Genomic DNA, 144179 nt, shown 5'->3' on the forward strand with positions numbered 1-144179 from the left:
GAATGCAGGGAGAGAACGAACAGGATAAATCAGACAAATTCAGGGTGTGGGACACCCTACCCAACAACTACCTCGGCAGGGGTGAGGAGGAGGGGCTGCTCTAAATGACCGGCAGCTCGAGAGAGACAGAACGTCGAAAAGTAACGCGTGGACCTCGTCCGGGTTCTGACTTGGAGGAGTTCACCGAAACACCCGGCGTCTGACACTCCGGCGCGAGTCTGGTCCTGCGCCGGTACTACACGGTGTCAGACGACTACTTCGTCAGGAGCTGTTCGCGCACACTCGGGAAAACGCCTCCGCCGTTCGAGGCGCATCGGAAAAGCGGGGACGTGCAAGGCCGCGGTCACTGGGACTCCGAGGTGGGGGGATGAAATACAGGCGGCGACGCCGTCACCACTGTCCAATCTACGTGCATGGGTTGGGGCGGAGAGTCATTCTGTATTTTCTTTGCTCTTTGTAAAGAGGCGGGTTTTCCACCTGGTACGGACACCGAGGCTAACGAAGAGCGGAGGATAGAAAGGCTTTGAGAGAGCTGCCTTACGTCCACGGACCACGAACCCCCAACGACGGCCTCCCGGGAACCCGCTTCGAGCGCGCACGGCGGCCCCCGAGGCCCCGCAAAGGAAGCCCCGGCGGTACGCACGCCGCGGAGGCCGCCGCAGGCCAGCGCCACCCCGCGCCCGACCCCCGGACCTCACCTCTTCCGCGCCAGCTGCCGCCGGACCTCCCTGTCCTCGGCCGTCTCCCTCTTCCCCTCCTCCTCCTCCTCCTCCTCGTCCTCGGTCCCAGCGCGGCACGGCGCCCTCACCACCTCGCCGAAGAACGTGGCCGCCATGGCAGCCGCGCCAGCGTCCGGGCCCGTCCGCGGCGCCCCAGAACGGCGCATGCGCCCCGCCCTCAGCCGCGGCCCGCCACGCCCCGTGCTCCGCCTCCGCACCCGAGCCACGCCCTCACACCACGCCCCCGCGCACGCGCGCGTTCCCCGCGGCCGCGCCAGTCTCTAGCTTCTTATTCTAGAGCCGGAGCGCGCGGCAACCGAGAGGTAGGAAGACTCCGGGCTAGAGAGGCCAGCGCGGGGCGGGGGCGCGTCCTGTCCCGGCAGGTGGCGCACGGGAGACAGGACCCCGGCTCGGCCGGCGGCGCGCGGGAGAAGCCCGCCCCGCTCCCCCGCCTTCCTTCCCGCGGCGCCCGTTCCCCTTCTCCGCCGGGGCGGCGCTGCGGGCCGAGGGGGGAAGAAATACGGCGCTCCGTGGGGGGGGTCAAACGCGGGTTTTACTCCGCGCTGAGAGTTCACAGGTCGGGGCTGGCGGTCCAGCCCGTCTCCGTCTACGCGAACGCGAGCATAGTTCGCTTCTCCCCGGAGCGCGGCCGCGTCCCGTCCCGGCGGCACTTGGCCGTCGGTGGCCTCCCGTGACGGAGCGGGGCGAGCGGGTTCGCGGAGCCGGAGGCCGAGGCCGAGGGGCGGCCGCGCCGGGTCAGAGGTGGGGCGGTGCCCGGCGCTGCCGTGAGACCCGGTCCGCTGCCCTGCGTCACTGCGCCGGAGACCGGGACCGGCGCGCAGTGTGAAGGCCGCCGGCGACGCCCGCAGCTGCTGCTGGGTCAGGCACGGCCTCCTGTTTCCCAGGCTCAGCCGCCACGAGTACCTTGTCTTGACACGTGGAGAACCAGTATCAACAGCGGCATGTGCGTCAAATCCGTCTTGGCGAACGGAACCAAAACCGAAGTCTGAGTTTTGAAGCAAAATTGGGAACATTTAGAGCTAACAGTGTGACCAGATTGCTGTCCAGTGCGAGCGAGGGGCCCTTGCGCGTGCTCAGCAAGGTGACCAAGGTGGTGTGGTTAAGGGGCACGGATTCCCGGGCTGCTCTCTGGAATGGCTGGATTGCAGAAGAAAGAGGAAGGTTCGCTATCCCTGTGCCTAAGTCCTTTTTGTCGAATAAAGTAACTTGTCATTTTTACCAGGAAAATTTACTGCGATTTGATTTCACAATTACATTAGGAAGAAATCATTTCTAGAAAGCTGACTGAAACTCTGAGTAGGGTAATCATACATTTGGCAGTGATTTAAATTCTGTGTACATTTCACAGTTTTACGATAATGTTAAGTTTTTAAACAAATGCTTATTCCATGCACTTACAGTAAATTTAGGCCGAGCACTTCAAGAAAAGGCAAATAGATGTTCAATTTAAATACTAAACCAGCAGAGATCGCGTTATGAAAGAAGGCTGGTGGCACCTCAAGACCTGACGGAAAATAACCCCATCACAGAACATTGTCAATTCAAAACAAATTCTTTGATTACACGGAAGTTGACAAATTGTGTGAGAGTCTTAACTGAGACTTAAATATTTTCATTTTATGGTATTTGTTGAGGATATAGCAGCCCCAGTGAGAAATTTCTGTAGAATTAAGGGTCAATATGGGAATGGAAATAGATTTATACATTTTAGCAATCAAAAATCAAACCCCGTGCGCCTAAAAATATTAGCAGTTTATTAGGAATTCTTCCTTTTCTCACCTGTACTAGTAACAAGATACTGGTATCAGTATTTCAGATGAAAGTATACTATAAACAGAACAAAGGACACAGACTTTGTACGTTAGAAATATTCTGGCTTATGCCAAGGGGAAAAAAAAAAAAGACGACAAAAAGCCTTTTTTTTTTTTAAGCAGACATGCAACCACAAACAAATTTCTTAAGTAATCTAGACATTTGGGTCTAGCTGTGTAACCAAAATATATGCATTACATTAGTTTGTTAATGAAAAAGGAATAGAAACTCTCAGGTTTCTGTATTTTACTTTTTCAGATTTACACATGCAAATCATATATTAATATTCACAGATATTTTTTAATGGGAAAACAACTTGTTTCTAACAATTCATTTTTCCAATAACATGTTACTATGTTAAAAAGATTCAACAGTGCATTCATTTAATCTGGTGATCTTCCTTTCAACAAATACCTGTTAAATTAAACCTCACTGCAAAGAATTCTTTATAGTATCAAGATTTCTAATCCTAGCAAAGGCCACAGTGAAAGAGCCCACACATGCTGCCGTTTAAGTTTGTTGTGATGAGATTATAATTAATTTGCTCAAAGCATTCATAAAGTACTAATTTTGCTGTAGAGAAACATAAGAAGATATCACTGTCTCACCCAAAAATATGACTGTTTTAATCTTCATCTATACCTTTTATTTTCTAACTGGTTAAAACTAAGACCTTGCCTCATAATGAGGCACATTTTGGCAACTCTGTAAATGCTGTTATGTGCAAATAAAAATGAGGAAAAGTTGTTGCAATAGTCACATTCATAGCCTTCATAGAAAAATATATATTCCCTGAATTAGTCTTATCAAGTGGTCACCATTCCATTTGAATTCCAGTATTATAAACAAAGTAAGACATTTAATGGGTTTTTGCTAATTGCCTGTTTGCCACTCTGCTTCAGAACTCGATTATCAGCATCCCCATCATTGAATCCCCAGGTCCTTCTAGTTTAATTGTTTTTGACTTTTAAGGTGGTGAATTCCAGGGACTGGATCTTATGAAAGGATTTGCTTTGCTCAAAAGCCAGGTAAGCTTTGTGGCACTTCTCTTGAAATGTGCCTACTTCCCCCCCCCCCCTTACTGCAGTAATGACACACCATAGCTGCGCCCGTCTGAACCCTTAAAATTAGCATCAGTTTGCAATTTTGACATTTTTTTTCAGCCCTTGAAGTTTTTGCTACAGACCCTGTACACTTCCCATTATTTTCTTCCTCTAAGGAATCATGGGGTTTCTTCAAGGCCCTTCCTTTCTGAAGAGGAACAATCTTAGGACAGATTACTTGCCTCTGCTTTCTACCTCTCCACTCCAGCTCCACTGTCTAATTTCCCCCTCATCATCTCTGTAGGTGGGTGTCTGTACCAGGGCTCACTGTGACCCGCTCCATTATGGCTTTTAGAAAATTCCTCAAAAAAGGTGCCAACAAGGGATTAACTTTAGAGCTTGGAGCAGAACACAACTGCCGGTTTACTTGTGGTCCCCGATCCCCCTTCTACGTTTCCATAGTCACTATTGTGCTTTTGCTTTCCAGGATCTGAACTGCCTGAAAAAAAAAGTGCTTTGCTATTAATATCTTCTAGCTCTTTTTCACTGTCAGAATTTATGGTTGTATCATCCTCTTTATAAACACTCAGTCATTTTTTCTTAGCCACAGAAGCAGTTCGATGCGGCAGCTTTCTGCTGTTTTTCCTAAAACACACATTTTCTGGTCTTGAAATCGCATCATGAGATTGCTCATTATTTTTATCTTATTTGCAGCCACAGCGGCGTATCTGCTGAGAACTTTGTCAGGCACCATGCTTGCTTTCGGAGTTTCACTAGGCACTTACACTGCAGCCCTCTCATTATGCATATATGTTCTCATTTTTGTATTGGGTTCTCTGTCCCTAGGAACAGATTCTGAAAAACGAGTGAAAGTTCGTGTAAATGCAAAAACCTTGTAACACAAGTTTTTACTACTACTTACAATTCCCCAGTTACACATTTCCTAAACAATAAATTTAAAAATTACTCACATTGCTAAATAAGTAAAAAACGTACATGATTTCTCATCAGTGATACTACATGTTCTTAACATCGGTAGAACCTCCCATTTCCTTATCAACAAAAGAAGCCTTGAGTAGTAGGCCACCTGGCACGCTTTCTAATCTGCAAAGACAACTGCCACTTCGAACAGGAGCAGACTTGTGAGACTGTATCTTCAGCATCATAAAGCACTAAATTCTTGGTATCGTTTCGGATATTCTACGTTGAACTATTTAGGATATTCAACAGCAGTTCTGAAATGATTTCCCTAGAACCTCCAAGAGAAGGCAGTACCATCATGACTCGATGTGGCATCAGCTCTGCCTCAAGAAGGTCCTTGAAGTTTGAATTCCAACACCTTTAGTCAAAACAAACATGAACCAGTAGATAAAAAGGAATTGCCTGTTCGTTTTATCTAACTAAAATATGGTCTTAACCCTAGGTCCACTTTTTTAAAAATATTTGAGCATTTTTACATAACTGGAATTATTAAATCCTGGTTCCATTATTATTTAAATAATAATTTTCTGAGCTAGGTATATGCCGGCCATCCAGAGGATCAGGATAAAGATTCTAAAACACTAATTCTATACATATTAACTCTAATTATTCTAAGAACTAAGAGGTGTAGGGCGACTGTGAAAACCACATTCTAGAAACCAGAGTCACGGGGTAAGGAAAGCTTCCTTTGAGGACTGTTACTGTAGCTGAGAGCTAGGAACTGTGGAGGAATCAAACAGGCAGAAAGCACTGGCCTGAGATCCATCCCAGCTGTGCTGAGGATCCCATGATGTTGCACCCACTGCTCCATGATCACCAACCGGTGGGCTCAAATCAGTGTTAATTCTGCCAATGTCTCAAAGCCAGATTTTCACATTTCAAATATAGGATTAATTAATGCACTCCTAGGCTTTTGGAAAGTTCACATTATGCCGCTTCGTTTTTTACAACCTACCTGATTTTGCTAGCCAAAAGAAATCAAAGAGGATCTCACTTTTATTTATTTATTTTTTTTTTTTTAAAAGGGGCACCTGTGTGGCTCAGTCAGTTAAGCATCTTATCTGCTTTTGGCTCAGGTTATGATCCGAGCCCCATACCAGACTCCCCCTGCTCAGCACAGAGCCTGCTTCTTCTCCCTCTGCCTGCGGATCCCTCTGCTTGTGGTCTCTAATAAATAAAGTCTTAAAAAAAAAAAAAAAAAGTTGGGGGCCAAAAGCGCAAACAGGGTTTAGTGTTGGTTTTGCTGAGAACCTCTAGAGAGGCAGCAAACACCCTGAGCCGAAGAGGGGCCCACCGAGCTCCTCCCCCTGCTGCCAGAGCTCTTGTACTGTCTGAGCACCTGGGCTTGAGCCACACTGATTTTGTGCATCCGTTAGTAAGACATGTCCTAAGATACCAGAGAAGCCTGAGAGGTGATTTTTCAGAGTCTGCAAATGCCTTCAATTTTTTCCATCTATATTAATGGTAGCTGCATCTTTATTTTATCCCATATTTGGGCTTATGAAAGGTGATCACAGGAATGCCTTACTTTCAGAGAGCCGGCAAAATCTGTACCTTGATAAAAATGCACCTGAACTTCAGCTGCTGAGGGTTTGGTTTTATCTGTTGGCACTCTAGCCTTGCAGCCGTTAAATCAAGCTATCTAAAACTGTTTTAAAGGTACACAAGCCTTGCTGGGGGGTGAGTTTGGGGACCCCACCTCATTTGCAGACATTCAACAGTTGGTAAGAACAGGCTAGAGACCACCGAAACGATGGAGTCCACATCTGGGCTCTCCCACTCTATCCTTTTCACCACTAAGGATGAGAAAATAAGGACTCATTTTGCCAGCTCTCAAGTAATGCTATTCATTCTACCACAGTGAAACTGCCAACGATCAACAACCTTCCTGGTTTTTCCTTTATGAACAGAGAGGTTTGCCCTTCTGTCACCGAGCACAAATGAGTACAGGTGAAAATGGGCTACTGTTGGTTGATAATGTTCATTAAGAGTGAGAACTGAGGAAGTCTTCTGCTCTCAAAAGCTCTTCCAATTTTACCCTCAGTCTGTGAAACTAACTTTAAAGATGTGCTTACGCTTTCTCAAAGACCCAGCATAGGTTAGAATTCCTGTACTAAAAGCAACCCCCCCAAAAAATGCATCAAACCTTTTGCCAACTATGGGACTTCTATACTTTTCCAGTGAAATTCTATTTCTAAAGGTAACTCGTTTTATTCATTCTACGTCTCCAGGCATTGCAAAAATGGCCTTTTCACAGCTGAGTTCATCCTCAGACTGCTGGGCAGCACAGCCTCCCCTGCCTGGCTGGGCTGTGTGCGGTCACTCACACAAGCAGCAGAGACCATGAGAAAGCTCGCGTTTTCACTACGAAGGGCCTTTTCTGAGGAATGTTTAAAATTACCAACTAATGTCTCTGCAAAGCAACCCTAGATCCAAAGTCAATCTTCAGCACATAAAATCAATGTTAGCCAATACTAGTATGTGAATTAGTATGCTACAACAGACAAACGCTCTTAGAAACAGGTAACAAAATGAAGGTTAAATCTGACCTACACAGGATGAGGGCAACCAGCATCGCTCAACTATTTCCATTTGCATGTTGAAACCACATCAAAAGTAGATAGCCAGTTCACTCCCAACAATATAGCCACCTGATAGTATAGAGAAAACCCTAGCACACTAACCACTTCTGTGGGACAAAAGGACTTAAGTGGCAGCAACTAATTCCTTTTTGATGTACTGATGCAATTTAGGAGCCCAGTAAATATGAGCTCATTTTAACAAATGGTTACTTGTAATCCAAAATAAGGGAAAACAGTTAAGATTCTACAAAAGAAACTCTAAGTAGGTTTTTTAAAGTGCTTTAAGAAAAGCTGCACTTCAAATATGTAACTATGGGGGGTAACGGAGTCAATTCTACTTGTGTACAGCCACTCCAACCTGATGAAGCTGGAACTCGAGTCTTAGACCTAAAATGGGAAGGTCACAGAATAAAGATAAAAGCACTCTGAGAAAGACAGAAGAGTGACAGTGTGGGAAACTAAAAAAAAAAAAAAAGCATACATGTAAGTCAGTGTTCATTTTATTACTAAGAACTTGGTAAATTATAAAGTGCTTTATTTGCCTTGAGAAAACTACAAACAGTTTTTAGAAATATATACAGGATCATTCAGGGCTAGAGAGGAGTCCAGTTTATATGTTAGGGTACAAGCTTATAACTTTTGGAGGACACTGCTCTAACAATACATTTGTGATTGTGTCACTTAATACTAACCAGTACAATCCCCAAGTCCTCCTGTCCCAGATGGTATTGGTCAGGTGATTTGGAGGAGTTACTGAGCGCTTGAGGGATTGCTGCTTTCCTATAAATGATTCCCCATTTGGATTTGGCAAAAACCTCATCCACAGAGTAAAAATTTACATCTGTAATAGGACCCATCACAGTTCACCTGTATAACCACTTGAAATTGTATCACTGTGTGTTCTAAGATGGTCTGTGGTGAATAGAAATTTGGATGTAGACATTATACTTTTGATTCAAAGCAATTATCTCTAGTTTCTCTCTTTTAAGGACTAGTCCTATTCCAATTACGATACTTAATACAAAACTGTTTTCCTAGATCCAAAATAAACTTCACATTGCTGTAGAAGCATGAACATTTTTAATCTCATCAGCATTTTAATTGTGGAATATTAAAAACAAATTTGAAAATGGAAAAAAGATGAAAGCATGTCTGAATTAGAATGAACATGTACTAGCCTATTTCACATATTTTTGAAGTACTGGACATTACTGGTTGTCGTGGCTGGTGGTAAATCCAGAGCGGAAACCTTGTTTGCATATCAACGTAACCTCTCGAGCAAGGCTTTCATCAGAACTAGTTTGAGATGCCTTCTTTCTTGTCTGCCCTTTGGGGCGTCTGGGTGGCTCAGTGGTTTAAGCCTCCGCCTTTGGCTCACGTCGTAATCTTGGGGTCCTGGGATTGAGCCCCACATTGGGCTCTCTGCTCAGCGGGGAGCCTGCTTCCCCTTCCCCCTGCCTGCCTCTCTGCCTACTTGTGATCTGTCAAATAAATTTTAAAAATCTTAAAAAAAAAAAAATTCCTTGTCTGCCCTTCACTGAAAAGCAATGAAATGATCAAAATCTCAAGGCACAAATAGCATTTATCATGGATATTCATTCCTTCCAAAGCACAGGTTCCAAAAAAGACCCCATACACTGGAAAGCCTCTTTATGTGTTTTCTGTAACTCCCTGAGCTGAGCACTTTCCTGTTTTCTGGGGGAGCTGTTAACACTGCAAAGTCAGCTTCTACAGTACGGCCACATCAGGTCAGGAGATTGTCAGAAATGATTCCAGAATCAAGAGCTGTTCTTCACTAGCTTGGTCACTTTTACAGTTGAACAGATGAATAAATGCGTCTATCAAGTCTTCAACACACTCCGTGATAGGAACCACAGAATTCTGTTTGGCTCTGACGGGTAACGTAGCTCATCACTCTGGCTTTCTCGCATCCCCAGAAAACTAGTTGTTAACCAGCAACTGTCCAAGACTTGTGATAGCTACTGCCATTTTTTTCCCCCTAAAAATCTGATAAAAGCTCTGTGAACTATCAATTGAGAGATCCTGTACCTGTCTAATGAAGTTTTTAACTTTTAAATTTTGTTGACGTACAGTGCAATACTGGTTTCTGGGTTTAATAAACTTCTTGAAAAAGATCTCAGAGCATTTTTTTAAAAAGATTTTATTTATTTGACAGAGAGAAAGAGCACGAGTAGGCAGAGAGGCAGGCAGAGAGGGGGTAGGGAAGCAGGCTCCCTGCAAGCAGAGAGCCCAGTGCGGGGCTCGATCCCAGGACCCTGAGATCATGACCTGAGCCGAAGGCAGAGGTTTAACCTGCTGGGCCACCCAGGTGCCCCAAGAGATCTGAGAGCATTTTAAACTGTTGGGCAGGATAAGGTATCAGGCATTAACCCTGGTTTTCAATCTACTTTATTACTTCCCTAATGAAAAGCAGCAGGGCACAAACAATCCAAGGACAACCCCTTTGGGGCCCATCTTTCAACCCCCTCCCCTGACCCCCAGCTCCTATGACAGGGTGGCCCTGCATTCTGCCCGAGAAAGCAATCACAAGAGGACAGAGGTTTGAGAGAAAAAATAGAGCTGTTCAAGAGTAAAGATGAGTTGCAAGGTAAATCGACTGCCTACTGCAGACCTTATAGAATTAATCAGCTAGAAGGCTCGAAGTTGTTTAAGATGGTAAGATAACAACATTAAATTTATTATACTCTTTTAGTTAGTAATTGACTTTTAAAAAGGTAAAGAAAACTGGTTCCTAGATGATAACTGAGTCGTGAGCTGTGACAATGAGTTAATTTTAAAAAGTCTGAGACCTTGTGTGGGAGTGAAAAAACAGGGATTTTTTTCATCCGGCTCCAGTGAAAATGGTCAGAATTTCACAGGTGAACTGAATGTGTGCCTACCGTCCGAGGACTAAGTATGGATTGACACTTCGAAAATTACCTTCAGTATATTAAAAATGAGATTGTTTCATGATGTAACTACTGATCAAAAAAGGTAGTAACTTTTAAATACTACTCCTGGAGGCCAGGCCGGCTGCTGCAGTCCAGGCAAACTGTAACTGGTTGTCCTGTTTCATTTAGGTCAATCAGAATCCCATTAAAGGTTTTCATAAATGATAAAACTTACCTTAAAAACTAAAGCATGACCAGAAAATATGCTCAAACACTGATAATTAAATTCAATGAAACAGTCAGTTGGTCGGACAAATAGATACATATTCTACAGTTACTTACATGCTGCCAGAGACAGACCTGCAGATTTGTAAGACCCCAATGTTGTAACTGGCTCCCATCCAAACTCCCTACATCAGATCCATACAAGCAAAGCTTAAGGAGACACCAGGTAAAGTCTTGATATTTTCCCACCAAATTCACAGTGTATTAAGGAACTAGCTTGGCAGGTTATTAGTGACTAGTAAAAACCTTCCAACTTTTGAGAATCCCCACGGACTGTTTGGCAACATCTATAATTTAAGAAAACAGCTACAAAAACCTCAATTAGAAAGTGAGAAAGGACAACACAGCCCTTACCATTAAGGTCTTTACACTTTAATCTCCATTCATTCACAACTTTTGAGCTACCAAGTGGTATTAGCACTTACTAATCTAGTTTGGACTAGATTTTCCCACAATGTTCCATTTTCTCCCTAGTGTTGACAATTTTACTTGGTTTGGTCTTTGCTCCCAAATACTAGAATTAGAGACAGTCTTTAAACAGTGACGTTGCAAATTTCTTAAGGTTTCTCCTTTATTCCATCCTGTTATCCACAGCAGGAGTTGAGAGATGGACTTACATAATAACGGAGAGTTCTCCCGCAGGGAGGGGGACTACATCACACCAGAAAATAACTCAACTACAATTTCCATACAACGTAAGACACTGAAGTGTTTGTGGACTACTCCAAGATGCCGAATCAAGGAAATATGCTGACTTAACACGGATGAAAAGGATGGAGCTGGTATTTCAGCTACAAAGGGCAAGGCAAACAGACCTGTTCTAGCCATTTAGAAGTTACTCAAAAAAACCCAACGCAATTGAGTAGAAAGGAAAAACCAAAAATACTGTAAGCACTGTGAACAACATTCTTGCATTGTAGTGATACACAAACCTCATTTTTCTCAGGTGGCACAATCAAATTCAATGTGCACTGATGAGAGATTGAAGTCCTTTCAATATAGTTTTTAAAATGATACAATTAAATTAACAAATTGTGTTCTGATTATTCTAAAGAAAAGAAGGCTAGAAGGACAGGGAATGTAGTATGAACCCAAGGCAGTCCTCAGAACTCTTATCTAAGACGTCAGCAACAAACGGAGTGTGAAGATTTAGTGACAAGTCTTATTCTTATTTTTGGACGATAATACCTTCAAGATGGCATTTTTATTAGCTTCATACCTTCTCATTTGCAATTCTAGGTTTTGAAGTGCCTTTTCCCCAAACATAAGTTCTTTCTCCCCATTTTTGTGTACTATTTAAAAGAAACTTTTGTGTTGTAACTTAGAAGCTGTGAGTAAATGCTTTATCATTCTTTCCAAATAATTACTAAATTGAGAACGAATGTCATCAGAGATTATTCCCCTAAAATAAAAAAGGGAGAATGACCGCCCTAAGAATTATCTGAAAATGGGATACACTTTCCCTTTTATTCAAAACTTACTACACATTGTTGGTATACCTTTTAAAGTAAGTCTGATTTAAAAAAAAAAAAAAAATGTTTTTAAACCTCACCTATTTCTTAAATGTTTGACATCTTTTTTCTTAATAGTCTTTCAAATGAATCAAAACTCAAATCTAAATACCTCAGCCCTTTTTTTCAACCATATATGAATAAACTCATAGGACCCTGAACATATACAACCACAGCAGTTTTTGTTGTTGCTCATATACACCATTAAGTGACTTCAAGTGCAATGAAAAACTATAGCACTTACTTCCGGATCAGTTCACATTCAGTCTGCAAGCTTTTGTCTTTTTTCATAAGTATATACAAACTGATCCCAAACACATTAAAGTACATCCGTGCATTAAATCCCTGCGCATTTCGCATAAAGAGAAGTAGAAAAAAAGTCAAACATGTTCTAGTGCTCAATGTAAACATTTTGAACTATTAATTATTTATTAATTTTCCTTAAAGTACTTAGGAGTGTGTGTCACATATTCAAAGTTAACCTTAGGAATAGCACCATGACCAAAAAAACCCATAAAAGTGATTCTCACTACAATCCCTTAGTTTTACTTCAGAACTTGAGAAGCTACCACTGTCAACCATATCTTCAAAGTCATGAGGCCAAATTCTTGGTTTGTTTTTTTTCCAGGTGAAACCCAAATACTGCTTTCTATACACAAAGGTCTAACAGTTTAAGACAAAAAGAAAAATTAGTAATTGGTTGACCAGCCAATCTATGACCAATTAATTCAGTCCAAAAGATAAGAATAGTTCTACTGATGAAGGCTAATGATCAAAGTCTCATTCTACCAAAAGAATTTATGTATTTATGAACATATTCTATATTTGTATTTATGGATTTTTTTGGTACCTTTTTGCAGATGATGGTAAACATGGAGTTATAACCCTGAGAATAGATATAAAACTGAGAAGCTTTAGAAGAGTTTAAATAAATTAATGGATAGGACATCTACCACCATTGCTTAAAACTAGGGAAGTAAAGAACATTCCATTAATGTTTTCAGGTCAAGAGTCAAGGCCAATTCTCCTGAATCACTCTCTCTACCATATACTCAACATGAACTCTAATAAGAAGAGCTTCATAGTTTTGAAGTAATCACAGCTCTCTCAACAACAAAGGATGGGTAGGTCTATCCCACCTACCGCAACTGGGTAATGTCCAAAAATATCCTTCCCCTTACATCAAAGTACCTTCTACCATGTCGAATGAACAGATAACTGAAAAGTAACAACACTTAAGAACATTCTCTAACACTGAACCAGAGTCTGATGCTTTTCCATACCTGCCACCCTTTAGGATACACAGGAGAAAAACGTTAATTTTGTCTGGAACCAAACACAGGGCCAATAAATAACAAAGGTGGGAGTACTGTAACATACTCCTTCGCTACAAAATATGTAAACCATTTGAATCAAGTCCATCTTCAGGCACAAACAAGCTAGGAATGGCCACCGACACTGTATGGAGTAGCACAACCTATCAAGCAAAAATATTTGGCTCGAAAATAAGTGTACTTATTTATGTATTTGATGATGTGATAGAAGTTTCACTTTAAATGGATTTCAAAATTATTTTCCCACAACACATGACAGTTTCTTAGATTTAAACTAGAGGTCACTAGTAAAGATACACTTAGTTGCCCCCGCAAAGAACACCTGGGATTGCACATGGCAGCAGTAAGCTAAAACAAAGAGACAGAGAATGACGTTTAACTGTTTTCCTACATAAATGAGATTTGTGATTGCACTCTTAACAAAACAACTCTACAATCTCAGTGGAAAGGAGGGGAAACTACATATAATTTAAATACTCTCTTGGCCCTGTACACTCTATTAAAGAACACACTTTTCCTAAATCTAAGGCACACAAACTCCTCTATTTCACAGAGTAAGACTATGGAAGACCAAGATTTTGGTTAAATCCCTTACACAGAAACCAGGAGATCTTGAAAAGACAAATTATATAGCATTCTGTTAGTGCACAATTGAAAAGAAAATGCTAGGACTATGGTCTGGGCCTTAGAGGTTTAAAATATACAATCAAAACATTTTAAAAAATAATTTACCAGCACTTTATAAATTCAAGTTTATAAAATAAAAGTGATGACGTTTTCCTTAAAAATAAAGAAAAAGAGAAAAAAGACCCAACAGCATTTGGAAAGAAACCATTTCAATGAAAATGACCAAATCTAGTATAATGCATTCTGCTCAAGTAGCCAGGGGAAGGGGGGGGGGGGGGGAGGAGTGGTAGGTACCTCGCCTACTAATCATGGTTACACCTCCCATGATTATAATGTCAGTATGCACATAATATGTATGAAGAATCTGTAAACATTGGCCACGTGAAACTGTTCGACTACAACAGGAAAGGGGTTAGAAACTACCACCTCTTGACGGGTTCAGGAAGTAACTGCGTGACACTTGCTACCATGAAAGTAATGCTTATCGGTTTCGATAACCAGGATGTCTAGTGTTGAACAGAGTTCAAATTCTTGCTATCTGTAGTTAAATACTGTCAAAGTAGATCTGCCCCCAAAATGAAGCATATTTTGGCACCTGTGCTGAGCGCTGCTACAAAGGCAAGCAAGTGCAAATAAAGATAACAGTCATGATTTAGTCACATTCATAACTTTTCATAGAAAAATATAAATATATTCCCTGAATTGTAGGACAAAAAATAATTTCAACAACCAACTTTCACCATAAATTCCAGTCCATTTCCTCTTTCAATGAACTGGCTTTCTGTCAAGGTCATAAGGTGCAATCATCCAAATCCAACACATTTTCTAAGCTTCTGTCATCATCCCCATCATGGTATCTCACGGTCCTTCTGCCCTGATTTCTCGTTTTGATTTTCGAACGTCGAAGACCTCTTTTCGATTGTGCATAGTCCAAGTCCTCCCAGTCGTTATCGTCCACACTCAGCCTAGGCCGTTTGCTCTGTCTCTGCCGCCTCGCGCCTCGAGCTGCGGCCGCGGCACAAGCTTTACCTTTTCTCGCCGCTTTTGCTTTTCCTCTCGTTTTCCTCTTTTTGGCTTTCGCGTCACCGGCACAGTCCACGTCGGATTCAGTCACAGACGCCAACTCGGAGTCGGACCCGGGGCCGCCTCCGGGCGCCGCCGCCGCCGCCGCCGCCGGCGGGCCGCGGTCGGGCTCGGGCCGCAGCCTCTTCCTCTGCGCGTCGGCCTCGGCCGCTGCCTGCGCCGCCCGCAGCGCCTTGGTCGAGCTGCACGGCGCCTTCCCGTAGGTCCGGAGCCGCCGGCCGTTCCACCGGCGCAGCCCGTAGTTCAGGTCGTCCTCAAAGGCGTTCTCGGCGCTCGCCTTCTGCGCCAGAGCGGCCCCCGCGCGGCCCGGCGCACCCGCCTCTCCCCCGGGCACGTGGCTTGGCCACGGCTCCGCCGAAGCCCCGGCCGAGCAACTCCCGGCGTGCGAGGGCGCAGCGTCGGCCCCGGGGCTCCCGCGCCTGCTCCTGGGCTCGGCGCTCGGCAGCCCGTCGGAGCCCGAGTCGCCGCGGGGAGACGGACGGTCGCCGGCGCGCGGCTCGCTGGGCCCTGGCCGGCCGCCGTCTCCCTCGGAGCCGCTCGCCGTCTTCCCAGCGGGCGCGCGGGCGGCAGCGAGGGGCTTTCTCCGGCCGTTTCTGCTCCTGGGGCGCGCGCCGTCTACGCGGACGTCCTCCGCGTCACTCCCGAGCTTGGTCTTACCGGCAGCGGCGGGCGCCCGTCTTCGCCGAGTCCTGAGGAGACCCGTTTTGGCTTTTGAGGCCTTCTTAGCCTTCGAACGGCTGTCCGAGTCACTGGAACAGACCCTTTTCCTGGAAGCCTTCCTGCTTTGCCCATGGTCCTGCGACGCGGGATCTACGAATTAAAAACGAAGAGCATCCTGTGAATCCGCAGGGGCGCGTGCGCAGGGATCCCTGCCCGTCACTCCAGGCCAGCGGAGCTGGCATTCCCCGGCCGCAGCACCGGTCACCGGCCCAGCGCGCTGCCAGCGCCGCCGCCCCGGGCCCTGCGACACACAGACACAACACACCGCACACAGACGTTTTATTTACACGAATACACACTAACTTCTCCGCACTCGTGCCCTAGCGAACGCAAACTCATCACTGACCCTCGGCCTCCCTGAAACTTTTCCACTTCACAACACTGAAGTCACGCCAACACCCTTAATCTTCGCTTTGGCCGCCACCTGCCAAGAATACACCCTTAAATCAACAGGCGGTCCCCCCCATGCTCCAGAGTTCTTCTGAGGCAAGTGGACAAGAATGACAGCCAGGCTCACAGAAAACATGCAGACCCAACGAGCCGCTACACGTCAAGCTCGGAGAGCAATTTCCTGACCCACAGGCCAGCTGGGGGGGCACTCTGCTGGGGGCTGCTGCTGTCAGTCTTACGCATCCCTTCCAAGCAAACAGTCCTACCCTTTTCTTTCCTCCTCTTAAACTGACACCACAGCTTATAAATGTGCTTGCCTCTGCTTTCCTGAAACCCACAGCCAATACAAGAAGTGAAATCTCACCAGAAACAGCTGTTAAGGTCAAGACTGCCTGTTATGTGAATAAAACTAAACATGTTTGGCAACCAGTTATGCGTGCACACAGAACATCAGGGATGCACAGAACAGACGGAGAACGCATGCGATGGACAGAAAATCACCGGTGAAGAGAAGTTTCATGGGGGGAACAAAAAAACAAAGCTCTAAGGAGAGAAGAACAGTGAGAACACGCCAGTAAGCCAAGATTACATATTATGAATTACCTTTCATAAAATTGTTTGGTTTTCCTTTTGTATTGTCATCATCTGAATCCAAATCAGTCTCAGATACATGATCTGAGAAACACTGGGACCCGGCAGTGGGTTCACACTTCGAACCCCCTCTAACCAGGTTCATTTCCATTCTGTGGTAGCTGCCACCTTCTCGATCTTGCTCTTCAGATTCCGAGTCCTCTGAATCACTGAAGATCTTTGCTTTTTTAAGGAAAGTAAGATTCTTGCGACCTGTGTTGTATTTCCTACCAGCATACTTTCTTGGTTCAGAATCTGCTTCCTCCTCTTCCTCTGAGATGCTCTCTGCCTTAAGTTTCTGCCCAGAGGTGGATGGACCAGCAGTTCTATTATGTACATTATCGGAATCATGACTTTTAGAGTCTTCATCAGAAGACTCTATTTTCAGGAATTTAGTTTTAGAAGTTGCTGGAGCATGCGACTTATACCCATTAGCATGCCAATTCTTGCGGGCTACTCGCAAATCACTTTCTGACTCTGAATCCCCATTTTCAGACTCATTCACAGTATTCTGGGCAGCATGAGAACTGAACAGTGGTAATGGCTGATTTCGGTCTTTTAGTTCCTCTTCTTCAATTTCAGACTTTAAGCTCTGATCATCTTCGGAATTATGTAGTAATTTTTTTCTAGCCACAGCAGAAGCATTACGGTGAGGCAACTTACGGCCAGAACAGACACTTTCAGAGCTAGAGTTCTCCTCTACATCACTCATGAGCTTTATCTTATTGGCAGCCACGGCAGCACACTTTCGTAGCACTTTTCGGTTATTTCCAGCCTTGGCTTTTAGACTTTCACGGGTCTCCACTGAATTGTTATCAGAGTCACTTAAATAGACTCTCTTTCGAGTGGCTTTCCTGCCACATCCGTTCTCTAAAGAAACTGGACCTAGAAATAAAGTAGCAATAAGATTAGGAAAGTCTTCCTTATTTCAACATTTTTTTAAAAAATTTATTATTTTAGAACAGATGTTCCCTACCTTTTAATGCCAAAACAGATTTCCCGTCTAGATCTAAAAAGCCCTAAGGATGGGGGTGCCTGGGTGTATCAAGTTAACTGTCTGACTCTTGATTTCAGCCCAGGTCATGATCTCAGGGTTGAGAGACCCAGCCCTGCCTTGTGCTGGGTGTGGAGCCTGCTTAAGATTCTCTCCCTCTCACCCTCGATCATGCATCCTCCACTCCCAAAAAAACCCCAAACCACAACAAAATAAAAAACAGAAACAAAAAAACAGCCCTAAGGATGAAACAGAAGAGAGCCCAGAATAAACCCACACCTACACAGTCAATTAATTTACAAGAGAAGAGGCAAGAATATACAACGAAGGACAGTCTCTTGAACAAACAGTGCTGGGGAAACCCAGCAGCCGACCAGCAAAAACATGAAATGAGATTACTATCTTACACATACACAAAAAATTAACATAAAAATGGATTAAAGACTTGAATGTAAGATCTGAAACCATAAACTCTCCTAAAAGAAAACACAGGGTTGGTCTAAGCTCCTTAACACTGATCTTGCCAATGATGGTTTTTTTTTTGATCTGACACCAAAAGTAAAGGCAATAAACCCAAGAATTAACAAGTGGGACTACATCAAACTAAAAGCTTCTGCACAGCAAAAGAAATCATCAACAAAATAAAAAGGCAACCTACTGATACATGCAAATCATGTATATGATAAGGAGTTAACTGTTCAAAATATTTAAAGACCTCATACAGTTCATCAGCAAAAAACAATCTGATTAAAAAATGCAGAGACATTTTTTAAAATGCAATCTGATTAAAAAATGAGTAGACATTTTTCAAAATATGGCTCACAAATAATGGGCAAAAGAATGCGAAAAGATATTCAACACCACCAATAAGGGAAATGCAAATCAAAACCACAGTGAGATGTCATCTCACACCTGTCAGAACAGATAAAATTACACAGGAACAACAGATGTTGGCGAGAATGCAGAGAAAGGGGAACCCTCATGCACTGCTCCTGGGAATGCTAGCTGAGGCAGGCACTGTGGAAAAAAGTACAGAGGGTCCTCAGAAGGTTAAAACTGTAACTGCCCTATGATCCCACAACTGCACTACTAGGTACTTATCTAAAGAAAATGAACCACTAACTTAAAAAGGTATCCACACCCCAATTTCACTACAGCATTATTTACAAAAGCCAAGATAAGGAAACAACCAAGGCACCCATTGGCGGATGAATGGAAGAGATAATGTGGTGTATCTCTACAACAGAGTTTTATTCGGTCGTTAAAAAATGGAATATTTGTGACAACAAGGATAGACCTTGAAGGTATTCATACTAAGCAAAGTAAGTCGACAGAGATAGACAAATACTGTATAATTGCACTTGTATGTGGAACCTAACACACAAAATAACCAAAACAAACTAAGAACCAAGCTCACTGATCAGAGAGCAGATCTGGTGGGGGAGGAGTGGTGAAGGAGATCAAAGACACGAACTTCCAGTTATAAGACACAGGGATGCAATGTACAGCATGATGACCACAGCTAGTGCTCCTGCATATCTGACAGCTTCTAAGAGTGAATCTTAAAAGTCCTCTTCACCAGAAATAAAGAAAAACTTTAACTATGTATAATAACTGACTGTAACTGTATTATTGTGATCATTCTGCAGTACATACAAATACCAAATCATTATGTTGTACCCCGGAAATATAATGTTGTATGTGTCAATTCTATCACAATTTTTAGAAAAATCTAAAATGGTGGGACACCTGGGTGGCTCAGCAAGTTTAAGCATGTGCCTTCAGTTCAGGTCATGATCTCAGGGTCTTGGGATCGAGTCCCTCATCAGGCTTATTGCTCGACAAGGAGCCTGCTTCTCCCCTTGCTTATGCTCGCTCTCTTCCTTTCTCTCTCTGGCAAATAAATAAAATCTTAAAAAAAAAAATCTAAAAAAGACCTTTAACCATATGTGTAGATACATTAAAACAATAAACCATTCTATGCTTAACTTAGGGATTCCCTTGATAAACACTCCTCCAAAGTACCAACCACTGAGTGTCTTACCACTTTTCCTCTGAGCAGCTCTGGTTCTTGTCACCCTGAGACTACTGCTTCTGGCCAGCCCACTACGTAAGGAAGCTTCACGCGGTCTTGACCTCTCTTTGCTTTCCTCTGAACTATTAGAAGCTGAAGATGAAGAGGTACCTAAGGAATCTTCCATTTCACTTTCTAAGAAAAAATAAAGCATCACCAGTTCGTCACACATATTCTCTCTGTTTCATAACAACAAGCTAAAAGCAGATTCTCAAAATACTTAGAGGAGATTATGTTTTTAAAAACTGTTTCAAAGAACAGGTCATAAAATTCTGGCATTAAAAAGTATGTCATCAGCATTCCAAATTCAGTTTTTTCTCTGCAAGGACCATATTGAATCCTGGATTGGATTCAGTAAATACAGTTTACGTATTCCTTAAACTTCCATTTAGAAATGTAATTAGCCCCCATCCACTTCTGTCCTGAGACCGGTATTTCCTTCAGGATAGACAACTGCTGTGTAGTCCCATGTCAGTGGACACACTGTGTGGACAGTGGACAGTGTGTCCACCGACAGGCCTTGTGCTAGTAGTAAACCCTGTAAGAGCACAGTGGAACCACACGTGCTTTCAGCTCAAGAGCCATTTCGACCTGTTCCACTGCAAAGGGGGAGGGAAGGACAGAAACAAACAAGATAAATGACTTGAAGAGTACATGTCACTTGTCCCCATCGACCTCACTGAGTGAGTGCGCGCTCCAGTGCGAACACGGCCCAGAGAAGCTTCCCGCTTTCGTCTACTCCATCCTTACAAACGTATCACAGAGCGAAAGTTTCATCAAAGTGAGTGGGAGCATGTTGCTAAAAGATAAAATTTTGCTCCACAAATACAACCCCAACTCTGTGTTAAAGTGGCTGCGTTAGGACACGAGTCACCAAGTTGTGTTTCTGTCTCTGAAACTGCTCTGCCATTTGCCATTCTGCCTGTCCCTATTCTATTCCGGTCCACTTCCCAGCACACTGACTAGGTTTCTAGATTCTTCCCTTTCCCTGCATATTACTGCCAAACTGACTGATCTTCCTGAAACAGAATTCATCATGTGATTCCCTTACTCATCCAGGGACCCAAATAAATAATCCAAATTCTTCTGCAAGGCTTGCCACTCTACACTGCATTCTACCTCTTTGGTCCTATTATTTTAAGTCATAGTAATTAGTCATCAAAATCACTCAGAGCAACAGGGAAGTATACACCCACCACAGCCTCATTCCCACAGTGCTAAAAAAGGTTTAGGATTAGCTTTGGTTACACTACCAAAGAGCCAAGAACCATAAGCAGCTTGGAATTTACTAGGCTAACATGATGATGATAATGATGTGTTTTTTTAAAAAAAGAAGAAAAAAAAGCATCTTATTTTGTATATTAAGTGTGATATTTATATCCCATTATTTAAAATAGAGAAGATTCAAGTTTGCATAGAATGCAACTGCACCATTTGCAAAGACTAGCACTTATCAAACATATAGTAACTGCTGCAATTTTGTTACTTTTGACTCTTTTGAATACAATTTCCTCAACTGTTAGGACAGTCTTATTTATTCCTTCCTCTGAAGGCACAGTAACTGGCAGTGCTACACACAGGAGTGATGGACAGTTAATTAACAATGCTCCCGTCTCACCAGATAACGTGGAGCCATCATGCAGAGTGACAGGCCTACTTCTCCTTCTTTCTGACGATCCTGTTGAATCCGAGGAGTCACCAGACGTCACCCCTGAAGAGACACTAACACTTGTCCTGTGGCTCGCAGAGTAAGCAGCCCTACTGGAGGTAGACTGGGTAGGAGAACCTACCAATTCAGGAATTACTTTTGTCTGAGATTTTAACCGCTTCTGCTTGATATTTCTGGTCAAAGACGGGAACAAAGAAAACAAAATTTAATTAAACCAAGACTTACTTAATCTGAGAATAATTTTATGATTGAAACACTGAAATATTCATTGTTAACATCTTATTCCGACATGGATTACTACGAATATTCTTATTCTAAATTGTACATAATTTTATTCCAAACTGGAGTAATGAACAAATGATCCAAGTAGCAGAGTTATGAACAGAGAATCAGACTAAATGTCAAAGTTCTTTGGAATAAAAGCCAATGTTCATGTAATACAGGCATTCATTCATAATACAAAACTGAGTATCAGTAAAACACAATTTTCTCTCTTGTCTATCTGTTCCTAAACTACAGCATAAGATTAAGAAGAGAAAGCAACAAAACCTAAACAGTAAGAACAGAGGCAAAAAAAAAAAAAAAAGATCAGAACAAGATAGTTTTTTCTAACACCAATCCACTCACTTCTAAGTACCAACGAGTTCACTATGCTGCGTACCTGAGCCATGGATTATGAAGAAAAAGTAGAAGTTTAGGACAATACAGTCTTTGGTTTTTAAATTACAGATCCGGGTTTAATATTCATCTTGAATAATCCTATTTTTGTTTAAAACAAGACAGAGCAGCTTTTAAGAATATCTAATCTGAGCTTAAAAATAACCACAAGGTTCTTTTTTTTTTTTTTTTTTTTTTAAGATTTTATTTATTTGACAGACAGAGATGACAAGCAGGCAGAGAGAGAGAGAAGCAGGCTCCTTGCTGAGCAGAGTGTCTGATGCGGGGCTGGATCCTAGGACCCCGAGATCATGACCTGAGCTGAAGGCAGAGACTTAACCCACTGAGCCACCCAGGTGCCTCAACCACAAGGTTCTTTAAAGCAGCAGCTGTTTTGGGCCACCTGGGTGGCTCAATGCATTAAAGTCTCTGCCTTCAGCGCAGGTCATGATCCTGGGGTCCTGGGATCCAGCCCCACATCAGGCTCTCTGCTCAGCAGGGAGCCTGCTTCCTCCTCTCTCTGCCTGTCTCTCTGCCTACTTGTGATCTCTGTCTGCCAAATAAATAAATCTTAAAAAAAAAAAAAAGCAGCAGCTGTTTTGTCATCATCAGGAAATTTCAAGCTTCTTATGTCAAAATATTAAACTTCCATTACTATCAACTGAGGGACAGACCAATAAATATAAAAAGAAATAGTTACATGCTCATACTCATCATACACTTCATTTTAAAACAGAAAACAAAGTGATAAATACCTACGGATTAAGACTGCTTCCTTTTCATCCTGACTTTTCATTGGCTCAAAAAGAAAGGATTTTTTTTTAAATTAAACTCCTACAATAACCGAAAAACCCAAACTGAGGTTCATTTTATAAAATAAATGGCCCATACTCTCCAAAAATGTCAATTAAGAAGACAAAGGATGAAATTAAAATTCCTGATTAAGACTAAAGAGGGGCACCTGGCTGGCCCAGTCAGTGGACCCTAGGACTTTTGATCTCAGGGATGTGAATCTGAACCCTTCATTGCATGTAGAAATTTACTTAAAAAAACAAAAACAAAAACAAACCTGAAAATAGGATCACGTGAGGATTAAATGAGTTAGTATTCTTTTAAACAACAGACTAAGAAACATATGTATCCATATATATGCAATGCAAGATCCTCCTTTGGGTCTAGATTGGAAAAAAAAAAATTTGCCCTAAGGACGTTATTGGGTCAATGGTAGAGATGCAATAAGGTATGGTTAGAACCTTATTTATGTATTTATTTTTTAGCAAATCCACACTAAGTATTTAGGAGTAAAGGAATAGGATGTCAGAAACATTTTTTTGAACAATTTAGAAAAAAAAAAAAAACCTCACAACAAGATAAAGCAATGATAAAGCAAATGTGACATACTATGAAAAACTGGGGAGTCCAAGCAAGGGGTATAAAGGAGTTCTTTCGATTATTCTTCAGCTTTTCTGTAATTCCAAAATTATTTCAAAATTAAGAGTTGGGGGACGGGTGGGGGGGGGGGCAGGGAGGACTCACACCGTCCACTTCGTAATGCACATCCCGGAATGACAGGCTGCAACGCAGCTCAACAGGCCAAACCCACTCACTGAAGGAGCACGCGTTTCCCTGTTTCAAGGCAGCCGTCAGCCTAAACGAGGGGGCAGGGATGCAAGGGAGACTCTGGCAAACCCTCTCACCCAAAAAGCAAAGATAAAACTGGCAAATCATCCGAAAAAGTCATTTCACAACTCTGGAAGGTAATCACAGGCACTTAACAAATTAAAAAGCATTTATTCAAGAAAACCTTCTGAATCTAAGAAAAAAACTGACTGGAGTTTTGTGTGTGAACACAAATTTTTGACCACTGAGCTATGCTAAGTCAGAGGGAGACATCCAGGAAGACACCCCACCCCCAGCCAATTTCTTTTTTAATTTTTAAAAAGCAGATTTCAGGGGTGCCTGGGTGGCTCAGTGAGTTAAGCATCTGCCTTGGGGTCAGCTCATGATCCTAGGTTCCTGGGATGGAGTCCTGCATCCGGCTCCTTGCTCAGCAGGGGGCCTGCTTCTCCCTTTGCCTGCCATTTCCCCTGCTTGTGCTCACTCGCTCTCATTCTCTCTGGCAAATAAATAAATAAAAATTTTAAAAATAATAATAAGCGGATTTCAGTGGCTTAACACCAGAAAAGACAGACTACAGAACTGGTTTAGGCAACTCACTAAATAAAACCAGCAACAAGCACCATCAGTGAGGGAGAAGGATCAGAATCCAGAGTTTCTATAATACATGAACAAACAGCAACAAGAAAACCCAAAGAGATGGTATTTCCAGAATGGCAACATTATTTTATTAAGTATGTACTGTGTCCAACAAAACAGTACAAGGCCTATCAAGAGTCAAGGAAGTTCGCCCACACAGAGGTAAAAAAGCAGGCAACAGAAACAGTCTCTGAAAGGACCCAGAGGTTGAACTAAAGGTATTTAAATGAAATAATGTTTACAGAATAAAAGCAAGATGACAAGAATATCGATGAAGACATAGAAATTACAAAAAAACAAACATTCTGGAGTTGAAAAGCACAATAAACTAAAACAGATATTCAGAAGACAGGCTCAGCTGTGTCTGTGAGCTGGTACAGGAATCGGAGACCTTGGTAGGTGCGTGCTATCCCATCTGAAGAACAGGAAGAGAAGGGAAAATGGAGAGAACCTCAGAGGCCTGTGGGACACCATCCACCATATCCGCATATGTACAGTAGGAGTCCCCAGATGAGAGGGGAAAGGCAGGAGATATTTGAGTAATGGCCAGAAACCACCCAGATTTGATGAAAAACATTCCTCTAGAAAGCTGGAAAAATGCCTACAAACAACGATAGTCGGGTGCAAAACGAAGACAGAATTTTGAAAGCAGCAAGAGAAAAACCCTTCCGTGTGTACCAGGGAGGGACCGTCAGTAGCGGGATTAGAGCGGACCTCTCATGGGAAACAGACAGAGGTCAGCAGGCAGTGGAAGGCGATACTCCAAATGCGGGGGTGGCGGGGAACAAGCACCGACAACTAGGAATTCTACATCCAGCAAAACTAGTGTCAAACAAAAACCGGTCAGAATGAACTGCTAGCACACCCACCTTAGAAAGACACACTAAAGGACATCGGGCTGCAAAGAAAGGACACCAGAGGGTACTCACTCCACACAAAAAATAAAAACTACTGGGAAAGGTAATCACATAGGTAAATATAATTAACAGTATCAATGATTTCTTTTCTTTTCTTAAGCAATTTTAAAGAAAACTAGCTAAGCCATAGCATGTAAGGATGTAAACTGACAATAACAACACAAAAAAGGGAGGGAGGGAGCTAAACTAGAACACACTTCTTAAGAGAACGGTATGAATCTGAAGGAGGCAGTTCCGAACGGAGATGCAGAGTGCCAGCCCTGAACTCGCAGGAAGACCCCAGCCGTGCATCAGTGCGGATTCCAAAGATGCCCGGATACACACTAAACACGGAATTACTCCGTTTTCACACTGCAACACTCTCAAAGATTCTGAAAATATTAATGTAAGCTAAACAGTCAAAGAAGACAGAACATAGTATCGAATTCCTGATAGAAAATAATTTATAAAAATAAAAAATAAAAAAAATAAAAATAGATAAAATAAATTTTAAAATAACAATAAAATAAATATAATAAAATATAAATTTTGTATTTCTTTACAACTATTCCTCAGAAAAAAATAGGGTGCATAAAGTTTCAATGATATTTCTTTTCCCTTACTCAATCAAATGCTCAAGGATCACACAAAGTAATCACTTAACTCTGCATTAAAAGAAAAGGGTTCTTATGTAATAAATAAAACTTCAATCCTAAGATTTTTAAAATCTGCAGTGTTCATTAAATGCTTTAAAATTAACCTACTTACGAATTCTATAGTAGCTGTATTTATGCAGTGCTTTCAAGTCATAAAAAAACAAATCTTTCTGAATATACTATACTCCTAACCATTTTAGCATAATAAAATTAAAGAAGCATCACCACCTCAAATTTGTCTAATTGCACACAAAGCCTCCAATAACCAATTCACCTGATACTTTTGTTAGCCTGATTGACACCGTTACAATTTTGCCGTCTCTTGAACCTCTGGCTTCTTCGAAGTTTTTCATTGAACTTTTGACCAATTTTAAAATCAGAGGAGATTTTCTTCATTTTTTCTTCAAATAAGGCAGACAATCTCAAGGTCATACTGTAAATCTGCAAGGATATGAAAGCAAAACTAGAACTACAACATACCTTTCAAAATACTTTCACAAAAAAAATGTGTAACACATTGGCTACGTGCAGTCTCTTCTATCACTATTCTAGAAAACGTATGTTCCTTTACCCAATCCCCCCCTTCCTTCAGAGACACAACAACAAACAGGCACCATCAAACATACACCTCTCAGACAAAAAGAAAGTCATTTTAAATCAAGCAATTCTCTGTAATCTAGGACTGATGTCTACATGTCTGTGGTTCTCATTTGGCTCTTCCCGTTTTCCCATTTACATGTACAAATCCAAAAAAAAAAAGGCCCCCTCTCCCAAAGTTAGATGTGAAGCTGGTGGGTTCTAGGATTGCTATTTAGACAGCAAAAGAGCACTGTCTCCTTGGGATGAGAAAACAAAGGCACTTTCACCCTCATCTCCAACTTGCAAAGTGACTGCCTTTGATGCCACCTAAATTACAGACGGAAGGCTATCATGCCCCGGGAGAAGAAAACACACCCTAAAACTTTAACGTGAAAGACTGTGTTCTAACAATTTTTACATTTAAATAGTATCAAATCTTTCACAGAATTCTGCAGTGTGATGTTAAGTGCTACTATAAATAACTGGTATAACTATGTGTTTACAGGAAGTATTCTCAACTCATTCACAATCATTCTTGGAAAATAAGCGAAAAAGTCTAATGTTCAAAAGCTGTGTATCAGTAACTCGGATGCACTTGGCAGAAAAGGTGGAGAGGCTACCATTATAGAATATTTAAAAAAAAAAAAAGTGTGTGGGATACATCAATTTCCTATACACTTTTAAACAAACATGAACATATATGACTTTAAATGTATATTTAAAATATATTTGTATTTAAATATATATATTTAAAATATATTTGAAAATATATGCACACACATGCATATACACAATGTATGTGAAATTCAAAATCCCACTTCATGTTTGACTATTATTTCCAGTATTTTGTGTAACTTGAATTTATTCTTTTCCTTCGCATCTGAATTCTAGTGCAAGTCACCAGTTTCAACAGGTGATGTTTTTTTAATCGTATTTAAGTTCAAAACCTGATTGTCTTAAAAACCATTACTTTCCTATTACCTGTCTTCTCATTAGATTTTACACAAACCTGTAATACATTTGCATTGAACACAAACATTTATCAAAAATAGATATTAATAGCTCTCCAAAATTTTTCATACATGAAAAAAACCACAGAGGTGCCTGGGTGGCTCAGTGGATTGAGCCTCTGCCTTCGGCTCGGGTCATGGTCTCAGGGTCCTGGGATCGGGCCCCGCATCAGGCTCTCTACTCAAAGAGCCTGCTCCCCCCGCCCCGCCTGCTTGTGATCTCTCTCTCTCTGACAAATGAGTAAATTTTAAAAATTTAAAAAATAAAAAAAAACACAGTTACAATCATACACAATGGTGAAAGACGGAAAATCATTCCCCAAAATGAGCAATGAGAAAATACTGCGGGCTTTTACCACTGCACTTTAAATTCTAGCCAGGCTAATTAGGTAAAAAGAGAAATAAAGATCATCTGGATGGTAAAGCTAGAACTGAAACTATCGCTCTTTGCAGATGACATGCTCCATATTCATGGCAACATTCCTCCTAATAGCCAAAAAACAGAAACTATTCAACTGTCCAACAGGAAATGAACAGACAAACAAAATGTGATATAGCCATATGATAGAGTTTTTAGTATTTATTCAGGCATAAAAAGGAATAAAGTTCTCATACGGGATACAACACAGATGAACCTCTCAGATGTCCTGCTGAATGAAAGAAACCCGACACAAAAGACAAATGCTGTGTGACTCCACATACATGAAACATCTAGAATAGGCAGATGCATAGTGACAAAGGACAGGAGACATTACTACCAAGGGCTGAGAGAGGGAGAGAGCACAGAGTTTGCGGAGTACTGCTTGGCAATTAGGGCTTCTGTTTGCATTGACCAAAGAGTTTTGGAAATAGTAGTGATGGTTAAGCAACACTGAATATAATGCCAATACCCTTAAAAGTGGTTAAGACACCCTGGGGATAAAAATACATGTTTATAAAAAATAAAAAATTTTTTTAAAAAAAGGTGGTTAAGACAATAAAGTTAGTTTATATGTATAACCACAACTTTGAAACTCTGATAATACACAAAAATCCAATAAATTGTACACTTTAAATGGGTGAGATGTATGATGTATCTTCAAATATATATTTTTAATTAAAGGGGGAAAGAAGCATGAATGAGATTTGTTCTCTCTCTGGAAAGAAAGTGTCTCACTAATGATGAATACGGACAGTAACACAAGCTTGGGAAAAAGTCAGACTTGACATTAAAGTGATGTTTAAAAATTGATGTTAAATCAATGTTAAATTTGCACACTGAATGCAAGGAAAGAGTTCTCAAATTAAGAATTAAACAGGAGAGTCTGATAAATAATGAAGAGAAAGTGAATTTAAGGCAAAACAGTTAATTAGCAGTGATAATCGCTGATCAGAGATAAGGTGCTACAACATTAATAAGCAAGTGCTTTAGTTTAAGATCTTCTCAAATCATTGTCTTTTTTTAATTACCCAATATACACTGGCTACAAGGGTTTGTGCTATTTGTGAAAATTCGCTGAGTATATGTACCCTCCCTTTTGTACATTTATTATGCTTCAACAAATTTTGAAAAGTTATCCAATGTGTATCCAATGTATCCAACGTGTAACATTTTTATAATACTTCAGGGATGTCCTCTCTATTAGTACTCTAATAAATAAATAAAGAGTAAGAGAGCTCATGTGCCTCCTCTCTGCATCCAAAATACCGGTGTGAGAGCTCATGTGCCTCCTCTCTGCATCCAAAATACCGGTGTGGCGTCAGGAGTCCCACCCCTACTTCCAACCGTTCTTCACTCACTTGCAATATGCTCCCAGCCTCTCTCAGTAAATTTCTAATCCACTTTTCAAGATTCCTACATGTATGAAACACCGGATTTTCTCGTTCTATATATCAATTTCACTGGCAGCCTCACTCCCCCCAATTCCTATTTGTTTATATGACTTCAGGTAAAGTAAACACGAATTGCTGAAGGTACCAACACAGACATTCAGGCTGCAGCAGGGCACTATTCTTACCAGCGGTTGTCTCTCTTCCCACGTATCTGCAACATTCCAACACTGACTGACCAGCAAGTGGAAAATAACCATCAACATAGATTATGCATTTTTTTCTCTGACGACCACTTTTAAAATTACCTTTGATCTTTTGTTTGGTGTATACGCTTTTGCATTGCTAAATATCAACCGGATGTCTTTGCAAAATTCCAAAGGGCTGTCATAATTTCCTGCTTCTAAAGTTTCCCTTACTGTTCCAAAATCCATTGGAGTATCTATAATATCTCGGTAGTCCTAGGTTTTAAAAACAATAATTAGTTCAAAGATTTGATAGCTACTTTTAGAAATCCAAGTGCAACAAATCTCTAAAATATTCAAAAGGTCAGAAGGACACCTTAAGAATCATCCTTAACTTTAAAGAGACCAGATAGACAAAATAAAAAATATACCAAAATGATATACTTGGTAGGATGTGGAATGATTTTTTTTTTTCCTTCTTTACACTCTCATGTAATTGTCAACCTTCCTACAGTAAATTTGTCTATTTTTTAAAAAGGTCATTTCCCACTCCCGTATTGGAGAAATGAATACAGATGCTTTTATCCAAGTTAGTTTTCCCGGGGCTGGCCCCATGTAGGATCTTCCCATTATGATGTAGCAGTGATTAGCTAGGTCTCAGCCCAAGTTACAAGGGTGTCTATAGAGTCAAGAATAACTATGTAATACAACTCTTCCATTCAATGGTAAGAGACAAAGTTAACACGAAGCTAAGACATCTTACTCATTAAAGTTTACTTTAAATACCTTCACCCCAATCTCTATACAAAACAAGAAAAGGCCCAAACATTCAACATTGACAACTTACTGGATATTCAACCAAATCAACAGGTTGTCTAAATGGTTCAGAATCTTCACACTGAAAAATTAAGTTCACTAGTTCCTTACACTGTTTCTTCCAGTTACTTTCAACATAGTTGGTCGCTTTGATGCTCCTTTTTTTCCAATCATGGACCTAAAAACACATAGTATTAGAAATTTTTTCAGTTTTAGAAATGTAACAGTGTAGTTTGACATAGTATGGTGATAAAAATGCAAGTGAACTGTCTCTGTACTGTAACAATGTGGTTACTCTTTTTTCTTTTCTATTCTTTTTTTGAAGATTTTATTTATTTGTCTGACAGAGAGATCACAGGTAGGCAGAAAAGCAGGCAGAGAGAGAGAGGAGGGAATGCAGGCTCCCTGCCGAGCACAGAGCCTGATGCAGGGCTCGATCCCAGGACCCTATGATCATGACCTGAGCTGCCACCCAGGTGCCCCATATTGTGGCTACTCTTATTTTCTACCTACTTGGAAGAAACCCACTTTTCTGTAAAAACCAAGAGCATCCATCACTCTGAAAATATTGTTCATCCCACCACCTATCTTCCAAGTATAGAGAATATTTTCACAGAATATGAAGCATCACCTGGGATAAACTGGTAGGCTAAATAATGGCCCCAAAGATGCCCATACCCTAATCCAAGAACTCACGACTGTCACTTTACATGGCAGACTTGACTAACGGCATGGATCTTGACATGGGAAGACTGCCCTGGATTATCAGGATGGACCCAATGTAATCACAAAGGTCCTTTTAAGAGTGAGGCAAAAAAGGGGTGCCTGGGTGGTTCAGTCAGTTAAGCATCTGACTCTTAGTTTCGGCTCAGGTCAGGATCTCAGGGTCGTGAGACTGAGCCCTGCGCTGGACTCTGCACACAGAACGGAGTCCATTTGGGATTCTCCCTCTCTGGCCCCTCCCACTCGGGCTCTAAAATAAATAAATAATTCCCCCCCCCCTTTAAAAAGGGGAGGGGGGGCAGAAGAGTCAGAAGCCAGAGACTTCAAGCTGCTGGCATAAAGATAAAAGAGGTGACAAGAAGCTCTAGAAGGTGGAAAAATGCAAGGAAAGGAATCCTAACCCTAGAGCTTCCAGAAAGGAACACAGGAATGACATGCTGGTTTTAGCTCACTGAGACCCATGTCCAACTGCTGATCTACATAAGTACAAGACCATTTTTCTTCCCTTTTTTTTTTTTTTTTTAAATTTTATTTATTTAACGGAGAGCGAGAGCACAAACGGGAGGAATGGCAGGCAGAGGGAGAGAGAGAGAAACAGGCTCCCCACTGAGCAGGGAGCCCAATGTGGGGCTCAATGCCAGGGTACCAGGATCATGAACTGAGCCAAAGGCAGATGCTTAACTGAACCACTCAGGCACCTCAACACTATTTTGTTTTTAATTGTTTAAGCCACTAGATTTGTAATCTGCTACAGCAGTCATAGCAAGCAAATACTACAGAGATACTGAACACTTAGAGGAGTCTGTTTAAAAATGAAATTATATGAAAATGACAATAATTCAAGTTTAACTTTCTCAATGTTATTTGGGCCAAGCATATTAGGTAAATTACTATAATAAAAAACTGAGATTTAAGCAGCAAGCATCTGGGTAACACTTAAAATGTTAAGCATTTTTCTGAGAGAGAGAGCACGTACATGCTCACAGAGTCAGGGTAGGATGGGGCAATAGAGAAAGGATCTTAAAAGCAGGCACCACGGCTCAGCACAGAGCCCCACTCAGGGCTCAATCTCATGACCCTGAGATCATGACCTGGTCCTAAATCAAGAGTCAGATGCTTAACCAACCATGCCACCCAAACACCCCCTTAGATTGATTTTAAAACACAGAATAAGTAAACAAAGGTCAATCAGGAAGATTAACTTACTCTCCTTCCAGAAGATGTTTTAGGAAGATCACTATCATCCTAGGAATAAAAATCAGAGCAGCTTAAGTGTTAATATTCTCACTTGAAATATAATAATCTAAAAGCATATCAAAGACATTATGTTTGCCTTGTTTACAAAAATCTAAAAAGGCAGACCTTATCAGATGACCTTTGTGGCACCCAGACTCCAACCGACCATTCTTAATAATCCCTTACATCCCTTAAGAACATGCAATAATTCCAAGAGCTATAAAAAGTTGCTTTGTGCATGACCTAAATAGAACTTGCATAAGCAACTTTAAATTGGTTTTACCTCGATCCATAAGACCCTCGAAACCATCTCCTACATTTCCTGAATTTCCTACTCTACACATTTTCTTATTCTCTAAATCAGTATCTGTATCCCCATTTTTATTCCAAGATAAATCAGCATGAAAATCAGTGAATCACAATAAGGACTTATGTAGAATTTTACATTCCACTGACATGGGTGGTGTTTTAAAAGAATATCCTTCCTACAATTTCTGCAACTTCCTGTTTGATTCTGTATAGACTAAAATATTCAATACCACTGACATGTGCCTTAAACTTCAATACCATCTTGAGTGAAGAACCTGTGGGTACTGTGCACATAAGAAAGTTCATGAATTTTTACTTAGAATTAAATCCAACTCTCAGATATTGGTTTCAGCAAAAGTAGAGAACATACTCCACAGCTATGTTATTCATATAGATATACTTTGCTTATTTGGTATCAATTACTGGTTAAAACTAACAATTACCTCACTGAACCATCTAGATAGTTAAGAAATATACTTTTACCAAAATAGTTTTAATAGTTCACTAGACTATAATGAGAATTGATATTTTCTACTTCACTCAATATTTTTAAGTTACCATTTGAAATTAACAAAAATCATTATAAAATTGACAAACTTCATACCAAATCCTCAGCATTTTGCTCATCATTTTCAGAAGTGTTAGAAAGTTCTGAGATATTTGTACAGTCTTGATTCCTAAAAAACAATTTTTCACGTTTTTAAGAGTATGTAGATACAGTTATCGCTATTGTCAAAAATTCAAACTGTAGGTTAAGATATAAATAGTTCCCCAAGTATGCATGCCTAATTTCAAGCAGAGGAATATCAGGGTTTTTTAATCTATCCTCTGCGGGAAAAACATACCATCTTAGAATATTAAAAGCAAGCTTCCCCCCCACCAGCTAGGTATGTATAAAAATTAAGCTGGTAATCCAGAAATAATACATACATGAGCTCAACTGGATGAACATCCAGATGAGTTTTCCTACACATCATCACTAGTAATACTCATACAAGTAACAAGAACATGGTTGATTGAGATAAAAGGGGGGAAAGTAGAAATCAAAGCAAATTATATTTTCACACACAGAAGAAAGAATGCGAAAGTAGGAACGTCCAGGCACAAGGAAGATGAAAATGGTGTATGATTTTCCGAAGCAGAAATGAAAATTCTGGAGAAGTGTTGGTAAGTCCAAGTTGTCTGGGCAAGAGGTAGAGTAACCCAGCCAAGTGAGCTAGAGGAGAACCAGTAATTTCCCAGGCTGTAGCCTAATGGCGCAAATGATGGCACAGTTTATCAACCGTGTTCTCCAATACATAATTCTTTCCGACAATTCATACGGCTATGGCAGAAAAAGGCATTAAGATCATAGAGCAAAACTCATTAATTTTGAAGGAAACAGGCTGAGTAATTTGTCCAAAGTGACAAAGAATGTTCACTCGAACAGATTAAAACTCAGATCTCACTTTCCAAGTCAGTTTCCTTCCTACTCTTCCAAACTTATCTCTCAGTGCAAGCATGTGCAAAGCCACACACAAACACGCTCATGTGATACAGTCCCAGAGATCAAAACCAATCTAATCATGACAACACATCTCTCAAACCCAAACTCAATACTCTCCACAAAATAAGAGGTGAGAAAAAATGATAAGGTCAGTAAAGAAGGGAAAGGCCAGGCAACAGAGGGAAAGGACACAGTGACATCAGACACATGAAAGCCACGGGGGTCTGAACTGGGTCCTGAGACAGAGCAAGGCTACTGGTGGAAGAACTAAGGAATTTTACAGGCAATCTGGACTACAGTCATTACACCAAGGACCATTTCTTATTGTTTCATGAGGACATCACAGGTACAAAAAATGTTACCCTAAGGGGACATCGGGTGAAGGGTATCTATAGGGCAACTCTCTGGAAAATTAGTTCAAAGTTTTAAAAAGCAGAAAATTTGTTCAATTTCTCATGCCTTTACTGAAATTACATTCACAATATATATGTAAAGAAGTGTCACTGAATGTAGCACATTAAAAGGGTATAATTCAGAGAGGAGAAATTATGAACTGGCTGGTTTCAAGAGGTACAACATGAAATGACATTTTCCCACAACATCTCTGATAGGAGGTAACTTACTTTATAAATTTTAAAAGTTGGTCAGTTATCTTCTTAGCTGATCTTGCAATTACACTCTCAGGTTCATTAAATGTCCTGGCATTGTGTTCTATGTATCTGACTTCCCAAACTAATGCAGATAGCCTCCTTCAAAACAAAAAGTAAGCAATTTAGGACATAGAAAATGAAAAGACAGAAACCAAGAAAAAAAAATTAAGCCAGCATATATTTATATATTAAATGTAAATGCAAAAGTTATAACAAATAATAACCTCCTAACACTATCAACCTGATCACAGTCACAAGCAATTATACCGGAAGCTAAACCGCAGAGAATACATGTAAACACCAAAAATCTTAACAGTTCACTTAATCACATCCAGAAAAAAAACCAGAGCAACCCTCCCTTTCACCTTGTCTAGATATACAACTGAAGCTACTAAGACTCAAAGAAAACGTGTTAAATACCATTAATCCTATGAGAGTAACCACGCAAAGCAGTTTCTGAACAAAAGCACATTCACTAAAACACCAAGGAGAGGGGCACCTGGGTGGCTCAGTGGGTTAAAGCCTCTGCCTTCGGCTCGGGTTGTGATCCCGGGCTCCTGGAATTGAGCCCCGCATCAGGCTCTCTGCCTGGCAGGGAGCCTGCTTACTCCTCTCTCTCTGCCTACTTGTGATAACTGTCAAATAAATAAATAAAATCTTTAAAAAAAAATACCAAGGAGAGATTAGTAAGGGCCACAGCAGAGGAGCTGGCCATATTTGGTGTTGGAGCTCACGTCCGGCTGTGGATACAGTGGGGTGGTGTCAGGGCAGGCTTTGTGGGCAGGGGATAGGCCATGAAGGATAGGACAGGGACACCAGTAGGGCTGGGGAGAAGGGCACAGATAAGTGCACAGAAGTGGAGAAAGCACAAGGTGACCCTGAAGACCAGGAAGAGGAATGTGGGAGACCAAGGGTTGAGGGACTTAGGGTGGGACCGGCAGGTAGAAGCCCTATCACTGAAGGCCTAAGGCATGGGAATAAGGAGATTAAACTTCACCTCCAATGACAGTGCTCAGCACTGCACTTTGCTCACAATAGACCCTCATTAATGCCATGAAGCAAAATGTAGGAAGGCATTTGGCTTCACAAATGATGTTAAGAAGCCAGTTTTTTGTATTGGTAATTTCTTGAAGTAGATGAATTATTAAAAAAATACCATAAATTACTTAAAAAAAATATATCACCAAGACCACGAAATTTTATTATCAGTGCTTTAGAAGCCAAATATAAAAAGCTGGTGACTCTGGGGAATTAATCTTTCAAAGGCCAATCTTTAACCAAGTTAAGTTTTATCTTTAAATTGAGCTGCTGATAAGAAATAACACGGAGGACATGGGGAGATGGAGAGGAGAAGGGAGTTGAGGGAAATTGGGAGGGGGAGGTGAACCATGAGAGACCGTGGACTCTGAAAAACAATCTGAGGGTTTTGGAGGGGTGGGGGGTGGGAGGTTGGGTGAGCCTGGTGGTGGGTATTCAGGAGGGCACGGATTGCATGGAGCACCGGGTGTGGTACATAAACAATGAATTCTGGTACACTGAAATAAATTAAATTTTAAAAAAATGAAATCTTAAATAAATAAATTGAGCTGCTAAACAGGAATGTTAACATGCAAATAAAAACAAATAAGGATGTCTAACTACTTAACATAATTCATAAGAAAAACAGACTACAGAAGATTGAGGAGTGAAACATGGTATTTGTCATCTAAACATCAAACATGTCTTACACATAAGACCACAAATTACCATAATGAAAGAAGAGAATGAAACAGAAAGTAATGCTGATCAGCTCCCACTGCACCACCATTCACTCTGGTCAGGATGACCAAAGACCCTTTCAGATTATTTTTAAAGGAGGTTTCTACCGACCTGTAAAATCGATTAACGAGTCTCATCCGAATGGTGTAAAGATCGGTTGGATAAGCTACTACAGTACAGTACTTGGGGTATGTACACAGATCGACTGGCCCTGCAAAAGCTGCCGCTATGTCTGTGGAGGCAGACAGAAGAAACCTTCATCAAAAAATTCGTTATTTTTAAGAGGTTACTTCTCTACAAATGATTAAAAATAGAGCTACGTTTAACACCACAGGCCCAACCAAAAGGTAGCAAACAGAAATTGTAGGGAAGAACACAACCACGGCTTGTTACTGTTTTTAAATACTTCTATAGAAAGGAAAACTTGAACATGAAACTTCACACTAAAACACTTACCAAGATTCAAAAGTTGATCGATGCCACTAATAATTCGTTCACACTCTTCATCTCTTGATTTCTGACCCCATTCACCATCTTGTGGTTTGTAGAGCAATTTCTCTAGCTCATCTGAAGTGACAGAAATACTAGCTCCTAATTCTTCAGGTGGATCAACTATGAATCCCATTAGAAAGAACAAAAAGAAAAATAATCAACCAAATATATATTACATTTAAGTTGTCAAAACTAATAAACAAGACACAACAAAGGAAAACATAGCTGCTTTATAGTGGAGAAACCTGGCAGACACCACCTTAATCACAAGATGAAGGTTAACATCTTCAGTAGTAAAACAAATGGATACCATGTGCCTCCAGGACTCACTGAGGACCACATACCACTTCTCTAACACTAGTGCCAAAAATGCAAACCCTGGATGATGAGTAAATGTGAATCAAGCCTACACTGAGGGAAATTCTGCAAAATAACTAGCCAGGATTATATGAGAAATGATCATGAGGCTACTAAGGTGCACTCAGCGTCAAGCTGGAAGCCTATGCTAAGAATTAATGAGCCGGGGTGCCTGGGTGGCTCACTCGTTAAGTGTCTGCCTTCAGTTCAAGTCATGATCCCAGGGTCCTGGGATCAAGTCCTGCTGGGCTCCCTGCTCCACGGGAAGCCTGCTTCTCCCTCTCCCACTCCCCCTGCTTGTGTTCCCTCTTTTACTCTCTGTCAAATAAATAAATAAAGTCTTAAAAAAAAAAAAAAAAAAAGAATGAGCCAGACATGCATTAATTCTCTTGAGTTTTAGTAAACCTCACAGTTACCATAATAATTTAAAAACGTTTCTCAAACTGAAAACATAGGTAAAATATTTTCATCATTTAAAAATTATATACCATTATCAGGAATTGGTTCCATGTCCCATGGGCTAAGTTTTTCAATTTCAGTGTTGTCCCACCTGTTAAAAAAACAAAGTCATTAGCCTGTCATAAAAATGACTTGTGGCTAATAACTAGGTAGCCACTACAAAAGTAAAGAGAAAGAAAATATGAAAACCTCGTTGTAGCAATACAAATTTAAATATTAATAGTTAAAATTTTTTTAGGAAGATATATAATGAGAAGAGAAAGTATAAAAAAGTACGCCGGGTTCAAAGACAAAGCCAGAAATCCTGTGTGGCTTGTACCACAATGTAGGTCTAAGGAAAAAAAATACTCAAAGACACCATGGAGCCTTGAACGCACACTTCAGAATGGGACTTTATTCCACAGTCAATGGAAAAGCAGCACCGACTTCCATAAACAAGGGAAATGATGTAATATGTGCTCCTAAACAAGAATCCTGCAGTATTACACTGAGAAAACACCAGGCGGCTATAGAAATGGTCCCAAGGGTAGAAAGCAGAGCCCGCCTCCAGGGGGTACTGGTGAACAGGAAGCAGCAAGGGCATCCTAGAGATACCGCACAGGGGAGACAGACTCAATGAAAGACTAAATCATGTCTTTAGTTAAAGACTAAATCGTCTTTAACCTGAACCTAATAGTTCTTCATAAAACCACCCACCAGTGGAGGATTAATTTTCCACTGCATACAGACCTAACGATGTAGCACTGGAAATGACTATCAGGGTACTGTGGCTGATACGGCTCTTGACTTAGCACTGTCCCGAACCACCAAGCATCATCAATGATGGAGCGGAACCTGTCACCTGTAAGAGAAGACCAAGTCTGAGACACCAATTTGCCAAGATTAACATTTTTAATTTATAAAATACAATGATACAGATAAAAATTATTTCTTGATCTTAAAATTAGCCACCTTTCCCCACTTTTCAGCAATCTTCAGTGATAAAGTCAATGTAAAAAAGATACAATGTTACAGGGGGCAGTTTACTGAAAGCATATAACCAAACCGTATAACAGATTAAATATTATGACTAGATGCTGTTGTTTGGTGCATCCAAACACCCACCCCCAAATAAGATGCATTACGTTTTACTACAAAAAACCAAGTTTAATAAAACTCAAAAACCATTTGTAACGATACGTACTATCAATAAATACTTGTTTAATAAGTATATTAAATATATACAGCTCTGAAATATATATTTCTTAAAGAATAAAACAGATTATAAAAGTTATGATGTGAATTTAATCCATGATTGTTCCAAAGTTGTTCCTATATAATGCCACATAAAACTGTCTTAATTGTTATGATTTCACAATAAGAATCAGTTCTAGATGCACCCTTGGAAATGCTTACATATCGATTATTTAAAATGTTAGGAGCCTGGGTGGCTCAGTCAGTTGAGCATCTGACTCTTCGTTTTGATTCAGATCATGATCTCAGAGTCGTGAAACTGAGCCTCACCTCAGGCATGGAGTTTGCTTAGGATTCTCCCTCCTTCTCCCTCTGCCCCTCCCAACTCCCTCTCTTAAAAAAAAAAAAAAAGAAGAAGAAGAAGAAGAAGAAATAATTAAACATCCAAACACTCCTTTATCTTGGCAGGATAAATAAAAGCAGGCAAGTAGGTATTAGGAGGACTCTACTACAAACCCAAATAACTGCAGAAAGTGCTCCAACCAACTTCAGTCATTTTGGGAATGATTTCTAAGAATGCGTCTAGAGGAACATGCTGTATGTGAGCTACTTCACATATGTTACAAAAGAAACACAGACCACTGTAATAACCCCACCTTTCTTTCCCATGTTCTTCACCATTCTCAAAACAAAATCACTGACCAAAAAAAAGTCACATATCTATCCTTGCTAGATTGGCAGTTCTTTCTTCAAGGAAATTTTTAAGGAAATGGTAGCAATCAAAATTAAAGTTACATCTCACCCCAAAGAAAGAGAATATTCATGTAAGAAAATACCCACAAATAATATTAACTAAACAAAGTATGCTTAAAACTAAATTCTATAAAACTGAAAAAAACAGCAATATCGCAATTATCAGATCTACTCGTTTTGAGGGATTTTGTTTTGTTTTGTTTTTTTAATTTGTCAAACAGAGAGAAAGTACAAGCAAGGGAAGCAACAGGCAGAGGGAAAAGTAGGCTCCCGGCTGAGCAAAGAGCCCAACGTAGCACTCGATGCCAGGACTCTTGGGATCATGACCTGAGCCGAGGGCAGACGCTTAACTGACTGAGTCACCCAGGCATCCCAGTTTTGAGGTTCTTAATATATTTTCAAATTCACGTAAACATGACTTTTTATGTATATTTCATATTTTTCCACATTATAAGAAGCCCTTAATTCCTTCACCCCTCTACCCATTTCCCTGCCATTTCATTATATAAATATTCTAAAACATAACTTCAACTTTAGAAAAAAATCTTGGTTAGTTCTAATTTTTTTTTTTGAGTATTTATTTATTTTTTTGATAGAAAGAGACACAGTGAAAAAGGGAGTACATGCAGGAGGAGTGGGAGAGGGAGAAGCAGGCTTCCTGCGGGGCAGGAAGCCCGATGTAGGGCTCAATCCCAGGACCCTGGGATGATGACCTGAGCCGAAGGTAGACACCCAACAACTGAGCCTCCCAGGCGCCCCAAGTTCTCCTAACTTTTTAAATGAAAGGCATATATTAAAAATCTGATGGAACACCCTGGTTTTCATCTAATTATGTAATGAATTAACTTTATAATTTTTTTTATTTATCTAAAACTAGAAGATCCTTTCAGTTTGAACAAAAGGTTTTTTTCAGTGTAAGATAACACTTTTAATGAAAAGGAGCCTTAAGAAATCACTTTTCTGTGGGCACCTAGCTGACTCAGTCAGAAGAACATGCAACTCTTTAACCTCAGGGTCATGAGTTAGAGCCCCATGTTTGCTACAGAGATTACTTAAATAAATTTTTAAAAGTCACTTTTCTGAAGGTAAAACCTGGCTTTTCCTTAAGCACAAACACAAAAAAGGGACCTGTTTTTGCCTATACAAGAGTAGGATAAACTTGAGTCAAGAGTATGGTAGAACTTGAGTAAAGTTTTCAGAATCAAAATCAAGCAGCTTCTTTTAATAGCACTCCCCAAACTTCAAGAAAACAGGAAGATTTCATGGGGGAACAAAACTGAATTAATTAGAAGATCTGGTACATTCACTTCTCAACCACAAAAATAAAACAAACCCACTAAATTGTGAGAGGTGAGTAGGAATCCATCTCTAGAGCTGAGCTACAGAAAACTTCGTTTAAAATAATTTTTGGATGCACATGTTGGTGGAACGAAAGGACAGCTTCCAACAAAGACATCGTAGAGGTTGGATAAACATAATAGATGGGAAACTTCCAAATCTGGCTATAGAACTTGTTAACTCCCATACATTCCAGACGACTCAAGTTTGCTTTTGTTGTTTCTGTGTGTGGCTAGATGTGTTTTTCTTCAAGAAAAATTTCCTTTCCTTTAGTTCCAAAATAATGCTGACTACTTAAATGGATGTTACCATTAAAAATAGTCCAATAAGGTAATTTTATTTTTTTGTCCAGCCAAATGTCTCAGGGTTATAAACTGTAAATGTTCTATGAATTTATTTTTTAAAGGAACGGTTTCCTCAAGTCAACCTTTTTAAGACTGCGTGGATATGACATTAAAATATTCTGATATACCAGAATATTATGTTTGAAATCTGCATTATTTTTCAACTTTGATTGTTATATGTCATAAAATAATTTTGTGAATTATTAAAAAGACAGAAAAAAAATGCAATGTGGCGAAGTCTGAAAGTAAAGAAAAGGTCAACCCTAGCAAACAGTCAATGAGTAAGAAATAATCCCTTCAAAAAGTCAGGTACTATCCGAATACAAGAAATGGTGCTTGGCTAAAAACGATATTAAGGAGATGTAAATACCAAGCCCTAAGCAAAATATACTCCAGTTGCTTGTATCTTTCCACAACTTACGTGTTCGCATCCTCCATAAAAAGCAGCACCAGAACCACAAAAATAGACCAATAAAATAAAAAACATCATTTTTTAAAGGCATATAAAATTCAGTAAGGATGGACTTACAAGACTGCCAATTCCTCTGTCTTGCTTCATCATAAAATTGACGCAATACAAGAAAGTCAATAACATCTGGCATATCATGGTATCTAAACAGGAATATAAAAAATTGTTAAACTCCCTTAGTAGGTGGTTATAGTTTAGAGCAACAATGTCTAAAAGAAACAGGATGGGAGCTGCACTTGGGAGTTTTTATTTTTCAACTAGCCTTATTAAAAATAAGTAAAAAGAAGCTAATAAAATTCATTTTAAGAGTGTATTTTATTTAACCCTAGATACCTTAAATCCTGCTTCACATTGTTTTAAGTATAAAATAATGAGATATTTTATATAATCTTTTTCTTTGTATCAAGTCTTCAAAATCTAGCGTGTATACCTAACATCACACCCAACTGAAATCTGCCACACTCTAAGTGCTCAAGAGCCACTGTGACTAAGAGCTACCGTAACAGACAACACCGGCTTAACAGATTATTTACTCTAACATTTTCTCAAAAATAAAGACAGAAGAAATGTGCCCCCAGTCCAGAATTCTCCACACATTTAATTGGCACAGAGAAAGGTATACAACACGCCAACACGTAACTGTTGTTCTAACACATGATCTTTACTTCTAGCAGGCTCCCATCCACCAGAACCTCAACTCACAGGCTGTCCGCGGTGCTCTACTATTTACCCTACAGCTAGGGAAAGAACCTGCTCATCAGCAAGAGGAAAAATCTAAACTTAAATAGTTCCATAAAAAAATAGTAACACATACCTAATAGAGAAAGATTTGTCCATTAGTCTTCCAGTTGCAGGATCTATAAATGCAAGTTTGAGGCAACAGAGTGTAGGGGGCCCAACCTCATATCGTATTCCAACTATTTTGACCAATTCTTGATCCTTTTAACAGATTTTTTTTTAAAAAAGTGTTTAAAAATGGTTAAAAGAGCAATTCCTCAAGACCATAATTCTCCACATACTGCCACATTAAGTAAACTCACAATTTAGCTTCCAATTTAACATTAATTATAATCATTTTTGCTATCATTTCATGACACATCAATTATTAACTGCAATCATTTTGCTTCACATCTTTTTTTAGGACAGACACTTAACACTGTTTCTCACATAAGGAATATAGTCAACTTTAGAAAATATACCACAAGCAGAAGAAGGAACATGTAAGTCACTGACCAGCTCAATATCTAAAGATAACTGCTGTGAATTATCTGAATTTCTTTGCAGCTTTGTTCTCTTCTTAGAGATACACAATCCTGTTCTGTGTGTTTCTGTGTAAAGACACTTCATCTAATACATTGATTCATTAGCACTGAACACACAGCCCAAAGTAGTATAACTCACATCTCAACGAAGTTTATCTAACACACATTTTTCCCCATAAAGCACATGATCACTTTCTTGTGCTAACACAGGAGAGCACTTTAAGCACTACACTTGCGGGTTCTTTTATACAGCAAGTCACCAACAAAAAGCAAAAAAAAGCATAAAAACAGTCTTTACTACTGCATTAAACAGACTCTGAAAAGGACCCTTATTTATGAGATGAGGCTCAAATAAGAAGGCATCACATCGCTCACTCTCAGTTGTAAACATGCTGGTCATGCAAATCAAATTTTCTGCCACTCTGTGAATGTTTGCAAGTGACCAGAAAGCATCATGAGCATTGATTTTGGGTTACAAATAACGTACACCAAAAGGCAAATTCAAATATGCAATCTGTGAATAATGAGGATCAGCTGTACTCAGAGACTCAGTAATAAGTGAGAAAGGTGTACATAAATCAGAACATAACCCAAGCCGAGTTCAAGAAGGACAGCCACTAAGTTGAAGAGTATTTAAGAACAGCTGTCTTTGCTAACACAGCTATTCTCATCATCTAATAGTTACTGAAAGTATCAGAAACATAAAAGCATAAAGAATAAAAAAAAAAATCAACTGTAATGCTATTCCACATATAATCACTATTGACTTTGATGTTTTTTGTTAAGACATGCATCTGTAAATTTTTATCATTACCACGAATATTTCACATCCTACTTTTCCTTAGTAATAAATTATAAAAAGTCAATAGTCATTCAAAAACAAGTATTTTAAAAGCCTCAATTACACAGTGGGCTCTACATAGTAGTTAATTCTGTGAATGTACCATGATTCGATTCCTTCAACACTATAAGATATTTGGAAATTTTTTGTTTTTATAAACAGTGAAATGAAATTGCCTTGCTCAAAAATTCACATGCATTTCCAGTTGTTTCCTAAATTACTGGAAGTAAAATCATAGAATTAAAACATCTAAATAGATATATATTTTTCAAAGATTTTATTTATTTATTTGATAGAGAGAGAGTGAGATAAGGAATATAAGCAAGGGGAGTAGGAGAGGGAGAAGCAGGTTTCCCATGGAGCAGGGAGCCCAATGCTGGACTCCATCCCAGGATCCTCAGATCATGACTTGAGCCAAAGGCAGATGCTTAATGGATGAGCCACTCAGACGCCCCAAAACATCTAAATATCTTTCATTTTGATTCCAACCATTAAAATAGCCTCCAGAAAGCCTAGGCTTTTTCATGGACCCTGTCCCCAATGTGAATAACTGGTAACAAACCAAAACCTTTGTTACCTGCTAAAATGTGGTAGTTTCTTTGTCAAAATGTTATTTTTTCAAAAAAATTATAAAACTGGTTAAGTACAGGGGTATTCTGTATTGTTTTCAGCAATCTAGTTTATTATGCATGGGGTCCAACCTTTTTTCCAATTTGTATTTCCTCTCTTGAAAAGTTGTACTTCTTTTGAACATGTATCCTAATACATGCATCTTAAGATCAATAATACATACCGCCAAGCTGCCTTCCTGAAAGACTCTGACACACTTAGTTTTGAATGCCAGTCAGCAATACACGAAGACCACCCACTGACAAACATGTCTTCCTGCTGGATCGTAAGTCTTAAAAGGTGATAGCAGAAAGCAGGAAACCAGTGGAAAGATAGTAAAGAAATATGCCTCTACTGGTTTATTTTTAATGGATTTGTAAATATTTTACTACCCATGTGCTAACTGTTTAATGACGTAATGACACCGTCCTCTTACCCTGAGATCCATTTTTCTCCACGGCTCCTTGTTGGGCTTCAGCTCATAGATGTTACTCCTTCTGACAGCCTCAATATAAGCTTCATGACCCTGTCGAAAATATATTACCTGCAAAAAGCATACATTTAAAAATTAAAACCTAACAGTAAAATATTTTGTCTTATGGTGTCCATATTCACGTTTTTAAAATTTATTACTCTCACCTCATCACCCATTTGAGGAACAAAAGGAGACTTTCGAAGTGTGGTGTCAGTTATCCAAACTGGAGGATGAAATTCATATAAATGTTCCATATTTGCAAGCTCTACCGCAGTCATCCTCCGCAAGCTCTGCCAAGGGGAACAGAACAAAGTTTAGTGCAACAGAAAGGGCATGCGTACACTGTTTAACTGAAAAACAGGGGGCGCCTGGGGGGGGGGGGGGCTCAGTCAGTTACGCAGCTGCCTTCGGCTCAGGTCATGATTCCTGGAATCGAGCGCCGCGTCGGGCTCCCTGCTCACTGGTGACCTGCTCCCCCTGCCTGTGTGCTACCACTCTTTCTCTGTGATAAATAAAATCTTAAAAATAAATAAATAAATAAACAGACAACAAAAGAAACTTCACCACTGAGAATGCCTATTTATGGGCACGTCACCTAATGATTAGTTTTTAAACGGCATACATATTTGGTTCCTTAACATATACAGGAACGTATCACTTGTGAAAGCATTGCAGATTTACCTAGCATTTTTCAAGCATCTCCTGAATTTCTAAGGTTCTTTGTAACACTTTATATCCTACAGAAGAGACCTAATTTCCAACCCAAATCCTCTTCAACAGAGCCTGCCCTACCGACACACCATTCTGAATTCTACCAGGGACTAATCAGCACAGTCTCCTCTTGACTGAGGTTTTTAAACTGGTAATTTTAAAACACGGCCACAAACTCTTTGATTCTCCTCCTCGCCTCTTCGAGAGATGCAGCCACATCTCCACTTGAGGGTGGGCTGGAACTGCTTCTAACAAACAGAATGAAACAGAAGTGACGAGAGGCTTTGAAGACTAGGCTGTCATAGGGATTCCGGGTCACCTCTTGCTTACACTTCAGGATCACTTGCTCGGGGAAAACCAGCCACCATGTCCCACAGATACCCACACAGCACTGCAGAGGGGCCCTGTGGTAGGAACTGAGTCCAGTGAGTAAGCTTCAGAGAAGATCAAACCTTCAGACAGCTGCCAACTCCAGCCACTGTGTGCAACCTTGTGAGCCACAAATCACCTAGCCAATCAGCCCTCTGAGTCCCAATCCATCAGAACATGAATACAAGTTCACTGTTTTTTGGGGTTCTTTTTTTTTTTTGACATTTACAATGAATAAGGAAATGTTTATTATACACAAAGTCTTTCTTAGTACTGATAGCATGAATTCTTACCTGAATGTTAACACAGAACTTCCCTATTATTTTAACTAAAACAAATACCTGTAATATAGGGGACATGAAAGATCTGTTTTATTTTTGCTTTAGTTTGTTTGTTTTTTTTTTTTATTTATTTATTTTTAATTATTATTATTATTTTTTATAAACATGTATTTTTATCCCCAGGGGTATAGGTCTGTCAATCGCCAGGTTTACACACTTCACAGCACTCACCAAAGCACATACCCTCCCCATTTTTGGGTTTTTTAAAGATGTTATTTATTTATTTAACAGACAGAGATCACAAGCAGGCAGAGAGGCAGGCAGAGAGGGAGGAAGGGAAGCAGGCTCCCCACCAAGCAGAGAGCCCGATGCGGGGCTCGATCCGAGGACCCCGGGACCACGACCCAAGCTGAAGGCAGAGGCTTTAACCCACTGAGCCACCCAGGAGCCCCACAAGTTCGCTGTTTTAAGGAGCTAAGTTTCAGGGTGATCTGTTACACAGCAACAGAAAACGAGTACAAAGATGGGGCATCTTTAAATAATGGCCACCACTGGCACTACACGAACCCTGTGCATATGGTAAGGAACAGGAACAGCATAGTTAAGAGCGTGAAGATGCCAAACGAAGGAGAACATGCCAGATGTGTCTGGGACACATGGCAGTAACAGATGAGAGAAGATGAAATTGCCCCAAAATGTCCTGAAGCGTATTTCTGGTGTTGATTAACAGGAGAAAATAAAGAGTTATTGTGGGATTTTGAGCAAACAGAGCTCCTCCTTTAGGTGTCAAACTGGGGAAGGAGTCAGTGCCAAGGCCAATCTGGGGCAGATTCAACAGAGAAGGCTTCACAACAGAGCAGCTTTTCCAAATATAAATTCCATTTTACATTTGAGTTGTGCTAACATTGTCAAAAGAATATAAAAGTTCCAATTTCCTAAAGATTTTTTTTTTTAATTTTTATTTATTTGACAGAGGGAGAGACAGCACGAGAGGGAGGAGCTGCAGGCAGAGGGAGAGGGAGAAGCAGGCTCCCCGTCAAGCAGGGAGCCTGATGTGGGGCTTGATCCCAGGACCCTGGAATCACGACCTGAGCTGAAGGCATACACTCAACCGAGTCAACACGCCAGGTGCCCCCAAGACTTTTAATTTTTTTTTTTTAAGATTTTACTTATTTATTTGACAGACAGAGATAAGATATGGGGCTCCCTGCTGAGCAGAGAGCCCAATGCAGGGCTTGATCGCAGGGCTTGATCCCAGGACCCTGAGATCATGATTTGAGCTGAAGGCAGAGACTTAACCCACTTGAGCCACCCAGGTGCCCCTTAATTTCCAAATATGGACAGAAACACCTCTATAAAAAGTGTAAAAAGATGTTTTTAAAGATATACTTCTCTCACCTCTTTTTTAGGCTTATTTTCTTTCTTTCTCTTTCGTCTCCGCTTTGGAGGAGATAAATTTTCAGCAGACATTTCATCCTCTGAACTACTGCAAAAGCGGGTAATGCGCCGACGCGATGACGTCCGCAGAGGTGGCTGCAGATTGATGCCTGCATCAGCAGTCCAATCAGAATATCGAGATGACGAGTCACTGGAAAAGGAAAAATGTGTAAGTTGCAGGGAACCAGAATCTAAGCCCTGACAGCAAACCAGTCACATAACACTAAGAGAAGAGATGAAGTGGGAAGGAAGGAAGGATCATGGGAAAATTTAACTCGAACACTCTGCCTTCACCATCAGCGACTACTGAAATAACCAGGGATCATGCGAAAGAGAGAAACCTGCACTGATGCTGGAAATTAGGAAAGGATGTAAGCCTGAGGAATTATTTTAAAGTATAATACAGAGGAGACACTGTGGAACACAACATTTAGAGCCAACCATCGATCCCCTTTCAGAAGATGGAGTGTAGTTATGAAAACAGGAGAGATCACACAGAACTGTAAGAGCAGGCCCTCCTCCCACCCCAAGTGAGAGGGGGCTCAGGAATAGACTAGAAACTTTAACTGGAATGAAAAACCATCTGTGAACAGACCAAAAAGCCCAAGGAAAACATAACCACAACAAACAGAAAGCTGTAAGTGGTCAGAGCTTCTTGCCAAGAGGGGGACCATTACTTGATATGACAGAAGATTTGTGAGAGGAACTCGTAGCCCACCCCAGAGCAGAAGCAGAGTCCGACAGGAAACTAGATCCAGAAAATGAGCCCCTGCCCAGTGCTAGCTTCAGAAAATACAGAAAAGGATGACAAAGGACTCTATTGGGCCATCACTGGCCAACCACATACCTCTCAGGCTCAATAAAACATACTCACACTAACACACACATTTCTAAGAGCTGTTTATTATAAAAAGAGTTATTTACAAAAAATTCAAGAGCACCTGCTTTGTATAATAAAATTTAAGAAAAGCTAAATTAAAAGATAATAATTATAGAGACAGAAAGCATAAGAGTGGTTGCCAGAGGACGGGGATGGGAGGTGGAGAATCACTGTTTAGTAGGTATGCAGTTACAGTTTTGCATCGAGCTCCAGAGAGTGTGTGCAAGACAGTATGAATGTACTTAACACTACTGAAACATACACTTAACGATAGTTAAGACAGTAAATTTTATTATGTCTGTTTCATAATTAAAAATGAATTTTAAAAAATAAAATAGACAAGTGTTCTAAAAATTACTCCAGCTCCTAATCATAATGGAATAAGAGAAGTCAAGAAAGAAAACGGAGTACAGTAAGGTGGTCTACACCAGGTGGTCTAAAACAGGACCAATGAAAATAGAAAGAAGATACTTTCAGTCCTATTTGGCAGAGGCACCTTCCTACATGTGGTGATGGATATGTTCATGAAAAGAAAAAGAGGTCCAGATTTCTGGCTTGAGCATCTGTCAAAGGTGAAGCTGACATTTATTTACCAAGAGAAGGAACAGATGTTAACATCTCGATCCAATGAAATTTCGATACCAAAACTAAACACAAGGTCAACACACGCATAACTAATACTAAACAGAATGATGGTGTTACCACACACACTTTGGATACTACTCGTTAGAAATGCAGCTCAAGACTGGACTGATTTGGAGTACACACACCCGACGTCTGGCCGGCTCAAATGTTTACAATCAAAAATGCCTAAAATATTTTCTACAGATAAAGTTGTTAATCCGGTTTTCTTCTCCTTTTCAATGTACTAAAAAGTCAGTTGTCCCACAGATGTGAGCTCTTACGTCTCGAATGCCATCCGTGCCCCACTGCATCCATGCCTACGACTGAACTGCCGAAAAGATGGGAATAAGGAAAAGCAGATACCTTGAACTCTCGCTGTCGCTCTCACTTCTTCGATCACTCCTCCATTCTTCCTCTTCAGAAGAACAAGAGCCTTCACTCTGATCACAGGAAGTCTCCTATTGGCCGAGGTGGGGGGGGGGGGGGGGGGGGGAGAGATGTAGATAAAATAAAACTCCTGATTTTGGAGATTAAACAATACAAGTCAAGAAAAACTGTACTTTGTCCTGATCATCTTGGGCCATCGGGCAAGAAAAGAGTTAGATGGACTTAAAAAAACAAGAAATAAATGTTCTTACTATATTCTTTTTCTTATCAAGCATAAGGCATTAGAGTCTAAGACTTAACACTACTACTGTTGATACCGCCAGCCCTTCTGAGTGAAGCTCGTAAAAAGTCAATGTAGATGTCCTCAGCATTTTGTGGGACTTAGGCCACCGTGACAGGTATGCAACCGGCTCTCATCGTTCTACTCTCACCCCCATGACGGACGTTGTGCATCTTTCCATATGACCTATAGATATTCTTTGATGAGGGGTTAGGCATTTTGCTAATTCTTAAACTGGATTGTTTTCTTATGAATGTGTTTTAAGAATTCATGGTATGTTTTAAATACAAGTCCTTTATCAGATAGCAGTTCTACAAATATCTGCCCCCAGTCAATAGGACTGGGAGTCCTATTTTCATTGCATTTTCATTCTCTTAATGGTATCTTTCCCAGAGCAGATTTTAATTTCAATGAACTCTAGCCTGTCATGTTTTTCTCTATCAGATTGTGCTTCTGGTATTTTATCTAAAACGTCACTGCCATTGCCAACGTTCCCTATATTTTACTGTATGTTATCTTCTAGAAATTTCCATTTTGCATTACATTAAGTTTATGATCCATTTTGAGTTAATTTTTATGAGAAGTCTCAGTCTAGATTATTTTTTTTAGCATGTGGATATCCAGTCATTCCAACACCATTTGTTGAAACACTATGTTTTATCCACTGAGTGGTATTTGCTCCTTTGTCAAACGCTACTTGATGATCTGTGTATTAGTCTATTTCTCGGTTTCCCTATTCTGTTCCACTATTGTCTATGCTTTCACTGATCTCACATTGTTTTAAAAATTACAGATTTATACTAACTCTTAATGTCAGGTAGTGTCAGTCCTCCAACTACTTTCTTCAGTATCCTAGGTCTTTTACCTCTGCAAGTAAACTTTAGAATCACTCTGCCAACACCCACAAAATTAACTTGGGATTTTGATCGGGATGGTGTTGAATCTACCAATCAATCTGTGAACAAAAGACATCTAACAACAACAAACAGCAACAGGGTCTCTCCTTCATTGACTATGGAAATACAAAACACAACATGGGACTCGAGAAAGTCTGGAAGTCTCTTACAAAGCTGTCCAACAGGGCCTTATCATTCGATGCAATAAACATGCTCCTTGGTATTTACCCAAATGCATTAAAAATACTGTCCATACAAAACCGGAATGTGTAAGTTTGTAACAGCTTTATTCCTAACTGTCAAAACTTAGAAGCAGCCAGCATGTCCTTCAGTAGGTAAATATATAAACTGTGGTAAATTCAGACAACCGAATATTACTCAGTTCTAAAAAGAAATGAAACATCAAGCCACAAAAAGTTGTAGAGGAAACTTAAACCTCTTTTACTAGAAAGTAGCCAATCTGCAAAGGCTCCATACTATATAACCTAACTATACGGCATTCTGGAAAAGTCTATGGAAACAGTAAAAAGATTAATGGTTGCCAGTGGCTCAGGAGGAGGGAGAGAAGAGTTAAGTATAGCCCAGTGGGGTTTTAGGGCAGTGAAACTGTTCTGTCTGATGCTATTATGGGAGATACTGATATGGCAGACAATGCATTTGTCAAAACCCACAGAACTATACAACACACGGTTATCCCTAATGTAAACCAGGGAATTCACCTCACCAGTTAAAGCAAATCCACCGCACTAATTCAAGACATTACTAATAGAAAAGACTGTGTGAAGGGAAGAGAATATAGGAATTCACTGTACTCATTGTGTAATTTTTCTGTAAACCTAAAACTGCTCCAAAAGAGTCCTTTAAAAAAAAAAAATTTTTTTTTTATTTATTTGACAGCAATCACAAGTAGGCAGAGAGGCAGGCAGAAAGGCAGAGGGGGAAACAGGCTCCCTGTTGAGCAGAGAGCCTGATGTGGAGCTCAATCCCAAGACCTGAGCCAAAGGCAGAGGCTTTAACCCACTGAGCCACCCAGGTGTCCCCCCCACTTTTTTTAAAGGGAAGAGAGCGGAACAAACAACTTTTTGATCATCACAGCACCAATGGTTGTGATCCACTTTAAGTTCTGGCCATGAATCCCAGGCAGGTACTTTTAAACTGAGACAGGACCTTTTCCTGTAACAGCATTTACTTTAGGAGCTTTGATAACAGACCATGAAAATGTCAGTAAGATCCAAAACTCAAAAGGCAAAATATTAAGTTAATATCTACTTTTGGGGGCATCCAGGTGGCTCAGTTGGTTAAGCCTCTGCCTTTGGCTCAGGTCATGATCTCAGGGTCTGGGGATCAAGCTTTGCTCAGTAGGAGTCTGCTTCTCCCTCTGTGTTCTCCCCCTCTCTCAAATAAATAAAATCTTACCAAAAAAAAAAAAAAAAAACCTACTTTTGTTTACTTCATTTGAATAGGCAAAATGTAAAGTCAAAATATTCTACAAACTGTTTCTCAAAATGTCAGCCCTGTTTCTCAACACTATTCCAGGAGTACATTCCAGGCCTAGTACAACAGAACTACTAAATGGAATGTGCTTCACATGCTCAAATCAACTTTTTCTTAAAATCACAGTAATAATAACTCTTGAAAGCTATTACCTCGAAACCACACACCCTATGAAATGTCTTATATGTGTTATCCCAACTCTCCAAACACCTGTTAACATAGGCAGAATTAAGAACAAAGAAAATTAAATTAAGAACTAAGAAAATAAGAATTAAGAAAACTAACAACACTAAGTTTCAGAGATTCTGATTTAACTTGCCTATCAAGGTGGCATAATCTACTTGAAACTTTGAGGGACTTTTCTTTAAAAAAAAAAAAAAAAAAAAAAATCCTAAGATTACACAAGCTTCAACCCCACACAACTTATATTCACCCTGCCTCTGAGTGTTTTGCTGTCTCCCAGACCCTATACATTACTAGCTCTTCATCTATAGGAACACCCAGGGATAAGAAAAGTAAAAGTAAATAACAAGCCTGGGGTCACAGGATGATAAGTACAGGAACTAGAATTAAAAATCTGGCTAACTTTCCTACCATGGGTGCTTTCCAAACCAAAATGGAATGGACCAACATGCATATACATAATGCCACAATCTCTATCCTACTGCCATACACATTACATACACACTCTCATCTCCACCCAGCCACAAGAGCCCCCACCCCCATTCCCCCTACAACAACATAAGTGAATGAATTCATATCGATGCAAGTAAAACCAAGGACACCAAACCACAAAATCATGATTTTAAAAGGTCAAGTGGTTTTAACATTCCACATTATCTATGCTTTCATTAGTTTAAAAAGTTCCTCATTACTTAAAAACACACCAAATTAATAAAGACAAAAATTCTAAGACTGATACCAGTGATGATTTAAAAAGCAAAAAAAAAAAAAAAAAAAAAAAAAAATCTATAATCAATCCTGGTATTTCAAAAAGAATATAAGAAAATAAGCATTAGTTGATATCCCCTTAGCAAAAGACAGTATGTATGTATACTGTAGACACATAAAATAAAGCATCTTTCTTAACGTGACAGTGGTAGACTTGTGTCCACCAACAGGAATGCAGACCCATGTCTCTATAAGCACTCCGCGCTGCGCTGGAAGAACTGAGGAATGCCGTTAGACCAGAGAAATCCATAAGAGGCACAAAACTTAGGAGTGAAACTAGGTATCCGTGCAAAGGAGAAGAGATACCTGAAAACCTCAGAAAATTCAATGATAAAATTAACCCAAAAATTCAGGAACACATCAGAATGTGTAAAAAAATTAAATCTGCTGAAATCAGAAACCTTCATCTACGCCAAATAATAACTACTTAGAGGCCATAATGGCAGAAAACACCCAGCACCTTACAAATTACAGATAACTATATATCCCTAGTTATAAAGAACTTTTTTTTAAGATTTTATTTTTATTTCTTTATCTGACAGAGAGAGGGACAGCGAAGAGAGAGAGCATAAGCAGGGGGAACAGCAGAGGGAGAGGAAGAAGCAGATTCTCCACGGAGCAGGCAGCCTGAGGCAGGGCTCGATCCCAGGACCCCAGGATCATGACCGGAGTCAAAGGCAAGAGCTTAACGACTGAGCCACCCAGGTGCCCCAGTTATAAAGAACTTTTAAAAATTAAGGCAGGGAAATGTGCTTGGGTGGCTCAGTTGGTTAACCGTCTGACTCTTGACTCTTGATTTCGGCTCAGGTCACGGTCTTAGGGTTTTGAGACCAAGCCCTGCATTAGGCTCCATACTGGGCAAGGAGCCTGCTTAAGATTCGTTATCTCCCTCTGTCTCGCCCCCCGCCCCCCAAAAAAATAAAAATTAAGGTTCAGGGCAGGGTGAGGAGAGGCCAAAAACATGATAGAGAAATGACCAAAAGACATAAATACACGGAGCATGAAGATTTAAAAAAAACCACCCTAAATATATGAAGAAATGTTCAACAACTTCACGCATATTATGAGAAAGTCAAAATAAAACTTTCTGTGAAATAAACCAAAGACAAAAGAACAAATATTGCACAATTACACTTACAGAAGTCCCTAGAATAGGCAAATTTATAGAGAGAAAGTAGAAGGCAGGCTACCAGGGATGGAGAAGGGAAATAAGTCTCAGTGGTTAATGAATACAGAATGTCTAGGATGATGAGAGAGTGCTAGAAACATACAGTGGTAATGGCCGCACACATCATAAATGTAGTTAATGCCAATGAACTGTATGCAGAAAAATAGTTAAAATGATGAATTTTATATTTTACCAAACTGAAAGAACAGCCAAAACATAAAAATAAAACTATACTAGGACACCATCTCTCACCCACTAAATTGGTAAAAATTATCAAGTATAACATACTCTGTGGGCTAATGGATAGGGAAACAGGCACTCCTAGATGCCACTGGTAGAAATGCCAAGTTGGAACCCTCCTTCAGCAGGAGTTTTTTTCTATCACTCTCTCATACACCTCACAGACATCTATCTTTGGACCTGGCAATCCCATTCCCAGAAATGTACTTCCAAATTGCATCTCCGACAGGACAAAACTACATACAAAGACAAAAAGATTATTCACTGTAACACTATTTATGACAAAAACACCGGAAATGTCCTAAATGCCCATACGTGAGAAAGTGGTAAACTGTTACAAGCCCACAATCACGTGTGATGCAACTCTTAAAAAACAGGGAGAAGATATTTAAGAACCGATATGGAATGGGTTCAAGAATATTTTAAGTGAAAAAACTCAAGAGCAAAAGGGCATCTAAAGTATGCTCTATCTTGTGTACAAAAGGAGAAACAATAAAATGCACAGGTATGAAAAACACAGTAAGCATAAACCAGAAACTAGTGAGGATAGGTGGGCATGTTTATCGTAACTGTCCAAAACTATTAAGAAAGGGTTAAAACATGTTCAATTCACTATAAGAAACTAATGTAAAAACAGTCTCATCGCATAAAACAACGTCAGATCAATTAAAAGGCTGGTGATAAGAGCAGCTAGCATGACTGGATATTAGACACTATTTTAAACACTTCACAATCAAGTAAGTTCTCACATCTTTGAGGAATGCATGCTAACACTGACTGCTTTTACAGATCTGGCCAGAGCACATAAAAGGTTAAACAACTTGTCTGAGTGGAAGAATTTAGATTTAATATCTCCAACACTAACTAAACTACTACTGTAATGCTTTGTAACAGAATTAAATGAATAGTCTGTCCATCCATATGGAACACTTCAAACCTCAAAACGTTTACTGTTTAGAAAATATTAACATCCAATTATTAAATTTTAAAGACTCTACAAAAATATTGGCTTCCCCCCAAAAAATAAAAAAAAAGACCACTAATTCTACAGCATTCCTCAAAGTCAAGCAAAAGGGCTAAAGAAAAGCTTAGCTATGACAGCAAAAGCACCAGCAACTACGTTAGAAAAAATATCAACTGGATATTCTCAAACTTCATAAAACTTTTGTGCTTCAGAGGAAACCAACCATCCAATAAGTGAGACGTCAGCACTCTGAATGGAATATGTATATACCCTCTTATCTGCAAGGACTCCCATCCAGAATAAAAACCTTTTATGGCAATAACAAAAAAAGACAACCAAACTGAAAAACAGGCAACATATTTGCACAGACAAGAAATAAGCACATGTTCCACATCACTAATCATTAGGGAAATGCAAATCAAAACCAGTGAGCTAGCCCTTCACTCCCGCCGCTAGGATGGCTAAAACCAACAGTACAGACAATGCCAAGTGCTGATAAGGATGTGGTGAGACTGGAACCCTCACACATTACTGATGGAAATATAAAACAGTACAGCTGCTTTGGAAAACATTTTAGCAATTCCTCAAAAGATAAAAACATAGAGTTACCACATGACCCAGCAAACAGACTCCTAGATACCAAATGAAATGAAAGCCTATATTCAATCAAAAACCTGTCTGTTAGTAAGCTGCATTATTCATAACAGCCAAAAACAAGGATGGATACATGCCACGCAGGGATCAACCTTGGAAACCTTATGCTAAGTGAAAAAAGCCAGTTACAAAATCATATTGTATGATTCCATTCATATAAAATGCCCAGAATAGGCCAATCAATCCATATAGACAGAAAGTGGTTGCCCAGAGCTGAGTGAGGTGGGCTGGGAAGTAACTGCAAATGAGTGTAAGATTTCGTTTTAGAGGCAATGAAAATATTTTGAAGTTAAATAGTAGTGACGATAGCACAATTCTGTTAATACACTAGAGATACTAGATTATACAACACTGGTATGGTAAGTATCTCAGCAAAACTGTTAAAAATTCTTAGACTCTTGGCAGATACAACGGAAAGAATTAAGACAAATTACTGAACATTATTTTATATAATTTAAAGTTACAAAACTCACATGTCTCATAGAGCTTGAAGATTCATTTCCAGAAGATAAGTCAAGCCGGCCAAGATTTCTTCTACCGTAATTTGGGTATTTGCGCCTGCACGTCCTCTGCCTAGACTGTGACAGCAAAACCACCGAGTCAGACTGAAACATAAACATGCAAATGGAAATCAACACCCAAATGAGTACAAGCATCAGTAAGATGGGCATTCTTTCAAATTCCAAGAGGAATTTAAGGCAAAAATAAAAAATAATAACACTTCAAATACACACACACACACACAGTTAAATTAAAACTTGGCATTTTTACTTAGAAGACATAGTTTGCCATTAAGAATGTAACAACAACAATAACCCAAAACAGATACCTCTTAAAATACGTATCTTAGAAGTGAAAATATATATTCGTATATTATCATGCTGTCACCAACATTAAAGAACACAAGTATAGAGAAATATCTGAAATAATCCTCAAATATTAACCCTGCTTATTTCCAGATTTTAAATTTTTAGAGGACTTTTTTTCAGTACTTTTCAGCTCTGCTTGAATTTTTGAAATGTCATATTTTGTCAAAACAAAATAATTAAATAATCTTTAAAAATCATCCAAATAAAATAGACTGATTTAAAGGGTGGAGGGAGCCTGCTATTCCTCAAACACCCAAGTTGTATGAGAAATCACTCAAAACACATTTTCCTTGACTGATAAATTAGTTTTCACATTAGTGCCTTCTGTGTGATAATGACTGGTGTCTTATCATTTCAATACATCACTGGCTAACTTTTTTTTTTTTTAAAGATTTTATTTATTTATCTGATAGAGAGAGAGACAGCAAGAGAGGGAACACAAGAGGGAGAAGCAGGCTTCCCATTGAGCAGGGAGCCCAATGTGGGGCCTGATCCCAGGACCCCGGGATCATGACCTGACCTGAAAGCAGACGCTTAATGACTGAGCCATCCAGGGGCCCCCAAAATATATAGGGAATCTACCTAAAACCCTACAAAGAAGTGTAGGAAAAAGAAAACCCTAGAATTTCACTCAGGAAGAGAAAGCTGAAGGGTCGAAAGATAGGCAAAACACTGACAGACTAAACTAATTAAATTAGGCTCACAGAAAATTGCAATTCAGAGCCTTCTATGTGTGGGAGAACTCTCCAGGCTTTGGCTATTCGATCAAAGGGTACTGCCAAGCCCTATCAGTAAACCATATTAGAAGAGTAATCCAAAGTAACTACAGCCCCATCCTTGCTTGGATTAAGGCAATACAGGCTTGACAGTGGCCCTAGCAGTTTACCAAAAGCAAACATAAATCTTCTCTAGGGGAAAAAATATCCTAGACTTCAAATAATCTCTAACATTTAACATTCAATCAAACCACAGATAACAAAGAAAATGCAATGGTGAAAAATGAGAAAAAAAAAATCAACAAGCAATGGAAACAGGGGAACAAGATATTAAAATAATGAAATTATCAGACATGGATTTTTAAAGTAAGTATGGCTGATTTTTAAGAAATTAAAATAATGAGAACTTTAGCAGAAAACTGGAAGCTCTAAAAAGGGACTGTATAAAAATTCTGAACTGAGAAAAACAATAACTAAAACTAAGAACTTACACAATGGGTTTAACACCAGATTACACATAGCTAAACAGAACTAACAAAAGTAAAACAGAGGTCAGGAAAAAAGTTCAGAAAAGCAGCAGCCTAACTGAAGAGAATCAAGGAGTAAAAGTTTAGTACACATGTAACTCAATGTCACGAGGAGGGAAACATATGCTATGCAAGCACTAGCCAAAGGAAAGCTAGCAGAGCTGTATTAAGAATCTGGAGAATAAAGCATTACTAGAAATAAGGGGTGAAAATTCACAATGAGAAAAGGTTCAATTCAGTAAGGAAAAAGGAAATTCTAAAGGTGTATGCACCAAATAATAGAGCGGCAAACCACATAAAGAAAAACAAGTAGAAAGAGAGAAATGTACAAACATAATGAATTTTCACACATACCTCACTACAGGTAGAAGCACACTCACTCTGAAATGCCACAGGGCATAAACTACCAAATGGAAGATACACATATCCTATAATCCAAAAATTTCACTCCAAGGCATATACTTAAAAGAAATACACAGATACCAAGAGATATATACAAAATGTTGAAAGAAGAATTATGACTGATATTCAAACATGAAAACAACCCAAATGTCCTTCAAGAACAGACTAAATAATACCAGCATAGTCATCAAAGGAATACTATACAGCAATGAAAACAGAAGGACTTCACCTACTCACCACTATACAAGTAAATCTCATCTAGCCAAATGACTAACCCAGATCAAAAAGACTGCATACTGTAGGATTCCACTTAGTGTTTCTTGACATTTTTGCAACACTGTACCCCGTACAGGAAACTATGAACATTTTCCTAATTTGCTCCCCACTAAATGTAATGTCACAGATCTGTATGGTCAGTGTTTACACACTGTATCTAAGCACGCTTAGTAAGTAAGATGGTTAACTTATAAAGCTTAGACCTTTTACTCAATATAGGATTAAGAATCATTATTTTTGAATTAGAGATTAAACTGAAAATTTTAAAGCACTTCACATTTAACTATTTCTTAAATTTTAATATATTTTAATTGCACAGACTATATCAATATAACCAAATTAGAAAATTATAAATACACAAGGAACAGCAATGTAATCAAATTTTTAAAAATCTTCCGAAACTTACTCTTCCAGCAAAAGTATAACTGAAAAAATTTATTAGTTTCTTTAAAATGATTTTAGTGAATTTAACTTTCAAATTTTTTCATGAGAAAACATCCTAACTCAGGCCAAAGATACTCATTCAGTCAACGCTTTTTCTTTTCAGTCTGACGCTCTCCCAACTGACCTATTCCGGCCGCCCAACACTTTTTCTTTTCAATATTCGACATAGTTAAATCACTTTTAAGTTAAAGACAAAAACTATTTTTACTTCATTCTCAAAGCCAAGTCATACAAAATTATCAAGGATCAAGCTGAAACAAGGCAGGTCATGGCAGCCAGACCTGCACAGGCCATCGGTCATGACGTACCCTCAAGGCTGAGTGGTGAACTGAGAGCAAGTCCCGAAAACACAACCACTTTCCAACAAAGTTCTGTAGCACTGATCTTGCAAACACTGTGCATCTACCATGAATCAATGTTATTGCTGCTCATGTGATGTTCATGAAAATCAAAAGAGAAACTAAGAATGAGATTAACGAATGAGATTTTCTCCAGCAGGATGAGCACTTTGAAGGGTCACAAACCATTGTTAACATCTAAGGTTTCTTTTTTTAGTTTATCATCTGGATAAACTTCAGAAAGAGATAAAGCTAACCAGCAGTTTTAGAAGTCAAGCAGCTGGCTAGCTGTAGAAGTCAGTGAGTGGGAATGGACTTGAAATGTTTGCAATAAGCCTGTAACATTCTAGCTCACAACCAGAATGATTATCAAAGAGTAGTTCCTAGAATCCTTCAGGAATGTTAGGCAACTTCCTTCCCTCATTTCTCCTTTCCTAACAGCTGTACAACCTTATGTCTACTATTTTTAAATCGTCCTAACAGTTGTGCTCTTTCCTAACAGCTGTACAACCTCATGTCTACTATTTTAAAATCCTGAACAGAAGACCTTGAGCAAGAAATATCCTACATCAGGGAAAAGTTACTAATATTCTCACTGATCCCCCCCAAAAAAGGTATAAATTCAGTTTTATTTCTAGTTATTGGATTTAAGAATTTAAGTTACCTTTTGTGTGAGCTGGAGAGTCTTCCTTTTTCTTCCTATTATATAAAGATTTCTTTCTTCTTCACCTTTCTCTATTCTGAAATCTTCCAATTTCCTACAAATACAAGTATCCAGTATATTGGTTAGTGAACTGATAAAGTAAACGATATAAAGAGGAAAAAAATAATCATTATGATTTTGGTCATCATAAGGTTATATACTCTTGAAATTAATACAGAAAATTTCTAAAGTTATAAAATAAAATCAAGCTATACTTTGTTAGAAATTTAATATAAATTAGAAATTTAATATAAATATAATCTGAGAGGTAGCTAGGAGGTCCTAAGATTTTATTTATTTACTTGACGGAGAGGGCGAGCACAAGCGTGAGCACAAGGGAGCCTGGTGTGGGCCTCGATCCCAGGACCCTGGTATTATGACCTGAGCAGAAGGCAGATGCTTAAGGGACTGAGCCACCCAGGTACCCCCTATGTTTCATGTTTAAGACAGAAATAATTATTTATATTTTCATTGACCTAATACAGCCAACTCATACCGGATCTTTCATTATTAGCTACTCAAAATCTTAGTATGAATTTTCCAAGATTGCAATTCCTTACTCTAAAGAAATAAAAGAAGAATCCTCCTCTAAATTTATTCAAACTGCATGTTTTATAATTTGTAGAAAATCAGAATAGCACTGTTACTAGTACTTCTAATCATGTCTCTCTCTCAACTCATACCATACAGAAGATTATTCTGTGACCGATTTCAAAGCAAGGGACCTTCCACCATGAGAAAGGTACCAAAGTTCATTTTCCTTTTCTATGGTTAGAGAATTCAAGTGACTAAAAGTCCTTTTTCTCTAATTTGAACATTGTTGAAAGCATATGGCTTTGTGTTCACTTTAAAACCCCACTTGGGCCAGTTTCACAACTGGCATATTGGCCATGCTCCAAAATGTAAGCAAATGCTCTGAAACAGAATATGCACAAATGCCCTAAGGTAAAAACTGATTTCTACAGAAACTGCATTTTCCTCAGGGTACATCTGCAGCCCACGCTCAGTATACAGCAGAGCAACACTCTATCTATAGAGCAACTCTAAATCAGACTCAGTCCTTCAAAAGCTGTCTGTTTCACCAATTTCATGTGTATTTAAGAACTATATACGGTTTTTCACTCACAGCCAAATGGAATTCTACTCCATTGCTTCCCTTTGTTTTGAAAATGAAATACTACATACACTTCATTCTCAATCAATAATAAAGCAAAGGAACATTCTAGGCCTTCCTGAGTATCATCTTCAACTCTGTACAATTCCACGGTTAAAGTAGATGGTCCATTAAGAAAAAAGATAAAGATGACAAGATGGACAGAATTAGCATGAAAAAAATGAGAAGAGTTTCTACTATTACTGAATTAAGACAAATTACGTGCCTGAGTTCCAGCTCCCACCAGAACCGTGTCTAGTGCAAAGCAATACTATGCGCTCATCGTTCTGCACACCGGGGCCATTAATTGTCTTATGCTTTCACCTATTACCTAAATTTTTCACAACGGACACATACTACTTTTATAGTTGGAAAACAAAACTTTAATTTTTTTTGATCCGCATTAAATGCCACCCAAAGTGAAGTTATGTAAAATTCTCATTGCTCCCGCTAGAAGGACTATTCTCGAGAGCACTGGCCACTACTCCATCAATCAGCATCTCCTTTACAAAATCGCACGTGTGTTTTAGAACACAGTACTACAGTAAGCTGCACTCTTCCTTGGGAAAATTTCATTATAGCAGACAGCTAACTGATGCAAAAACTCCATTCTCCTTTTCTTCCTTCAAAACAGAATCTGTTTTGGGTGCCTGGGTGGCTCAGTGGGTTAAAGCCTCTGCCTTCGGCTCAGGTCATGATCTCAGGGTCCTGGGATCGAGTCCCGCATCGGGCTCTCTGCTCAGCAGGGAGCCTGCTTCCTCCTCTCTCCCTCTGCCTGCCTCTCTGCCTACTTGTGATCTCTGTCAAATAAATAAATAAAAATCTTTAAAAAAAAAAATTGCCATTTAAGAAAAAAAAAAGAATGTTTTTATTGTGACTCTTTGTTGTTCTAAATACAAACTATCACCTAGCCTCCTCCGTAGCTAAGTATGTCCAAATGACAACATTCTTATCAATGAGTTATGAACAGAAAAATGAGATGTGCGACCATTAAGGCTGCTTAAATGAAGTTCCTCAATAAGGAAAGTCCTTTTTGTCTCTTTCTTCTTTATTCTGGCCTATATCTCCACCACCATCACAAGTGCAGGTATGTGATGGCTACTATAGAAGTCCAGCTATCTTGGACTTTGAGGTGACTTTAAGCCTGGAAGCCATACTGTAAGATGGAGATCAGAAACAGCCTGAGTCCCTGATTAACCAGGGAACCATGGTTCCATCTCAAAACTATTTCCAGTCTTCAATGTTAAGAGAATAAATATATGCCTGTTTAAGGATTATTCTTCAGGTCTTTCAATCCTGGTACCTGTCTGCTTCCCTTATTTATGACAACAAAAAGTATCCCAAAATGACATTTTTGGTTCTGATGACTATGCAACTCAGACACAATTTTAAGGCTTAATTAGAGCATAGTACATACATGATAGTGATTTTCTGTATTTCTCATCCCAATTCTAGATTTTGCTTTTCATTATTTTACTGTATATTTGTAGACATTCTTATTTACCATACAATATGTAAGTACTACATTCCTCCACCAATCACTGAAACTCTTCTGCCTAAACACATGAAGCACATACCTTTACAAAATTATCTTCTAAGTATTAGTTATTAGGAGACATAAGAGAATACTGAACATTTCAGATTATCGGTGAAAAGGAACATTTGCTACCTCTGTTTCATTAACTCAAAAACTCAGCAAGTCACCTCAGTAGCAAAAAAAGACCCTAATGCCCAGACTATAATTATAAAATTATTTCCCACTATAAAAAAAACCAGGCTACTTCAAGAATGACTCCACATCCAGGATGAGAAATTTACATGATGAACCTATAACACCTTGCCAGGCCTGAGAGCAAGGGTGCTACAGAAGGGTGTTATCATCATTCAAAAAGGACTCAGGAGGCACCTTGAAGAGACTCCTCCTGGCCAGAGACAGAGAAACTTAATAAAAGGTTATCAGAAATGAGCTAAATCATAGCAGTGTGATTTTTACAGTGAAGAACACAAGCACAAATTGGTCATTCCTGGGGGTAGAAGGGAGTAAATCTTCAGTTTGAAGGTAAATAAAGCAAAATAAGCATATATCTTGTCTTTTTTATACAAACTTTCCCACTAGATAATCAAACAGTACATTTGGGTAAATTTCTTTTTTAGATATACCCACTGTAACAAATAAAGATTTAACAGAGTTGAGCCATCACTGTTTTATGGCCCCAGTGAGTTAATGAACCTAGCCACTGAGCACCAATGCCTGCCATCATCACAGAAAGAGTATACACATATGTGTCTTTTGACAAAATTACTGAAGAAACAGTCTTGCAAAAAACTGAAAACATGACATCAAACAAATGGAAATTTAAATGCTGACTGGACATTTGGTTCTACCAAGGTATTGTTTTATAAAGGTACCATAATGGCCCTGCAGTATCTGAAGACAATTCCTTATCTTTTAGAATTACAGAGACGTAGTTATAAACAAAAATATACGCCTGGCATTTACTTCAAAATAACACTGAACGGATAAAAGTGGGTATTTGTAAAGATGGAACAGGAATAGTTAAGAAAAAATATACCACGGTAAAAACTTAGAAAACAATTTCAACATTTTCCTACCACAATTAAAATAGATTCCAATCCATTACTAAAATATATTTATATGATTATTTATACCACTAATGCAGTACAAAAACCTGTAAATAACCATATAGATATATTTTTGTAGAGAGAAACAATATTAATAGATATCCTAAAACAAACCTAAATATGCCTAGTGGTACCTCTGGTACAACCACTCTTCGCTTCCAAGCCTGCAGGTCACGTTCTGTAGCAATCTGACTGCGAGGAGCGTTCTGATGCATCTGACGAACACCTTCAACTTGTCCGCTACGACGCAGACCAATATTTGGAGGGGACTGGATGTCTAAGCTCAGTCTTCTAAAACCTGCAGGAAAATTGTCAAAACTGATTCCAAAACAAATTTTAATCTAATATGTATTTTACACAAAACAGGCATATAGATACAGTCCTCCTAATAGCATACAAACCAAAAACACAAATCCAAAAACTTTGGAAAAAGAATCAAAATGTTAACTGAGATCAAAATACAGAATACAGAACAAACATTAACTTCAACTTCCATTTTTACCAGACTTCTTAAAATCTTTTATGGTATTTTCTACTATAATGCCGTATTTGCCATCCTAAAGGCTCTGCCTTCTTCAAAACTGTACACTAAAAACATCTTTTTGGAAAATTTAGCATTGCAGCATAGTCTCCTCAAACTGTAGCGGCTTTATAACAAGAGCTCAAACACTAACATTACTTGTGACCTTAAGAGATAATCTGAGCCACTCAGGCAGGTAAGGTAAGCTGCCAGAGTGGCTATGAAAACTTCACAAAATGCAGAGTGGGGAAAGCTGGCAGCACTTGAACTGGAGCTGAGAGAGTGGAGGACAGGACAATGCAGACAGCAGCGAGCCCTAAGCCTGTGCAGAGCTGATCAGGTGGGCAGAGGAGACAGGGCAACCCCTCGTGAGTGGAGGTTAGCAAGATGAAGAATGGAGACCAACGTGGTGGCAGGTGTCACAGATCAAGTGCCTGTTCTCTTAAAATCCCAGAAGAAGGGGCTTCTGCTATTAACGCTACAGAGAAACTGGGGCTATATCCTTGTCTGCAGGAGGCTATAAAATTCTACTCCAACTCTGCCAGCTTTTCTGGGCCAGGGCAGAGTTGTGACTGAACACAAACCCCGAGTCCTTCTAGGTACAGCATTCTGTTTACCAATCAAATGTGAACCAACTTGCACTGCACCACACTTCATCTACTGAAGAGAACGTTCTATAACTCTATTTTTTTTTTTTTTTAAGCAGGCTCCATATCCAGTATGGAGCCCAACGTGGGGCTTGAACTCACAACCCTGAGACCAAGACCCAAGCTGGTATCAAGAGTTGGGACGCTTAACCGACTGAGCACCCTCAAGACCCCTAAAAGGTCCCTATTAATCCAAATATCTGTATTAAAATATACCGATATTTAAGAAACACATTTTGAATTAAGAACCAAGAATAAATTCTAAATTTAACTGCTCAAGTTATAGTATCAATCTCCAACAATGTGAAGAAACAGGTTATTTGTATCACTTGTAAATACCAAGTCTGAGAAATAGCTCAAATCGTCATAAACAGATTAGTCATAAAGAACAGTTATTCCACACACTAGAGTACTATGAAGCCATAAAAAAGGATGAGGAAGTGCTGTGAATGAATATGGACTGATTGCTAGAATATATTGTCAAGGTGGAAAAAAAGGGCACAGAAGAACACAGCAGCAACTTGCAGTATTCCTGCCCAAAATACTTAACCCATCTGTTGGGAGAATTTGCTTTTTCTTTTCTGTAGACACGTGGAAACACGGGTCAAGGACAGATACAGAAATTCGGGGACAAGTACCCTGCACAGTATGACATGGCAGGGATGACCTCTGTGGCACCTGCGGCTTCCCTCCTCTTCCACAGGCACTTACTTTCCCCATCGAGCTTCCATTGGCATAATCACGGTCAGCACCCCTCCATTACTCCCACTACTGAGGTAACTAATACTATATTCTAAGGTCAAGAACCTCACCCTGACAACTCACTTCAAGCCTTCTGGTTCCATAAGAAACATATCATGCTCTACGCAACTAATTTTTTTTTTTTTTTAATTAAAAGCATTTAAAGGGAAACCTAGAATTGTATCCTTTAAAAAAAAAAAAATTTCTTTACTCATTTAATACAATTTTGTAAATACTCTTGTTTTAGAGCAAAAAAGTTTTAACAGTCTTTCAAAGTACTTGAAAATCAAGTGTCCATTTGTCAGTACATCAACTTCATGCCTAATGAAGTTACCTTAAGGTTCCTAAAGTTAGAAAAATACACATAATTTTTCACACCTCATGTACCTAAAAATGACTTTGTTTACTCTTTGATTTCAGCATATTAAGACAAAACACTTCTCATACATCTTACCTCTTCGGGGTGTTTCTTCTCCACTTGGAAGTCCACCTGGAAGAGCGTCCTGATCTGCCCCCATTCTCTGATCCTGCTGCTGCTGCAACTGTCTAATCATTCCATCAAGAACACTGGGCTCTGGGCTCCGTTCACCATTATCATTGGTTTGCAGGCTTATAATCTGTTCAATTACCTCTCCATCACCTGTACAATCACAGCCGTAACACAAAATTATAATAAACATGAACAGGAAAACAAACCTTCAGTAGACTAAAATTAAAATTATATTAGCAATAATCAAATTTCTTTAAAAAAACATAAATGATTGGGGTGCTTGAGTGGCTCAGCTGGTTGAGCAGCTGCCTTCAGCTCAGGTCCTGATCCCGGGGTCCTGGGATCAAGCCCCACATCAGGCTCCCAGCTCAGCACAGAGCCAGCTTCTCCCTCTCCCCTCAGCTCATGAGTGAGCGTGTGCTTGCAAATAAATAAAATCTTTAAAAAAATGAATAAGCAATAAAAAATATCCTATATATTCATAAATAATTGGATCAGAGAAAAGATTCAAAGCAAACAAAACTCTTCCTATATACCAACCACCACAAAAACCTCAATAGCCTCTGAAGTGAGCACATGGGAACATGTGAGAGTTTCAGTGGAAGCTTTATTTTGCTGCTTCACACTAACACTCCCCTTGCCTCACCTAAGATATATTTCATTAACTCTTTTTAAAGATTTTATTTATTTATCAGAGAGAGAGAGGGAGAGAGAGCGAGCGCAGGCAGACAGAATGGCAGGCAGAGGAAGAAGCAGGCTCCCTGCTAAGCAAGGAGCCCGATGTGGGACCCAATCCCAGGACGCTGGGATCATGACCTGAGCCGAAGGCAGCTGCCTAACCAACTGAGCCACCCAGGTGTCCCTATATTTCATTAACTCTTATTTCTCAAAGTCTCTGACAAGACCAGAGCAACAATGTATGATTTCTGATGTAGAGAAAAGCAGAGGTATTTCTCCTCTATTCTCTTAAGAAATAAACAAAAGTGTAATACTCTTCAACCAACTACAGCTGTAGCTCTTACCATCCAAGGGTCTTGAGGCAGGTATGCACACATACCTCTCCCATTAAGCTTTAAGTTACTCTGTTTCTTAGGTATGCTTTTAGCCTAGCCAGTACCCAAAGTACAAAATCAGATTTTTTTTTAAGTGCCTTTGCTTCTTCATTTTAGAAATAACAGGTTCGACCAACATTAATGGATAAAAAGTGTTAGATGGTTGTGGGGTCTGGAAAGTTATCTCAATGCTAACTTTTTCGGGGCGCCTGGGTGGCTCAGTGGGTTCAAGCCTCTGCCTTCGGCTCAGGTCATGATCCCAGGGTCCTGGGATCGAGCCCCTTATCAGGCTCTGTGCTTAGCGGGAAGCCTGCTTCCTCCTCTCTCTCTGCCTGCCTCTCTGCCTACTTGTGATCTCTGTCCATCAAATAAATAAAGAAAATCTTTAAATGAATAAATAAATAAATAAATGCTAACTTTTTCATGCAAACAATTCCTGACATAGCCTCCCATATAAAATGCATCTTCTTTGAACATAACATAGGATATAGACCATACCCCCAGCAACTTACAAGGAGAACCCTAACAGACTGAAATTGATAGGGTATTAGTCAAAAGAATGCAAAATATAAACTAGCCTCCACAGTAACAGATACAGAAACTAAAAAATGTCATGTACTAATTTCAGGAAAAAAATATTTGCATTCTACTATCTGAGTTAAATTCCCTTGTATCTATGGATAACATCTCCATTTTACCATGGCAATCAGTGAAGAACTTACAAGAGCTAAATATCCTAACCTATCTTAAAATCACGAATTTTTTTTGTAATTTTCAAAAAATGAGCTAAGAAAGCAAAAAGTGGAGCCCTAATCTAAAATGTTAAGAAGGTTTTAATTAGAACTGGGAATAAAAAAAGATTCCTAAGACCACAAATGGAACCTAGGGAAAAGAGTAGAAAAGGACACCTCTAGTCCTCCCCATCCCTGCATGATCCCAGGGTCCTAGAGTCGAGCCTCGGGCTCCCTGCACAGTGGAAAGCCTGCTTTTCCCTCATCCACTCCCCCTGCTTAAGTGTTCCTTCTCTCACTGTGTCTTTCTCTGCCAAATCAATAAATAAAATCTTAAATAAATAAAATGCAGGACTGAACATCATAGAAGACTGAATTGCACAGAAATCTCAAGAGATACACACTAAAGTTGAATTGATTCTTTGACTAAATAATGGTATGTGCACACACTGGGTGAAACTCCACCATACTAAGGAGAAAAAACATGAAAAGGCAGTTTCCCAAAAAATTTCCAGCGCTCTCACAGAAGTGGAAATAGTCCGCGTTCACACTAGCCAGAACAGATAAACTTTGGAATATACAGCAGAATTGTTCAATGCATACTTCCAATTCTAAAACTCAGAACAGTTAAAAATATGTGTTTAATGCAATGAAGAATGCAATGACTGCTAGTGGTGTGGTGCCAGAAGTTCCATCCACCACTGCTTCTGTAACACCAGTGCAATTGTCAACACTTTTAAAAAAGTAAATAATATTTCCATATTATTACAAAAATAGTTATGACCTTAAAGACTCCATAAAAAAGGTCATGGATAAAACCACAGATCTGCAAACCCACACACTGAAAATTCCTGTCCTGCCATTAGAAATAAGTAAGACAAACAGAAGACATTAGAAGAGATAATATGAAATACTAAAAGGTAATCAATTTCACACAAGGCAGGAAAAAAAAGGACAGAAAAGGATAAAGAGAAAAAAAGAGCAAAATGGTAGAGAATTAACCCTGATGATACTAATAATTTTATTAACTGCAAATGGTCTCCATTTTCCAATTAACAAATAGGTTGTTGAACTGGATTGGTGCCTACACGAAATTTGTTTTAATATGAAGACACAAATCGGTTACAAAAACTGAGAAGCTACACCATGACAATACTCATCAAAACTGGGTGGACTGGCACATCAATACAAAATAAAGAAAAAGTCTTCAAAAGAAAAAATAATACCAAGAAAAAAGAGGAAAAATTCATAATGATAGAAGAATTCACCCAGAGGGCAATCTGAAATGGGTCTGCACCTAAAAACAGAACATTAAGTGATGTCTGGGTGGCTGAGTTGGTTAAGCGGCTGCCTTTGGCTCAGGTCAGGATCCAAGGGTCCTGGGATCAAGCCCTGCCTCAGGTTCCCTGTTCAGTGGACAGCCTGCTTCTCCCTCTCCCTCTGTCTGATGCTCTGCCTATTGTACTATCTAGCAAACAAATAGACAAAATCTTTTTTTTTTTTTAAGATTTTATTTATTTGTTTGACAGAGATCACAAGTAGGCAGAAAGGCCGGCGAGAGAGGAAAGGGAAGCAGGCCCCCGCTGAGCAGAGAGCCTGACCCAGGGCTCGATCCCAGTACCCTGGGATCATGACCCAAGCTGAAAGCAGAGACGTTAACCCACTGAACCACCCAGGCACAAATAAACAAAATCTTAAAAAAATAAAAAATTTTAAAAAACTTAAAATAGGGGCGCCTGGGTGGCTCAGTGGGTTAAGGCCTCTCCCTTCGGCTCAGGTCATGATCTCAGGGTCCTGGGATCGAGCCCCGTATCGGGCTCTCTGCTCAGCGAGGAGCCTGCTTCCTCCTCTCTCCTCTGCCTGCCTCTCTGCCTACTTGTGATCACGGTCTGTCAAATTAAAAAAAAAAAAAAAAAAAAAAAAAAACTTTAAAATACATAAAGCAAAAACTAATAGAACCAAAGAAGGACATAAGATAAACCCACATGTAGTCTGGGGTTATTATAAGGAATGATGAAGTATCAGAGTGGGAAAAAGCCAACTGTCCTTCAGCTGTTAATGAATGAATAAATACGGGTATACACATACCATAGTTCACTAACAAACAGGAAAAAAAACAACTGATTTGTCCAACAAAAATGAATCTCCAAAGCACCATGCTAAGAAACCAGACACTAAAGATTTAGTATTATACAATTCCATTTATACAAAATTCCTCAAAGAGACAAAATAAAAGTGACAAAACAGAATAGTCATTACAAGTGACCTGGAGAAGATTCCAAAAAGGCCTAACAGAACCTGCGCCCCAAGGTATACAGCAGTGACGTCCACAACAGCCAAACTATGCAAAAAGCCCAGATGTCCATCAACAGATGAATGGATAAGCAGATGGTGGGGGTGTGTGTGTGTGTGTACACATGGTGGAATCTTACTCGGCCATCAAAAAATTGAAATCTTGCCATTTGCAACAACGTGGATGGAACTAGAGGATATTATGCTGAGAGAAGTCAGTCAGAGAAAGACAATTATCCTATGATGTCACGCACATTTGGAATTTGAGAAACAAAACAAAGGGTCACAAGGGAAGAGGGAAAGGATAAAGACAAAATCAGAGAGGAAGGTAAACCATAAGACTCAATCACAGGAAACAAACAGGGCTGCTGGAGGGGGCGGGGGAGTGGGGGGATGAGGTGACTGGGCGATGGCCATCAAGGAGGGCTTGTGAGGTAAAGAGCACTGGGTGTTGTGTATATATAAGACTGATGAATCACTGGCTTCTACCTCTGAAGCTAATACACTGTATGTTAATAATTGAGTGTAAATCAAAATAAAAAATTAATTAATTTTGCTTTAAAAGGCCCAAGAAAACTTTTGAGGGCACTGGAAACATTCTATACCTTGACTATGGTGGTGGTTATGTGATTGTTTAACAGCTGCCAAACTCATGTGACCTGTACAGTTAAAATTCATGAATTTTATTTTATGTAAGCTATACTTCAATTAAGCTAATAAAAAATTAAACACTTAAAACAGTAAACACATAGTGATAACTGGTGATTAACTTTTAGTAAAATAAACCTCATCCAACAAAACAAGCATTTTTTTTCTTTGCTTAATAACATCTGTATGGAGAAACACTACACTGCTAGGAACAAATACAAAACATAAACTCTGCCCTTGACTAGGACCAAGAGCAAGATGGGACTCAAACATCTTGTGTCAGAAAGGAAAAAGTGTTCAAGGGACTCAGAAAAGGGAACAGTCAGCCTTTAGAGACTCTCACACTCAAATCTAAAACTAGTATGAGCAACAAATAATGACCATTATGGATTATAACCCCTTATATAACAATCCCTAAATCTGAACTACATAAACATATAAACTAATAAAATGCACATGGAATGACAACAGAGCTGGAAAACAACCATTCTGCAACCTTTAGAACTGATTCAGGCAAAAATCATCAATGGATCCTAAAACTTGAAGGTAAAGTTTGGTAAGAAACAGGTTATTTACATCGTATCTCCCCACAAATTTCTAATCAATTACAAAGAGGAAAATAACTCTGTACTGGAAAACTTGGCGGGCACCTCAACCAAGTTTGCAAAGACAACATCACCAACATTTGGACAAAGCACAATCCTCAGCACACTGACCTGACGCTCCAGGAAGGCGACATCATCATTTACACTGTATTCTATCAAAAACTGTACAACCTGGGGGTGCGCCTTGCTAGCTCAGTCAAAAGAGCACATGATTCTTCACCTTGGGGTCATGACTTTGAGCCCCACACTAGGTGTAGAGATTATATAAAAATAAATAAATAAAACTTTTTTTTTAAAAAAAGCACAACCTGAACTCCACCAAGGATAAATTTAAGGGGCAGTGCCCAACTGAGATCCACATCAGGGAAGAACAATAAAGTCTTAACAGGCACAGAGTAACAGACAAAATTTGATCACAGACCATGGACTTAGCAACAGTATTACATCAGTGTTAAATGATGGTAACTGCTTATGGTTACGTAAGAGAATACCTTTTTCTTAGAAAACACATATGAAGTATTTAGGGATAAATGATCATGCAGTCGAGAACTTATCACTCAAATGGTTAAAAACAATTATATGTATCTAGAGAGAGAATGATAAAACAAATACCGCAAACTATTAACATCTGGTAAGTCTAAAAGTATGTGAGTTCTGTATATTATTTTTTAACATTTTTCAAATAAGAAGTGAAAGAAAAAAATTGTTTTCACTTACTTGTTGCCACATAGCCTAGCTGTGGAACCAAATGTTCATCTGCAGAATTTTCTCGACCTGGTACTAATCTCTGATACTTAGTCGGGTGAGGATTTCCATCTACATCTACCAAGAATGGTGGAGGCATAAGGTGAGGAGCCTGCTGAGTTTGCTCATCTAAGACGTAATTATTAGAATCTCTAATCAGTGGTCGATAGTCAGTATGGAAGAACATCTGATCAGGAATCTGAAAAAAAGGTGTTTACAAATTGACATTTTGAGGTTTGTACATGTTAAAGAATACAAATATTAAAGTTACTTATAATTTGAAAAAACAATGAAACCAAATCAGTACACCTATTTTTAAAACATCCTTCATAACTACTTATTCTACTACTATAAAAAAGTACTAAGAATGACCTTTTCCAGACAAACCAAAAAACAGACTCCTACTATAGACAACAGATGGTTACCAGAAGGAGGTGGGCAGGGAGATGGGTGAAACAGATGAATGAGATTAAGAGTACACTTATCTTGATGAGCACGGAGTAATACACAATTGCTGAATCACTATGAAGCTAATATAACACTGTCTGTTAAACTACACTGGAATTAAAACTTTTTAAGAGTGGTTAAAATGCCACAAAAAAATTAAAAAGACCTTTTCATATGGCTTGCTGCATCCAAAACCAAATATCAGAAGGTGTCCATGAGAATCTGTACAGGCAAAATGCTGTCCATCCTGTGAAAACTTACAGTCAAAGACAGCTCCATGTCCTTGTCCTTCAATCTAGGAAAAGGAAGGAAAAGTTAAAACCAATTCTACATGAGTGCTTTTGCTTTATCAAAATTTAACAAACAGGGGCGCCTGGGTGGCTCAGTGGGTTAAAGCCTCTGCCTTCGGCTCAGGTCACAATCCCGGGGTCCTGGGATCGAGCCCCGCATCAGGCTCTCTGCTCGGCAGGGAGTCTGCTTCCCTTCCTCTCTCTCTGCCTGCCTCTCTGCCTATTTGCGGTCTCTGTTTGTCAAATAAATAATAAATAAAATCTTTAAAAATAAAAAAAATTTAACAAAATTTTTTGTTTTCATGTCACTATAAATACTACTTTTTTTTTCAATGAGTTCAATGAGGGGCTTGAACTCATGCAGGCTTGAGCTGAGATCAAGAGTCAGACACTTAACCAACTGAGGCACCAAGGTGTCCCCAAATGTATCACTTCTGAAAGAAAATATTTAAAAAGAACTTTTGCATTATGCACATGGTAATATTTTCAGAAAATAAAATTTATTTCAGATACCACTAGACTAGAAAAAATCTTGAAAGGTAGTCTAAGAATGGGTTCTCACAACCACAGAATGAAAGATCATAAGCCAATCCAAAGCAAAGGCTTTCTTCACTTCTTAGAAGTAAATGACAAGCAATTTCATAAACTTCTGTTTTAATGTATAGCAAAAGGCTATTGACTAACAACCCACAAGATAAAGGATTATAGATCAGTAAGTGTGGTATTCATGAACTAAAATCAGTACTTTTCCAGAATTTAAACTTTCCGCAAAGAGGACTGACCACTGTGCAAGGTGGAATGCTGCCAAGTCACATGGTGTGCAGAAATGCCTGCACCTACCTTACTGCAAACCACCGCAGACTCAGGAAGGACGCGCCAATTACATCGTGACTGCTGCCTTACCTGGATTGCTCTTCAGCTCTATTCTTGCTCTTAAACTGAAATTATGTGAATTTAGCACTACCAACTTATAGTTAAGTGAGCTGTTTCACTAACAGCTTAAAGCTATGCCTATTTGTTGTCTGAGCCTGTAACTGTGCAAAAACTAAACTTTAGGCAAGTTTGATCAATGCTGGAAAGTGAATCCTCCACTCACTCACTGCCCAAACAAACTCACGCCATGCCCAAACATCTGCTTGAAAAGCAACACTTCACACACAAGCAGCTACCAATTAACAAACTTAGAAATTAAGTTACTGGGATATTTAAGGCACTTCTCTATTTTGTGCACACACAGCATGTATATAAACTTGTATTCTCTAACATAAAAAGGCATAAATGGTATACATATCTTTCTTCCAATTTTTTTGTTAAAACACAGGAACACAGATCCACCACACAGTCCTTTGAGGTGCCATCTCCACCACAGCCCACCCCATGTCCCGGCACCACTTGGCACCCCTTGGGAACCTCCACTCCAAGGAAAGCAGAGGCGGGGCCCAGATCATTGGCTGGTAAGTCAAAGATGGTGGCAGCTCCTCTGCTGTCACTCACATGGACCTAAGTGCACCAAAAGTGTTGCTAAAGAACCTAGAGAGAAGGAAATTTTCCTGAGTAGGCTCTCACAGAGCAAGTCCAACTTGGGTTTCTATGTGTAGTTTGAAGAGTCCTCCACAATGATTCCTGACAAAATGCAACCTGCAACTGTTGCTTACAGAACTCGACATCACACTGAAAATTATGATGTATTTAACAAAATACTGTAATGTTAGTAATTTATAACCCTATGTAATCTCTCTAACAGAAAACTGGGAGCCTCTCAGCTGAGCAGTAAAATTAAGAACTCAATTCAGGGCAGCCTGGCTCGCTCAGACAGCTGAGCATCTGAGTCTTGATTTCAGCTCAGGTCATGATCTTAGGGTGGTGAGACTGAGCCCTGCATCAGGCTCTGTACTCAATGGGGAGTCTGCTTGAGATATCTCTCTCTCCCTCTGCCCCCCACCCACACAACCGGCTTGCATGCATATATGTGCTCTTTAAAATAAATAATATTTTTAAAAAAAATAAAAGAAGGAAAGGACGAACCCAGTACACACAGTGAAGTTTACATGTCTCACTGGAAGTAAGAGCACAAATGCCTACTTGAGACTTCTTTGGCTCAGAAATTGTTCAGCTTATATTATGCTTAAAGCCCAAATTAATGCAGTTTTCTGTTTTGCTAAGTTAAATTCAGGACATAATGTTCTTAAAGAATTCTAAAAGATAATTAAGAAGATGGAGATACCTATAAATTTTAACACCACAAAAAACTTGCTGAAAAAGGCTTTTTTCCAATAATTTGATGCCTCGTTACACATGTGCAATTCGGCCATGTTATTTGAGTTGTCAGTGCATTTTATGGTAATAAACAGAATACTGCATTTTAAAATGTTTTTCAAGAGGTGTCCAAAATAAGCATACTGAAATAAAAATTTTAAGGTTAAAAAAGAAACCATGGAACACATGGACTCAGATGGCCTTCAACAAAAAGGTCTAAGAACCACTCATCTACACCCTGCAACTAGACTGGCTCCAAAATGAATTACTCTTTGAACTGGAACTCAGTATAAACTGTACAGTAATTTTATAAAACATCTCATATGCATATCAAACATCAGTCTGGACAACACAGAAATCCTTTTATACAGTAACTCCCTCAGAATTTATCCTGGGAAATGATTACAGATCTACACAACAGCCGTGTACCTGGACATTCAAAGTGGTCCTGCTGTGCATACTTAAGAAACCACTGACAAAGTAACAACTTTAAGTTAACTAGGTATGTAACCTTCTGAGAAAGGCTGAATTGACAGTCAAAAATCTAACTGCAAATTCTTAAAAATATATGTAAGATTTTGGAAAACATTCTATACATAAGATGAAAAAGACATTACAAAACTGTGTGAGAATGCTAACTAAAAACTATGGAAAGAATGATGCCACTAAAAACCTTCAATGGATGCTAATGTTTTTGAGTTAAAGTTCAATGAGGAATAGGGTATTTACAGAGTCTCAAAATACCTCCTGAAAAAATTGGCTTAAAAGTTACAAAGAGGGGGAAAAAAAACAGTTACAAAGAGGAAAAACAACTATTTTATTGTGGGGGAAACCTGGCAAGTGCCATCTTACCAAATATTTTAAATTACCACCAAAAGGATACCCTGGGTGGTTCAGTCAGTTAAGTGTCTGACTCTTGATTTCAGTTCAGATCATGATCTCAGGATCTTGAGAAACAGCCCCGTGTATAGCTCCGCGCTGGCTGTACAGCCCGCCTGGGATTCTCTCTCTCCCCCTTCACCTCTCCAACCCACTCACACACTCGCAAGTTCTCTCTCCAAAAACAAAGTTATAAAAAATAATCACCACCAAAGAAGGTGTAACAGAATCAAATCATGATGTTCTGCAGACAAAACAGAGATATTCTGTAACGTTATTTGTCTGCACTCATCAAAAAAGTTAAAAGGTGAGAAACAGGGGAAAAAAGGATTGCTGAAGATTAAAGAAACCTAGAAATATACAGCCACTTAACATAGCATAATCCTGAATTAAATACTGCTCCAAGGGCCAAATATAACTAAAAAGGCATTACCAGAACTGACAAAATTTGAATATAAAGCTGATTATATAATGCTACTTTATCAACGTTAAATTTGCTGATTTTGTAACTAGCTTTGTGGTTATATATGAGAAATTCTAAAAATATGCACCAGGATCCCAATTTGGTTTTAGAATATTACATATGCAAAAAGAAAAAAGGCTGGAAAAACAAAATGATGTTTCTGATTCCCTAGATGACTTTACTGAATATTGTGTTTTATTACCAAATATTTTAATAAATTTAGTGAGAATGTAATTACCATAATTTTACCAATTTACGCAAATTCAAACACATTCACACATATACAGGGGGCTAAATAAGTGACTTTTGAAAACTCCTTCCCTCATGTGACTCAGTTACACCCAGAATTTTATGAGCGTATATAAATATGGCTGTCAGATATTTATTAGGCTTTCAGTATCCTGATTTCTAGGAATATAAACTGCCAAAACATGCAGATCGGTTTCTGGCTTAACTTCACAATCCAAATACTTGAAACCAACGTAAGCATACAGGAAGGTACACCTCACTTACCATATTAAAATAATGTTTCATCTTGGTGCCCTTTGTAATATCCCATATAAATATGCTGCCATCATGTCCTGCCGATAACATAATTCTGGAATCAAAGGGATGTGTCTCCAAAACAAATACTTCATCAGCATGTCCCTTTATTCAACAAAGTCATAAGAGTCATAAGAGTTAAGGAGGGTGTGCAAGTTATTAAGTTTAAAAAAATTAAAAAGCCATATTGTCACAGTGTACAAGGGCTTTCAAAATGTATTAATGACAGTGACTGAACATTAGCATACCTACAAATTTCTCATCATTTGATCAACCAGTGGATGAAACATGGCTAATACGTTAATTTTATAGTTTCAAAAATCAAATTATAGTTCAAAAAAAATCTTGATTTATTATATGAAAACCACCTACCAATAAATTATGAAGCAGTTGTCCTGTGTAAGAATTCCACACTTTAAGGACATGATCATTCACAGCTGTGACAACAATGCTATCATTCTGATTCCAAGCGATCATTGTTACTTTGGGTTTCATAAACCTTTCCTCTTCCAAAGATAAGTCCCTAAGAAAAACATAAGCAATTCAAATTCATTTGAAAAGTACAATCAACACAAAAATAACTGAAGTAATGCAGTTCATGTCCATACATGATTATGTATCTAATATACATCTGACTCATAACAGATTATCTCTAAACAGATTTTGGCAAATACTGGGAAGGGGAGGGGATAATTATAGAAGCAGTTTGGGGGATGCCTGGGTGGCTCAGATGGTTAAGCATCTGCCTTCAGCTCAGGTCATGATCCAAGGATCCTGGGATTGAGCCCCACATCAGGCTCCCTGGAGCCTACTTTTCCCTCTGCCTACCACTCCTCCTGCTTGTATTCTGACAAAATAGATAAATAAAATCTTTAAAAACAACAGCAACAAAAACAGTTCAGGGATCTGGGACGCAGGGTGGCTCAGTTGGTTAAGCATCTACCTTTGGCTCAGGTCATAATCCCAGGGTCCTGGGATTCAGTCCCACATCAGGCTCCCTGCTCAGCAAGGAGCCTGCTTCTCCCTCTGCCTGACACTCCCCCTGCTTGCTTGCGCACGTGCACTCTTCTCCCGCTAACAAGTAAAATTTTTGAAACAAACAAACACTTCAGGGGTGCCCGGGTAGTTCCGTTGGTTAAGCATGTGACTGTTGATTTCAGCTCAGGTCATGAGCTCGGGAGTTCTGAGACTGAACCACGTATAAAACACTGGGCATGGAGTCTGCTTAAGTTTCTCTCTCCCTCCCGCTCTGTACCTCCCCCTGCTTATGTATGCTCTCTCTAATTTAATTAGTTTAATTAATTTAACTTATTATTTATTTGTTAATAAATAAAATCTTTTTTTAAAAAAGTTTGGTTTGAATAAAGGCATGTAGTAGGACATCACCACTGCTCATAAAAGCGAAGTTTTTTCTCTCTACCCCTTTTCTATTATTCCCTTCCCTTGACCCCAAGCCCTAACAGCAATAATTTTGTGCGTTCTCTCTCCAGGGAAGATGACAAGAAATTTTAGGAAGACAGAAAGAAGCTAATGCACCCTCACATCCCCCCGTGTCTAGAAAAGTAAACTGACACACAGAGAGTCAATCTTTTGAACTTTAAATAAAACTGTACTCATCTCTTCACACTCCTATACAGAGTGATACTATGGGGTCTCCTGGCAAGAATGGCCTTGGATACAAATGTCTACAATACTTTGCAGCTTTTATGAACATGAAGTGCAAAGTTTCTCTGTAAAATATAGTAGTCAGTAAAACACAGAGAAAAGGCAAAGCCCAACTGCTTTTGAAATCAGAGAATATATCCTAAGAGATTGTAACATAAAATAAACATATATTTTAATTAAAGAAAAAAGCTGTTAAGAATACAGAATAAGTGCCATGTAACACCTATCCATATAAGCATAATGGAAGCACTGGTCCGGTAAAAGTTTAACAGAAGAGGGGTGCCTGGGTGGCTCAGTCAGTTAAGAAGCTGCTTCACCTCAGGTCATGATCCCAGGATCCTGGAATAGAGCCCCACATCGGGCTGCCTACTCGGCTAGAAGCCTGCTTCTCCCTCTCCCACTTCCCCGGCTTGTGTTCCCTCTCTGTCAAATAAATAAAATCTTTAAAAAAAAAAAAAGTTATAACAGAAGAGACAAAATGGGGAGTAAAGGCTAAGATACCATGCTTCATTTTAAACTAAAAGGCATCACCTGTTAGTAACATTGAAGAAATAGACGTTGTTTTACTTCATCAAGTTGATCCCTCAAGATGAGAACACTAAAACAAATATACTCACTGATTTTTTTTTTTTTTAAAGATTTTATTTATTAGCCAGAGAGAGGGAGATAGCACACAAGCAGGGGAACCAGCAGGCAGAGGGAGAAGGCTCCCCACTAAGCAGGGATTTCCCCATGCAGGGCTCAATCCCAGGACCCCAAGGATCATGACCTGAGCTGAGGGCAGAGAGTTAACCTACTGGGCCACCCAGGTGTCCCCCCATGAGTTCTTATATACAGAAAACTCTACTTCACAAGACTGGAAAGATGTAGAACTTTAAATGAGAAAAGAATTATTTCCACCTCTGGAAGGAATTACAGTCAGAGCACTCCACGGCAGTAAGAAAACAGCAGTTTCCAGCCTCGGTAAAAATGTTTGATTTAAGGTTTTTACACTGATATTCCTATTTTGCTTAATAAAATAATTGTTCACAGGTAAATGTGATTTCAAATTATCCTCTTAATAATGAATTAACCTTCATTATTTCAACCAGTCAAGGAGTGACGACAGCATTCATTCTCACACTAAGATGCTTTTGAGTATCTAGATAGAGCATTTTTAAATAAGAGTAGAGTTGTGATTTGTGAACAAGGATTATCAGATTTCTAGTATATATTCTCTCTACCACATTCCCGACCACAGATCATTTCACAATTTATTTTGATACCAAATAAAACTGTTTGAGTCACAGCAGAGGAGTTAATTTCCCCTGCAATTATTAAAGGATTTTCGAAGAACTAAATGTGAAAAACTGGTAAGAACTTTGATATGGTGCTACCCTAGACCAGGCAGTGTCCTAGAAACATAAACATAAGGATAAATTCTTTGGGATATATGAGATTTACATATCAACGTATCAGATATGTAGGAAGTAGCCACTCATTTAGATCACTGCTTTGTAATAGGAGGTGGTTCAAATCCCCTGACAAAGCTGTCAACCACCGGAGAGAAAGACCACATAACTATGATGCACCCGCTTCCTATAAACCATCTCCACTCACCCTGAGACTCGGGTTGCCATATCCAATAAAATGCTTCTCCACTCCAACTGCTCAAATCTCCAAATCCGTGCCGTTCCATCTCTGCTACCACTTAAGAACCTTAAAAAATTCAGAAAAAGATCTTATACTCACATACATGCCAAAAAGTACAGTCAAAATCACAAGCAAAAAGCATTCTCAATGTAGCCATCCTGACCGCAGGGAAACGTACAGGTATTAATTCAAAAGACAGGGATTTAGAGCAAATCTGATGAGGAAAAAAATCTGGTGTGCTCTAATTTGCCTGGCCCTCTGCAGTTAAAGCACTTTTCAAACTCAACCAACAGCCTGTCAAATAGACTTGAGTTTTGAGAAGACAATGTACAAGTAGTACATGGAGGGGAAAACAAACAGGAATAATTAAAAGATGTGTGGGAAGATCAGTAAGAGCAAAATTCCATTGTAAGCATCTTCATTCTAAAGTCAAATTCAACTTGTAACAAAGGATGAACTCGACAAAGGATAAACTCAAACAAATACATCTTTTAACAAAGGAAAGTGTTAAAAACTGCAATTTAGGAAAGGCACCTAAAAAAAACTGGAGACCAAGAGAGTATATAATTAAAGTGACAATTCTGTCACATGACACAACATGGTGGCTGCTAGAAGAGATTTTTTTTTACTTAAACAAGGAACTTCATTAGCTTTACACCTAATAGTTGAGCTCCTATTGGTCATAGGACCTGGTAGAAGCTACAATTGTAAACACCTGTGCTTAACGTGTTCCCCCCACTGCAGACACTTTTCATTCAGTTAATACACTTACTACTAAAGTGCCTGCAGTACATACAGCCATGTATCAGCTGTACTAGTATGAACCAGAGCGGATCGGCCTCAAAGCACATTCACACTGACGCGCTCACTCGCTCTCGCGCGCGCTCTCTCTCTCTCTCTCACACACACACACTTACCGATCACCATTGTTACAAAACTGGATACTATCAACTTTATCCTAAGGGGTGTGGGACGGGGCAGAAAACAAACACAAAGGTGATCACTCTCATTTGTAAATAAAACAACAACAAAAAAACCCACTCCATTTTTAGAACTGGAAGCACGGTTGAGAGTAAGAATGTGCACTTGTGCTGCTTAGCACCATCGTTCCTACATTTACACGCAAAAAACCTAACTATAACACGACTATAAAAAGAGAAGCTTTCCTTCTAAGTTTAAAACTGTATGTATGTGCTCGCTTCAGCAGCACATATACTAAAACTGTATTTACAAAGAACTACATTTGTTAAGAATTCACATGTAGAAAGTAATTAAAGCATAAAGTAGCTGAAAACAAGGCATTACTTTGATAATTATTTACATATTTTGGAACTATTAATTTCATAGAACTTCCTATGGGAAAAAAGACAACCTGACTACCAAGCAGTATTCCAGAATCCTAAGAGTTAACTACCTTACTATACATTAACAGCATTCTGATTTCATGAGTGTGATTAAAATGAGTAAGTCCCCTGAAACTAAACCCACCCAAATAAATTGTCATAATCAAGATTTTCAACTTAAAGCTGAAATAACCACAAAATACTAGCACAGTCATATACTTAGTCGTCAATAATAACCTTCACCTTTATATATGCAATCCCTCCTGCATTTAAAATTAGAATAACAATTTTGTTAGCAATATTTGACTATGGACCAAGAGGAATATTAATGATTAGTTTATAGAATTTTATAACATGAATACTTACAGTGTGGCTTTCAAGTTCTGCGATTTTTTCAGGTGCTTCAAAACCCAAAAAATACATTCTGATTACATGATCAGTACTACCTGTGGCTAAAAACATACCACCTGAAATAAAAATGTTAAGGTTTAAAAATTCAGTGTGTAACAAATATCTGAACCGAATTTCTATATCAAATTAAGATATTTTATTCCAAAATTACATTTATCTCAATAGATCCATTTTCTAACACACTATATAAAGACCTTTTAAAATTAATATAATACAGAGTGATGTAATTTATAACAAAAAAATATATATGCATTTGGTCTTCATTCCTGTTTCTGGCACAGAGTTCCTAAAACCCTTGGGATTTCCCAAGCAACAACATTGATGAAAGTATCTTGATATTCAAAACAAATCCATTTCACCCATACCGGAGTTTATGTTAATAAAGTGACTCTTGGGGCGCCTGGGTGGCTTAGTGGGTTAAAGCCGCTGCCTTTGGCTCAGGCCATGATCTCAGGGTCCTGGGATCGAGCCCTGCATCAGGCTCTCCCTTCAACAGGGAACCTGCTTCCTTCTCTCTCTCTGACTGCCTCTCTGACTACTTGTGGTTTCTGTCAAATAAATAAATATAGTCTTATAAATAAATAAGTAAATAGGGAGAGCACCTAAGAATGGGGGTGCTGACTGCGAGAAGTACCAACCATGTTGAGAAGGTTGGAACTTCTGGTCCCACTTTTCTGACCTCTGAGGAGGAGGAGAAGAAGGGAGGTGAATCAATCACCAATGATTTAATCAACTGTTTCTATGTAACAGAACTCCATAAAAACCTAAAGGACAGTGTTCAGAAAGCTTCCAGGCTGGTGACCATGTGGAGATTTGGGAAGACCGGCATGTCTAGAGAGTCCATACACTTTATCCTCTGCATCCCTTCCACATGGCTGTCACCCAGTTATATCCTTTTATAATAAGCTGGAAATCTGGTAAAATGTCTGAGTTCTGTGAGCGGTTCGAGCAAAATAATCAAACCCAAGGAGGGAGTCATGGAACCTCTGGTCTTTAGCCAGTCGGTCAGAAGCACAGCTGACAACTGGGTCTGACCAGGGTGGGGGGTGGGGGTCTTGGAGGACTGAACTCTTAACCTGTGGGATCACACACTGTTCTTTAGAGAAAGGGTCTCAGAACAGAGCTGAACTGTAGGACACCCAGCTGGTGCTGAAGAATTGCTGGATGGTGTTGAGAAAAAAAAAAAAAAAAGAACCAAATACATATACATCAGATGGAACTTTAATTAAAAGTGTACTTCAAGGGGACGCCTGGGTGGCTCAGTTGGTTAAGCAGCTGCCTTCGGCTCAGGTCATGATCCCAGCTTCCTGGGATCAAGTCCCACATCGGGCTCCTTGCTCCGCAGGGAGCCTGCTTCTCCCTCTGACTCTGCCTGCCTCTCTGTCTGCCTGTGCTCGCTCTCGCTAGCTGTCTCTCTGACAAATAAATAAATAAAATCTTTAAAAAAAAAAAAAAAAAAAAAGTGTACTTCAGGGGCGCCTGGGTGGCTCAGTGGATTAAGCCGCTGCCTTCGGCTCAGGTCATGATCTCAGGGTCCTGGGATCGAGTCCCGCATCGGGCTCTCTGCTCAGCGGGGAGCCTGCTTCCCTCTCTCTCTCTCTCTCTGGCTTCCTCTCTGTCTACTTGTGATTGCTCTCTGTCAAATAAATAAATCTTTAAAAAAAAAAAAAAAAGTGTACTTCAATCTGGAAATGTTCACTATCTCCCACTGCTTTATTAATTGTGGCAATGACCATATGTGCTGCTTAAGATGCTTGACAAAAGAGGCCCTGCTTTCTAAATAACTTCACGTACCTAAACTTAGCTTCAGAATACAAAATTCACTCATTCAAGTTTTTAGACTTTTATGTAAAGGGGAAAATCTCTGACTTCCCCTAAAAAGAAAGATTACCACACAAGCTCACTGTACAAGAAAAGAAAATGTACAATAACTTCACCCAAAATGAGTGGAAAACAAATTTAAACTATAAAAATCTGCAGTTCAGCCTATTCAAGAAAAGCAGAGTTTGGGTAGTGCCGCACACAGGGGCTCCTGTGGATACCGCAAGCCGCCTTTCACCGACTCTGATTACCAAGAGAATCAGAGACTGGGACAATGAGGGAGTGAAAGACAAGGGGAAAAGCTAATGAAATAAACATCTTGGATTAAACCTAATGAAATGGGCGTAAGTGATTTACCATCCATCTGACAAATACTCTTAGCAATAACACGATCATTCAATAAATACTAAATAAAACTAAGAAGAAAAATTACTGAAGTTATCTTACCAACACTAAAAGAAGAACAAAGCATCTGAACACCCGGTCTAGGCTTTTCCGTGAACTTCAGAGGACGTGGACTTTAAAAGAAGTTGTTTTAAAACTCATTAGTTCAACACATTAACAGGGTTTATAATGTCGGCTTTAATCTAGCGTGGTTAGAAGTCATCACCTTATTATACAGTAGCTCACAGGCATTTCTGCATACGCTGTTAGAGCTGGACGGAGTCCAAAGGCTCTGCCCCATCCCGGTATACCCAAGAGCCTGACCCCACAGCAATGGCTTCACCCACCAACCCCATCTTGTAACTGAGGAAGACTAAAACTCACACTGCAAGTGAACCCACTATGCAGGCTGTAGAGCAGGGTACACAGCCATGAGGAACAGCACTGCTCAACAGAAACAATGCAAGCCACACATGTAACTTTAAATTTTTATAGTAGCCACATTAAATGTAGAAAGATAAAATCAGTTTTATTTCATTTAACCTAATATATCCAAAATATCATATGAATATGAATAAAATATTAATGAGAACTTCAGATACTTTTCATTCTCTATCTTGGAAATCTTCCAGAATATACTAGATACATACTACACCTTAATTTGAACCCTTTTCATCAAAGATAATTTATCTGTATTTAGGTTTCCTAAAACTCACAGCTGAGAAACTAAATTCACATAGTCTATTTGAAATACACTTACAGGTTTTGTGGTTCCTGAGTCAAGTATCAGTTTTCAAGATGAAACTAATAATTAAGTTCTTCAAATGCACCACCCACATCCAAGATGCTCGACAGTCCCATGTGGCTGGTGGCTACTGTCTGGGACAGCATAGGTCTACAACCTGTCTTCTGATTCTTAAGTAATCCTGCCTAAATTTCTGAGTATACATCTCTAACATTTTTCAAAACACTTCACATACATACAATCTCACTTTTTTCTCCCCATGAGATGTGTCCACTAAGAATAGCTATGCTTCTTTCACACACCTAAACAGTGCATTGTAGGGGCGCCTGGGTAGCTCAGAGGTTAGGTACATCAACTCTTGATTTCAGCTCAGGTCATGATCTCAGCATCATGAGATCAAGTCCCACATGCGGGTCCTCACTAAGTGTGTAGTCCGCTTGAGATTCTCTCTCTCTCCCTCTGCCCCTCCCCCTGAGCACACTCTCTAAAATAAATAAATCTTTGTAAATAAACAACACACTGTAAAAAGTCAATAGGCAGTAATGCTGTATATAATAGAAAAGTGAAAAGGCAATCACAATACAGAACTTCCTTTTATAATCAGACTTCATCTCATTAGACTAAATTAAACATTAAAGAAAGAGAAATCACACAATTACAGCCACTTACCTGAATTTCAGAGATTCTAAGTCCCACTGCCAGAAACAAACTGTTCCATCAGCACCAGTAGAGACCATGTATCTCTGGGAGCCTTTGGCCATAGGGCTAAACTAAAATGCAACAAGACGGACAATTCAGTTCCCTGAGCTTCTACTGAGGTCATAGTTCAATGGCTTTCCAAAGTTAACCTCAACTGACACACTTAAGTAAAACTTAAGAATTACAAAATACAGGCAATAGCATAGTGAAAATAAAAGGAAAAAAAAGGTCTAACTCTAATTTATAAATGTAATGTGATCTCAGTAAAAGACTACTTTCAAAACTAATAACCAAGAATAGCCAGAAAAGCTTTTAACAGAGAGAAAGTGAAGACCTGATCTTACCAATATGAAAGCATTATCACAAAGCCTCAGTAAGTAAAATTCAGGGGAATGGTAGGTACAGTGACAGAATGACCAATGGGAAAGCACACTCTGAAGTCCAAACTGGACCTTGACGTAAGAGCTAAGATGAATGTGCCCTCTCAAATCGTTTGGGAAACAATGGATCACTGCATAAAATGATTTACCAACTGTGCAGCAATCTGGAAGCTGTTCTCTGGACTGTACACCAGGATAAATCCCAAGGAGATCAACAACTCAGATATTTAAAAAAGAGAACTATAAGTGTAGTCTAAAAAAAACCACAAGAATTATACTGTAACTTCAGAATTGAGCTAGCATTTATGTTTAACAAAGTTCAACTGTATTCCACAACAAGCTAGACAACGTAAGACCAATTTGGACCAGGAGATACCCAAGAGGGCTTAATGGACAAAGAGGAAAATACAAAGAAAACAAGAAAAACACACTAGGCAAAAGAATATGAACAGAAGTACCAGAGTGAGAAGGAATTTGGTATGTGATAGCAACAGAAATATCTATGTGACTGAAGTGCTCATTTTGCAAGTGGTGGAGGAATGGGTTAAATGGGTAGAGAATCTGGACCGAATAAGATCAAGAAGTAACTGCAGTCCTCAAGTAAAACCCTAAAATGTGTCGGACAGCAGTCCATCACAGTTATGAAAAGGAAACATAAGAAAAACAACTAAGAATCAATCCAGTTAATCTAAGAAGCTTAACTGGAAGGAAGTACTCCCTTCCTTTGCCCAGAATCGGGAGGAAAGCCACGGAGAACGCCAGGTCGTGCGGACTCAGGAGGCATTCGAGACAAAGGAGGTCAGCAAACAAAGACCAGTGAAAAAGGAAGAGCTGCGAAGAAAGTTTTTAGGTTATTTACATAATTGTTTACCATTACAGCATCGCAGAGAGATACAGTATATTATCTGATTTATTATTTTTCTCAGGATTATGCACTTGGTAAGGGAGGTAGATCTGCACCTAATAATTTTTCAAAGAAGCTTCTTCCAAGTTCCTGCTCTTCACTACAGGAAATGAAGTACTTTTTAAATGCCAAAAGTGATTACTTATATCAAAGCAGATGTGTTCCAGAATATGGACTAAAACTGAGTTTTGGAGGATATCCCATTAAAAGTAGTAACCGAAGGTACTTAATAATCAAGTATTTTTGTTAATTAAAATTCCACCATGAATCTGTACATCTGCTAAAGTACTTGAAGAATTCTAAACCTGAATTTCTGTGGAAAAGTAACTATTTTAAGTGACCTATGTTTTAATTAAATCCAATTCTTAGATACACAAATGGTGTTGCTCTCTATTCTGCCCCTAGCTCAACACCATACTGTTTTCTCTGTAATACCTCTAAAGAATTTTTATACCGAATACGGAAAAAGTTAAGGTCTCTTTTTTTTTTTTAATTTTTTTTTTTAAGATTTTATTTTATTTTATTTTTTTTTTTTTGATAGAGAGAGATCACAAGTAGGCACAGAGGCAGGCAGAGAGAGAAGGGGAAGCAGGCTCCCCACTGAGCAGAGAGCCCGATGGGGGCCTCGATCCCAGGACCCTGAGATCATGACCTGAGCCGAAGGCAGCGGCTTAAACCACTGAGCCACCCAGGCGCCCTGTAAGGTCTCTTTTGATGAGGGGTTTTTTGGGAGGGGGCAGGAGAAGGGCTCTATGTGTTTGTCTTCTTCTAAATGAACTTGATGGCATGCTGAACTCCATTCAAACAAAGCACCTGGGATTTCAAACATAAACACACTAACTTTCTACCAAGACTTGGAAAGATATGCTATCCTTACATCATTGAATCTTCTGATTCAGGAGTATACTAGACGTTTTAACTAATACAGATTATTCCCTCCCCCCTCCTCCGACCACAGACCCCAAGGCTCTGTCATTATTTTTAAGACCTTTCTTCATATAGACTTTTCCCATTTCCTGATAAATGTGTTTGCAGGCTTTTGTTGCTACTGTGAATTATGTTCTTACTCCATTATATCAGTGGTTTATAGTGAAGTTTTGATTTTAGGACACAGGTCCTATATCCATCCAGTTTACTAAGATCTCAGCAATTCTAGTAAGTTTTTTTTTTTTTTTTTTGTAGTTTTTTTTTTTTTTTTAAAGGTTTTATTTATTTATCAGAGAGAGAGAGGGGGAGAGAGCGAGCACAGGCACACAGAATGGCAGGCAGAGGCAGAGGGAGAAGCAGGCTCCCCGCTGAGCAAGGAGCCCAATGTGGGACTCGATCCCAGGATGCTGGGATCATGACCCGAGCCGAAGGCAGCTGCTTAACCAACTGAGCCACCCAAGCGTCCCAATTCTAGTAAGTTTTAATAGAATTCACCAGTGAGTCCTCTGAGCTTGGAGTTTTCTTTTTAAATTTTTTTTTTCTTTTTTTAAGTGCCCAACAGGAATTTTTAACCTTTCAAGCCTGTCCTTTACTGTTTGTAAGTAGCACCACTCCTCAAATGCAGAATCACTGACAGCCAGCCATGTTCCATTAATTAACCTCAAAGCTACTCATCAGTGACCATAATATGGATTTTTGGATATTAAAAATTAAGAGTCTCACTTTTCCAAGATGGTTTAGGCAAGTTCTGCATAAAGGAAAAGAGTAAGAAGTATGATCTCTCATAGTCGCTGGTGGCTTCGTGATTCTGTTCAACAATCTCACACGGCTACTTCCAAAGTCAAAATAGTTTTCTTGAAATCTATACATTTTGAGTAACTATTCAGCACAGAATATACACCTGGATGCATAATAAGTTCTACTTTTACAACTTGTTTAGTGGCAAAATAAGGACTTTTTAATGTATGCTGATCCTCTGTTTTGCTATTAAATAATCAAGTATTCAAAGGTAGTTTAGCCCTATTAACAGCTAAATGCACATGTTTCCTGTGTCTTTATTACATGTACATTCTAGACAAAGCTGTGGAGGGGCAATTTGTACAACATAAAACTCACCATTTTAGCTATTTTAAAATGTACAAGTCACAGAGCACCTGGGTGGCTCAGTCCGTTAAGCATCTGACTCGATTTTGGCTCAGGTCATAATCTCAGGATCCTGAGATCCAGCTCCAAGGTGGGCTCCACAGTGGGCTCCCCGCTTAGCATGGAGTTGCTTAAGATTCTCTCTCTCCCCTTCCCCCCCACCCCTCCTCCCTTCTCATCCTTTTTTTCCTCCTGTCTAAACTAAATAAAAATAATTAAAACGTACAGTTCACAACAGCACCTAGTAGATTTTCTCATTGGCTGCTATACTGGCCTGGAAGTTTGTATCAAATAACACAATGTCAACTGTGGAACACACAGTGAAGATCTGAATAAATGTTCAAACTATGAAAACTTCTAGAGAATTTCTTGCCTTAAAATAAACAGGCACAGCAATAAACTTGCTTAAAGTTTCAAAATATAACACTATCTCAATTATGTTTGTCTTCATTCAAAAATATATCTGTTATCTTTATTCTTCAAGAAAACTGACCAGAAGAGTTGAGAAAAGTGTCTCTAGTCACAGGACTACACACATCTATTTAGAGACAACTAAACATACAGCCTGGGTACAGTGGAACCACTCCCACAGTTTTATCCAAAATCAAATCGGAGGCACCAGTGTACCTTACAAATCAGTATTTTCCTAACAAAACATTCATTTTCAAAAAACAGACTGAATAGCACCATTTTCAGTTCTGAATGAACTAATGGCTCGAAGACTAGGATTTGCTTTAGATACAACAGGAGATGAACAGAGCAAAAAAAGACTGGCCATGAGTTAATGGGCATCTAGGGGTTCTTTATACTATTCTACTTTGTGTATACATAAAATTATCCTCCACAATAAAGTGAAGATTTTTTAAATATACTTCAGCAAACTTAATCAACTTAGAAAAATCCACAGGTTTTAAAGTAGAAAAATCATGAACCTATCCTGCTTCTAACAGACACTCCCCCAGCTCAACTATAAGCCAAATTAGGAAACAGTTAAGTTATCCATCAGGCCTTCATGTAAAGCCCTAAGTGCAATGGACAACATTACTTCACCTTTCCAAGATCCATGGAGGTATGATTAATTACATTTTCTCTTGATTAGTAAAGCAGACCACATAATTACTATTTCTCATCCCTAAGGAGGGAGTTTTAAAGGAAATGATCATACACAAATGTGCACACTAAAGCTAGTTTACCTGTAAAGATGTGATTGACCCCGTGTGTCCTTGGAGCACAGCAACTGGGGCACAAGTTCTCAAGCACCACACTCTAATTATCTTATCACAGCTCCCTGCAGCAATCATTGTATTCTCATAGTTTACTGCCATATCTGAAATTTCTGCAGAATGACCTCTTAATGTGGATAATAGGCGGCCATTGTGTGTTGACCAAATCTTCACCAAACAATCATCTGAACCCTGAGAAGAAATACACCCAAAGACAAATATTAAAACAGCAAATCTTTTCTAGCATTTTTTTTTCATGTTTACAGCAGCTTTATTCACAAATGCTAATACTCAGAAGTAACCAAGATGTTCTAGCATTTTTAAAAATAACATTTCCAGGTCACTCAAATTAAGTATAACTCTTCTCTTTCCAACTGTATGATACTCTGTAAATTATGACTCATACAGTCAGAACACTTACGGAGCAATAGGATTTTTTTTTTCTTCAAATCAAGTAACATCTATATAAAGATACTATGGAAAAAAAAAAGATACTATGAAGTTTTCATTTCTGTGGATCAGACCACATTACAAATACTAATTTCCCAAAATCCCCCATCAAGTAATGAGTTCAACTAAAAATTCATTGCTCACCTATTTCAATTAACAATGGTTAAATGTCACTTTAGCTCACATCAAGCTAAATAATTTGATACGCATCAGGACAGACCTACAGTTCACAAGGTAAGTGAGTGGCAACCTCAAAAACAACTAAAAAATAATGGGATTAGCATCCTCATTTTAAATAACCGAACAACACAGTCTCAAACTCATAGCCACCAGCCAGCATCCACCTAACTCAGAAAATTTTTTAGTATTTACTCTGAATCTCACAACTGAAAAAGGGAACTTAAACTTCTGACCCATTGTAATCGTCCCTAAAAATATTAAAATGTTAGATTATAAATTTTTACATATAGTTTCACAATAATAATAAAATAATCTTTCACTGTTCAAGTAATCAATTCCCTGGATCAATGAGTAAGCAATATGAATATGAATCGCCTGCAGAGATCTGGATTTTTATGGAAGCTTTTCCGGTCTGTTTTGGTTACTGAACATACTAGAAATTACCCTCAGCAGTAGGTCTAGAATGGGCTGGAAGTGAAATACCAGGCATGCGTATTTTTAAGATCCTTGATGATCATGCCCATGAACCACTCTCTAAGTCAGTGTCTCACAAACACTACACAAGGCCTGGCTATCTGCATCTGAATCACTTGGGATACTTAATAAAAATGCAAATTCATGGGCCCCACACTAGATCAATGAAGTCAAAATCCCTGAGAATGGGAACCACAGAATCTACATGTTTTATAAGATCTCCTACATGATTCTAATGTACACAATGCTCTAGATGATACCAAATTGAGTTTAAAACGTTAACTCACGGTAAAGATTCTATGTCCTGTCCTGTCAAATGCTACACAGTAAACAGCAGACAGATGTCCGAGAATCCTTCTGTGCATTTTTATATGTTGATACATAGTTCCTGGAAATGCTGTGCTAAAAGTGGAACACCCTGTGAGTTGTTTTCCTCGATGTATCTCCACTAGGAAATAAAAACAATGAAAATGGTTAAGGAAAGAGCCAATATGTAAAAAATGAAGAAAAACTCCAAAACAATTTCTAGAGGGTCACAGAATCTACGTTCATGATATGCTAAGGACACAAGTTTCTCCCCAACTCTGTTCTACTATAACCACCATTATGAGCCTCTCGTTAACGTAAGATTATCTCTCATTAATTTTTATTACATTTAGTAATAACTTTAAAAAATATTAAGTCTGAAAATTGGTACTTATTACTACTGAAACAACACTACCAGTATTTCCCTTTAAATTTTAATATAGCCATTACAAAGTTAGGCAAGAAATTAAAAACATGGTTTTGGGCATCTGCCAAGCACACTCACTCACCAAGACTGGGTGGGGAACCATAATTCACTGGCATTTCTGGAGGTCTTCCTCTGTGAAGAGCAGCAAAGGCAGAGCCCTTCCAAACTGTGTGCCTGCAGTCTTTAAAACGAATTTTAGATACACATAAAATCTTGAAAGTTAACCCCAAGAAAGATTTTATAGAATACTTACGTATATTGTAACAAACTGTTTATTCAAAGTTTTACCAACTAATAAACTTTAACAGAAAAGCCCTAGAGGTTTATTAGACTACTTCTGAAGGGGAAAAAAAAATAAGACATCTCAGATACAACAACAGCTAACATGAGTATAGCACTTTACAATGTACAAAGTGCTTTCCACGTACATCATCTCATTGAATCCTCACAACAACCCTGTGAGGTAGGTGTGATCGCCAATGCACAAGTGAGGTAACTGAGGCTCAAAGGTTCTGGGACCTTTCAAGAGACCCACTGCCAATGACCAAGTCCAGACGGACCATAAAACCAAATCTTTTGACTCCCAAGTCCTAGTCAATGCCGAGTAAGTTTTTATTTATCAATGCAGAATTACACCACACAATATGAATGGTAAGAGATCTTAGTCACAACGGATCCAGCTTTCCCAAAATGGAAATTTTTGTAAGAAAAATTTTATTTGACTTATAGGAAAATCCTTAAAATGTTAATGGAGTTTTAAAATTAATTTTCGCCAATATTACCATGACTTTAATCTCCTTAGGAAATATTGACAAAATTAAATGGCTTTCCTCTTGTTTTAGGATCATGGATAAGCCTTTACCCAAGAGCACATACACAGGATCTGTGAGTGTGAACACTAATTCTCGAGTTCCGTCCCTCTTTGAACTATCAACAAATACACTAAGAAGAAACATCTGCCCCCTCTAGAGGAGACAGCAGGGAACACAGGTTATGCTGTGCCAGGAATTAGCTTCTTCACAAATGAAAGAGGAAGGGAAGGAAGGCATCATATAAACCTCTACTGAGCCTCGGGTGCCCCAACCTAACACGCATGTTACTTTTTACATGAACGGATTCATTACCACTATCATGACCGAAGAGCAGTTACAAGGCATCCTCTCTTGACACCAGTACAAAACAGAGAAATATGGGCCCCTACCCTAGAGCAGCTGGCTCAAGTCTCTTCTAAGGTCTGCCAGTTCTAAAGCAGTGCTCATCACAAAACGACACGGAGCTTGACACAAGTCAAGAAAACAGAGGAAAACAGGCCACTCAGGCAACTACTACATAACAACCTAAAATAGAATAATTACAAGGTGAATAGGGACACAGAGAAGGGAGAGGAAGAACAGTTTCCTGACCCAAGCCACAGTGTGGCAGGGCCACAGAGCACTAAGAAGTAACTAAAGCTGACAAACCAGTCTGGCATGGAACCAAGAAGGAGGGTTGTTCTTTCTCAGTCAAGCTTTATATGCTGCTGGCGCACCTAGGAGGCAGCACCGTATCAGCAATGGATCTTAAAGAAAATCACGGGTATACTCAGGATCAGAAGAGCCAACATTCTTGCCCATTAGCAGTTAAGCCACGTCATATACATAGATCGTATCACATACATATACTTAGTCTAAGTGATTTATACCAAGCTAACAGAAAAAGAACAGCAATTCCAAACATTTTGCTACCACATAACTTTGCAAAAAAATTAAAATCGATGAAAAAGAACCATGCAATTGTACATTTTTGGTGCTTGTTTCAAACTGCTACCAATTTAGAAAATCACTTCCCCTTATTACAAAGGGCTTTCAGAATCTAAATACCAAATAAAATACTTCTAGCATTTAAAGAGTTTATTAGACACATACAATTACATTCAATGAAGTTATAAGTGAGCTACAAAATGGAAAATTAAGAACTCACATCGGTAAAACCTCAAACACATCTCAGAATAAATTCAAGCTTTTTCACTTAACATCTAAACCTTAATCATTTTTTTTAAATGCAGAAGGACCCATTAAACACTTATGTAGTAAAATTCAATGTCTATGCTAAATGCAGAGAATTTTATAGTCCACAGCATGGTTTATAGTTACATATCGCCTTTCTTCCACAACGCTTACATTACTTCACAATTATAATTATTATTAAGCTACAAAGCAGAACACTTCTTCAAATTAAGGTACCTTTTGCTGTACGTAGCAAAGACTGCCTTCCTGCACCAAGTAAAGAAGTGACTCTTGAAATACTGGGTGGAATTTCTTTATCCAACATGGGACCAATGCGTTGGCAGATTTGCAACAGATGATCAGGAGCCACATGCTTATTGGACAAGACCTAAGTTGGAGAACAAGTTGTAAAAACATTATTTACAATATTATTCAATAAATATTAAACCTTTAGGGATAAGTCTGACAAAACATGAGAAAAACATGTACAATGAAAACTACAAATCATTGATGAAAGAAATTACAGAAAATCCAATGAACAGCCAGCTGAGACACCTGGGTGGTACAGTCACTGGGCATCTGCCTTTGGCTCATGTCATGATCCTGGGGTTGTGGAATTGAGCCCCACATCAGGCTCTCTGCTCAGCAGGAAGCCTCCCCACTACTGCCCTTGTGTTTCCTCTCTGTCTCTCTGTCAAATACATAAATAAAATCTTCAAAAATAAATAAACATGGGGGCACCTGGGTGGCTCAGTGGGTTAAGCCTCTGCCTTCGGCTCAGGTCATGATCCCAGAGTCCTGGGATGGAGCCGCCATCAGGCTGCAGGGAGCCCGCTTCCCCCTCTCTCTTTGCTTGCCTCTCTGCATACTTGTGATCTCTCTGTCAAATAAATCAATAAAACTTCTTAAAATAAATAAATAAACATCAAACTGATCTATAGGTTGAAAGCCATCCCAATCAAAATCCAAGCAGGCTTTTTTGCAGAAATTGACAATTTTACTCCAAAATTCATATTCAAATGCAAGTGGCCTACAAAAGCCAAAGCAGTTTTTTTTAAAAACAAAATTGATGTATGAAAATAATACCAACGTACAGGAATCATTACGTAAGGACAACTGATTTTTAACAAAAGCACAAAAAACAAAAGATAATCTTTTCAACAAACAGCTAGAACAACTGGATATCCATTTGCCAAAAAAAAATTTTTAAACTAGCTTCGATCCATACCTCACTCCATAAACAAAAATTATCTCAAGGCAGATCACATATCTAAATGCACAATCTAAAACTGCAAAACTTATCACAGAAATCACTAGAGAAATCTTTTAAGACCTGGTGTTAGACAAAGGTCTCTGAAGACAACAAAAATACAATCCACACAACAACCAACAGACAGACTTCATCAAAACTAACAGCTTCTGGTTTTTTTAAAGGCACTGTTCAAAGCATGAAAAGAGAACCCACAGACTGAAAGAAAGTGTCAACAAAGCTTATCTCTGCTAAATTACTTGTATCTAGAATATAAAAAACTCTCAAAACTCAATTATTTAAAAAAACTTAATTTTTAAAAACAGGCAAAGATTTGAACAGACATGTCTCTCTCTCTCTCTCTCTCTCTCTCTCTCACACACACACACACACACACACACACACACACACACAGGAATACTACTCAGCCATCAAAAATAACTAAATCTTGCCATTTGCACTGACATGGATAGAACTATAGGGTGTTATGCCAAGTGAAGTAAGTCAGAGAAAGACAAATACCATTTGATTTCACTCATATGTAAAATTTAAGAAACAAAACCGATGAACATAGGGGAAGAGAAGGAAAAATAAAATTAAGACCAAAACAGAGAGAGAGGCAAACCAGAAGAGATGCTAAACTCTAGGAAATAAACAGGGTTGCTGGAGGGGGAGTGGGTGGGTGGAGCGTGTAACTGGGTGATGAGCATTAAGGAGGGCATGTGACGGAATGAGCACTGGATGTTGTATGCAGTTGATGAATCACTGAACTCTACCTCTGAAACTAATGATACACTACAGGTTAATTATACTGAATTTAAATTTTAAGAAATTTTTAAATGAACCATTAATAACACACAAGGAGATGAAATCTCAAAATAATTACGCTGAAAGACTCAGAAAAAAAGCACACCCTCTATGATTTTATTTAACATAAAACTCTAGAAAGTGCACATTAATATATCATGACAGAAAGCAGATCTCCCTGGGAACGGGGAGAAAAGAAAAGCAGGAGAGATTACAGAGGGGAAGACGACATTCTGGGGTGTGACAGAAATGTTCACTATCTTCATTGTGATGGGTTCATCAGCATTAACACACATGCAAATTCATCAACATGAACCTTTATAAATATGCATGCAGTTTATTTCAGGTCATATATATTTCAAAAAATTAAAAACACAGAGGTACTGTGTAAGTTCAACTTCTAAAGATGCCTAATGTTACCTGATTTGAATTTTAATGCTGTGTTAAGGTTTCTCAATCATGAGATGAGGTCTCTCAATGGTGATATTACCAACATTTGAGGAAAGACAAAAATCATCACTGCACAGGACTGTCTGTACAGGCAAGGCACACTGCACCCCAGCTCCCTTCCATCACTGCCAACAGTATTCTCCATGCCGCTCTGACACCAACAGTGCCCCACACACTTTTTCAAACTCCCTGAGAAACCCTGCTCCAGAGAAAATGTGAAACAAACTTCAAGATCTCACTTTTGATTCTTATACATTAATTCAAATATAAAATAAGCCTGGATTCAATATAATGTTGTTGTGGGGTACCCGGGTGGTTCAGTCAGTTGAATGTCCGACTCTTGATTTCAGCTCAGTTCATGATTTTTTTTTTTTTTAGCATAACACTATTCATTATTTTTGCACCACACCCAGTGCTCCATACAATCGTGCTCTCCCTAATACCCACCACCTGGTACCCCGACCTCCCACCCTCAGTTCATGATCTTAGGGTTGTGAGATCGAGCCCCACATAGGACTCTATGCGCAACATGGAGTCTGCTTGAGATTCTCTCCCCCTCTCTCTGACCCTCCCACTTCCTCCACTCTTTTTCTCTCAAGTAAATAGAATATTTAAAATTTTTGTTTGTAAGCCCTTGTGACAGAAGAGGCTAAATAAAAGATCTTCAACTTTTCAACCTGACTTTTGTTTCCTACACTGACAGATTATCCCACAGCAAAACTCCAAAAGGCCTATCAAAGCTCAGATAGACATCAAAGTGTTCCTTAATACTAATTAGCACTCTGTGCTTCAAAGTATCGCATGTGAAAGCCCAAAAACTTGTAGATAATGAGCTCATCACAGGAGGGAAGAGACAGGAGGAACTAGAAGGCAATTACAACAGGGCCAAGAATATTACAGATCTAAGAATTTGTCAGTGAGGCAATCTGAAAACAAAACCCCCACTGAAGTAACTTGCACTGATCCACCTAAATAACCTATCTAAAAAGCTTAAAAAAGACAAAAGGACTTTGGGCAATGGCAACATAGCTTCTGTAAGGCAGAAAATCACTCTAATAGTTGTAAGATTTCTACTATCCAGGTGGGATAGATAAGATATACTTGGCTTCAAGTTTTGGGGTTACACAACCAAGCCTGTGTCCTGAGTGGAGATAAGACAAGCTATGAGAGACAAGGCTAAAAACAAATTCTCTAACAGAAAAGGTACGGACAGAAAATTTTAAACAGAGTGCTTCCAAGTGCTAGACATGGTCTTATTTTATCTCTTAAATGATCGAGAAGGGGAACTTTCTAGATTATACTCGCTGCCTGAATTGAAGCAGCAATAAAACAGTTCATTAAAGTAATAGGAGCCTTCGACATAGGCATGTATACTTAGACCAAGTCCAGGTGTTGTAGGAACATGGATCTCATGCAACAGCTGTAATCCCATAAAGAAAATTAGACTCGTTGCATTTCTGAGGATTCCAGCATAATCATCAAAGATTGAGGGGAAGGAGGTTTGTTAACCTATTTTTGTATAAAACAAACTATTTCTGGAAAGTATGGTGGTTCTAGTCCTAATACAAACAACAAAAATGAACAGAGAAGGGTCCTGAGTATGAGCCTCACACCGGGCATAGAGACTGCTGAAAGAGAAAAGCTCAAAACACAAAAACAAGGGGCACCTGGGCATCTCAGTCAGTTAAGCATTAACTGACTCCTGACTTCTGCTCAGGTCAGGATCTCAGCCTGGTGAGATCTAGCCCCACGCTGGGTTCCACACTCAGCATGAAGTCTGCTTTAGATTTTTTTTCCCTCTTCCCCGCCCCCTGCTTGTGTGCACATGCACTCTCACTCTCAAATTATGTTTTTAAAAAAGAAAATGGTTCTTGATTATTATTAAAACTTAGTATCATAATGACCAACGATAAATAATGTTCCATCAGTGTTTTCAAATCCTCCACAGGCTGGTAATAGTCTCTACCAGCGACTTCAATGAGTAAGGCAGTTTTACAACGTTCTCAGAATTAAGTTCCTTCCAACATCAAGTATTTCTTGTAGCCACAGTCAGTATCATCTTATTTTTGTAGCCAGTCAGTCTCAAAGAGTTCGTAAGCCATAATCCTAGGACCACTGTGTTACTGTCACTGGCACCAAATCAAACTGTGAGCACAAGTCTCTTCAAGCCCAGGGCAGCAGCTGTAACGTGGAAGCAGAGTCTAGATAACAGATCAAATTGGAAAGCTATGGGAGAGAGCAGCTTTTTCTGTTAAGTTTGGGATACCATAATCAGGTCTAGAATGAATGGTTAGTATCTTTAATATGTACATAATCTAACCTTTAGCTTTCCCTCCATTAAACTACATCTAGAAACCTTACAAGGAAAAATGTGAACTACCACATCACATCACAACTCCTATATAACGGGCACACAGTACCACAATGAAACAAGATGTGACAACAAAGTCTTTGATACAGAATAAAAAAAATGGATGCCTTCCATAAGTAATTCTCCTCAGCCTCTGATGCCACAGAAGTTCTTGGCCTCTTTTCTAAGCTTTATCAAGAAATGCAAGTTTAGTCAATGGCAAGATAAATATTGCTATAGATGTAAGAGGGGAAAAGAACTTAACCCTTAGTTTATACAAAAGGACATAGGCAGAGAAATGGTCTAGTGTTGGCACGAAGATCCTTCACTCAAAAGCACTGCTTTTAATTCAGGAAAGACACCTAGTTTTAGCTTCCTGGAGACCAGCTTTGCTCACCCTATAGCCACTGTCTCCCCCACTTGGAAAGGATGCTCTTTTGTAACCAGGAGGCCATGTGAGGTATTCCTGCCCAAAGAAATGGAGAAGAAACTTTCTGGGGCAAGGGAATGTTCCTGAAAAAGTCTCCTCCCTAAAAAAACCCTTCCCTCCCAGCATTTCTAGGATAGCAACCCCTGCCCCAGAAAGTCTCTTCTCCTAATAAAAGAACCCTTTCCTCCCATCATTTCTAGGATATGACAGCAACCGTAAAAGTTTGAGGAGAAAAAAACCAAATCATCAATGTGCCCAATCAAAAAGATAGAGACTAAGGCCTTAATGACACCATTAAATCTTTGTATCAATTCCCCTACAGACTTATAAGATCTCTTTATAACTTTATTATTTAGGCCACTGCTTCTAAGCAAGGAAAGCATCCCATAAGCCTTCTATCATGTGCTACGCAATCACAACAATCCTACCAGTGCTGCCCACCAACCTGAAAATCTGAGGATAAGTCATCCACCAGCCATCCCATAAGGTGAGGCTTGGAAATAGCTTGGAAAATGCTATTCATGTTTCAGCCAATACTAAACGAGGACATAAAGCCTTAGTTAGTATTTCTGTGTAACCCATTAATATCATTTTCCTTTTCCCTTACTTAGCAAAACAGTGAGCCCTATTTCTAGCCTATAAAAGCTTTTCCAAATTACAAATTATTCATAAGAAGAGTATCTAAGATTTCCGATATTCCTGATAGGGAGTTCTGACTGATCATCACAACAGCAAGGAAGATCATCAGAAAGGAATAAAATACAAAAGGCAAACTAATCAGGGGCTTTATCCATAAATCAGCTGACTTCTGAAAAGACACCACTAAACTTGAGGTTATTCTGTTGTAACATATGAAAATAATTAAATTTTCTAAGCAAAACCTAATTAAAATGAACCTGTGTGAAGACTAATCAAAGTCTGGGTTCTACACGGAACTTAATGAAGAGACAAATATGCCCTAAAAAGTCAACCCTCTTTTTTTCTTATTTCACAAGATGTATTAAAGCAGAAGAGGCAGGACATTTCAAAATATAGGAGTTTTAAACACGCTACGGACTACAGAAAATACGAACTAGTGATGTGCCAGTCAAGTAATAACTTCAGCCACATGAACAAAGATCATAGTTTTCAGTATTAGTATCTTCTAGCCAGACTTAGTTTATCACTTCATCAAGAAGTCTGCCATATTCCAAAAGACCAACAGAAATAAAACCTATTCATCTTAGCTATGTCTTGAAACCAAATTCATGAAACTCAACACAAAACGAGCTTACAGAGTCAAATAAAACCCTGCACCTAATGAGATTCCAGGTTTGGCTACAGAATCCTGCAGTGTAGGAAACAATTCTTAATACAGTTAAGGCTCTATTCAGAATAGAAGTATTAGTCCCCAAACGAGTAACAAGCCAGAAAGGATCCAGAGCTGCACAACTACTGGTTCAACTCATAGTTCAGAACCAATTCCTTCCTAACTGGCTGAAAGCAGAACACTGTGTATTTAAGGATCATCTTCTTTTTGAGCTAAAATCCTGAGCAAAAGGAATTTGATAAACCATTTTAATAAAAAATGTATCATAAATCTGATCACTAACACAGTATACAATGTTACAAGAATGGAGAAGAAAGTCTAGAAGAAAATCAGCAAAGGGCACTTGGGTGGTTTACACGGTTAAGAGTCCGCCTTCGGCTCAGGACATGATCCCAGGATCCTGGGACTGAGCCCCACATCAGGCTCCATGCTCCATGCTCCCTCTCCCTCTGCTACTGCTCCCCCGCATGTGCGCACGCTGTGCGTGTGATCTCTCTCTGTCAAACAAATACATAAAACCTAAAAAAAAAGTCAGCAAGAATATAGTACATGATGATGACCACAGTCCCTGTACAGAAAGGACAGAAGACTCAAATGGTACATGCAAACTGACAGTTTGGAAAAAGCTGGATTCATACCTCACACCAACCATATGTTCCAACCAAACGAACATGAAGACATTACAAAGGAATTACAAATGGACTAGAAAAAATAACAATGAATAGATACATAATACCACCTTTTATAATATTAATCTTTGGGTGCAGAAATGCTTTAAGGACAACCCTAAACACAAAATAAAGATTAACATGGTTATCAAACTCTTAAACCTCTGTTTTTGATTTTAAAAAAAAAAAAAAAAAAAAAAAGGCTCCAAATAAGGCTCCCAACAAAAGTAAAAGCAGCCTGCAAGCTGGGACAGGGACCTACAATACACGGCTGACTAAAGGAACCTAGAGAGATGAAGAATTCTTACAAAATGGTAAGACAGAAGTAGGAAAGCAGGTAAGATATAAAAAGGCATTTCAGAAAAGATAAATTATCAACAGCTGCAGAACAAACTTCCTTAAAAAAAGTCTTAAGCATGTTAACTGCTGGGTCACTATCCTTATGAAGAATTTTGTCTTGTTTTTTTTACTTCTACGATGGCTTAATTGCCAACTAGGAAGGATTACTGATTTAAGAAAAAGCCCCATATTAGCACTTTTATTACATCTTTACATCTTTAAAATATCATAAATAAGGCTGAAAAATCATCTGGTATCTTCTGTTTCTGTAGCTAGACAACTTAAATCTTATTCATCGGCCTGCTCAACTGTTCCTTTTTCAGAAACACAGATACCAGCCGAAAATGCTCTGATATCCTTGTTTTTACAGGCTGTGGCTTGCTCAATCACTTGCTGAATCAAAGCAACTGAGTTTGATACAAGGTCAATGTCCTTTCCTTCAAGAATTAACTCCTCTTCCTTGGCTTGAAATACAGAACAAGCAATACCTGGCCATATCCAAACCCACAAGATGGGTGTATTTTTCACTCAAGAAACTTCAGATTTCCACCAGAGAACTGTTTTTCTGAATAATAACGCTGCCGGGGAAGGGAGCATACACAGACATCATCTTGTAAAGGAAGCGCAGTGTAATAATGCCCTTGATCACCTCGTGTGCAGAACTACAGACAGCAAGGACAGTGGACAGCTCTGCTCTCATTCCCACCAGTCAACTCGGAGCCTTTTCTTCTTCCAAGGAGACTGAGTTCTATATTGATGTGACCCAACTCTTTTCTCAGGGTTCCCCTGGAGCCCTTCATAGTAACACTGTGTCAACTAGAGTGTCAACAGTCTGACTGCGGACAATGGTCTTCATTCCCGCAGTAGACGTGGCAAAGAGCTCTGCAGGCTTTAAGACTGGCGGCCGCCGCTCCTTCCTTTGATCCTCTCACGGCTTCACTTCCTTCTTCATCCTTCAAGCCACAGGTCACCCCAAGGACAAAAGCTGTCCCCCCCACCACCCTTCCCAATCCTTTCACCTACGTGAATTTGTATTACAGTAACTTGCCTGCTACTTCTAGTTCCCCCTAGAGTGTAAAGCCCCAGGAAACCAGGAGCTTTGTCCATCTCATCCACACTGGTCTCCCTGGAATCTTGAATACAACAGGCTTTCCTGTACTGAATAAATGCATCCCACATTCCTGAATGACTATCACACAAAGTGGGCTCGCTGCTGGGTCCACCCCTTACAAATACTACCTCACTGAAGTGACTTATCCCTTCCAGCTTCACCTCAAACAAGAATTCACAATACAGACAAGGTAACAGGATTGCTAAAAGTAAATGAAATTATACAGTGAACCTCAACTTTTGAGTAGTACTTGGCAAAAAATGACTCAAACATTAACTACTGAGGGACACCTGGCTGGCTCAGTCAGAAGAGCTTGGGACTCTAGGTCTCCCAGTCATGAGTTCGTGCCCCACCGTGGTCGTGTAGAGCTCATATTTACATATAAATAAACAAACAAAAAAAAAAATTTTTACTCAACGGTTAAGTTTCTAAAGATTTATGACAAGTGACAATTATAGAAGATATAAATAAACACACAGATCTTACTTTGGTATGCACAGAATCACTAACAGATAAAAACCTAGAAAACAACCAAATGCCCAACAAACAAAAGGTCAGATAGAATTATCTAGAGAAATGGAAAGGAATTCTCAAAATATTATCTTTTTAAAGATCCTATTTTGGGGGGCGCCGGGATGGTTGAGTAGGTAAAGCATCTGCCTGCAGCTCAGGTCAAGATGCCAGGTCCCAGGATAGAGCATCCCCTATACCCCGTAGGGCCCGGCTCCCTGCTCAGTGAGCAAGGAGCCTGCTTCTCCCTCTCCTTCTGCCCCACCCCACCTCTTGCCCTCATGTGCTCTCAAAAAAAAAAAAAAAAAAGACTCTATTTTTGTTAGAGTATATGCATGAAGAAAAATGATCACCTCTCATTTTCATGATTTTTCTATTTTTTCTTTGCTTTTTGCATTTTCTAAATATCCTACAATAAAAAGCTATTTTTATTTAGTATTAGAACACTTTTGGTCAGATTACATAGAAAAGACTAATAAACAAATTACATCGATTTTCAGATACCCCCACCCCAATAAAGACCACTACCAACACCAAGATCCTCAAACATTTTACATGTAAATATGGGCAAAATTTAATATCGGCAAAATGTAGGCTTTACATTGGGGCTCTACCACAAGGTCTTTCTCCAACAAGTTTCTCAATGTGGAATCCAGCCTGAAATATACAAATGGTAGTTTAACTAGCAGGTACTTGAGTAAGGGGGTAGTAGACTCTTCCTGACCCTCAGGCAACGTGGTTAAAAGTACAAGCTTGCTCCACCTAACTAGTTATGGGACCCTGGACAAGGTACTTTCTAGAACTTTAGATTCCACATTCACAAAAATAGGTAATACTGCACATTTACAGGGGTGGGGGGGGGGCGTGTGGGTGGCTCAGCCATTAATCGGCGGGGCTCAGGTCATGATCCCAGGGTCCTGGGACCAAGCCCCGAATAGGGCCTCCTTGCTCGGCGGGAAGCCTGCTTCTCCCTCTCCCACTCCCCCTGCTTGTGTTCCCTCTCTTGCTCTGCTATGTCTCTCTGTCAAATAAATAAATAAAATCTTAAAAAAAAAAAAAAAAAAAGCTGTACACTTACAATGTACAAGGTACACATCTAAGTCTTTTAAGGTTTTGACTAACTTAATTCTTCATTACCTTAATGATAATAGCTAACATGTACATGATGATTTCTACCTGACACTGTTCTAAGTACTTCACACACACAGACTAACTTCCTTTATCCCCAAACTACTCATCTGCATTTTACAGATGAGAAAACGTAGGCACGGGCATTAAATAACTTGCCCAGAAGCAAAGATCTAAGAAATGGCAAAGCTAAAAATAAGAACCCTGGCTGTCTAGTTCACAATTCTCCAGCATCTCTGGGTCCCTGCAATCGGCTCTACTGCATCCAAATAAAAATGCCAAGTAACAACATAATCAAGGAATGTCTGAAGAGGTTTAGAGCCAAAGTGGCCCCTAGAAGTTTTTAAAGCCAAATACATGCAGACGGATTAAAATCAACACAGAGAATTTCTTCTATGTAGTTAAGATCCTCCCATCCAAATCTCGTTCACCTACCCCATCACAGTAACAAGCAAAGTCTCCGCCAAATCCTGAATACTACACTCAGAATTCATCCTGTGCTATGGTTATTACCTAACTGTAACACAAAAGTTTTGTGTTCAAAATGTCACTTTCACATACTACATAACAAAGGAAAGAGTGTCAATATCACTGAAAGATTCTACTTCGTACCTTCCTAATGAAATGGCCTAAGGAACTTTAAAAAAGGGGAGGGGGGATGTACAACTTTCATGTCTCTCACAGCCATTCCAGTGCTGAACGCTGCTCTGACCTACAAATGAAGCACACGACTCAGAGAGATTTTAAGAAATCAAAGATCATAGAAAAAAATCACTTAATAACCAAACTGGTGATGACTGGTTCTCAACAGGAAAACATACTAAGCATTAAGCCACCCACATTAATTCTTCCAATGAAGAGAGAGCCAACTATGTGCCAGGAAGTACAAGTGAAGTGTACCCACAGAGGACTGCAGACAGTTACATGTCCCACATAATTCTGTTAAGTTGAAAGTAGTCATTTATTTCAACTATTAAAAGGAGAGAGTACATGAGGCTAGCACTCTCACTTTAACAATGAGAACAGGTTGGTCTAGCTTGAAAATAATTTTTACCCATCACAGAGCTGAGAAAACAAGTTGACATCAACTACACCCCAGAAACTGGTGAGCCCGTCTGTGACCAGAAAGATTCACAGCTGCTTTCACCCCTAGCAGGGAGGCAGGAAAAACTGACCACAGATGAGAACAAGGAAAAACCTGCCAAGCTTTTAAACTTCACAGTCACCTATGGGCTAGCATGTCTGTTGCCTGATGAGAATGCTGATGGCCCTAAGTCAGGGAGTGTCGACACCACCCCAATTCTACCCACGGGCCTTCACCAACTGCACAGGCCCCAAAACGGGATGCAGAGCAGCTGGGGAAGACGCAGTCCACTACAAGGGCACTCCAGAGGCCCTCTGAAGGCTCGGGTAGGAAAACAGAGTAGAAAGCCAAAGGCCCAACTGGAGAGCAAAGAGATCTTGGCAACCAAAAAGCTGGCAACTGGGCTAGAAAACAGAGCAAGCTCTTTCAAGGTTTGGGGAAGCTGGTAGCCAGGCTACAAAATATAGGCTTCGGGGTGTTCCCACCCTGTGCTGAGCTCCGTGCTGAATGCAAAGCCTACTTAAAAAAAGAGCTAGAGGGCTCACTCGCTCACTAAGGAATCTCACCGGGGCCCAAACCCCAAACTCTGCTGGAAGGTAAAGTCCTGATCCAGTCCTTAAGCTACATGAAGCTAGGGCTGAAGCAAACCAACTACGGTTCAGCAGAACCCAAAAAAACAGAACAGGACACAAATTAGATGCACCCAGCTCCTCACATTAAGAACATGAGAGAAAAAGGGTGCATCCTTTACTGGGGCTAACTGTATTACCTCAGCCTCTACTCTTTAATACAAAATGGCCCAGCATAATTCAAAAGATGATGGGATACACAAAGCCAAATGGACCCATGATCAAGAGAGGCAGTAGTCAACAGTGGACCCAGAGAAAGCCCAGAGGTTGAAAATGCTCAGCCATTATCTCTTCAAAATATTTCTATCCCATTCTTCCATTCTTTCCATTTAGGATTTTAATTACACATTAGACAATAGATTCAAGAGGCTTGAATAACCTCAAGCAGAATAAATACAAAGAAATCTATTCATTTAGGTGCATGTAGTAGGCAACTTCTGATGTGGCCTCCAATGATCCCCAAATACTGGTTATTGACAACCTGGTGAAATCCCAAATCCCTTCCCCTTGAGTAAGTTACTTCTAACCAACAGAAAACACTCAACACTGAGGGGATACCCATGTCCATTATTAGATTACAAAAGACTGTGATTTCTGTCTTGCTAGCAGACTATTATTCCCTAGTCAGCTTTCAGCTCTTGATGATGCCAGCTGCATTGTTGGATAGACAAGTGGCAAGGAACTTAGGGCAGCCAACAGACAACTAGAATCGAGACTCCTCCATCCCACAACCTGAGAACTAAATCTAGCCAAAAACCGGGTAACACTGCAAACAGACCCTTCTAAGTCAAGTCTTCTGCTGCAGACCTGGCCAACACCTGGACTGCAACCTTGCTATCAGCTCGGCTGCTCCTGATCTTCTAGTTTACAGAAACTCTGGAATAATAATAAATCTGCATTGTTTGAACCACTAAGTTTTGGGGTAACCTGTCATAAAGGAATAGGTTACAACTATAACACATCACAGTAAAACTGCTGAATATCAAAAACAAAATGAAAATCTTAAGCCGTCAGAAAAAAAGCATCATCTTGAAAGGAGAAAACAGTAAGACTGCCAATTTTTCAATATTAATGTACTGAAAGGGAAGGGGAAAAAAAGAAAAAAGCACCAACCAGAATTTCACCTTTAAAACGACTTCTAAAAACAAAGACAAAACAAAAATGTTTCAAACCAAAAATAAAAAAAAATAAAATAAACAAGAAAAAGGAAAACCAAAGCCATTGCCAACAAAACCTCATTAAAAGAAATAACGAAGTAAGTTGTCCAGACTGAAGGAAAATAATCACAAGATAAGATACATGGGAAGATAGGAAGGAACTAAAAATACCCAAAAAAGGTAAGACAGTGGGTAAACAAATGAGTATTCACTTTATTTTCTTTTTTAAGATTTTATTTATTTGACAGAGAGAGACACAGTGAGACAAGGAACATAAGCAGGGGGAGTGGGAGAAGCAGGCCTCGCCAAGGAGACACACCAATGTGGGGCTCAATCCCAGGACCCTGGGACTCTAACCTGAGCCAAAGGCAGACATTTAACAAGTGAGCGACCCAGGCACCCCAAGTACTCACTTTAAAACAACAGCAGTAACATCTGGAAAGATTTATAACATATGTAGAAGTAAAATGTAATAATAGCCCAAAGGACAGGAGGGTAAGAATTAAGTTTTCATTTCATTTATTTGGGATGTGGTAAAGTAACTAACATAAATGGTCAACAATTATTTTAACTTCCAAGGCAACCACTAAAATAATAACAAAAGGATATAATACCTAAAAAGAAAGAACAGTATAAAAATTAATCCAAAATAGAAGAAAAATAAAGAGATAGGAACACATATTAAAGATACCTGGTAGACTTAACACAATTTTAAGTATTTATATTACTTAAAGACTCCAAGTAGGAGACTAAATAATAAAACTATATGCTGTTTAAAGGAGACATACTTAGAAAATGAGAACATGGAAAAATATTTGCTTTACTACAAGTCAAAGGACAGAAAAAATGCACTATGCCATCAGTAACAGAGAGAAAACAGGGTTGGCTGTACTAAGGCCAAGCCAGACTTTGAGGTGAGAAGTTATGAGAGAACATTTCCTAATTTGTAAAAAAAAAAAAAAAAAAAAAAGGTCAAATTCTGGAAAAGGTAAGACTATGCAAACAGTAAAAAGAACAGTGGCTAGGAGGGAGGGAAGGACAACCAGGCAGAGCACAGGCGTTTTAGGGCAGTGTCTATATGATACTGCATTAGTGGGTATGTCATTTGTCTAAACCCGCAAAACACACAACACCAAGAGTGCACAGTGTAAATGTAAGAGAACTCCAATGTAAAACTGCTGAATATCAAAAACAAAATGAAAATCTTAAGCCGTCAGAAAAAAAGCATCATCTTGAAAGGAGAAAACAGTAAGACTGCCAATTTTTCAATATTAATGTACTATGGACTTGGGTGATTATGGTGGGTCAACACAGGTTATCCACCGCAGCAGATGTACCATTCTGGGGGATGTGGAAAATGAAACAGGCTGTGCACTCAAAGGGGACAAAGGGAGATGGGAAAGCTCTATCATCTGCTCAACTTTGCTATGAACCTAAAACTGAAAAGTTAATTTGCCAAATGGCAAAAATCTGCAAAGAATTAGACAATGTGAAAGGAAAAAAATTCACATGACTTTTGTCCCATGCAAGTAACGGTCACGATTAGGAGAGCCTCTGAAAAAGTAATTAATAACTATCGTCTTTCAAAGCAGTACAGCTGGGGTGCCTGGCAAGCTCTCGGTAGAGCATGCTCTTGATGTCAGCAAACTGAATTCAAGCCCTACGCTTCATGGGGAGCTTATGTAAATAAAATAGCACCGTCAAGGCTAAATGACTCATAGGTAACAATACCACTATCATTATTCAGCATCCAGGCAGAGGGTACCACTAGAGTTCCCCATCCCACAACGTGTTCATCCATTAATGGGTAAATACCAGGTATCATTCATTCAGACCTAAGAGCCAACAGAGACCGTATTTTGTTACCTCATTTAGACCCTACAAATATAAATGAAGCAAAGGGGAAGTCTGCCCAATGAGGACTTTTCATCCTGCCAATGTTGCTACTTGTTAGTGCTGATCATTACTGTGTGCCAGGCGTTGTAAGCCATTTTTTTTCCCATGTTTACAACAATGCTTTAATAAAATTACTATTATCTCTGGGGTGCCCGGGTGGCCCAGTTGGTTAAACATCTGCCTTCAGATCAGGTCATGATCTCCTGGTCCTGGGATCAAGCCCAGCGTTGGGCTTCTGGGTCACTGGGGAGTCTGCTTCTCCCTCTCCCCCTGCTCAGGCTCCGTATCTCTATCGAAGAAATAAATAAATAAAATCTGAAAAAATAAATTACTGTTATCTTTGTTACAAAGATCAAGAAACTCAGGTAGATGAGGCGCCTGAGTGGCTGAGGCATTAAGCGTCTGCCTTTGGCTCGGGTCAGGATCCCAGGGTCCTGGGATCAAGCCCCACATTGGACTCCCTGCTTGGCAGGAGGCCTGCTGCTCTCTCTCCCACTCCCCCAGCGTGTATTTCCTCTCTCGCTGTCTCTGTCAAACAAATAAATAAATTTTTACAAAAAAAGAAAGGAAGAAAGAAACTCAGGTAGAGATTAGAACATCTAGAAAGCAGCACAAGTCAGGATTACAGCCCAGCTACCTGGCACAAAAATCCAAGTTTCTAATTTCTATACCACTATATTGCTGGACTGTAACTTTTCATCATACCGCCATGATCATTAAGGGGTCCCAAATTATCAATGAAATGCCTACAGAACAATAGATCTCTGTAGTCAACTACAAGGGAAATGTAGAATTCAGACAGAAAGAGATTAGCTGTGTCAGTATCCTACAATTAAAACAGTGGAGTCAGTTGCAATACAATTATCCAATACAAAGTTGTTTTTGCTTGAAATGGGTAAAGTAGCCTTGCTACAAAAAAAAGTTCAACTGAACCCTCAAGTCTAACAGTGCACCTAAATTCTGGATTCCTTAATATAGTAGGGAGCTCACAACAGTAATACTGCTCTCCCCCTTGGTTTGGGCAGTTAATTCATAACTGAGGGAGATGGACAAGTAAGACACAAGAAATAGAAAAGTGCATTGATACATTTGTGCAAATTATTCTGATATAGTAAGAGGTTCTGTAATGACTAAACTATTTTTAATACTTGGTATTAAAAATTATGATATTATGATGAATTCAAAATATATTTACAAGTGTTAACTTTTAGGGGCTCCTGGGTGGCTCAGCCATTAAGTGTCTGCCTTTGGCTCAGGTCATGATCCCAGGGTCCTGGGATCTGAGCCCCACATCAGGCTCCCTGCACAGCTCTCACTGTGTCTCTCACTGTCAAATAAATAAAATCTTTTTTAAAAAAATGTTAACTTTTAGAAATATTACATTTAGATATGACGAAGTTTGCAATCTTGTGGTGGCTGAAATAATCATATATTTGTAGTAGAGTATGAAATACTGAAAGAAATTTAATTAAGACAATTAAGTGATATTAAATACCTTAAGATTAAATTCTTATCGCAAATAAAGTCAATAAAAAATAAAATATACTTGTTTCTAGAAATACTACTGAATCTATAAAACTTGTAACGATATAAAGATTTAAGAAAAATGACTACTTACAACTCTAAAAAAATTTGTATTTCTATATAATAGCTTTAAGTCTTTTCTTTAAAGGCCTACTAAGCATTTAAAGAAAAGGCATAATGACAATAAATTCACTAACAATAGGCTCTAGTGTAAGGATTTTTTAATTTCATTTATTGGTTAAGGAAGACAGTGGCCTGCAATGGCGTGTTACTCAATTACTAAATCTATCCAATCCCATTTGCCGTATTTAAACATGTTCCTCCTTTACAAATTAGGTCCTTTCTCACTCCTGTGCCCCATTCTACAGTTCCATTTCCTTCTTCCTCTTTCATGTTCACCACCTATAAATCATCAACACCCCAATTACATTTTACAAATTCACAGGCCCAACTGCTAATGCAGAAAAGTAGTCTCAATTCTTTCAAGAATTATCAAAAATACTCTTGCTTCCAAAATACATGTTGGGAGTGACGACACGGTCCAAGTCTAGGATAAACTGTAACTCTGTAAGCAGTGACGCTGGAATCACCTAAGGTTTCAAAAACTAGCAATGTCCACTCCCAACAGAAAAATTCTGATTTAACTGGTGTGAGACATGGCCTGAGTATCTAGATTTTAAAAAGCTCCCCAGATGGCTCTGATCCAAAAATAAGGACTACTGAAAAAAAAAGGAATAAATTTAACAACACAAGGAAACAAACACCACAAGGGAACTACCAAACAAAACCCAAAAGTGAAACATTTTACAGACTGACCAACTCAAGTGTCTTCAGAAAATCAATGGTACAGGAGAAAAAATATATAAAGATAAAGAGATGGTGGGGCGCCTGGGTGGCTCAGTGGGTTGGGCCTCTGCCTTCAGCTCAGGTCATGTTTTCTGGGTCCTGGGATAGAGCCCTGCAACGGGCTCTCTGCTCGACGGAGAGCCTGCTTCCCCCGTCTGCCTGCCTCTCTGCTTACTTGTGATCTCTCTGTCAAATAAATAAATAAAATATTTAAAAAAAAAAAAAAAAGAGATGGAAAATAATTTCAGTACAACACATGGACCTTGCCTGAAGCCCAGTTCAACCTAAATATAAAAAGAAATCCAAGCAACAAGAGGAGAAACAAATTTAGCCTAGATATATAAATAAACCTACATATGTATCACCATAGATTAATATTATTCTTTGGTTTTTAAGGGTGACACTGCCACTGTGGTGGTTTAAGAAACAGCCATCAGTTTTTACGAGATACACTTGGAAGAACTGAGAGAAAAAATATAGTATCTAGATTTACTTTAAAATACTTCAGCATAATAACCAGTAAAATAAAGGAACGTCTGGAATTTGCTTTAAAACAATACAGCCTGGGGTGCCTGGGCGGCTCAGTGGGTTAAAGCCTCTGCCTTCTGCTCAGGTCATGATCCCAGGGTCCTGGGATCGAGTCCCGCATCGCATCAGGCTCTCTGCTCAGCAGGGATCCTGCTTCCCCCCCCAACCCCCTGCCTGCCTCACTGCCTACTTGTGATCTCTGTCTGCCAAATAAATAAATAAAATCTTGAAAAACAAACAAACAGACAATACAGCCTAAGGGAGGGAGCTAACAGATGCAACATTCTTTGCTAATCTCTCAGGCTGATAAGGAGTACCTAGTGGATGGTTCCTTACTCTTTTTCTATGTTTGAAGATTTCCACTGGTATTTATTAAAAAAAAAGTGATATTTCAAACAGCAGCCAAAATAAAGGTAACAAATTGGCAACGGGATTTATTATGTTATTATTGTGTATATCTGAAATACTGCTTAATTTTTTTAAAAAGTGGAGTTAGGGGGCGCCTGGGTGGCTCAGTGGGTTAAGCCGCTGCCTTCGGCTCAGGTCACGATCTCAGGGTCCTGGGATCGAGTCCGGCATCGGGCTCTCTGCTCAGCAGGGAGCCTGCTTCCCTTCCTCTCTCTCTCTGCCTGCCTCTCTGCCTGCTTGTGATCTCTGTCTGTCAAATAAATAAATAAAATCTTTAAAAAAAAAAAAAAGTGGAGTTAGTTTGGAGAACTAGAAGCTACTCATACTCAGACAAAAGAATAACTCTCCTGTATACAAGAAGCTCATCTTCCGTCACTTAGTTCTAGGAGAGGGTAGAGGCCGGGGAACGCAAAGGACAAAGATACACACCATACTCAACCAGGCAGATGATGAGACCACCTGGCTTACAGCAGATTTGGGGTAACTTTATGCAGAATTTTAAGTAGGATTTTAAGCAATTCTAACAAAATTGCTTAATTACAAAAATGTAATATTTTAAAAGTTTTCCAGTAGTTATGGTAGTTCAAAATTTGCATAATTATCTCCTCCACAGCACAACTGCACTGTCAATAATGCACCAGAAAGTGTAAAACAAATAGTTCTTCAAAACGTTTCCTAGACTTAAGAATTCAAAATAACAAATTCAATTCTGATATGATGCAGAATTTTTAGAACTCACTTTCTTGGAAATACTATTCACTTTTAAGTGTTTCCTTCAAAAAACCACTACATCAATAAATATTAAAATTGATGACTGAAACAGAATCCTTTCTCCAGACTTTCTCAATAATACTTAACCGTTCATACACAGATGAAAAATCCCCTTGTTTATTTTTTGTCCTTTTGTTTAATCCAAGAACAGTGATCATATTCTACTACCAAATCCTATTACAGGTATTAGAACTGCGATAAAAGATCACGTAGGGGGTGTTTTGCTCCTACGAGATGCGGCTACAGCCTGGCAACTCAAAAATCCTTTCTCCTAACACACGAGTTGGCAAAAATATTTTCCTAAAGAATGTTTTAAGTCATAGGGCAATCCGGTGCACAAGACCGAATTCTAGAACTGTGAAAGCAACTCCAGAGTGGACAAGGGGCGATGCAAAGTGTACTCTACGCTAACGGTGCCCCTAAAGGAGAAGCGGCAGAGCTGGGGCCAGCGCTAAGCCTGGTACAGCAAGGTCAACACAAAAATTCATCCAAGTACGTTTTCTAAGGCACTCAACAAGTACTGTACAGTTTAGAGAGGCAAAAGTACTGGAGGAGTGGCATACTGTCACAGCAGCAGGACTTTTGCGACGCTGCAGAGGGGAAAGAAAAACACGCTAAACAGAGGAACATTTCTCCACCTTTCAGAAACCAACGATTCTATTCCTAGGGAACAAGTGGTTAGAGGAGCTGGGCGGGGCAAAAGAGGGAAGACCAATCAGAGGTCGAGTTACAAGTCGGGTACGAAAACAGAAGGATGAGAGCAGCTCGCTGAGTGGCTGGAGCCCCGCCCGCGCGCACGCGCGCCCCCCGGCACTCACCAAAGGCAGCCGCACCTGGGGACCCACCCCACCGCAAACCGGGGCGCAGGGTCGCCCCCACCTCCCGCCAGCCGCCAGCCCCCCACCCCCGCCCGGGCCGTTTCCTCCCAAAACAAACCCGGCCGCCCCAAAACAAAACAAAACCTGCCGAGGAGTCCCGCTCTCCCGGGGTCGCCCCCGAGCACAGCTCGGCCGCTTCGGCCCAAGAGCAGGAGCCCCGACAAGGGGGCGGAGAGCGGGTGCTCGGAAACACGGGATGGAAATGTCAAAAACCTCACCAATTCCTCGTAGCTCCTGTTGTGCTCGTTGCCCTCCCAGTCCAACCTCTTCGGCAGCAACTGCAAAGGCACGAGACGCACACGAGTGACCACCGCGCGGGGCCGGGCGGGGGGGCGGGGGGCCGGGCAGGGGGCGGCGGGGGGGGGGGGGGGGGGGGGGGGCGGGGCGAGCGGCCCCGGCGGAGTAGGGAGGGGGCACGAGGGGACGCGGCGGGGCGGGCGCGGCGGGCGCCACGAAGCACAGACCTGGTACTGCTCCAGCTCCTGCACCAGCACCTGCAGCCGACGAGACGCGCAGTTAGGGGGGCGGGGGGCACCCGGGTGCGCCCGGCGCCCTCCACCCGCGACCCCAGGCGGCGGCGGGGCCGGGCCGGGACGCGGCCGCCGCCGCCGCCGCCGCCCGCGGGGCCCGCACTCACCTGGGCGGCTCTCCGACACGGGCCGGCCGATAGGTACCGGGCGATGAGGAAGTACAGCTCTGCGGGAAGACGGGGAGTCGGGTCAAGAGCGGGCGGGGAGGGGGCCGCGGCCGAGGCCGGGGGCGGCGCGGGGAGGGCGCGGACGGCGCGTCTTACCCGACTCGATGAGGGGCACCGGACGTCGGGCGGGCGAGGGCTCCGCCATGGCCGGGCACGGGGCGGGAGCGGGCGAGCGAAGCGTGTAGGCCGCGCCGAGGCCTGAGCGGGCCGGCGTCCCTCTACCTCTGGCGCGCCGCCGCCGCCGCCATGCCGTGCGCGCCGCCACGCCGATGCCTCCGCGAAGTAGTCCCTCCGCGGGAGAGAAAGTAGTCCCCGCGCGGCGACCGCCAGGCGACCCCGTCCGACCGTCGGCCGGGCCGCGACCAGGGCGGCTGGCTGCGCCTCTTTCTCCCCAGTGTCAGGGGCGCCGCGACGGGAACGTGGAGGGTGGACAGAAGGCCCGGGCCCGGGCAGGCGGCGGGTGGGGGCGGGGAGCGCGCGTGGCCGGGATCCCTGCGCGCGGTGAGGCGGCGCCCGGCCATTGTGAGGCGGCGGCGCGGCGGCCGGGCTCGCGGCGGGGCGGGCGCTGGGGCGGAGGTCGGGCGGCGCGCGGGGGCGGGGGCCTGGGGGGGCGCGGCGGGGGTGGGGGCAGGTTCCCGGGCCCCGGCCGGAGCCAAGCCGCTCCCCGGGGGTCCGGAACGCGCCGCGTGTCTGGCGGGGTCGCCCGCTTCGGGCTCTCGGAAGGGACGTTTCTCGGACAGTCGTCTGGGGCCGGTGTGCTCCCCCCCGCGCCCCACGAAAGATCGGTCGCTTGGAGGACGCGAGGCCCGTAAAACGGAGAGTCCACCACCCGCAGAGCGGCGAACGTCGGCCCGCGAAGCTTTCCCCGGGGAGGGGGAGGGCGGATGCGGGGAAGCCACAGGTTGCGGGGAGGCCAGGGGTCCGCGGACAGGTCGGCGTCTCGCAGGGCACGGCAGCCGTCCCCTGGGACGGGGGCATGAGTAAGACGGAGCCGCCGGCCTGGGAGAGCCCAGCTGTCCAGCCGCAGAAAGGGTTAAGGAAAATGCGGCAACGTCGCCGAGGATGTAAACCTCCCCAGTCAGGGAAAGCAGCCTGGAGCCGGCGATGACTTAGCCGGATGGGAGGAAGCGGGCAGGACCGAGGGCAGCTGCCGGTTCGCAGGAAGAGAAGCAGCAAACTGGAGGGAACACACGAGGGGAGCCGTGTGTCATTGGGATTCGGAGCTGGAGCAGTGGGCAAGGACTTGGCCCTCTCTTAATTGCTCTGCTAGCTTCTGGCCTAAGTGGGGTCGTCGCTCAGCGTGTCCAGAGCATCCTCTCTTGAGCCCAGAAGAACAGCGGTGAGCAAAGCAAAAAATCCCTACTCTCCACGGAGTGTACACCGTCGTTCTAATCCCTGCTCAGTGTGATAACCCCCACCGCCTGTGGAGGTTAAACGCCCGCCGTGGTTCAGCTCAGGTTCAGGGGGCACAGACCCTGGGTCTTGGGCCACGATTAGATGAATCACTTAGCCTCTGAGCCTCAGTTTCCCCTCACCTGTAAACTGTAAATCATATTTGTGCTTGCTTCGTGGGGTTATGAGCGTTCACAATCCTGTGGGTTAATATGTGTTCCCAGCGTCTATTAATAAGCACCACGTCAGTGCTAGTTTTTTATAATTATTTACACCAGGTTTAAAAAAGTTCTTACATATGTCTGTGAATGAACAACCTAAACATGTTCAGACAACTGCATCAGTAATGTGTTCTTAAATCTGTTAATTCAGCAGACATCAAGTGATGGAAACAAAAAAAGAAAGAATAAGCCACATCTTTGCCATCAAAAGACCTAAGTGTCTTTTAGGAGAAACAGATGTAAGCAGATAATGACAAAATACTGTGCAGAGAGAACATCAATCTGCCTATGGGAGGGAGAGTTGTTAGAGAGGTTTGAGCCTTCCCAACTTCTGTCTGGAACGCGATTCCAAGCATCTGAACGACAAAGGGCCAAGACATGAGTAACATTTCAAGTTTGAGGAACTGTAGTGTGACTATTTGGGGTGACTTTGGAGGTATGGATGGGACCCACTAAGAAGTTTAAAGGAAAAAAAGTTAAAATTGGGAGCAATCAAAAGGTTCTAAGCAAAGAAGGGACTTTTAATTTTAGGATTGATTTAAGAGTATTAGGACCAAGAAGCAGGAAAACTACTTAGATGACCATTTAAATAGGAAAGAAATGAAGAAGCATTAGGCCAACAGACATAAGGACAAAGACGCAGAGACAGGATCAGAAACATGGAGTTAAGTCAGCAAGTTAGGGTTGAGGTGGAATGACAAGAGTCACAAAAGTCACAAGTTTGGGGCTTAGTGGGTCAAGGTTGTGCCACCAATTAAGGACAGACAGGCTGTAGCTCATTTCTTAAAATGAGCACAACTTATTTTGAAGTTACAGTGCATATTTGTGGGACACTATGATCTGATGCTAAAGATTACCCAAGTTAGCAAGTGATAAAGACATAAGGGAAGATTTAAACTTTCAAAGGTTGACCCAGGAGTTGCCTATTTCAGTTTGGGTTTTTTGTTTACTTGTTTTTGAAAGATTTTCTCTTTAAGCAATCCCTATACCCAATGTGGGCCTCAAACTCAGAACACCAAGATCAAGAGTCCCGTGATCCACCAACTGAGCCAGTTAGGGGGCCTAACATATTTCACTTTGTCACAATATCATAAAAGCAGAAGATAGCTTCCAAAACATAAGAATTTATATCTCAAGTACTGGTCATTGTCCAAAACTACAATTCCAGTATGGGCAGCCCGGTAACCATTACAAGGCATCAGAAGTAAGGACAGTTTTCCTTTGCAAAAGCCCATCCAGTTAATCCCTTTACAACCTACTCAGAGGTCCCTGACAAGTACTGCTTGTAGATTTGAAAGAGAAACAAAGATTCTGACAAGAGGCAGAATATCTTCCCCATTCAACTCTCAAGTGACGGAGACCCAGATGTGATCCCCACTTCTGCTACCTGGAAAAGGAGATAGACTCTCTCGTTGGCAGCGCCACAGTGGGGGACAGCCAGGAGACTCCAAAGCATAAACCATGTATATATTCCCCCAACAGATGAACCAAAACCACTCCAAAAGCAAACAAAGTTTGCTTTGGGGTAAATGGAAATAACTTGAGTTGCACCACGGGCAAGCTATATGGAGAGCCAAATTCTAGAAAAGTTGCTAGATAAGCAGGGGCCAGAAGATCTTAACAGCAGGTGACATCATTGTAATGCTGTCAACCATCTCCACTAGAAGAGAACTAGAATGTGTTAGTCCTTGGCAGCCAACACCTCTCCTGGATAAGCATCACTTGATTCTTAGTCAGATGCCATTAATATGCTCACTTCCCAGCTGAAAAAGCTGAGGCTGGCCCTAGGGAAGCCCTAGGTGTGAAACGTGTGAAAAGCACATCTGGAAAATGGGGAGCAAACCAGAGTTAGGGGCAACTTTGAAATGAGATCTGTGAGCAGTGGACACCTTGCAAAGAAAACTGTATACAGAATTCGAATTCTAATAGCAGTATGTTTGCACAAATGTACAGTAACTGAATTTCGTCTCATCCAGGAAGCCCCGTTCATCCACACACAGTAGTAGCAGAGTTTTGAGGAATATAATAAAGTAGATGACATTGGACCTACAGACGGGCAATACCACAAAGCTAAATTAGGACACGGAAGTGAAACCGGGTGCACACAAAAACATCATTTCGTTCAACAAAAATTGTATTGGAAGCCTTCTCTAAGGCAGTATGTGGTAATCATGGGTTTCTGGGCTTCTGTGAGCTAAATCCCCTACGAGTAGAAGAGTTAGTATCTTGATAGGTTTCCAGAAGACTCTGGGGGGAGGGGGGGGAAGAATGAAGGTAACTGGCTTTTGGCAAGACCTCAGTCACCAGCAGACTTTGCCTCTGATTCCTGAGGCTCCTCCTCCACTTCCTACAGTGTCCTCTTTCCCTGAGGACCTTTCCTTCCCTTTCAAGCCAAACCAACCAGCTGTCCCCTTAATGCTACTTGTCCCTGCCACCTTCAGCAAATTGCTTCCACATTTACCCCTTCCCTCTGCAGTGCCTGCCTCTCCCTGTCACTGACTCCATTCCCTCCATGTCCCCACGTCACAGGCATTGGTCCGTGTCTGTGTCCAAGTCTCACCAGTTCTTTTGAAATTTTTCTCAGGGTGTTGGAGAGAACACCGTGACTGGACGAGAGAGACCTTGGGAACGTGGGAGCTGGAATCAGAATATGTCTGTCTTTGAATGCCACTTACAAGTTAAGCAAACTCCCTGGCTCAGCATTCCTCCTTGGGTTTTGATCATCTTTCAGATAGGAATTAACTACGATAGATAACATTTGGGCAATATGTCTATATCGTAGACAGCACTAACCTATTTATTTATTTATTTATGTTTTATTTAATGATGTGAGATAGCAAGAATGCATGAATTCCTCGTAAGCATTTCAGAGAGTGTCTATAAAGCTCTCTGAACAGTGCCCAGCTCTCAACATCATACTATTATGTAAAAATCATTTTTTTTCTCCATTCCCTCATTCACCAGCGAGTCTCCTCAAAGGTCTTGACTCCCTACCCAATTATTCCTATTACTACTTTTATACTTCCTCAAGTACAACTTAACTTAGTCTCCATTCAACCTGTCTCCTTCCCTATCACCTAGACCCAAACTCCAGGCTTCCTTTGTGAAGCTGGGTAGGATGGTCCGTTTCCCACCCTTTTCCCCTCAGGGCATCCGCAGGAACGCTGACTGCACCCTCCTGGGAGCTCCCGTGTCCTCTGGCTCCTAATGGGTCTTGCCCTAAGAGGCCCCAGCCGGAGATGGAGGAGGGCGAGGGTGGCTTCTGTTTTCCCAGCGTCTTTCCTGCCAAGCCACAGGTTGGTGGTGATTGCAGATTCTGGAACTAAAGCCACAGCTCACGTGGGACAGCCGTGTCTCCATACAGCGATCTTCTCTCGGTTTTCACAGCCGTCCTCCCCTGGCCCTTCAGGACTTGGGCTTCTCTTCTGAGTCAGATGGGAGCTGCTAGAGGGGGCCCGGCATGCTTTCGGGTCCCTAATGGATTTATTTTAACTCTGCCCATACCCTCATAAGCTGTGGCATCAGCTCTCCTTAGCTATCCCAGCGGAATATGCCTCTCTTTCCTTCCAGAGCTCTGGTCGGTACCCAAGCTCTCCTTGATGACGCCAGCACTCGAGCACAGTCCAGAGCAGGCCCTCCAGTTCTCCTCCCTCTGCTCCCCTCCCTCTTCCTTGTCTCCGTACATCTTGTCCTCTAGCTTGGAGACATCTACCTGGATCCCTAACTCCTTGCTTCACAAAACCCTTCCCAACTCATTATGGTCTTTGTTAATCTCTTTTCCGGTGGCCTCCAATTATCTCTTCACCACACACACAATCCATCAGTAAACCCGGATGAACCCACCTTCCAAATATATCTAGGATATAGCCACTTCTCACCTCAATAAGCACAACAACCTCTTAAGTGTCTTCCTGCTTCTCTGTTTATCCTGGAACAGCTGATTTTCAAGAGGCAGCTGGAGGGGTCCTGTTAAAACGTAGGGCAGGTCTGTCCTCTTTTCTCAAAACCCTCTGATGGTTCCATCTGACTCAGGAGAAGCCCAAGTCCTACAAGGCCTCCATCATCTGGCCTGTCCTGTGCTTCTGTGACCTCTCAATCCCCTATTGTTCCCTCTTCTCACTCTGTTCCAGCTGCGTTGGCCACCCTGATGGTCCTCAGACATTCCAGGCACGCCACTGCCTCAGGGCCTTTGTACTTGCTGTTCTTTCTGCCAGGAACATTCTTCCCCTAGAAAATCACACAGCTCAATTCCTCGCCTCACACAAGTCTTGGCTCAGAGGTTGCATTTTCAGTGAGACCCTCCCTGACTACCCTAAACACAGTACAACTCACCCTCGCTCTGTGTCCCGGCTTCCCTTCGGTCCTGCCTGCTTCCCTTTTCTCTGCAGCGCTTGACCTAACCGCTCTAAAAGGTGCTCGTCATTTGTGTTTAGTGCCCGTCTCCTCCCACTTCATGAAGGCAGGTCAAGAGATTTGTTGTGTTTTGCTCTCTGATGTATCTCTACAGCTACAGTAAAGCCTGATGTGTGGCAGGTACACACTAAATATATGTAGGATAGTTAAAAAAAAAAAAAAAACTAAACAGTTCCTCAAATATGAGATGGTTATGCTCTCAACATTCCCTCATAAATCTTCTTGGTTGGTGTGGTGGTTTAGTCTGAGGAGAGCCCACAGCAGCCTCTTGGCTCAGGACATTCCTGGAGACGGGCCCCTGAAGTCCAGGCCCGCAGCAATGGAGCTAACAAGACCAGAAATGCTTTCTTCCTCTCTACACCCCCCCCCCCACACACACATACACACAGTGGCCCCACAGAAGAAGGGCCTCCTGCATTCTCTCAAAGGCAGAGCCAAGTAACTAGAGCCTGGAGAGAGGAAGGGCGTGTGGAAGAGCTTGCTGGGAGGCAGGAAGGAAGGCTGCTTGAGGGAGATCGCCAGACCTCTGTGGGAATGGGACATCCTGTCCTGCCTTTCCTTTGGACATGGCGTGGCCTTTGCCTCCTCCCTGGACACACAGCGCCCCCATATCCTCGGTCGCCAGCCAGAGCCTCCACCTCTCCCACCAGCAAGCACAGCCTGGGTCACGAAGAGGAGGAGGCCAAGAAAACTGGCCTTGCCTGAGGCGGGGAGGTGAGTCTGGGAGCTGCTGGGAGTGGAGGGAAACCCAGCAGGCCCAAGAGGAAGTCTCCAAGAGAGAACAAAGGATGGAGCGAAAGTCCAAGAAGGCGGGGCTGGGGAAGAAAGGAGCACTCCAAGGTCACTGGGTCATCTCACTGGGGCGATAGTCCCTGGTCACCAGTTACGCAATAGCTAAGTGCCTACCGCAAGGCCTTCCCATTCCTGGGATGACTTTTGACACCTAACTGCAGAAATAACCCCTGTGTGCAAGCTGGACAGAGCTTCCTGGTCCCTCTTTTTTATTTATGGGCAAGTCTGACCTAGAGCAGGGGGGGGCGGGGGGGTAACCCACAATTTAACACAAAATCATCAATTAAGAAAAAAAAAAAAAAAGGCCACCAAAGGTTTAAAATACGAATGTTGGTAATGAGGTGAAGTTCCAATGATGTTGGAGTTGAGAACTCAGAGTCCCGAACTTCCTAGCCAGCCACTTCTTCCCTCAAGGGCTCCAAGGAAGGAGGATCTTGGCTGCAAGCCATATTTGATTGACCCTGACCTTGTCCCCTACCGAGCTAGGCTAGATGCTATTTGTTCTGGCCAGCCAGTCTTGGGAGACTAATACAAAGGCACCACCCAGAAGTGCCTAAGCAAAGCTGGGGGAAGGAGTTCCAACAGCGAGAATGTGCACCCAAAGCTTGGAGAGCGCCTGCCAAGACTAGGACCCCTGGAGCTGGGAGTCGTGTGCCCAGCAGATCTTTCCAGCTAGGGAAGAGCAGAAGACGGGATCAACCCTGTACTCTGGAAGAACTGGACTTTGAGTGGGTTAGACACTGGCCCTTAAGGCAGCAGAAACCAGCCTACCAACCAGGCTCTGTACTCATTCTGCTCACACAGAGGACATAATGCAAAATTAACACAATCTCCAGGACCACAAGAATTATCACAAAGTGGGTATGTTCCTTAAAATTGTTGTGAGTGGCCTCATTTTGGGTAACAACAATGGCTTTTAAAGGATACAATTTCCTGCAACAAGCCCATAGTAGAAGCTATGCCAAAATCTAACCTCATAAAGGTCGCACGCACCACAGAATTTAATTATGAAGGCTTTGCACAGAGCGGAATGCGAGAGGAGAACATCTTGCACTTTGCAAGATGTTCTGGATAAATAAACTCAATTTTTTCATGAGGACAAGATAAATGAAATATGTAGTTTACCTTGAACCAGATCTTGGTCCCAATGGCTAATGCTTTCTAATTAGTAACTTTGGAACTGCTGGGATATACGTTCTTCAGCTTTCTCTTTTATCTTTATATAGAGAGAGAAGAAAGTAATGACCAGTCACTTTGAATTCTCTCAATCTTACAACTGCCCAAGTATTGTAACTGCAGGGTAGTCTAATTAGGATGGCGATGGTTTGAGCCCATGGGTAAAAAGTTTACTCAATGGCAAATAACCCAGAAATAAATGTTGACAGGTGCATACAGCAGGAGACACATGGCTGGGGGACACCGGGGATCAAGGCCAGGGTCAGGAATGGCTTAAGAATAGGAGGAATCCATGAGGTGCCTGGCTGGTTCAGTAGGTTAGAGTATGCAACTCTGGATCTCAGGGTTGTGAGATTAAGCCCCACTCTGGGTGTAGAGATTACTTGAAAATAAAATCTTTAAAAAAAAAAAAAAAGAAGAATGGAAGGGATCTGTGTGGAGCAGGGTTGTGGCTTCCACACTTCCTGCTAAAGCTGACCATGTACGTACCCGGTGACCAAGCTGTCCCGCTTCTCAGCTGTACACTACAGAAATGAACACGTGTTCATCGAAAGATACATCTAAGAATGTTCATAACCGAGCCATCCATAATAACCCCAAACCGGAAACAACCAAGTGCTCATCAATTGCAGAATGTATAGATGAACTGGAATTCATTCATAATAATGATAAACTATAGGGAATGGGGATGAACGTACAACATAAGTGACTCATATATATAAGGGTTGAACAAAGAAGTCAGAAAAGAGTGCATACTGTATTATTGCAGTGATAAGTCATTCAAAACCAGGCAAATGGGCCTGTGGTATTTGAAGTCAGGATAATGGTCAGGGGCGCCTGGGTGGCTCAGCTGGTTAAGCATCTGCTTTTCGCTCAGGTCATGATCCCAGGGTCCTGGAACAGAGTCCAGTGTGGGGCTCCCTGCTCAGCAGAGGTCTGCTTCTCCCTCACCCTCTGTACCTCCCTATCCCCCCTCCACCTATGCTTTCTCTCTCTCTCAAATAAGTAAATAGAATCTTTAAACAAAAAGTGTTAGGATAGTGGTTAGTTACCTTAGGGTGGATACTGACTGGAGGGAAACTTCTGGAATTCAGATAAGTTCTCTTTCTTAACCTGGGATGTATTCACTTGGTGAAGAACTCATTGAGCCATATGCTTAGGGCCTATGTTATACTCCAATAAAAAGTTTATGTTAAAAGAAAAGAGGGGCACCTGGATGGCCCAGTTGGTTAAGCAACTGCCTTTGGCTTGAGTCATGATCCCAGAGCCTTGGGATCGAGTCCATATCGGGCTCCCAACTCCATGGGGAGTTTGCTTCTCTCTCTGACCTTCTCCCCCTCAAGCTCGCTCTTACTCTCTCTCAAATTAAAATAAACAAAATCACTGGTTGTGGTGCAAAAACAATGAATACTGTTATGCTGAAAATAAATAAAAATTTAAAAAAAAAATAAAATAAATCTTTAAAAAGAGAGAGACAAAAGGAAAAATCTCATGGTGTCTGTGGTAGTTAGAATCAAGGCTTACCAGAGACCTCTGCATCCTAACCCTCAGAATTTGTGAATCTCCATTTGTGAATGGACTTTGCAGATGGGCTTTAGTTAAGGATCTCAAGATGGGAAGACTGTCCTGGACCAGTCAGTTTGCCCCATGGAATCACAAAGATTCTTATGAGAACAAAGAAACTTTGTACAAAATGTCTTTTGTAGCCCACCCCAGCTGATACATATAGGAGGAGAATTCTAGAAAATGCAGTTCAGCTCAGCAGGTTGGCACATTACAAAGTTCCTACTTGACTTAGGATTGTACCTAATTGTACATTGGGGACAATTCTTTCACTTCATCTGAAAAATTAAAATGATAATAATTACACTGGATTTGCATAAGAATTAAGTGAAATAATACATGTTCTAGGCACCATGCCTAGAATAAAAGACCTCACAGTTTTTGTTGAAATTGTTCATTGATCCCATTACTAACTGAGATGTTCTAAGAATGTGGTTTTGATTTAATTATATTTTACTCATAAAAATAATTAGCTCTCTGAAATGGTCAAAGGATTATTACATACAAACTTGATAACATCACAAATTTGGGCGCCCGGGTGGCTCGGCTGCCTTCGGCTCAGATCATGATCCCAGAGTCCTAGGATTGAGCCCCGTGTCAGGCTCCCTGCTTCTCCCTCTCCCACTCCCCCTGCTTGCATTCCCTCTCTCACTGTCTCTTTGTCAAGTAAATCTTTTATAAAAAATCATATTGTATCCATTTATTTATTTGACAGGGAAAGAGACAACGAGAGAAGGAACATAAGCAAGGGGAGTCGGAGAGGGAGAAGCAGGCTCTCTGCTGAGCAGGGACACCAGTGCAGGGCTTGAGCCCAGGGCCCTGGGGATCATGACCTGAGTTGACGGCAGATGGTTAACAACTGAACCACCCAGGTGCCCCTTCACCTATTTTTTTAAAAAGTAGTTGATAAAACAATATTGCATGTATGTTTCCCTTTTTACAAAGAATTAAGCATTTTCTACAAAATCTCTGTGTGGTCAGAGGACAGGGACTTGACTGCGCCCCCGCCCCAAGGCTGGTCATTTGGGCAAGCCAAGTGAAAACGTGACTGGTCAAAGGTAAGAAGGGAGATGTTCGCCTACAGTCTTCATGAGCACCTACTGAGAAAACGTGGGTGGCTGCTTCAACCTGTACGTGGCACACATTTGCTCAGCACCATCGTCACTGTTGTTAATGCACAGAGAACAGCCTGGAAACATTTAAAGACCTATAGGCTAACCCGTGCGGCGGGACGTCTCATTTCTTTTCTTTTTTTAATGTAGGCTCCTCACCCAGCTCGGGGCTGGAACTTACGACCCTGAGAGTATGATCTGAGCTGAAATCAAGAGTCGGACGCTCAATGGACTGAGCCACCCACGTGCCCCAAGAGTTACTTGTTTTCCTCTTTGAGCTTTTCTGTCTTTAGGATCATCAACAATGAACCCACACTTGATTCCTGAAGCCCCTCGTGGCCATAAAACCCTTTGTTTTCTCTTCCGAGCCATTTCTTTTGGCTCCATCCACACATCGTTCCGGGTTCTGCTCTTTAGTCCTTTCTGTGTCCCCAAGACCAAGCCAGCACCTCACTGTCTATATGGTTTTCCAGCACGATCCCGGATCGCTGGCCTCTGCACGCTCCTCCATTCCCGAAGAGTGACACCTTCCATCCTAACTCCTGTTAGGTAAGCAAGAAAGTCATCTCGAATAGTTGTACTGTAAGAGTCAAATATGACCAGCAGGGGCGGCTGGGTGGCTCAGTGGGTTAAGCCTCAGCCTTTAGCTCAGGTCATGATCCCAGCGTCCTGGGATCGAGCCCCACATGGGGCTTTCTGCTCAGCAGGGAGCCTGCTTCCCCCCTCTCTCTGCCTGCCTCTCTGCCTATTTGTGATCTCTGTCAAATAAATAAAATCTTAAAAAAAAAATATGACTAGCAGAAGAAAAATGTTTTCTTCTAGCCAGTAGTAGGAGAGGTATATCTTGGCAAACAAAATCATACCTTGTCAACGCCTGATTCAAGGGGCAAATATTCCTCCATGGTTACCCTGTAATCTAAATTTAGATGCCTCAGCAAAATTATCCACCACATTTTCAAAACATCTCTTTCAAGATTCCAAATACATGCAGTGCCAAGTTCAGCAGTGTCAAAACACAGGAATAGCTGTGTTTTATTAACCAAGTAATGTTCCTCTTCTTTTTCTGTTGTTTTGATTCGCCCCCACCTCAACTTCTTATTTTGAACATTCTCAAGCCTATAGAAAAGTTGGAAGAATGGTACCAAAATATTCAATTTACCCTCCTGTAGTTCATTAGTTGTTGGCTTTTTGCTGCATTGGCTTATTTTTAAGCATTTATTTTCCTGAGCCATTTGAGATGAAAATGCACACATCAGGGCTTAACACCACAAATAATTCAATATATATACAAAGGATAAGGACATTGTCCTACATGATCATAATACCATGACCACACCCAGGAAAATAAACACTCTGTCAAAGCTATCTACAAAGTAGTGTATATTCAAATTTCTCCAATTGCCTAAAATTGTCAAGTATAGCATATATATATATATGTATATATGTATATATTTAAGATTTTATTTTTAAGTAATCACTACACCCAACGTGGGGTTCAAACTCATAACCCTGAGATTAAAAGTCACAAGCTCTACCACCCAAGCAAGCCAGGAGCCCCAAGTATAGTGTGTGTATATGTGTGTATATAGATAGATAGATACATACATATATATATACATATATATATATATATTTTTTTTTTTAAATCTAGGATCCTGTCTTGTCTCATGTACTGCATTTGGTTTTATCTCTTTGGTCTTTAGAAGCATCTCCTCTCCCAGACCTTATGCACTGACTTTTTTTTTGAGATTTTATTTTATTTTATTATTTATTTATTTATATGAGAAAGAGAGAGCATGAGTAGGGGAAGGGGCAGAAAGAGAGGGAGAAGCAGACTCCCCGCTGAGCACGGAGCCCAATGCAGGATTCCATCCCAGGACCCCAAGATTATGACCTGATCTGAAGTCAGATGTTTAACTGACTGTGCCACCCAGGTGTCCCTTAGACATTGACTTTTCATAAGAGTCTTCTTTTGTGTTCTTACCTGTTTTATAATCTGAGTTTGTCGGATCATTCCTCATGACTAGATTCAGGTTGAACATTCTGGACAAGAATATCTTATAGGTGATGCCATTTAGTTTTCATTGCTTCACATTAGGAGGTGTACAATAGCAGTTTGGATCATTTTGGGTGATGCCAAATTTGATAACTTGGGTTTTTTTTTTTTAATTTTGTTTTTTGCTTTTAATTTTATTTGTTTATTTGACAGAGAGGTCACACGTAGGCAGAGAGGCAGGCAGAGAGGTGGGGGTGGTGGTGAAGCAGGCTCCCTGCTGAGCAGAGAGCCCAATGCGGGGCTCGATCCCAGGACCCTGAGATCACGACCGGGGCCAAAGGCAGAGGCTTAACCCACTGAGCCATGAAGGTGCCTCTGATAACTTGGTTTTTGTTTGTTTTTTTCAAAGATTTTATTTATTTACTTGACAGACAGAGATCACAAGTAGGCAGAAAGGCAGGCAGAGAGAGAGGGGGGAAGCAGGCTCCCCACGGAGCAAAGACCCAGATGCGGGACTTGATCCCAGCATGACCTAAGCTGAAGGCAGAGGCTTTAACCCACTGAGCCACCCAGGCACCCTGATAACTTGTTTTTTTAACATAAATTAAATCATGCAATAATTTTTTTTTAGAATTTTTTAAAATTTTATTTATTCATTTAGCAGAGAGGGAGAGTCCAAGCAGGGAGAGCAGCACGCAGAGTGGGAGGGAGAAACAAGCTCTCTGCTGAGCCAGATGTGGGACTCGATCCCAGGACCCTGAGATCAAAGTCATGCAATAATTTGCTTGTTTCTCTCAATAATATATTTTTTAAATCTTCCTGTTTTAGTAGATCTACCATGTTTTTCATATTCAGACTATCGCTTAATATTCCTTAAACACTTGCCAAAATATGGGAAAACTACTAAAAATAGAGTGAATGTGTGTGTCCCCACCCAGAATTTATATGTAGAATCCTAACCCCAATGTGATGGTGTTTAGAAAAGCGACTGTGGGAGGTGATTAGGTCATGAGGGAGGAGCTCTCATGAATGGGCTTAGTGCCTATAAAAGAAAACCCAGTGAGCTCCCTCCCTGCTCAGCAGGTAGACGGCTTTCCCCTGCCTTCTTGCCTGCCTCTGCCTACTTGTGATCGCTCTCTCTTTCTCTCTCTCTCAAATAAATAAATAAAATCTTAAAATAAAAAGAAATTGACAAATTGATTCTAAAATTTATATGTAAAAGCAAAGGAACTAAAATAACCAAAACAATTTTGAAAAAGGAGGTTGGGGGCTCCTGGCTTGCTTGGTTGGTAAAGCATGGGATTCTTGATCTTAGGGTTGTGAGTTCAAGCCCCACGTTGGATGTAGAGATTACTTAAAAGTAAATTTTATTTATTTACTTATTTGTTTATTTGTGTGTTTATTTATTATTTTTCAAAGATTTTATTCATGTGGCAGAGAGAGACATAGCAAGAGAGGGAACACAAGCAGGAGGAGTGAGAGAAGGAGAAGCAGGCTTCCACTGAACAGGGAGCCCAATGCGGGGCTCAATCTCAGGACTCTGGGGTCATGACCTGAGCTAAGGGCAGATGCTTAACTGACTGAGCCACCCAGGCACCCCTAAAAATAAAATATTTTTTTAAAAATGAAGAAAAGGAAGTTGGAGGATTTATATTACCTGATTTCAAAACCTCATGAAATAAATTAGAGTAAGTGAGATAGTCTGGGATCAGATGAATAGACACAGAAATCAATTAAGCAGAATAGAGTCAGAAGCAGATGCATAGAAATACAGCCAACTGGCTTTTGACAAAGATGCAAAGGGAATTCAATGGAGAAAGGATAGCCTTCAAAACCAGTGCTTCAGGGGTGCCTGGGTGGCTCAGTGGATTAAGCCTCTGCCTTTGGCTCGGGTCATGATCCCAGGGTCCTGGGATTGAGCCCCACATTGGGTTCTCTGCTCATCGGGGAGCCTGCCTCCCCTTCTCTCTCTGCCTGCCTCTCTGCCTACTTGTGATCTCTGTCAAATAAATAAATAAAATCTTAAAAAAAAAAAACAACTGTTTCAGCAATTGGACATCCCTATGCTAAACACCTCACTCCATAAATAAAAAGGAACACAGAATGAGGACAAGACCTAAATAGAAACCTGAACCTATAAGCCTTTTGGCAGGAAGTCTTTATATTATTCAGTTAGGCAAAGATTTCATGCATATAAAATAAGAAGTATTATCCATAAGTAAAAAAGTTGATAAATCAAACTTTTTATTATTGATTGCAGCATAACACATTATCCCAAAACTTGGTGGCTTAAAACAATGCATATGTATTATCTCACCAGTGTCTGTAGATCAGAAATCCAGGTCTGGCTTAGCTAGATCCTGTCTCACAGTTTCTCTTTCAAGGCTCCAATCAAAGTGTTGGCCATGGCTGGGGTCTCATCTGAAGGTACAACTGGGGAAGAATCGATTCCAGGCCCATGTGGTTTTAGGGCAGATTCAATTCCTGGAGGGCTTTTTGTTAGAGAGTTTCAGTCCCTAGCTGCTGTTGGCCTGAGGCTGTCCTCAGTTTCTTCACACGTGGGTCTCCAACAGAACCTCTTGCTTCATCAAATTGTACATTGCCAAGAAGGCAAGAGAGTTTACTAGCAAGGCAGAAATGACAATCTTATGTAACATAATCCCAAAGTGCTATCCCATTGCCTTTGCTGCATTCTACTGATTAGAAGCAAGTAACAGGGGACACCTGGGTGACTTAGTCCATTAAGCATCCAACTCTTGGTTTTAGGTTCAGGTCTTGATCTTAGGTTCCTGGGATCAAGCCCTGCAGTGGGTTGCCCTCACAGTGGGGAGTCTTCCTGTCTCCCTCTACCCTGTTCATGCTCTCTCTCTTTCCCTAAAATAAATAAATAAATCTTAAAAAAAAAAAAAAAAAAACAGAAGCAAGTAACAGATCCTGCTTACTCTCAAGGACAGAAGATTGCACAAGAGCATGAATATCAAGAATATCAATCAGGGACGCCTGGGTGGCTCAGTTGGTTAAGCGGCTGCCTTCGGCTCAGGTCATGATCCCAGCGTCCTGGGATCGAGTCCCGCATCGGGCTCCTTGCTCAGCAGGGAGCCTGCTTCTCCCTCTGCCTCTGCCTGCCTCTCTGTCTGCCTGTGCTCACTCGCTCGCTCTCCCTCTATGCCTGACAAATAAATAAATAAAATCTTTAAAAAAGAAAAAAAAGAATATCAATCATTGGGGCCATCTTAATGACTGCAATCATTGGGCCACCCCAGACGTTACCATAATTTAAAAGCTCTGCTCTTTGAAATACACTGTTAGTCAAATGAAAAGAGAAGCCACAGACTGAGAGGAAATATTTGTGAAACCTATGTTTGATACAGGACTTACATCCTGCATATATAAAGAACACTTGAAAGTCAATGATAAGTAAGCAAACAACCGATTTTTTTAAATAGACAAAAGGGTGAATAGATACTTCACCAATAATAAAAAGGAAGTACAGAAAGAGATGTTCAACATCACCGATCATTAAGGAAATTCGAACTAAAACCAGAGTGGGATACCACTACACTCATAGTAGCATGGCTGAATTTTTTTGAAAAATTAATTAGAGAAAATGCTAGCAAGGACATAGGGCAACTCAATTTCTCATATATTGATGGTGGGAATATAAAATGATACATCTATTTTGAAATACAGTCGGGCAAATTCTTTTTTTTAAAAGATTTTATTTATTTGACAGACAGCGATTACAAGTAGGCAGAGAGGCAGGCAGAGAGAAAGGGGGAAGCAGGCAATCCCCGAAGATCACCATCGCCTGGGTGGCTGCGTGGGTTAAAGCCTCTGCCTTCAGCTCAGGTCATGATCCCAGGGTCCTGGGATTGAGCCCCACATGGGGCTCTCTGCTCAGCAGGGAGCCTGCTTTCTCCTCTCTCTCCGCCTGCCTCTCTGCCTACTTGTGATCTCTTTCTGTCAAATAAATAAATAAAATCTTAAAAAGAATTTGCCAGACTGTATTTCAAAATGACTATCATTTTGTATTCCCACCATCAATATATGAGAAATTGAGTTGCCCTACGTCCTTGCTGGCATTTTCTATAACCCTCTGAGCCACCCAGGCAACCCCAATCTGGCAAATTTTTATAAAATTTTTTTAAAAGATTTTATTTATTTATTTGACAGAGAGAGATGACAAGTAGGCAGAGAGGCAGGCAGAGAGAGAGAGGAGGAAGCAAGCTCCCCGCTGAGCAGAGAGCCCCATGCGGGACTTGATCCCAGGACCCTGAGATCACGACCCGAGCCAAAGGCAGCGGCTTAACCCACTGAGCCACCCAGGCGCCCAAATTTTTATAAAATTAAACAAAGACTTATATTCAGGAAAGAGTTAATTCAGCAGGTCTGGCTGCTCAAAATTGGTATTTCGAAGGTCTTTAGGACTGGCCCTTGGTCCAGGTCCTGGGAGATAACCTCCAGGGTCTTCGGAATACCCTGCCTGATCAGAGTGTCTTGGTATGCTGCAGCTGTGAACACCAGAGAGTGTATGGTAATAATGTGATTTATGATTAACTTTCTTTTGTGTGCCTGAGGTTTTGGCCAAATTGTATCAGCTTGAGTTCTGGGGGCCTGGGATGTGAGAGGCTGAGGTCGGTCACCTGGGGGCTGCATGTCTACATGACTGACCCCCATTAAAAATGCTGGACATAGAGGCTTAGGTGAGCTTCCCTGGTTGGCACCTCTTCGCACGTGTTGTCACACGGTGGGCTGGAAGAACTAAGGGCCATCTCTGAGACTCCACCAGAGAGCCTGGGAAAGGACAACTGAAAGCTTGAGCCTGGTTCTCCCCGGAGCCCACCCTACATGCCTTTCCTATTGCTGATTTTCATCTGTCTTTTGCTGTAATAAAATAGAACCATGAGTATAACAGTTTTTCTGAATCCTGTGGGTCCTGAAGGGTGTCTTGGGGACCCCCAATGTCTTGGGGACCATTGGCCTCAGCTTTTTCATGCCAGTTCAAAACATGAAAATATATCTTCTCTCAAAAACTTATATGTGAGTATTTATAAGGGCCTTAGTGATGAAATCTTTAAAAACTGGAAACAGGGACGCCTGGGCGGCTCAGTTCAGTTAAGCATCTGCCTTCGGCTCGGGTCATGATCCCAGGGTCGTGGGATCGAGCCCCACATTCGGCTCCCGGCTCAGCAGAGAACCTGCTTCTCCTTCCTACTCTGCCTGCTGCTCTCCCTGCGTGTACTCTCCCTCTCTGTTAAATGAATAAATACAAATCTTTAAGAAAATAAAAACTGGAAACAACCATCCAAAATGTGCTTCAACTCATGAGTGGATGAACAAATGGGGGTACAGCCGTATAATGCAGTCTGTGATAAAGAGGAGTGAACTGGTGAGGGGCGCCTGGGTTGAGCATCCGACTCTTGGCTCAGCTCATGAGCTCGGGGTTCTGAGATGGAGCCCTGCACTGGGCTACATGCTCAGCAGGGGCTCTGCTTGGGATTCTCTCTCCCTCTGCCCCTCCCCCTGCTTCTCTCTGTCTCAAATAAATAAGTGAATCTTAAAAAAAAAAAAAAAAAGAACAAACTGGACAGACACTCAACAACCTTGAAGAACCCTAAGAGCACTAAGTGAAAGAAGCAGAACCAACAGGTTACATACGTAATGATTCTGTGTACAGTATATGACTGTTCTGCAAAGGCCAGGCTCTAGGGGCAGAGAGATCAGTGGTCGCCAGGAGCTGAGAGCAGGAAGAGGGCTGATCAACTAAGTAGCACAAGGGGACTTTTTGAGATATTCTGTGTCTTCAGTGATTACATGACTGCATGTGTTTGGCAAAATTCCTCAAACCAATCACTTAAAAATAGTGAATTTCATTGCATATAAATTTTAGAATAAACATGTTTTTTTTAAAGTAGCAAGGGGCTGGAAATATCAGGAAATCAAATAGCCCAGAGATGGACCAAAGCATTTTTGTCCTGCCTCTGAGCTGTAACAAATATCTTACTGCATGACGTTACGTTATGGCATTGATTTCGGTCCTCTGCTTTCGAGATTTTTTTCTTTTTCTTATGTTTTAGCAGATCTGCCCCCTATACTCTCTTGACATTTACATTTGATTTGCATAAAATAATATGTGTAAGTTATGAAGCCCAATATCAAAGTCAACTCCCTTGAACACAGTAAAGAATCATCCAAGGAAAGAACTGGAACAGTATCAACTTTGTAGACGTGCATGTTGCCCTCTGGATCTTATTCCTGGGTTGGCCCCCAGAGGCACCCACTGGCCTGAACTGTGTGTTTATCAGACACTTGCTTTGCTCTTTGTACATAGTTTTACTGGACATGTAGCATTCCTGCAATAAAATAGAGTTTAGTTTCCTTGGTCTTCAGCTTTGTAAAAACGGGATCATACCGTGTATGGATGATATCAGCTGGGATCTCTCCAGAAAACACAAGTCCACTCTGGGGTTCAAAGGAAGAGTTTGTATTGAAGGAGCTACAAGTTGTAGCTCAAAATTAAGGGAATTAAGTTGTCAAAATTAAGTTGTCCCTCAAAATTAAGGGAACAAGTGGCTCAGTCGGTTAAGCGGCTCATTCAGCTCAGGTCATGGTCCCATAGTCCCAGAATCAAGCCCGATGTCGGGCTCCCTGTTCAGTAGGGAGTCCACTTCTTCCTCTCCCTCTGCTCCTCCCCCCACTTATGCTCATTCTCTCTGAAATAAATAAATAATATATTTTTCTAAGACTTGAGGGAACCAACAAAGGACATTGGGGGTCCCAGAGACTAGCAGCAGTGTCAAGCCATTACCCCCTAGGTCTGATGCAGCCAGGGAGCAAACTTGTCACCAGATCCAGTGAGAGCTGGGCCCCCGGATGAGGAGCTGGAGCTGTGGAAGTTGTTACAGCCACTGCACAGGCACTGGGAAGAAATATTCCAACTATTCTCTCCTCTCGCCCTGTGCTGTCCTACTGCCATTCCCATTGGAGGAAACTAGCTGGAACCCAGCCGTCACAAAAGGCGACAAGGTTGCCATCCACAGACGGAGCATTTGGGGACATGAGGCGGCACAAAGAAGGACAGCTGTGACCTGGGTAGGTGGTTGGAAGCAAACAAAGGAGAGCCCAGCTCTCTTTGCCAATCTGTTCTCCCTCAGCCATTGTCTTGGGGTGTCTTAGGTGCCCTAAAGCACACTCTGTGTCTTAGGGTTCATCCTTGTCATCATGGCTTGGCTCGCTCATTTTCAGGTACTGTTTAATATGCCATGGGGTGGATGCCCCTTTCTTCGTCCATTCTCTTGCGGATGGACATCTGCTTCTAGATTTTACTGCTAGGAGTGAGGAAAGTGGCTGTGGAGATTTCTGTGAGAAAGGGTGGAGGGCTGTGCCTATAACCAAGAATTTCATCAAAGTGGGAAGTATCATGTGCTTTATATTAGCTTTCCTGGGGCAGAAGCGACCCAGTCAGGTCCCCTCACCTCATTCCAGAGCAACTGTTTGCGGTGTTCACTGTGATAAAACATACAGAACACAAAGGTACCATCTTAACTATTTTTGGTCTAAACTCAGTGGCATTAAGTGCATTCACAAGGCAACTGCTTATTGAAAACCTGTGAAACTAAATAGCTAGTTGTGTACTTTTTAAGCCAAGATTTCTCCCACAAATTTTACATATATAATATGTTCCATTTGTTACGATTTCTTGATATGTTTATGAGAAAAGCTCACACAGCTCTTTGTGGAATTTACTCGAGTAGGAGAATACAAGTTTGGGGGTTATAAAAATCTCTCTTAATTGATTTTAATTTCTTAGGGCACTTTCCCATTTGTAGCAAAGTTAAGCAGAAGTAGCAGAGATTCCCCATGACCCCCTGTGCTCTACAGGCACAGCCTCCCCCACCAGAGTGGCACATTTGGCCCAGCCCATGAATCTATGGTTGACAGGTCATTATCAACCAAAGTCCATACTTGACATTAGGGGTCTCCCTTGGTGTTGGACTATCTGTGAGTTTGGACAAATATATAATGACATATACTAACCATCATTATGGTCCAAACAGAGTAGTTTCACTGCCCTAGAAATCCTCTGTGCTCTGCCTGTTCATCCCTCCTCCCCCAACACAAGTATAAGTTTTTTGTTTTTGTTTTTGTTTTTTTTAAAGAATTTATTTATTTATTTGACAGAGAGAGAGATCACAAATAGACAGAGAGGCAGGCAGAGAGAGAAAGAGGGAAGCAGGCTCCCTACCAAGCAGAGAGCCTGACTCGGGACTCGATCTGTGGACCTTGAGATCATGACCCGAATTGAAGGCAGTGGCCCAACCCACAGAGCCACCCAGGCGCCCCAAGAGTATAGGTTTTTATTTTCATGTTAATATTACAGGTCAAGGGTGCCTGGGCGGCTCAGTGGGTTAAGCCTCTGCCTTCGGCTCAGGTCCTGATCTCAGGGTCCTGGGATCGAGTCCCACATCGGGCTCTCTGCTCAGCGGGGAGCCTGCTTCCCTCTCTCTCTGCCTGCCTCTCTGCCTACTTGTGATCTCTCTCTCTCCCTCTGTCAAATAAATAAATAAATCCTTAAAAAATATATTACAGGTCAATCAATGTAAAGGGGTCTTAGGCCTGTGAAGCAGGATTTGATGAAACTGATCCGGCCAATCCCCTACAGAGAGACACTGGGCTCTTAACCAATTTGCACACTTGCAAACATTTCTGTCATGATCATCTTCATCTTTCCCTCTTGGTGCTCTCTTAGGGGAGTTTCTTTAGGGTAAGCACTAAAAATGGCATTGCTGGTACACGGGAAATACTAACTTTTAATTTAAGAGGTACTGCTGAATTCCTCAGTCAATTCTTAAAATGTCTAGAATGGTTAGATTAGGAGCATACTATAATATCATAGTCATTCTCCAGGGCCCTGGAGATCTAAAAGCATGTTTGGGCAAGTGTTCCTAAAGTATGTGATTTAGGTCATGTCTCTCCCAAATATGCTTGAGTAACTTTTTGAAAAAGATTGTATTTATTTATTTGAGAGAGAGAGAAGGAGCAGGGGGAGGGACAGAGAGAAAAGCAGACCCCACTGAACAGGAAGCTCCACATGGGGCTCAGCCCCAGGACTCCAGGATCATGGACTGAGTCAAAGGCAGATGCTTAACTGGCTGAGCCACCCAGGTATCCCAGCAAATCTTTCATTTAACTCACTTAACACGTATTTGTTGAGTGTCTATTATGTGCTGTTGCTATTCTGACTTCAGAGGATAAAGAGGTTGAGAAGCAGACTAGTTCCTTTCAGCAAGGAGTTGGGTGTTCTTGCTGCTGTGAGTGTAGAAAGCTCCTGACAGTGCCTGATCCACCAACAGGGACTCAACATGTGTGTGTCCATGCTGGTCTGGCTTTGAACAAGATGACCTTTCTTGGTCAAGTGATTGAAACAAATAATTTTCCTAATAATAAGAGCCAAATTTTTACCTTTCTAAAAATATACTATCTCCAAACTAGTCCACAATTATAGAGACTCAGAAACTCGAAATTGCTCCCCGTTTATCCAAAAGAAAGGAAAACACGTACACACACACACACACAAAAACCTTTGTACCGGAGTGTTCATTGCAGCTTTATGGATACTGCCAAAAAACAGGAAGATCCCAGCTTCCATCCGGGGAAGAACAGAAGAACAAATCATGGCGTACTCAAACATTGGATTCGTTCTCAGAAATAGCAAGGAATGAACAACTGATCGTGCAATAACATGGTTGAATTTCAGAAACGTTATTCTGAGTGAAAGAAGCCTGACTGAAGAGTATTTATCCTGTGATTCCATTTACATAAATTTCTAGAACAGTCACAGCTAAAGCCATGGCAAGGCCACTGGTCAGGGCCAGGAAGGAGTGGATGGAGCACCTAGGCACCCCTGGGGTGATGATGAGTCTCTAAACCTTGCTGGGGTCCGGGTTCCACAGGTGTAGCTCATCAAACAGTACCCTTGAGACTTGTAAATTTCAGCAGATGCAAATTTTACCACAAAAGGAAAAAACAGAACCATAAGCAAACACTGAGCTCTAACCATTAACGTGCGTGCTGAAATGTCGGGGGTGGGGGTGCCCTGATGTCTGCGACTTCCTTTGAAATAGATGAATTCATGGCTAGATAGAGGAGTGGGAAGAGTGATGGAACAATGTGGAGTAAAGCAGGTTTAGTGAAAACACAAATCATGGAATCTGCATGGGGACTATTACGGTGTTCTCTATAATTTTTTCTACTTTGGGGGTGTCTGGGTGGCTCAGTCAGAAAGCGTCTGCCTTGGGCTCAAGTCATGTTCTCCAGTCCTGGGATCAAGCCGAGCATCAGGCTCCCTGCTCAGTGCAGAGTCTGCCTCTCTCTTTCCCTCTACCCAACCCCTTCCCCTCGCTCGAGTTCACGTGCACACACTCTCTCTCTCTCTCAAGTAAATAAATAAGATCCTAAAAAATATTTTTCAACATTTTTGTATATTTGAAGCTATCATAATAAAATGTTGGGACAAAAACGGTACCACAAACTGGGGAGACTTGACTTATTTTTCACTGGAAGGCTGAAATTTAGCCGGGTAAAACTGAATTCAAATTCTAGCCATGCAGCTTTCTGGCTTGTCACTCAAAGTGTGTGTACTGCAATTTTCTCAGTATCATGTGGAGAAGATTCTGTTTTTGTAGAGTTTTGTGAGAACTGAATTTTTTTGTTGTTGTTAAAGATTTTATTTATTTGAGAGAGAGAGTGAGCAAGAGAGAGAGAGCATAAGTAGGGGAAGCGTCAGGCAGAGGGAGAAGCAGACTCCCCGCTGAGTAGGGAGCCCAATGTGGGGCTCATTCCTGGGATTCTGGGATCACGAACTGAGCTGAAGGCAGAAGCTTAACCGACTGAGCCACCCGGGTGCCCCTGAGTATTGAGTTTAGGTAATATACTGAAAGCATGTGAAAGACACCGGAGATGAACAGTGAGTGGGAGCTTTGATATTATTATTGGTGACTATAATGTAAGACTTCAAAAAAGATAGCCTTTGAAGTGGACTAGAAAAATCTAAGGAGGCTTCCTGGAAGAGGAATGATGTTAAAAGAAGAGTAGAATTCAGACAAGGCAAATCGAGGGCATTCTGGGTGGGAGAAAAAGTCTGAGGAAAGGCCTAGAAACAAGAACGAGCACATTGGGCAAGATTAGGGAGGAAAGAAGACCTTATATATGTATTTTTTCAAGATAAAATCAAAATATCTGTGTCTCCAGATAAAGGAAGACTTGTTGAACAATTTAACATGCCCCCATGAGCCGGATCTAGGGGCAGGATCTTAAAATACTAAGATGAAGACGGTTTTCAGTTCTGAGAGTGAAGTTTCATTGTCTACTGCTTTCCAACTCTCTTGAAACAAGATTCCATTCTCTTTATCTTCTGCCAAAAGACACCCTGGTAAACGGGGGCTGGCAGGAGCTGAAGCCTCCAGTGAGTCCTTTCTCTCCTGGAGCAGAGCTACCCCCAGGCCAATCTCACCCTAAAAATGCAGAGTAAAGGAATTCAGGAGGAATGGAGCGCTGAGAGGCAGGATCATTCAAAGCACCCCGAATCCGAATACCCCACCTCCATCATGCCCTCCAAGGCACAAACCATCTGGCTTCCCAGGGTGACTATTGCCATGGCCTCCCGCACGTCCCTCTGTTGCACTCTTATCCTCCAGTAGGCAGATAACGGCTGCTGAAAGTGTCCTTGTCTGCAGCTTCAGAACCTGCGGATCAGTTACGTCAATGGACTTGGCCGATGGGGTTGGACTTTGAGGTAGGAAGATTATTCTGGAACATATGGCCCAAAGTCCTTATGAAAGGGAGGCAGGAGGACCCTAGGCAGAGAAAGAGGTGTGGGGACAGGAACAGAGGACAGAGTGATGGGACTGTTGGAGGGGGTGGCATACAAAGCCGGGAATACCGATGGCCCCACCAGCTGGAAAAGGCAAAGATGTCTCCCCTAGAGCCTCCAGAAGGAACACAGAAGAAAAGGCTGAACATTGACTTCAGGCCAATGAGATTCATCTTGGACTTCTGACCTCTAGAATAATGGCCTCCCAAATTAAGATAATAACCTTGTGTTGTTTCAAGCCCCCCAAATTGTGGCAATTTATTTCAGCAGCTAGAGTCAGCTTTTAAAAATGTAAACCAGAGCACATTGACTCCCTGTTAAAAACCGTCCAGTGCTTTCCCATCACATCCAGGGTGAAATCCAAATTCTTTATAATCCGGTTCCTATGTCCTTCTCCTGGGCCCCTGCTTCTCTCTCTAACCCTGTTTACTCTGCCTCACTTCCCTGGCTAAACCCAACTCACTTCTACCCCAGGGCCTTTGCACTTGCCACTTCCACTGATCAGAACACTCTTCCTGCAGACTTTCGCAAAACCTGCTCCTTCTCCTGTTCCTGTCTGTTCTGAAATGACACTGGCCCAAAACAGCATTCTGTGAACGCCCTACCCAAGATAAAACCGCTCCAGTTTCTACCTTCTTACCCTTCTTTAGCTTTCTTCATAACCCGACTTCCTAAAATTATATCACACGCATATTTTTTTTAAAGATTTTATTTATTTATTTGACAGAAAGAGATCGCAAGTAGACAGAGAGGCAGGCAGAGAGAGAGAGAGAAGCAGGCTCCCTGCCGAGCAGAGAGCCCGATGCGGGACTCGATCCCAGGACCCTGAGATCATGACCTGAGCCGAAGGCAGCGGCTTAATCCACTGAGCCACCCAGGCGCCCTCACACGCATATTTTAATGTGTCTCTTTCTTGCCTCCACAGTAAGAGGTAAGCTCCGTGGGAGCAGGGAGTTTGCCTGTTCCCTGGTGTATCTCTAGCTCTTGGGCTTCATGTGAATAAACAAATGAACAGACTCTCCCTCCCTGATCGCACACTGTTGTCTTACCAATGACCTTCCCACTGATGCATCAGTTTTCGTGCAATGTGAGGAAAAAGCTGGATGATCAAGCATCTTGGACTGTTGATTATTTGATTTCCTGTACTTCCTGGCAGAGCTGGGACTAAATCAACAAAAAATCCCCAAGACAGTCAATAAAAAAGGACCTCAGTTCAAAAGTATCTCCTCTAGAGCACCCAGCTGGAGACTTTATTTTTTTGTTTGTTTGTTTAATTTTTTTTTCTTACTCATTTGAGAAGGAAAGAGAGGGAGCATGAGGGGCCAGGGGTGGGGGGAAGGAGAGGGAGAGGGAGAGAGAGAAGCAGATTCCCCTTGAGCAGAGAGCCTGATGGAGGGCTCGATCCCAGCACCCTGAGATCATGACCTGAGCTGGAAGCAGATGCTTAACCGACTGAGCCACCCAAGTGCCCCTGAAGATTTAAAAAAAACGTATCTTTGGAGATTCAAATGCCTCATCTCATTCTCATCAGGCCTTTCACACCTCTAGATCAATCTCGATGGAGGCTGCACTTCTCTGTGGAAGGGCTATTTCTTGGTGGGGGGTGATTAGGCAAGGGTGACAGAGAGAGGGTAAGCATAGGACTGGAAGAGACTGGGGTGGATTCTTGTCGGGCGGCCCTCCTCCCCCTGAATACATCCCAGCTCTTCTTCAACAACATGCTTGCGGATTCTTGAGGAATTCTTTCCAGACCTTTCCTCCAAAAGGCGCCAAGACAGAGCTGACGGTTGAGACGTTCATAGGCAAATGTGGATGGCAAGTTGTGGTTTTGTAACCAACCAGGCTGCAGTACGCTGGTCCCCTCTTACCTGCCCAGGCATGGTTCCTTAAGAGTTGCATGCAAGATCTTTTTTCAGAAATTTCCTCAGTGCATGAGTAAGTTGATGCTGCAGCTGGAACACGTGATCTCACATCACCAGCAACACAGCCATGTTCTGAGCTGGGTATCCTGCGCCCCTCAACCTCGCTACTCTGATTCTTGGCCATTGATGGGTGGAGGTCAAGACTGGGGATTGAAAACACCCCAGAGAAGGTTCAAAGCTGCAGTTTGGGTCAGGACCTCCAGATCCCATGAAGGGTGTGTCCAATTTGCCCTCAAATGGAAACCCTGGTCTCTTGATCATTTTTTGGAGAATCTTTAGCTCAGCTCTAAACGGAAAACTCTGACCTGGATTTCTTTTCTATTCCTTGGTGTCAAAAAATTTTTTACAAAATTATTCTATGCTTATGTTAACAACTTCAGATCATATAGACGTAAATAAAAGTTAAATTCCCTCTTGAACCCTTGCTCCTCTCCTCTTTGAATCATACTCCCCTGGGGGAGGCACAGTTAACACTTTCCAAGTGTCTTCCTCCTAAGCTCACAATTACATCAGGACAACGGAATTATGTTATGCATACTGTTCTGCAACCAGCATTTATTACTTACCCATGTGTTCTGGACTTTCTTTCAAGTCAACCTATAGAAGACTATCAGCTTTTTAGCTAAGTGCTATTCCGTAATAAGGATCGATGATGATGTAATATAACCTATTGAAGGACATGTGGACACGCTACAAAGTATGTTACATGGAATGTGCCTGCACATATATCCTTATGCAATTATAATTTTCTCATGAGTAGACTCCTAGAAAATAAATTATTAGGTCAAAATTATCAGGTCAACCATTAATCAGGGTTCTTCAGAGAAAGAGAATAGGGTATGTAATAAAAATAAATTTATTTTAAGAAATTGGCTTATGTGATTTATGGAGGCTGGCAGGTCCAAAACCTGCAGTTCAAGTCCAAAGGCCATCTGCTGCAGAATTCCAACTCTTTGCTCTGGAAAGGTCAGTCTTTTTGTTCTCTCCAGGTCTTCAACTGATTGGATGAGGCCCACCCACATTATGGAGGACAAGCCACTTTACTCTAAGTCCACAAATTTAAATGTTCATCTTACCCCAGACACCTTCACAGAAACATCTAGGATAATGGTCGACAACACATGTGGGCACTGCGGACCAGCCACATTACTATATAAAATTAACTATCGCCAGGATCTCTTCATTTGAATTTGGTAAGTACTACCAAATTGCCCTCTAAAAAGGTCATTTCCAATTGACACAGCCACCCAGCAAATGGATAAGCACACATTTTAGCTCCCATCCTTACCGACAGAAAATATCATCATTCCTTTAAATTTTTACCAATCCAATAGGCAGAAATGATATCTCCGTTGTTTTTATTTGCAATCCTCTCTAATGCAGTTAAAAAGCATGTTTTAAAGGTTCAGTCGGTTAAGTGGCTGCCTTCAGCTCAGGTCACGATCCCAGAGTCCTGGGATTGAGCCCCATGTCAAGCTCCCTGCCCAGCGGAGACCCTGCTTCTCCCTCTCCTGCCTGCTGCTCTGCCTCCTTGTGTTCTCTCCCTGTCAAATAAACAAATAAAATCTCAAAAAAAAAAAAAAAAAAACAAACCACATGTTTTAAAGAAAATAGCCCATGTTGACAAAACTGTGGAGAAATTGGAAACCTGTGCACAGCTGGCAGGAATGTGAAATGTTAGAGCCACTGTGGAAATGGTATGATAATGCCTCAAAAAATTAAACATAGAATTACCAGATGATCCACCAATTCCACTGTTGGATATGGGCTAAAAGAATTGAAAGCAGGGACATAACCAGATATTTTTACACTCGTGTTCACAGCAGCATTATTCACGATAGACCAGAGATGGGAGCAACCCAAGCGCCCATCTACACATGCAGTGGGATATTACTGAGCCTTGAAAAGGAAGGACATTTTGACACCTGCTGCAACATGGGTGAAATCTGGAGACATGCTAAGTGCAATCAGCCAGTCACAAAAGGACAGCTATGGTCATTTCACTTATATGAAGTCCCTAGAGCAGTCAGGTCCACAGAGACGGAGAGCAGAATGGCAGATGTCAGGAGCTGGGGGAAGGAAGGATGGGGAGTCAGTGTCTCATGGGGATAGCTTTAGTTTTGTTTTTGTTTT

The 144179-nt window shown here is 40.8% G+C and overlaps 2 protein-coding genes and 1 pseudogene across 3 annotated transcripts in view; all 3 read right to left on the reverse strand.

Annotated features, from left to right (window-relative positions):
* The window catches only part of PSMG1 (proteasome assembly chaperone 1), an 11834-nt gene extending 10936 nt beyond the window's left edge, over positions 1-898 (reverse strand). Inside the window, exon 1 of the mRNA XM_059392360.1 lies at positions 699-898. Within this exon, the coding sequence (XP_059248343.1) occupies positions 699-886 (188 nt within the window). The 5' untranslated portion in view covers positions 887-898. The remainder of the gene's footprint in view (positions 1-698) is intronic.
* Positions 899-7676: 6778 nt separating this feature from the next.
* BRWD1 (bromodomain and WD repeat domain containing 1) lies at positions 7677-115821 on the reverse strand. Of its 2 annotated transcripts, none has more exons than XM_059392358.1 (41): positions 115684-115821; positions 115528-115586; positions 115355-115384; positions 115109-115168; positions 95056-95206; positions 92916-93014; positions 92388-92548; positions 90967-91188; positions 86390-86490; positions 85039-85109; positions 82726-82826; positions 81934-81974; positions 80984-81082; positions 78092-78242; positions 77690-77824; positions 73455-73583; positions 72815-73040; positions 66734-66919; positions 64486-64669; positions 60537-60630; positions 56774-56878; positions 49630-49724; positions 47724-47913; positions 45129-45254; positions 44926-45033; positions 42592-42716; positions 41838-41920; positions 38430-38541; positions 37730-37791; positions 36849-37004; positions 36504-36624; positions 34608-34733; positions 33103-33175; positions 32160-32198; positions 30262-30408; positions 29538-29690; positions 26106-26272; positions 21316-21539; positions 19668-19832; positions 16603-17514; positions 7677-15699 (listed from the first exon to the last, which is right to left on the reverse strand). In XM_059392358.1, exons 1-41 carry the CDS (start codon positions 115730-115732, stop codon positions 14597-14599), a joined length of 6741 nt encoding a protein of 2246 aa, XP_059248341.1. In that variant the 5' UTR covers positions 115733-115821; the 3' UTR covers positions 7677-14596. The 2 variants fall into 2 exon arrangements, with proteins under 2 accessions (XP_059248341.1, XP_059248340.1); XM_059392357.1 differs by having other exon boundaries at positions 56774-56905.
* Positions 102709-103276, reverse strand: LOC132010341 (large ribosomal subunit protein uL6-like; annotated as a pseudogene).
* Positions 115822-144179: the final 28358 nt, after the last annotated feature.

The sequence above is a fragment of the Mustela nigripes genome, chromosome 2, assembly GCF_022355385.1.
Source record: "Mustela nigripes isolate SB6536 chromosome 2, MUSNIG.SB6536, whole genome shotgun sequence".
Lineage (NCBI taxonomy): Eukaryota > Metazoa > Chordata > Mammalia > Carnivora > Mustelidae > Mustela > Mustela nigripes.

Coding starts and splice junctions, on each gene's coding strand:
- BRWD1 (XM_059392357.1), bottom strand. CDS start 115,732: ATGGCGGAGCCCTCGCCCGCCCGACGTCCGGTGCCCCTCATCGAGTCG. Junction 93,015..95,055: donor TTTGCTACGTACAGCAAAAG/GTACCTTAATTT, acceptor TTCGTTTTAAAG/ACTGCAGGCACACAGTTTGG. Junction 73,584..77,689: donor TGAAACATTATTTTAATATG/GTAAGTGAGGTG, acceptor TCCTTTTCCTAG/ATTGAAGGACAAGGACATGG.